At 43.5% G+C, this 144,179-nt stretch overlaps 1 protein-coding gene across 1 annotated transcript; it reads left to right on the forward strand.

The window, feature by feature from the left end:
- The first annotated feature begins 12,870 nt into the window (after positions 1-12,870).
- On the forward strand, positions 12,871-117,676 carry ajap1 (adherens junctions associated protein 1). The gene is made up of 7 exons (XM_067970057.1): positions 12,871-12,894; positions 14,297-14,444; positions 15,452-15,506; positions 19,159-19,979; positions 62,995-63,082; positions 77,848-78,090; positions 117,604-117,676. Exons 1-7 carry the CDS (start codon positions 12,871-12,873, stop codon positions 117,674-117,676), a joined length of 1,452 nt encoding a protein of 483 aa, XP_067826158.1.
- Positions 117,677-144,179: the final 26,503 nt, after the last annotated feature.

Raw genomic sequence — 144,179 nt, forward strand, 5'->3', positions numbered from 1 at the left:
CCACCCCAGTCCATCACCGGCATCTCCACATCTTAAAACAGGGTAATAGGATCATAAAAAATCAAACAAAGCACTGGGGCTCATTTCTAGAGGGATAGAATTGAAAAGCAGTTATGTTAAACTTGTATAGTACCATGGTTAGACCACACTTAGAGTGCTGTGCACATTTCTGGTCTATTTACAAGGATGATACCAGAACTGAGAGGTTATACCTATCAGGAAAGAATGAACAGGCTGGGGCTCTTTTCTCTAGAAAAGAGAAGGCTGAGGGATGACCTGATAGAGGTCTTTAAGATTACGAAAGGGTTTGATAGGGTAGAAGTAGAGAAGATGTTGCCACTTGTGAGGGAGACCTGAACCATGGGCCATAAATATAAGATAGTCACCAATAAATCCAATAGGATATTCAGGAGAAACTTCTTTACCCAGAGAGTGGTTAGAATGTGGAACTCGCTACCACAAGGAGTAGAAAAGAATAGAAGGATATACTAATAGCTTTAGATGAAGGGGGTGGGAGGGGGCTAGTATGGAGCATAAACACTGGCGTGGAGCAGTTGGGCCGAGTGGCCTGTTATTATGCTGTACATTCTATGCAATTCTATGTAAGTTAGCCACATCTTTCGTGCATTTGATCAAGGGAATTTCTGATCTCCGGTGAAAAAAGTTTAATAGAATATAGCATAAGAACATTAAGCTGAAGAAACGTATGCTGAACATTAGGCTGAGGAAATGTGTGCCCCATGTATACCATTGGGATATCAGCCAGAACGTACGCTAATTATACTGCATTGCCTGTCACATGATCATCAGCATTTGTCCTTCAGGTGCAATAATCTCAGAAGTGATTAGGTTCTTTTCTCCTACGTCGTTCGTCTTTAAGGCACTGCTGGTGAAACAGTCAGCATCTTTGCAGTATCCATCTGCCTCAGGCTGTTTTTTGTTCACTTTGCAGCTGTCTTCAACAACTCCAGGCATTTTTTTTTGTTGTAACTTTTACAACTACCTCAAGCTCCCTCGTGTTTAGTTTGGCTGGTCTCTTGGGCCTTGGTATGCTGCTGTCCATTATTTTAAAACTACGCTCGCTCCTGTCTATAGTGAATTTTGTTCAATAGCCTTTGCATACGCTTGCATGTATAGATGAAACTAGGAATGAAGAAAGGCCACTTATACTATCAAGTTGATTCACTAGGCCCATATTTAGGATATGTACAGACCATCTTAGCCCCATGTCTGCCTGTCAAACAATACCGCAGAGTGAGAGATTTGGTCATAATGCTGACATCTTTGATGTTGGCTTTGTTTTACTGGAATTCCAGTGGGGCCAACAGAGACCACAATTGGCCAATAAGATCTGTTTATTTTCAAGAGAGGGAGTTCAAGAGACAGAGAGCTCAACAAAATAAAAACATAAATACATTTTAAAAGTATTTGAAGTTAATTTATTGCTGTAAACATTTTTTTTATTGAGAACTAGAGGTGAAAAGCCGAGGCCCGTAGTGGAGGGCATCATTAACGCTGAAAAGTGTTGGAAAGAAGACAAGCTAAATCAAGAGTGGTGGCCAGTAATGGTGACACCAAGCTTGGGTTGTAAAAGTAAGTAGGTGTTAAGAGGGAGGCAAGACTGAGGTAAGTAAAATGTTCCTCAGTTTGATGATCCTGAGAATAAATGAGTTAGTGTAGTGCTGCAGTGATTATTGGTTTCTACACAATGAGGATTCAAGAAGGAAGTGATTACAGGGTGGTGTATTTGAAGCTGAGGAGGAACAAGAGAAGATTGGCCTGGTAGACTGCAGTGGTCCTTTCCAGGTCTGTGTGTTCCTGTGTTAACTTTCAGAGAAGCAATGGCCATAGTAATATTGATAAAATAGAGAACCAATAAAGGCTGTGACAGAGAGAGACACACAATGTGGAAGCAAGGTGTCAGAAATGGATCTCCTGTCAGATGAGAAGCTTTTTCTTGAATCCTGTCCAGGCATGTGACATCACAAGTACAGGTGCACATTGGTCACTTATCATCATGAACTATAAATTGCTTTGTCTGACTCTAATATTAACTTTGGAGAGATACAAAACTTAAAAATAGGATTATTTGCAGCCTGAAGTTGGAGGAACCATTGAGGTTGACTAAGTGGGAAATCCTGGGATTTGCTACAGTGGTAATGAACTAGCTTCACCAACTGGAGATTGACCCTTCCTAAAAATGGCTTTCCTGCTGATGTTAACCATTGTGGTGGGCCACTTGCAATGGCCTCTGGAAGACCTGACTGGGAGATGAGACAATGGGTTGGTGCTCTCTGTCTTTAACCAAGACTACTAATTAAAAGGACAAATGGAATGTTGGCCTTTATCTCAAAGGGGCTGGAATACAAAGTGGTAGAAGTTATGATACCATATAAAGCTCTGGTTAGACACCATCTGGAGTACTGTGTTCAGTTCTGGGCATCGCATCTCAGGAAGGATATATTGGCCTTGGAGTGGGTGCAGTACAGAGTCACCAGAATGATACTGCGGCTAAAAGGGTTAAATTATGAGGACAGGTTGAGTAGACTGGGCTTGTAGTCCCTTAAGTATAGAAGATGATCTAATTGAGGTGTTTAAGAAGAATAAAAGATTTGCTAGGGTAGATAGAAATAAACTATTTCCTCTGGTGGGGGAATCCAGAACTAGGGGGATAACCTTAAAATTAGAGCCAGGCCATTCACGAGTGATGTCAGGAAGCACTTCTTCACACAAAAGATAGTGGAAATCTGGAACTCTCTCCCCCAAAACACTGTTGAGGCTGGGGGTTAATTACAAAACTGAGATTGATAGATTTTTGTTAGGCAAATGTATTAAAGGTTACGGAGTCAAGGCGGGTAAATGGAATTAAGATACAGATCAGCCATGATCTAATTGAAAGGCGGAAAACAGGCTCAAGGAGTGAATGGCCTACTCCTGTTCCTATGTTCCTATGTACCAGCAGAAAACAGGAATGTGTGAACTCCCCGTTGGGTAACAGCTGCTGCTTAAAACTCAGGATGTCACCGATTCTTTTAGGCCTGGAGCCAACAGTCTAAGTCTCAGGCCAGCGAATGAAGAATGCTCTAATTCTAAGGAATATGAACAAGTCGGTAACTGTTTGTGTTGTCTGTTGTATTAACTCAAAAATCACGCAGTGATGTTTACACTTGTGATGAAATATCAGACATAGCCACATGTAAAAAACTGTGAATAGGAGTTTAATAATATTTGCTTTAAAGTACCTTACGCCAGATATACTGAACTGAGAGTTAGTCATCTCCACCTTGAGACAGGTTGAGAATGTTTGTGAATATATAGTTAAGCAATGCTATTTTGTGCTTCCATGCGAGACAGGCTGAGTGTCACGGTCATTCGCATAAGCCGACTTCACATTCCCTACAGCCCAGAGTGCAACTTTCCCTGCCTAATCGCTAGGTTTGCAATAGTGAGACCCAGCGATCGCTGGCTCCCTGTGGTTTGTAATTTTAACATGCTCTGTTGAGCAGGCGAGAGGAACACCTGCCAGAAGGCAGTGGGGTCCTTCTTTAAATATGCAGATCGGGCTCTGATGATGTCACCTGGCCAACTGCAATTTTAACCAGGGGCTGGTGTGGGGAAAGGGTTGTGGCTTCACCCCGAGGACAACCAGAAGAGGCCCAGAAAGACAAGTTCATTTTGAGTCAATAGAATTAAAGATCGGGAGAGATGTAAAACAGGCTGCCGATTCGCTACCTCCCATTTTACACTATCACACAAGGTCAAAATGACCCCAAGGTATATTTTTGTCCCAGTAATCATATAGAAATGGAACTGAAGAAGATATAAGGCTAGAAATGACTTTGCCTTTAATAGTGGCCGAATGTTTAATGTTTTCACATGACGTTCCTGTCTACTATTTTAATGGAGCTGCTAACCCATTTAATTTACTTCATAATTTTTCCACTATTATCTCCCACAGTAATTTCTAGGCTAATGTGATTATACTGAAGTTCCTGTTTCAAACTAATTTTAGGATTCTTTGTAATCCAAGATTGAATGAAATGGAATAACCTTATGTGTGGGGCTTTAAACCATATCACAGTTCGGCCTCTGTGATCAAATTCCATCTTGGATCTCTGCCTAAAGCAATCTGCTTCAAACCAATTGCTTAAATTTAGATATTGTGAGATATTGTTTGTTAAGGGACAGTCTCAAAATTGCATACTCATATTAATATGAAGCAAGGGTGCCTACTGAAGTAAAAGAGCATTTAGAGATGCTTGTACTGTATCATTACAATTAGGGCTCATATTGGCGACTAATTGGGCAGGCAGGAGGAAGCGTAATGTTAAGGGTAAGCACAGTGTAGTGCCTATGAATGGTAGCATGGGGCTGCTGCTACAAAGTGCTTCCCTTCCATCTTAAATACATTGATTTTGACTGTATTGCAGTTCTGTCCTGATCTTGCCATTGGGAAAGAGCAGGTTACCAAACTGGGAGGTAGCACAGCCCTGCCCCAAGCAGTGGTGAAGCCTTCGTTATTGTCCGAGGTACCAAATTACAGTAAAACAGTTGCTGCATATGAATGCGCACATTACTAAGATACATTTGTCAGAAAGAATGTGAGGTCGAGTTTATTTTGCAGCCGTTTGAAAGCAAAAATGTCAGAAGTAAAGGTCAGCTATATGTAACTGGCACATTGACATTTCTATTATAAGTGATTATAATTAGAAATGTGATATAATTTAATATTGTTAATGTGGTGGGAACCCTGTTATTGGAAAAGCTAAGACTGGGATTTAATGCATGTGTGAGCACAGTAAACTTGTCTTATATATTTATGTTTTAATTAGCAGCACTTACACTGGTGGGCGCCACAAGGCAACATAGGCCCATTACTCCTTTGCAAGCTGAAAAAACCTCTCTGATTCTGAGCTGCAAACGTATATTTCATAGGGTAGCCTTTTTTTTGTATAGTCCTACAATGATATTCCTCAGAACTTGAGTTGTGAAGATGTAGAGCACCAGCAGAAGAAAGTGCAGACACATGGGATGTGTCTGTCTCTACAGTTTGCCCTGGAGGGAATGGAAGATTCTGTTTCATGTTTTAGATTTGGACATGGTTCTGATGTGTTATTTCAGCTTTCAAAGGGTTTGGAACTAATCAGGGGAGGAGAGTGTTAAGGTTAAGTCAGTTAACCTCTTCATGAAAGGGTTCGATAATATACCTGGTTGCTAGTGCGATTGAAAATTTTAAGGATCGTGCATTGTCATGCTAAGTAGGCAGGTTTCTTTGTCCTAGTGCTCTATCTGCACCGGTTAATGGGACGTAATGGCATGGAATAAAGGACAGAGACCCGTAACACCAGGGCTCCACCCTTGTGCTTATAATACACATTCCCGGTGGACTAGGGTAGGGCATCATCATAATTTCCCAATGATGCTGAATTGACATGCCATGTTATTTTCTGGCCATTATGCTGAGTCCATGCCAACTTTAAATCACCCTGATAGACAATGGGCATCTAGGTTTGCCAGACATTGAGCTGTATACAGTTTAAAGGGTTTAATAGGAAGAGTAATTCATTCAAGAAGGCCATTTCTGCACCACTTTTCTCTCTTTTTTTTGTTTTCTCTCAAACCAAGAATATTATTCAAAGTGAGCCAGGAAATAGGTCCAGAGGTTATCAATATAAATTAGTGAAAAGAAAATGTGAAACTACTTTACTCAAAGGGTAATAGATATTTGGAATAATCATTCAGATAGAGTACGTAGACAAAAAATACCAGGAATGTTTAAAATGCTGTTAGATGGTACAATGGGCGAGCTGGGGTGCAGACGGATGAGCTTTGATGGGCCAATGGCAGAGGGCTGGTGTGGTTACGGCCAGCAAATGTCTGATGAAGGCAGCAGGCTATGGTTGAATACTAGAAACATGATAATGGATGAATATTCTAGGGTTGTGCTTGATTATCTTTGGGAATATGGTAGACAATGTGGAAAATTGCCCAGATATGTCCTGTCCACAAAAAGCAGGACAAATCCAATCCGTCCATTTACCGCCCCATTAGACTACTCTCAATCATCAGCAAAGTGATGGAAGGTGTCGTCGATAGTGCTATCAAGCGGCACTTACTCACCAATAACCTGCTCACCGATGCTCAATTTGGGTTCCACCAGGATCACTCAGCTCCAGAACTCATTATAGCCTTGGTCCAAACATGGACAAAAGAGCTGAATTCCAGAGGTGAGGTGAGAGTGACTGCCCTTGACATCAAGGCAGCATTTGACCGAGTGTGGCACCAAGGAGACCTAGTAAAATTGAAGTCAATGGGAATCAGGGGGAAAACTCTCCAGTGGCTGGAGTCATACCTAGCACAAAGGAAGATGGTAGTGGTTGTTGGAGGCCAATCATCTCAGCCCCAGGACATCGCTGCAGGAGTTCCTCAGGGCAGTGTCCTAGGCCCAAACACCTTCAGCTGCTTCATCAATGACCTTCCCTCCATCATAATGTCAGATATGGGGATGTTCGCTGATGATTGCACAGTGTTCAGTTCCATTCGCAACCCCTCAGATAATGAAGCAGTCCATGCCCGCATGCAGCAAGACCTGGACAACATCCAGGCTTGGACTGATAAGTGGCAAGTAACATTCGTGCCAGACAAGTGCCAGGCAATGACCATCTCCAACAAGAGAGAATCTAACCACCTCCCCTTGACATTCAACGGCATTACCATTGCCGAATCCCCCACCATCAACATCCTGGAGGTCACCATTGAGCAGAAACTTAACTGGACCAGCCATATAAATACTGTGGCTACAAGAGCAGGCCAGAGGCTGGGTATTCTGCGGCGAGTGACTCACCTCCTGACTCCTCAAAGCCTTTCCACCATCTACAAGGCACAAGTCAGGAGTGTGATGGAATACTCTGCACTTGCCTGGATGAGTGCAGCTCCAACAACACTCAAGAAGCTCGACACCATCCAGGACAAAGCAGCCTGCTTGATTGGCACCCCATCCACCACCCTAAACATTCACTCGCTTCACCACTGGCGCACTGTGGCTGCAGTGTGTACCATCCACAGGATGCACTGCGGCAACTCGCCAAGGCTTCTTCGACAGCACCTCCCAAACCCGTGACCTCTACCACCTGGAAGGACAAGGGCAGCAGATACATGGGAACAACACCACCTGCACGTTCCCCTCCAAGTCACACACCATCCCGACTTGGAAATATATCGCCGTTCCTTCATCGTCACTGGGTCAAAATCCTGGAACTCCCTTCCTAACAGCACTGTGGGAGAACCTTCACCACACGGACTGCAGCGGTTCAAGAAGGCGGCTCACCACCACCTTCTCAAGGGCAATTAGTGATGGGCAATAAATGCTGGCCTCGCCAGTGAAGCCCACATCCCATGAACGAATAAAAAAAAGTATTTATATAAAATGTTACCCCAAAAATAAGTGGGTAGGGTAGGTTCCACATTAGGCTAGATTATACAAGGTCTGTGGAAAAAATGGCCAAATGATCCTTTTTCATTCCATGCTTTCTTATGTTCTGAAATAAAATGGTGAATTATGTCCTACATTGAGGGCCTAATACTTTGATTGATCATTTGTGACAGAGACAGAGACGGAGACATTAAATGCTGCGATATCTCCAAGTTGAAGGAATATCTTTGGTAACTTTGTTTGGCTAATGATTCCCATTTACAGTATTAATTTTACAACAATATGAAGTCTGTATTAAGGACATATCAATGATTATAAGAGAATATCAGTGCATAGAGTTTATGTAAGATGAAAGGTTCAACAGGGCATTCTCTACAGAAGTCATCTTAGCATTATCATCTCACAATTGTGATCTGCACTAGGATTTTCCTCTGTCTTGTTTTACGACGGCAAAAACATGACTTTGTTATTGATGTGTCACTATGGTGTGTGTATATCATCTAACCTTCTTAACAGATGTCAGTGTGTAAACAGTATCAGACTAGAAATATCAGCATCAAAATGAGATGAAGACACTTGTGTTGAGCCATACGTTTAATCACTATTGATTATTCTTCTTCTTTGCAGTATTGGGTGTAAAGAACCACAAATGTCCCTTCAAGCCTTAATCTTGCGGGTAGACTGTTCTTCAAACAGCTAATCCGTCATGAACATGCAGTTTCATTCGGAAGCCGGAGTTTAGTACGATGCTTTGTAGAACACCAATAGAGAGCAAGCCAATCAATAATAATGTCTTACCTCCAGAGCAATATAGGAAGGAAGTGTAGCAATGGTAAATAAACAGCACAGCAGAACATGAAGGGGCACTGCCTGACAATAAACACTTGATAATGAATATTTCTCTCTCTGTTTTATTATTGCTACAATGATATTGCTGCTCACACTTTTTCTGCTCATTCTTCCTAAGATCCTACACACCTAACCTCCTCGTTACAGTGCTAACTGTGTTTAAATAGAAACTCATGACATTGTTTTCTAATCTAGCTTATTCTTTCTCAGAACCTGAAAACCATAGAACTCTGTCAATCTTCCCTTCCTCCGATCCTCGACACACTTTTAAAACCCGAGTTTGGTGCCATCTAATTGCTACTTCTCCTATTCTTTTCATCCATGGTGGTCTCCTGCACAGTGGGCCTTCTCAACAAGAAATTCATTGTTCTTTGAAATGAATAAGATTGCATCTCATGGGCATTTGCAACAGGCTCCCAACATAGCCAATTACTGTTACGCCGATTAACTCCTCTTAAAAGAGCTAGATATAGCTGCTTAAGAAGGAGATTAAAGACTCTAGGGATACGGAAAGACACAGATGATAAAATATTTGATGTAACAAGATAATTCACATGACACGTTCTGTGACTGTGGATGAGTCACCTGTGGAATGCAACATCTCAGAATTGAATAATGTGGCCTGCAAAGTTGGAGCTTTGATTCATTACTCTTGCTGGTCAGGGATTAATTTATTTTTTTGAAGATTCACCTGTGGTTGGTTGCTGTTATATATCTTGGTCTTTTTTACTCTGGATATTTTTGGCTTCCATGTCTCAGCCTATGCTCATAGCGGAGCCCCAGCTCACGATGTCCCAGTGAAAGTGTTTTCACTTGCCCAGATATCTAGGTAAATCTGAAACGGGCTATTAATCTCAGAACAGCTTCCATCAAAACAGGTATGAAAAATCCCACAAGATATTTGCGTTAGAATATCACTATATTTGTAAAGGGTGAGAAATGCTTGGAATAAACTGCCAGGCAGGATAGGCCCAGATTCTGTGCTTCTCCATTCATTCTAATAGATGGAAATCATGAGCAGATGAGCACAGTAGGGGCATTCGAACCATAGCTGGATGTCAGACTGGATGCATTAGTGTACTGAAAGAATGAGGTTGGTGGGCCGAATGGTCTACCTTGAGGTGAGACATTAGTGACTGATTAACAACCTGTATTTTGACAAGTCTGCACAAAATTTCCAGGGACCTTCTTAATCCCTTTCTGAGGCCAATCTTTAATAAAAATGTGTTTGTTATCCTCTATTAGTCCAGGGTTATTTCACGCTGAGCCCTTGTAGAAGGAGGGTAAGAATTGCATCTCTAGCTTTGAACTCCTACATCCTTGGAAATTCTACAGTGAATGCTGAACAATTAGATTCTCTGCAACCCTTTAAGAAGTGCCTCGTGTAAAAGAGATCACGGAGACTAACGTTTCGACCCATCTCCTTCCCTTACAATGTTTTCCTTTCAGGTGGATGTGCCTACAGTATCAATAATTTTAAATTCAAAGATGTGTGATATGCTAAAGCCTTGTAGATACTGAAACCTCCTCCCATGTTTGCATGTTTTCATCTTTCCTGAACTAATTACATCAATTTTTGTTTGCCCAGATAAAGAAGCCAAGTATTTACATTTATATGGTGAAGAAAAATTAATCGGTTCCCCAAAAGTATGGACGTTGAATAATTAAGTGTGGCATAATCTTCACTTTGATAGGATCTAGTCAACCCTGAAGTGACAATGAAGATTGTTCCATTTTTTTTCTTCCAAAAACCTGTGAATTAATATATTCAGATACTTTATTTTTTTCTAAGTATAGCTGAATTCTTAAATAGGTCAGGTCTTCTGGGGTCTGAATCTTCGAATCATAGAAAGTTATGGCGCAGATGGAGGCCGTTCGGCCCATCGTGCCCGTGCCGGCCGAAAACTCCAGCTTAACCCCACTTTCCAGCACTTGGTCCGTAGCCCTGTAGGTCACGGCAATTTAAGTGCACATCCAAGTACTTTTTAAATGAGTTGAAGGTTTCTGCCTCTACCACCCTTTCAGGCAGTGAGTTCCAGACCCTCACCATCCTCTGGGTGAAAAAAATTCTCTTCAGCTCCCATCTAATCCTTCTACCAATTACTTTAAATCTATGCCCCCTGGTCACTGATCCCTCTGCTAAGGGAAATAGGTCCTTCCTATCCACTCTATCTAGTCCCGTCATAATTTTATGTACCTCAATTAAATCTACCCTCTGCCTGCTTTGTTCCAAAGAAAACAACCCCAGCCTATCCAATCTTTTCTCATAGCTAAAATTCTCCAGCCCTGGCAACATCCTCAAATCTCCTCTGTACCCTCCCGAGTGCAATCACATCTTTCCTGTAATGTGGTGACCAGAACTGCAGTACTCAAGCTGTGGCCTAACCAATATTTTATACAGTTCTAGCATAGCCTCCCTGCTCTTATATTCTGTTCCTCGGCTAATAAAGGAAAGTATCCCGTATGCCTTTATAACCACTTTATCTACCTGTCCTGCTACCTTCAGGGATCTGTGGACATACACTCGAGGCCCCTTTGTTCCTTTACATCTCTTAGTATTCTCCCATTTATTGTGTATTCCCTTGCCTTGTTTGCCCTCCCCAAATGCATTACCTCACACTTCTCTGGATTGAATTCCATTTGCCACTTTTCTGCTCACCTATCTAGTCCATTGATATCTTCCTGCAGTCTACAGCTTTCCTCCTTATTATCAACCACACGGCCAATTTTTGTATCATCTGCAAACTTCTTGATTAAGCCTCCCACATTCAAGTCCAAATCATTAATATAAACCACAAAAAGCAAGGGATCTAGTACTGAGCCTTGCGGGCCCCCACTGGAAACATCCTTCCAGTCACAAAAACACCCATGAACCATTATCCTTTGCTTCTTGCCACTGAGCCAATTTTGGATCCAACTAGCCACTTTCCCTTGGATCCCATGGGCTTTTACTTTTTTGACCAGTCTGCCATGTGGGACCTTGTCAAAAGCCTTGCTAAATTCCATGTAGACTACATCAAACGCATTACCCTCATCGACCCTCCTTGTTACCTGCTCAAAAAATGTAATCAAATTAGTCAGACATGACCTTCCCTTAACAAATCCATGCTGACTGTCCTTGATTAATTCGTGCCTTTCTAAATGACGATTTATGCTGTCCCTCAGAATCGATTCCAACAATTTGCCCACCACCGAGGTTAGACTGACTGGCCTATAATTACTCGATCTATCTCTTTCTCCCTTTTTAAATAATGGTACAACGCTAGCAGTCCTCAAAACCTCCGGCACCATGAATAAGCTGAATAAGCGAACAGGAATACCTAACGTAAAATGTCCTTATTAGATGTGCTTTCTCGCCTAGTACAGTAATGTCATTAAATGACGATTCACCACAACAGTTGGCAGAATGCCATCCTTCATTCTTGAAGCATGACATCCACCAGTCACCAGCCTTTTATGGAATGAGATTGGCTGACCAAGTCGTATGTGTGTTCAGTGCTGCACACTTCCCATTATAGCTTGTCCTCCAACACCTCTTGTAACTTATTGACATTACTTGATCTCTTTTAACCTTCCTGTGATAGCTTGTTTCTTTCTGGTCCCCTCCCTACAATCTCTTTCCTTTCTACCTCCATACCTTCTCGCAATCCTAATATCCATTAACTCTTCCCCCCTCCCAATCATATCCCTATACTATCACAGCAAAGGGACGTTCTTTAGAGCAGAAGATCGTGCCTTTTGTAAGTGAGAGTCTTCGATACAATGAGGCAGAGAGATGTGCAGGTTGAGTTGACTCATTCTGCTTTTGTACATGTTCTAGTAGTTTGCTTTGCTATTCCCAGGGCCAGGACACTGGGAGGACACCCTTTCTCTTCTTCGAGTGGTGCCTTAGAAACTTTTACGTCCATCTTATGGGGTAGATGAAGCCTCGGTTTAATGTTTCATCTGAAAGAAGGCACTTCCGATCATGCAGCACTCCATTAGTACTGAATTGAAGTTTCATCCTAGATTATGTGCTCAGGTCTCTGTAGTGGAGCTTGAACCCATGGCCCTCTGACTAAGAGGTGAGAGTTCTACCTTGAGTCAAGTATGAAGTGTAGCCACTGTTGTTAAGCAGGCAAACATGGCAGGCAATTGCGCACATGTCCCACAAACAGCAAATCAGATGAATGATCTGTTAATTCATTTGTTTGATGGGAATGTTAGCCGAAATGCTAGGAGAACTGCCTGTTTTTCTTTTAGTAGTGCCATGAGATCTTTTACATCCACTTGGATGGACAAATTGGACCGTGGTTTAATATCTCATCTGAAAGACAGCACCTCCAGCAATATAGAACTCGCTCAGTGCTGCGCTGAAGTGTTAGTCTAGACCTTAGTCCATGATGATGTACCATCTTACAATAGTGTTACTAAGTGATACATAGTGATCCAATGGACTGTCCCAAAAGATAGTCAGACACTGTTAAGTTTTATCCATCACCACGCTACTGCAAATTGTGTATGTGTGGATATTGGATGAGGACAGGATTGGCTCAGCCTTGATGCCTCTCCACAGTTGAATAGCCTGCACGCACCCACTTTCTAGGATCATGAAGAATGACCTGCTGCGTAAGGTATCGGAGGGTTGAGGGCCCTGTTGAAACTCTACCCCAACATCTGTCATCACCTTCAGCAAGGGAAAGAAGAAAGTTGCGGGGGTGGGGGCATGGTAGAACTCAAGAATTAGTGCAGCAACATCACACCAAGTGGGCTGTGTCTATCTTCACTGTGATGTGGAGGTGTGAAGGACACAGGGATGTTAGCAGTAGAGGAAGATGGTTGGGTGTTATGACAGTTAAGGAGAGGAGAGCAGAGGATTTAAAATATCTGAAAGATTCCGTACAAGATGAAAACTTCTTTGTGTGGCTTTAACATAACCCAACCATCACTGCAATGTAGATCTAGCGTGGCTTATTTACAGTACATATCGTGCAAAGGTAGAAGAAAATTCTCCTTAACAAATCATATGTTGAGCACAATGCAATTATTATTCCTGTGACCTTGAAAGCCAACCATATGTGAATTCTAATGGCAGTTTACTTTTAATGATCTTGATTGTCAGCAGAACCTTTACAACCATCAAGTTGGTTTAAGCATATTTTTACTGCCTGCAATAATAGTCACAGCATTTATGAGGCCTTTAATTGTTATGTTATCCTACATATCGTTGGTTTTATGGCACTCAGTTCCCACAAATCAATCCATGGCATGTCTCTGCAGGAAGCCGATGTCAAAATATGGTAACTGTTTGACAATTTAATTTAGAGTTATTGCAACATACTTATTTCGGACAGCCAAACGGGAGATATTAAGAAGTGATGCCAACTGTTGTGGGCAGGTATGCATGTAGTGTGGACTCCTATAGTGCCCTCACTGGAGGAGTGTGCCCTGAGCCCACTATGTTGAGTGTGAACTGATGACTGTTTTATACTAAGGAAAGAATCAATATGTTTTAACTCTGAAAATATCATTGGTTATAAAAATAATTACAAAATATGAAACTTGGGGGGGTTGAGTTAAGCCACAGTCTGTAATATAAAGTAAATAAAAATGATCCATACAGACGTTATCCGGTGTAGCACCAAGTCGTACCGAAAATTCCAGGTTCAGTCCCCTGCCTGTGATGAGTTAGATGAACTCAGTAGCAGCAGTGGAAATGGCTTTAGAACCTAGCCCAGGGAATGGAAAAAGATCACCCATTGTTCCTACAGTCTGCTGATCCATTCCATGGTTTGTGTTTGCTTCCTGAGGGTAAATTCTCCAACTTGGCACACAGGGAATCGAACTCAGAGGGAGTGTGGGTTGAAAGGTCAGCACTGCAATGTTCGAGATGTATCATCAACCCCCACACCCTCGAATACCTTTCTGTTCTGGAAATGTGGAATCAATGAATTTATCCTTTGATGTAGTTTATTCATTCCATATTTTGTATCCGACACTTAAGTGTACTGTATTGATCTGTTCCACAATTTGTAGCTGACGCTTGATGTAGTGCATTTATCCATTCCAAGCTTTGCATCTGACACTAGGGGCTGGATTTTTCTGATCCAGTCCCTACAGGCTCCTGGTGGGATTTCTGACAGCAAGCAGGAGCCGGCCAGTGGCCTACAGGAAGGTCCAGGCGGTACTGTAGTAGGACTGCCATTTTAGCACTAGAAGAAAGTTTAAAGGCACCACAGGGCCCCAAAGATTGAACAAAGTGATCTACTGAGGGCCTTAGCCAAGACTGAGGCCTTTAGCAGGTAAGCCATTGTGGTGAATTGGAAGGAGAAGAGGCCTCTGCCAAGACCTTGTCCTCCATCAGCATCATTTGGGGCTATTCCTGATGCTGCCCTGGCCCACCACCTTGGTTCAGCAGGTGCTCCCGGGGAGCGGTGGGAACGGGGTAGACATGAACGAAATGCACGAGAATCTGCATGTGGCGGGTGGGGAAGGAGCAGCCAGCAGCCATTCCAGCAGTGGCAGGGGGAGGGAAATTCAGATCAGGATGGTGAGGCAGTGGTAGACCCCACTGCCCAATTGTGTCCTGTTGCGATACTGCCCAATTTGGATAGCAGAGGAAAATCCACCCGAGATATAGTGTAATGATCCATCCCATGTGACATTTGATGTGGTGTATTGATACATTCCCTGTTTGGTATCTGACTCAAGCACATTCTGATCGAGATGGGCTAACCTAAGTAAAAGATCGCCTGTTGTTCTGTAGCAGACTTGTAGAAGCCAGTTAGTAGAGGCTGGACTGTGATGATTGTTGTATTCGAACCATTCTGAATTACATATGTACTGATTGAGTCTTTATTTGGTACATTGCTGATTGCTAGCCAGTGATCCCCACTGGGAGGGAGGAGGAGAGAAAAGGAGAGAAAACTGGGAAGCAAAATATTATTTTTTTAAAAATACAAATTTGATGTCCATTGGTTTTCACCCTGGTAAGCAATCCCTTGCTTTATATTGGAAGCAGCATTTTACCAAGTGATTAACCTGTGGATGAGTGAGGGGCTCTCACTCAAACTTGATCTATTTCTCAGTCCATTCTTTCGTCACTCAGCATTCTCCCATTATGGTCAGACTTTTCAAAACACTCCTCCAAAATCTTCTTTTCCTGAATTTCTTTACCTGTGTACTTTCCAGCATATGTGCACAAATGTACAATCAGTAAAACCATCAAGAAAATGCAAGAAGAAAAGTCTGTAGTACACAGGAACAATAAGTTACATGTACCATTTGAATTCACTTGAACGTTCACTTTTTTCCCTTTGATTGTATCTTTGTCTTTGCACTGTGTCTTTGCTAGACTCACTCTTATCTTGCTCTCTCTCTCTCTCACACACTGGCTTAGTTTCTTGTCTTGTGTGACCATCTGTCATTTTGCTCTATTCCTCTTTATTGCCGAGCTCTTCCTTGATTTGTTGCCCATCTCTGTCTCAAATTATTTTTCCCATTTCTATCCCTTTATGTTGTTCATTTCCATCCCTCACTTTCTTGCCTCACTTTCCTTTCTGCTTCTGTCCATTTTCCTCCTCAAACTCAGGATCCCAACCCCCTCCCCCACAACCCCCAGGATCATGTCCACACTTGGGCTGCAGTCGGTACAAATGGAGGACACATTCCTTGTACAACCTCGGTGACCATGACATCTTGAGACCATCTGGATTAGTGGGATGCACCGTTCTCTCACACGTAACTCAATGAACATCAAAGGTTCCTGCCCCTAGCAGCAATTCCTGTAGATCTGAGAATGCTGCTGGTCCCTATTCTCCTCCCACACAGTAAAAGTAGGTCAGCTCAATCACAATATCATCTTACCAAGCATTCTGCTAAATCAAAAATAACAACTCCCATACTTCACTCTCAATATTTTCATGTAGATTTTATTTAAAATCCACTGTAATAGGAGTGTTAGTAGCGGTTAGTGAGCGGCAATTAATCAGTGACATAATCCGATAAAAATTGCCAGTTTCTCTCCAAACACTGGAAAGATTTGCAGCATTCCTGCAATGAGGAATCAGCTGTAATGGGCAGAATGCGACTTTCATTTCTGCACCCCTCCCCCCATCTCCGTTTTTTCCCCTTCTCCTCTGACTCCTGCTGAGGTACAGTTCTACAGGTAATGGCTGCCTCCTGTTACCTTGATCAACTGGCCTTTCTTCACACATGAGTCCAGGTGGTGAGTGTTGCCAGGCTATTCAACAACAGAAAGCATCGCAGTCAAGTATGACATCTACATCGTAGCATTTTCCGGCAGGTCTCAGTGAATGAGGAGCAAAAATCCCGATTGACTCTTTTCTCTTCCCTATCCCAGGGCCAATTATAACATCTTCACTGCTGCACCAGTCATGATCAACCAACTCAGAATAGACCAAATGTTGAAACCCAAGACCTTTTGCTCTCTGTGACCCTGTGCTATTTTAGATGGTGAACTCACCAGCTGAGCTAAATGGGAATTCTGACCGTAATTTTAACCAGACTTTCAGTTTACCCAGAATTTAATTGAGGTTGAATCTCCTTTGAATCTGGAGTCACCTTTAACTCAGAAAGAAAGAACTTGCATTTATATAGCGCCTTTCACAACCTCAGGATGTCCCAAAGCGCTTTACAGCCATCGAAGTACTTTTGAAGTGTAGTCACTGTTGTAATATAGGAATCGCGGCGGCCAATTTGCACCCAGCAAGATCCCACAAACAGTGCAAAGACAAAGATACAATCAAAGGGAAATGTGATAATGACCAGATAATCTGTTTTTAGGTGTTGGTTCAGGGATAAATATTGGCCAGGACATCGGGGAGAACTCCACCTGCTCTTCTTCAAAATAGTGCCATGGGATCTTTTACATCTACCTGAGAGGGCAGGCAAGGTCTCGGTTTAACGTCTGATCCGAAAGACGGCACCTCCGACCGTGCAGCACTCCCTCAATACTACACTGGAGTGTCAGCCTAGATTTTGAGTTCAAGTCTCTAGAGTGAGATTGTGAACCCACAATCTTCTGTCCCAACAGCGAGAGTGCTACCAACTGAGCCATGGCTAACTCCAGCTCAGGGGGACATGACCGTGGAGCAGCTTCCTGGATTCAGCCAGGTGGTCAGTGACCTCGGACTGAAAAATATAAATCATTAGTTAACAAAATAACCATATTTACATAACTTAAAAGGACGCAATGAAATTAATCATGGAGCAGAGGAGCAGTTCTGAGCAGCCTGTTGTACAGTAAACGTCTTCCCAGCTGAGGCTGACCAGAGAACTCGTCAACAACAAAGCCAAGTGTGGATTGAGCCTTGTGAGCGGAGATATTTGACATGATATCTGCTGACCTTAATGTATTCGAATTATGTATTGTGTTTTCAGCTGAATAAAATTAATTTTAATGATGTACTTTTAAGAGGCAGGAGAATCGGTAGAAACTATAGTGGTTCAAGGAGACGGCCCACCACCATGTTCTCAGCGCAGCAAGGGATGGGCAATAAATGCGGCCTTGTCAATGCCGCATAATGCTGGGAACAAATTAAAAACAGAAACTGCTCTGTAATGTCACTCTTGTCATTGTAATGTCAACCCTGTTAAAATGTCACTGTTAATACTTCACCAAATTAGTGTTATTTTTATTTCTTTGTTCAGTTCCCTCCCTTCCTCTCTGAAGGTGCTGTCTCCTGATGAGGTACGCTACCATGGCTGTCAGCAACCCTTCAGCAGCTCACTCAATTGCCCATTCCTTCCACGTGTGCCTAGACGCATAATCAGCAGGCTATTCGGCTATGAGGCATCGCAGCTGAGCCCAATCCTTGCCTTGCCCGACATCCAAACACGTGCATTTTCCAACAGGGATAACTGGATTGTGATCAGGAGCACAAACACTGGCTTATTTTGTCCCGCCCTCCATTGCCAAGGGGTGCTGAGGTCAATTGTAGCACCCAAAATGTCGGTTATAAATAGAGGATGCAGACTGGGGTCCTGTTGCATCAGTTAGCGCCTTCAGGAGAGGAGAGGGAAAGACGGAAAATAGATGCATCAGGTCTGTTCACTGGAATAGACACTGCTCGACAATGCATTTTACATATATGCAGTGGGTATAACAAAATACACAAAGGTTATGGATATTCATAAAGTTCAGAAAGTTATAAACTCAGGTGGTTGAAGGTGGCATGGAGTGTAGTGACATCATGACACCACAGAGGACATTATCTCATCTGATAAGATACCGTTCACGTTGTGACTACAGGGACTGTTTAATTGCATTGTCTGCGGCTTCTGTCGATTGGTGGAGGTGTGGTTGCTAGGGGAACATTTGTGGTTTAGCACAGTAATTTCTGGAACAAGTGGATACAGCAAAAGCATTTTTTTGTTCAAAAAAATTGAAACTCAAGTGAAGATCCATAGTCCAGGTAGCTGAAAGCTGGAAAAAAAGCAGAAGATAAATAAAAAAATGGTGATTTGAAGACACCCAGCTCAGGTTTACAAAGCCTGTAGGTTGTCAAAAGACAGGAAGACTGAGGAAAGTGAGGAGTGCCACAGTTTTGGGAGCCTGAGTAATAATGAGTTGGAGTAGAAGGCACGATGATTTCAACATGGTGGTGATACGGGGAAGAGGAACATCTCATGTAGGCTCGTGTACTTGGAGCTTAAAGTTTAGATGTTCAACACATTCAGTTGAGCTCATGTAGGGAATGAAAACAGTTCTGTGCAAAGTGTTACCTCATGGTTTGTACAATGCTGTCTGTAGTACAAATTCAGATACAGGACAATGTATTTTAGTCATTATACAGATTTCTGTAAAGATCTCATAAACGTTAATCTTGTTTGCATAATACTCATTGGACTGATGTTGCATTCTTTTCTTCTTCCAGCCCAATGCCTGTCAATAGATTTGGACGACCTATTGGGTGCCATGCCTGGATATTGCTTGCCATGTTTCATCTAGCCATGGATTTCTCTTCTTGTGAATCAAAGATTCCGGGTCAGGGACTCAGTCATACTTCAGGGTCATTCCACCCATCACTACGTCATAGACTTGCCAGTGACCCACTTTGGGAATACAAAAATGCCCACCTAGGGAGAATTACAAAATCTTGGTGGCTCAGAATGTTCTGGCCCGAAATCCATCCTGGAAAGCAAGTTCCGGACAAGCCAGCAGGAATTCACAAACACAAGTCAGTCACAGGCAGTCTGTGTACCAACTGCCAGTCCAAACAATCTATATCTTACAAATTGGACCCTTCAGTCTCCACGGAGATCAGGGATTCAGTAAAATTGACCTCTTTGAAAAGGTCAAGAAGGCAGAGCGATAATTTTGCGTTTAATAATTTTGAGAAAGCCAAATGCACTTCGTATGACAGTGAAGGAACAGCGACTGAGATGCCTTGCGCCATTGAATGGGGCCCCACAAAAGAGGAGGTCACAGAATCCAACATGTTTTCAACTCCTACAGGTTCTACCACCACGACGGTGACCTTTTCGTCCTCTACCAGAATGACAACTGCCAGAACTGCCAGAACTACAACCACTACCACAGCCAGCACCATTTCTACCACTATGCAAACCACCACAGCCACACTCAGGAGCCCTAAGATGGTGGTGCCAGAGACAGGTATGATCAGTACAACAGAGCCGAACCGAAGCTGGGAGCTGACCAACACAGCCAGGCCGTCCCGGATAGGAGAGACAGGAGGTACCTCAACCATTAGAATTCTAAATCAATTATTTTGTATATAATAATGCAAATTGACGGGATCATTATTAATTTTTTTACGAGAAACTCATTGATCTTGAAAATGTTTTATTTTCAAAAGGATAACTAGAGTACAAGTTGAAATGTTCACTGCACATTTTTTTAGTTACATGTTTTGACCACAGGACTGACTTACATTTATATTTCCCAGGTGTATATGATGAGTTTGCAGTGCCTTGGAGATCATCTGTCAATCGTTACTACTTAACACCCCCACCAACAATAAATTCATGATTCAGATTTAATATGTATTGGGAGACAACCTGTCTATAAAGACCATCTACAAGCAGTCCCTCATTACATAAGAACATAAGAAATAGGAGCAGGAGTAGGCCATATGGCCCCTTGAGCCTGCTCCGCCATTCAATCAGATCATGGCTGATCTTCAACCTCATTATACTCAGGTCCCCTTGTTATTGCTGAACCTGAAAAGGAGAAATTTGCAGGGCTGTGGGGAAAGAGCAGGGGAGTGGTACTAATCAGATAGCTCTTTCAAAGAGGTGGCGCAGGCACCTTGGGCCGAACGGCCTCCTGCTGTGCTGCATGATTCTATGATTTTAACCTAGCTGCCATGGGAGATAGAAGTGAAACAGAATGTCCCCTTACAGAAAGTTAAAAAAATATAAACTCCCCAACCTTCCATCTGCTGAAAATGACTGAGCTTAGGAGGAAAATGGAAGTACCAATAATTTTCATTTCAGTTGTGAACAATATTTGAAAGGGGTAATGAGTACACCTTTGTTTGCAAAGAACAAGATAAATTCACTTGATGGCCTCCAGTGAGACAACAGGGAACTAAATCAGTTGGTGTAGATGTTCCCATTTAAGCTCCTGTAGTGGTGGTTTTCTTTTAATGAGGTTGGGGGCAGGGAGGGGCATGATTTTTGACTTATGAAGCCGATATCGGGAGAATTTAGCCAGGGCCTGCAGCTCGCCAATTTTGAGAGGGCAAGAAGTCAGCTAAGCCAGCCAGCAGGCTCTTGAGGCACAGGTTCCACGGGCACTGACTCTTGGGATATGGGTTCTGTGGGCACTAACTCTTGGGGTACAAGGTCCATGGACACAGACTCACAGGGCACAGGATCAACGGGCACTGAATCATGGGGTACAAGATCAATGGGCACTGACTTATCGGGCATAGGGTCAACGGGCATTGTCTTGTTGGGTACAGGTTCCACAGGTGCTGATTCTTGGGGTACAGGTTCCACGGGCACTGACTTGGGATACAGGTTCCAAGGGCACTAACTCTTGGCGTACGGATTCAACGGTCAGCTAATGCTTGGGGTCAAATACTCCTGCTCCTCTTGGCCCCATAAAAATTCTCTCAATCAATGTTGGGCTGTTTCTGGAGCAGCCACCAGCGGTCCCTTTAAGAGCTGCTAGTTAGGCTACTCACCACTTGGTACAAATGGGTAGAGTACGTGGTGTGCACTCTCCACCCATTTGTACCTGAAAATTGCAAAATGAGTCCAACAACCAGCATAGAATCCTCGATTTGCATATGTAAGCTGCCTTCCATCTGAAACAGGCAGGCACGTTGCTCACCCATTTACAAGTCCTCCTGAAAATTGCATCAGGTGAGTGTCCAAAGCCACCACACACCCCTCCCCCTCCCTCCCTCCCCCCCCCCCCCCACCCCCTCGGCTCCCCGATTTTCACCTGGTTGCCACCAGGCGAGAAATGGTAAATTGATATCGAGGCACACAGGAATGGTAAAATAATGACGGCATCTCATACATTGTATTTAACTGCACTTCGTGTAAACTGAGATAGATCTTGTAAGGCCATATATCTGTTTGATGCTTATTTTAGTGCAAAGGTAAGCATGCGTAAAAAATAATGTAATATGGGTAAAAGTGATATTATGGGTAAAAGGTGATATAATATATGCCTTCATCTAGGCAGCTCTGGCAGAACTTTTGACTAGAAGGTGCCCCTCTGCTCCCACAAGATCCACCGTTCCTCTGTAATATCACCTGCAGAAGTATCTCCATAGCAACGTCTTGGAGTAGTGCTGCTCGTCTTCTGTGCCTTGCTTCTACCATTTTTCAAATTTGGAGCTAGTTCCCCTCTGAGGGTAATGAGCAGTCCTGCAAGAGCCAGATATTCTGGCGTCTGGGCTCCTGCAGATACCCAGCGCATCAAGCACATTGTGCCAGGAATGCTGATATTTATTTCAATGATGGTAAACTGCTCTCTCTATAGCGTGGTCAGCAAGGTGTGCTATACATGAAGAGCGCTAAAGGAACTGGGGTCCAAATGCCTCTGTGCAAAGACATAGGAACATAGGAACAGGAGTAGGCCGTTCAGCCCCTCGAGCCCTTCTGCCATTCATTTAGAGATCACGGCTGAACATAAGAATATAAGAAATAGGAGCAGGAGTAGGCCATACGGTCCCTCGAGCCTGCTCCGCCATTCAATAAGATCATGGCTGATCTTCGACCTCAACTCTACTTTCCCACCCGATCCCCATATTCCTAGATTCCCCTAGAGTCCAAAAACCTATCTATCTCAGCCTTGAACATGTTCAAGGCTGAGATCAGCCTTTGGGGCTGATCTGTATCTTAACTCCATTTACCTGCCTTGTTTCCGTAACTCTTGATATCCTTGCCTAACAAAAATCTATCAATCTCAGTTTTGAAATTTTCAATTGACCCCCAGCCTCAACAGCTTTTTGGGGAGAGTTTTCCAGATTTCCACTACCCTTTGTGTGAAGAAGTGCTTCCTGACATCACTCCTGAACGGCCTAGCTCTAATTTTAAGGTTATGCCGCCTTGTTCTGGACTCCCCCTGGCCAGAGGAAATAGTTTCCCTCTGTCTACTCTATCAACTCCTTTAATCATCTTAAACACCTCAATCATAGCACCTCTTAATCTTCTTTATTTGAGGAATATAACGTAAAGCCAAAGTCAGATGTTCATATAGCGACTGTCACTGCCTCGTAAATACTCTAATACAAATTACGCAGGTGCTGTGAGAATGGAAATGATCCAAAACAACCCAGAAAGGTTGTCCATCAACAATTATTTGGTTGTGTAGATTGGTGGAGGGCTTATTATGGTTTACCCTGGCAGCCCAGCGGAAGGATTGTTTTTGCCGAGTTGCCGAGTTGCTTACAATAATTGTTTTACCAATTCATCTTTTAGCAGAACTCTACCCACACTTTACCTTTTACAAGGATTTCTGCCATTAGACAATTCAAATAGATGTCACTGAAATTATCCAGAGATCTGGGGAAAAAAGGAACCCAGTCTGCATTTTAATGAACAATTTGCTGGGACAGGTTTAACCCAGATAGGAAATGAGCATTTAGGGGAGTGGGCAATGCAGTGGATTGGGACAAATGTTCTTTTGCTTCTGGGACCTGGATTCAAATTCAGCCCAGACGAGGGGATGCAAGTTCTCTCTGTCTGATGGCTTCAAGGCTCCTGTATGAAAGTGAAGTTGACAGTCTCAATCCAGTTCCTGTCAGCAGGAATATCGCCGTTCCTTCATCGTCGCTGGGTCAAAATCCTGGAACTAACAGCATTGTGGGAGAACCTTCACCATACGGACTGCAGTGGTTCAAGAAGGCGGCTCACCACCACCTTCTCAAGAGCAATTAGGGATGGGCAATCAATGCCGGCCTCGCCAGCAACGTCCACATCCCATGGCTCCAGAGTGCATTAGGGGCGTGGTTAGTGCGTTTATGTGGAATTTCTTTCTGCCTCCTTTTAACACAGCCATTAACACGCTTACTTTAAATGGGTTAATAATCATGTTCCAATAGTGCAGAAAGGGTTTGAATGTGAACATGTTAACCAGTGCATTACCAGAGGACATGAAGCCCCGAATTTGGCAGCCACATTCAGAGGGGTTAAGGGAACAGCTGGTGGGGGTAATGTAATTGCTACTTTGGGGCAATAGGGGTGGCTCTTCGCAGGTTGGGGTCATTCCATTGTGGGGCAGAACAAAGGGTGCTTTACTCTGATTCTGACTACACACCTCCTGAACCTGGAGTATGTGATAATGAATAGAAAATACTGTGACCAAACCAGAAATAAATATAGTAAAAATACACAGCAGATGCATCAACATCTGAAAAGACAGGTTAATGTTTCCGCTGGAGACCCATACTATGAACCCACTTAATGCTAACACTGGCTAACACAAGTAGCCATGATGTGGAGATGCCGGTGATGGATTGGGGTGGACAAATGTAAGGAATCTTACCTGACGAAGGAGAAAAGCTCCGAAAGTTTGTGATTTTCAAATAAAACTGTTGGACTATAACCTGGTGTTGTAAGATTCCTTACATTTAACACAAGTAGAATAGTGTTGTGTTTATGATCATTGATGTCCCTTTGATGAGTAAGAAATTCACTCAAAAAACAAAAGGAAATGCTTGCATGCCCTCTGCAATTTCTTAGTTCTAGATTGATGCGACAGCCCTTGGAGTGCATGTCCACAGATCCCTGAAGGTATCAGAACAGGTAGATAAGGTAGTTAAGAAGGCATACGGGATACTTTCCTTTATTAGCCGAGGCATAGAATATAAGAGCAGGGAGGTTGGTTATGCTAGAACTGTATAAAACACTAGTTAGGCCACAGCTTGAGTACTGCGTACAGTTCTGGTCACCACATTACAGGAAAGATATGAAAGAGGTGCAGAGGAGATTTATGAGGATGTTGCCAGGACTGGAGAATTTTAGCTATGAGGAAAGATTGGATAAGCTGGAATTGTTTTCTTTGGAACAGAGGAGACTGAGGGTAGATTTAATTGAGGTGTATACAATTTGAGAGGCCAAGATAGAGTGGATAAGAAGGACCTATTGCCTTAACAGTGAGGTCAATAACTAGGGGGCATATATTTAAAGTAATTGGTAGAAGGATTAGAGGGGAGCTGAGGAGAAATGTTTTCACCCAGAGGGTGGTTGGGGTCCAGAACTCACTGCCTGAAAGGGGGTAGAGACAGAGACCCTCAACTCATTTAAAAAGTACTTGGATGTGCTCTTGAAGTGCTGTAACCTACAAGGCTACGGACCAAGAGCTGGAAAGTGGGATTAGACTGGATAGCTCTTTTTCGGCCGGCACAGACACGATAGGCCGAATGGCCTCCTTCTGTGCCGTAAATTTCCATGATTCTATGAAATGAAGAACAAAATCTCTTTATTTTTTGCTCCAGAAATTCAGCTTTGATGTCTGCCTGATAACAGAACCTGTCTACCTATCTAATACAATAAATGTCATCTCTTTTAAAACAAAAGTTCTCCTTGTGCTCATCAAGGCCAGGGGTGTTAGTAGAGGAGAACAGAAGCTCTTTCATCCCAGACACCCAATGGCAGCATCAATCATTCTCAGAACAGGTGCAACACAGGCAGATGCAGATAATGCTCCCCCAGCTTTATTTCTTTGAAGTATTCAAAGAAGTATTTAGTACAATACAAGACCAATACATACCCTTAAAGAGCAAAAATTCCACTTGTACAGTCAAGCAACTGTGGCCAACATATGAGGTAAGACGTTGTATAAAGCTAAAGGAAATGACTTACTCAACTGCCAAGAAAAGTGGTAACCCAGAAGACTGGGAGAAATATAGAAAACAACAGAGACACAAAGAAAATATTAAGAGCTGCAAAAAGAGAGTATGAAAAAAACCTGCAAGTAATATAAAGGCTAATAGTAAAAGTTTTTATAAATATATTAAGAGTAAGTGAGTGGCTAGGGGAGATGTGGGCCCATTAAAGACAGACGCAGATGATACTGTAATAGATAACAATGTAATGGCAGATTTAATAAACGAGTACTTTTTATCTGTTTTCACAGTAGAAGAAAATAAAATATCAGAAATGGAAGATAATTTAAAAATAAATCAATGGGAGGAACTTATTGGATTCATTATAAGTTAAAAAAATGGTAATGGAGAAAATAATGGGACTTGGGAGAGATAAGTATCCAGTAGTAAAAGAAGTAGGTGAAGAAATTACAGAAACGTTAGTCATATCTTTCAAAGCTCTCTTGATTGGGGAGGTCACTAGTAAGGTAGGTAAGGGAGTGACTATGGATGTTATCTCAATGGACTTCCAGAAGGCATTCAGTAAGGTTCCACACAAGAGATTATTAGCAAAAATTAGAGCACACGGAATTGGAGGTAGCATTTCGACTTGAGTTGGAAATTGGTTGAGAGGTAAGAGACGGAGAGTGGGGATAAAGGGTATGTACTCAGATTGGTGGGATGTGACAAGTGGTGTTCTCTAGGGATTTGTCCTGGGGCCTCAACTTTTCACCATATTTATTAATGACCTGGATGAAAGAATAGAGTTGTATATCCAAGTTTGCAGTTGACACTAAGTTAGGAGGGACAGTAAGCAGTGCAGTTGGGAGCAAAAAGTTGCAAAGGAACATAGACAGATTGAGTGAGTGGGCAAAACTATGGCAAATGGGGTTCAATGTGGGGAAGTGTGAGGTCATCAAATTTGGACCTAAGAAAGATTAATCAAAGTATTTTCTAAATGGTGAGAAACTAGGAATTGTAGAGGAGCAAAGAGATTTGGGAGTCCAAGTATATTAATTATTAAAAGCTAGTAGACTGGTATAAAAAGCAATCAAAAAGGCTAATGGAATGTTGGCCTTTACCTCAAGGATATGTGGTCCTTGGAGAGGGTGCAGCACATATTGACCAGAATGATACCGGGGCATAGAGGGTTAAATTATTAGGCTAGGTTGCATAAACTTGGTTTGTATTTCCTTGAGTTCAGAAGGTTGAGGGGTGATATGATCGAGGCGTTTAAAATGTTAAAAGGATTTGATACGGAGAAATTATTTCCTTTGGTGGGGGAATCAAGAAGAAGGGGACATAATCTTAAAATTAGAGTCAGGCCATTCAGGATTGAAATCAGGAAGCACTTTTTCACACAAAGGGTAGCGGAAATCTGGAATTCGCTCCCCAAAAGTCTGTGGATGCTGGGACAATTGGAGCTTTCAAGACTAAGATAGCTACATTTTTGTTAGGTGAGGATATAAAGATGAGCTAAGTTGGGTAAATGGAGTTGAGGTGCAGATCAGTCATGATCTAATTGAGTTGAGTGGTATTTTCCATTTCCCACACCAATCATTCTGGCTGAGTTACATTATCAATTAGTAACAAATTAAGGGCAGCTTATGCCCTATGCCAGTGCCCATTAGGAAGTGGATTGGGAATGGCCAAACTCGTTTTACAGAGGACTGTAATAGCCAGCAGACAGACAAGGCTTTCATCCTTCATGTCTGGGCTGGATTTGAAGCGTCTAGCCCAAGCCTCATTCAGCTCTTTCACTTAATCATTTAAAAATAATTCATCTGCTGAGCTTTGTGAATAAGACCATTTATTCATCACTCATTTTGGATCAGTTTGGTTAAACAGTAGGAAATGATTGGTTGCATTCAGGGAGAAAAGGGTTAATCATTCACTTGAGCTCTTGGAGGTTCCTTGACTGCCTCAGCAATCAGGCGTTTTATCTGGAGAGGATAGTATTTTGGTTTTCAGGTATGCCACTCCCAGGGTATCTTTGAATAAGCCACACTGCAACGTATACAAGAAAGTGACTATTTTGTATTATAAAGTTCCACAAGAGCCTATAAATTATTGTTGCTGATATTAGCAGACAAACACTTCACAGGTTCTGACATTCCTCTCTTCACATTTTTATGGAGCTGTTAGCCCATTTATTTAAAACTAGTAAATTGCCCGTGGCAGTGCCCATGGTTAGTTGTCGAGGAAATGTTGATAAATAAAGAGAAATTGCGCTTACAGTGGCTCCCAGTTGGGCCTGTGGTGCAGGTCATCTTGGCCAGAAGGAGAATGTAAACAAAAACGGGTAGACCATAACAAGTCATAGTGACAGGAGCAATAAATGCACATTTATTGACTTTATATTATATAGTTAATGAAAAATATGGGGAATAAAATTATAAGGGGCCTAGAACCAAATTGAGAATAGAAGTGGAAGAGACCTGGAAAGATTTCTGGAAGCAATATCACGTCTGCTACCCTGGGAAAGGTCCTTCAGTGTTGTTTGGGTCACAACAGACCTGTTACACTGGCAGGTGAATTTGAAGTTTCTGGTAAAATGGTTGCACAGGTTCCACCACAAATCTCAGAGGGGACATCAGCTGTAGAGGGGGCAGCAGTTGGGGCATGGGACAGGAAAGATCTCAGTGGGAACTTCTCTGCAGAAATATAAGAGCGGGGCCGTATATGTTTTGGGGGGGAGGTGGTGTCGGTGATGAGGACAATGAGGGAAGGTGTTGGGAAACGTTTAAGTGGGAAAAGGCTGCCAGAAATGTCAGCGGGACAGCGACTGTAGAGGGGCTGGCATTTGGACATAGGATTACCACACATTGGGGCAGGGCTGAGAAAAAACTCAATGGGGCCCCGAGAAAAAATTCAGCGGGTCTGGGAAAGACTGAAAGAGGGGATGATGCAGAGATTGTAGTTAAGGAGGAGGAGTGTGAAATATTGCTTGGGATAAGCATAGTGAGAGAGGAAGTATTAAAGGGTTGTAATCTCCCAGAATTCACTAGATTCTAGAAAGGTCCCAGCGGATTGGAAAACCGCAAACGTAACAAGGGAATGAGACAGAAAGCAGGTAACTATAGACCAGTTAGCCTAACATCTGTCATTGGGAAAATGCTAGAATCCATTATTAAGGAAGTAGTAGCAGGACATTTGTAGACTCATAATACAATCAAGGAGAGTCAACATGGTTTTATGAAGGGAAAATCATGTCTGACAAATTTATTACAGTTCTTGTAACAGGCAGGGTGGTTAAAGGGGAACCAATGGATGCAGTATACTTGGATTTCCAAAAGGCATTTGATAAGGTGACACATGAAAGATTACTGCACAAGATAAGAGCTCATGGTGTTGGGGGTAATATACTGGCATGGATAGAGGATTGGCTAACTAACAGAAAACAAAGAGTCGGGATAAAAGGGTCATTTTCAAAATGGCAATCTGTAACTAGTGGGGTGCTGCAGGGATCAGTGCTGGGGCCTCAACTATTTACAATATATATCAATGACTTGGATGAAGGAACAGAGTGTCTTGTGGCCAAGCTTGCTGATCATACAAAGATAGGTGGAAAAGCAAATTGTGATGAGGACTCAAAGTGTCTGCAAAGGGATATTGACAGGTTAAGCGAATGGGCAAAAATTTGGCAGATGGAATATAATGTGGGAAAATGTGAAGTCATCCACTTTGGGAGGAAAAATAAAAAAGCAAAATATTATTTGAATGGAAAAATATTACAAAATGCTGCGGTACAGAGGGATCTGGGTGTCCTTGTACATGAAACACAAAAAGTCAACATACAGGTGCAGCAGGTAATCCGGAAGGCAAATGGAATATTGATCTTTATTTCTAGGGGGATGGAGTATAAAAGCAGGGAAGTCACGCTACAACTGTACAGGGTGCTGGTGAGACCACACCTGGAGTACTGCGTACAGTTCTGGTACCCTAATTTAAGGAAGGACATACTTGCATTGGAGGCAGTTCAGAGAAGGTTCACTAAGTTAATTCTGGGTATGGAAGGGTTGTCTTATGAGGAAAGATTGAACAGGTTGGGTCTATACTCACTGGAGTTTAGAAGAATGAGAGGAGATCTTATTGAAACATACAAGATTCCGAGGGGCTCGATAGGGTAGATGCTGTTACCCCTCATGGGGGAATCTAAAACTAGGGGGCATAGTCTCAGAATAAGGGGTCGCCCATTTAAGATGGAAATGAGGAGGACTTTCTTCTCCCAGAGGGTCGTGAATCTTTGGAATTCTTTACTCCAAAAAGCTGTGGAGGCCGAGTCATTGAATACATTCAAGGCTGAGTTAGACAAATTTTTGATCAGCAAGGGAGTCAAAGGATATGGGGAAAGGGCGGGAAAGTGGAGTTGAGGTAAAAATCAGATCAGCCATGAAACTGCGGTTGAAACTGTGGGCACCATACGAGAGGCCTGAGGACAGGCTAAACCAGCAAGTTACCCTACTAAAGTTGCAGAAGGGAAAAGGAGAAAGAAAGTTCAACCAAAATTATATGATATATAAAATATAAGAGATAATAATGATTTTTTCAAACTGAGGCTGAAGTCCTTGTGCTGGGGAAGACGAAGGTTCTGCAGCTCCACCTGCTGTACAGCCTGGAACTGCAGGCAGGACTGGAGGTCCATGACAGATAATGGCTGCTCACTTACTAATGGAAAACCCAAGCCAGCTGCCTCATGCAGGCATGGCAAAGAATGATGACAGCCAAATAAGGAGTGTGTGATATACGTACTGAATTTAATATATTACACATGGCTCAGTCCTCTGCCCACCTCTCCTTCGCTCTCTACTTCCTCTCCTCTGGCATTGCACCTGCCTCAAAATTGTCACTCTTATTAATCTAGGAACATAGGAACAGGAGTAGGCCATTCAGCCCCACATGCCTGCTCCGCCATTTGATAAGATCACGGCTGATCTGTGATCTAACTCCATATACCACCTTTGGCCCATATCCCTTAATACCTTTGGTTGCCAAAAAGCTATCTATCTCAGATTTAAATTTAGCAATTGAGCTAGTATCAGTTGCTATTTGTGGAAGAGAGTTCCAAACTTCTACCACCCTTTGTGTGTAGAAATGTTTTCTAATCTCGCTCCTGAAAGGTCTAACTCTAATTTTTAGACTGTGCCCCCTACTCCTAGAATCCCCAAACAGCGGAAATAGTTTCTCTCTATCCACCCTATCCGTTCTCCTTAATATCTTATAAACTTCAATTGGATCACCCCTTAACCTTCGAAACTCCAGAGAATACAACCCCAATTTGTGTAATCTCTCCTCGTAATTTAACCCTTGAAGTCCGGGTATCATTCTAGTAAACCTACGCTGCACTCCCGCCAAGGCCAATATGTCCTTCCGAAGGTGCGGTGCCCAGAACTGCTCACAGTACTCCAGGTGCGGTCTAACCAGCGTCTAGTATAGCTGCAGCATAAGTTCTGCCCCCTTGTACTCTAGTCCTCTAGATATAAAAGCCAGCATTCCATTAGCCTTATTGATTATTTTCTGCATCTATTCATGTCACTTCAATGATCTATGTACTTGAATCCCTAGGTCCCTTTGGACATCCGCTATTTTTAACTTTTTACCATTTAGAAAGTACCCTATTCTATCCTTTTTTGATCCAAAGTGGATGACCTCACATTTGTCTACATTGAATTCCATTTGCCACAGTTTTGCTCATTCACCTAAGCTGTCAATATCGCTTTGTAATTTTATGTTTTCATCTACACTGCTTACAATGCCACCAATCTTTGTGTCATCGGCAAACTTAGATATGAGTTTTCTATGCCTTCATCTAAGTTATTAATAAATATTGTGAATAATTGAGGCCCCAAGACAGATCCCAGCGGGACTCCACTGGTCACATCCTGCTAATGTGAGTACCTACCCATTATCCCTACTCTCTGTCGCCTTTCGCTCAGCCAACTTCCTAACCAAGTCCGTACTTTTCCCTCGGTTCCATGGGCTTCTATCTTAGCTAACAGTCTCTTATGTGGGACCTTATGAAATGCCTTCTGGAAGTCCATATAAATAACATCCTTTGATATTCCCCTGTCCACTACTTTAGTCACCTCTTCAAAAAATTCAATCAGGTTTGTCAGGCACGACCTACCTTTCATAAATCCATGCTGGCTCTCTCTGATTAACTGAAAATTCTCCAGGTGTCCAGTCACCCTATCCTTAATTATAGACTCCAGCATTTTAACACAACAGATGTTAAGCTAACTGGTCTATAATTCCCTGGTTTCCCTCGCTCTCCTTTCTTAAAAAGCGGAGTGACATGTGCAATTTTCCAATCTAGAGGGACAGTTCCAGATTCTAGAGAACTTTGAAATCTGACAAACAGTAGTTCCTGCTTCTTCTTGAGACACCATGTCCCTCTCAGTTTTTCTCCCCTGCCGTTCTCTTGGTTCAACACTTAGCTTTGTGACCTCAAATCTGAGGGCTGCCGCCTCCAACATATTTGCCCCATGACTGGTCTGCTCCTCCGCTATCAGATCTGACTCAACCACCTCAGGGAGCATCCTGTCTCTCTCTCAGCTGCCAAATTTTCCTACTACTCCAGGATCATGTTGGAGGGCAGGAATAACCCCAAACTCCTCTACCAGAAACTGCTTTCTTGGATTTTCCATCTTCACTTCCAATGCCAATTTGAGAAAGTCTGTGTGACCTCTCACCTCTGCTCTTGCTGACCTCTACTGGCTCTCCATTTCAAACTCATTGATTTCAAAATTCTCATCCTAATCTATAAATCCCTCCAAGACCTTGACCCACCCTGCCTCTGCACCCTGCCCAAGCACTATGTCCAGCTCACATCCACTGCCCTTATGACCTTCTGCATATTCTTCCTTCCCTCCGTTCCAACATCTGTGGAAAAATTGTGCGGAATTTCCATCTGAAATCCTCCTCATTACATTTTCTAAAAGCCTCCTCAAAAGCAACCTTTACTACTGTGCCTTCAGTCACCTTCCTTAACCCTCCTCCCAAACTCCATCCAGTATCCGGTTGCTCTTTGTAAAGTCCCTGGAATGTCTCGCTACGTTAAAAGTGGTATATAAGTGCAAGTTGTTTTGTGGATCTCAGCCAGAATGGCAGTAGAGATCCCGTAAATGGCCTCAGTGGCTATGGGCTAAAAGTAAATCAACCCATGTTCACTGCTTCCTTTAATTTTCAGGTCCGTTCAACTGGTAGCACTCTCTAAGTCGCAAGATTGTGGGTTCAAATGCCACTCCAGGACTTGAGTGCATCAATCAGTGCACTACTGAGGAAGTGTTGCATTATTGGAGGGGCTTTCTTTCCAATGAGACTTTAAAATGAAAGCAAGAAGGTTGGCTGTATATTTCTTACTTTTCTGCTCATCTATCATTGATGGACAGAGACTCAAGCAATTGAAAGATTTGGGTTAAGTACACTCAATGTTGCAGTCCATGATAATTAATTGCAGTTAATTATCATGTCTCTGGGCTGCAGAGTCGACACCAACACCCACGGCATAAATAAAGGCCAAGTCACTGGTGATAGTGAGTAACAGTTTCCTTTCCTCGAGTGTGAAAATCCTATAAATTAGAAGTGCGGAACTACAGCTTTGGATTTTCACGCATTCTAAAGATAGACCCTATGGCATTGCCACTTGCATTCGTACAGCAAATGAGTTTTAATTTTTTTTTAACATGGCTTCACTCAAAAAAGGATTAAAACTCAACAATTGTTACTGTTTCTAATTTTATCGAGGGCTACAGTGCCAACAAATAATCTCTTGACTGAGGGCCACTCTCAGATCTTCTAACCTAACCTGAATCTTATGAGGTGGCGGGGGAAGAGCCAGCTTAATGCTGATGGTGCAAGATATTGCCAAATTACCCAGGGATTCTGGGACCAGTCTTGGCCCCCGGAAGCTTTGGAATGGAGATGACTTCAGATACAATCTGAGACATTACTGAAACTCTGAGGTGTATCCCTCCATGTTCTCTCTTTGTCGAAGTTTGTACTGCAGCCATTATGTAGAAACTTGCCCTTACCAGCCACCTTGTCCCATCCTCTCTTGTCAAGTGACAACTGGTGACTTCTATGTCCTGCCTTTGTACTGTTCAAATGCCAATTTTTTGACATATCTGTTCATTTCACTGGACTACTGATCTTAGTTGGAAAGTTGATAAGTTAACGGGGCAGGGGGAGGAGGGGATGAGGGGAAATATTCTACAGGTGATTCCTGATCTTGAAGAACACATGATTCATGCTCTTAACCGTACTGATGGTAAAGGAACTGAAGATTGTCACTAACACTTTATTCCATTTGATGCAAAAAAAACTGCATTAAACTATGGGGTAAGTGTTAGTTTCATAAAAAAAATGCAGGAGATTGTTCAGAAATGTGGTTGTCATTCTGGAAGGTGTGAAATAAGAACCAAAGAATTTTGAAGAACAGGTCATTAACCAAAGCCGCCCCTTTTTGATAGATCAATCCCTACTTACTTGAAGGAATACTCTAATTCCCTGCACCATGGTGTTATGGAACATGGGTGTGCGCTTGTGATTCATGTCATTGGGGCAGTTGTGAAGTCCAAGCCGGATGCCACCCCACAGGAAGAGAGAAAAAGAAACTAGAGTAAGGCTCCATTTCCCAACAGTGCTCCCTTACCTTCTATTACTGGACAGCAAGAAAACGAGAGAGCGACTAATGCTAAATATAAGCTCAGCCAATGTCCCAGACCTGGTAGGTGCAGACCCAAAGGCAACTGGAGCAATAGGTCTGCTGGTGGCTAAAAATGAAGGGGAGATGGGCCACAAATGGCCCATCAGGACTAAATGTAAAAATCTCAAAGTAGTGCAATTTCAAAACAAATCACAGCTTCTGATTGGTGTGAAAATAACAAAAAGGGCTTGATTTCAAACGTGTGTGCTGGTGCCTGATCTTTTTCAAATCCTCACTAGTCCAGCAGTGTGCATGAATGAAGAAGGCATTAAGCTGTTCAGCAGCAGACACAAACAAATCTTTAGTTCAAGGTCGTGGGTTCAAATTCAACTCAGTTGAGTTCTTTGACAATAATTTACTATAGTCTATTAAAATTGATTGGAAAATAATTGGCCTCAAGATGTTTAATTAAAATGAATGGTGATTCAGGAATGGAGGTATAATAATAAGTATGAATACAATCTATCTAAGCACAATGATGCATTTGACAGTTATTGAGTTCTTTGCCTGGGAGGCAAACTTGTACTGTTGTCTCCTATGTAAGAGTACATTATTCTTGTAGGAGGTTGCAATTCTGTGTTCAGACAGGTCCAGAAGATTAGAGTGCATCACCAGCTGGTGAGGGCACTATAAGAATAGCGACCTAACTTAATGACACCCCATCCCTTGACAAGATAGATTAGCCCTTGCTCAACCCTTTTTCCCGATGTTATCCTGAAGTTTGTAAACCTACAATACTAATAAATACAATTACGGGTTAAATTCAGTGATCCTGCACTCTCAGCAGGGAGCCGCACTCAAATTGAGTGCAAGATAGAGTTACAACATTATAGTGGTGACCCTTTGACTCTGCACTGGAAGCATGGGATTGGTGAATTTACCCTAGAATCAATGAACACTCCTGTAATATTGTGTAAATGTTATACAACAGCAGCAGAAGGTAAGCCAGTGAATGATTCTTTTTCTGTAATTAATTTTGAGAATCTGAGGTACCATGAATTTAGTGTGGGATTCATGGTTTTCCCTATCTGATTCACGTCAACGTGATATGTCACTGCTTCACTGATTTCTTGTGTTTTCCCTCTCCTTTGCTGAGGTGCTGATTTGTGCTAGTGTAGAATTCCACAGTCAGCGGTTATACTCCAATACCTACCTCCAATACCTACCTCCAATACCTACCTCCAATACCTACCTCCAATACCTACCTCCATATGCCATAAATACAAGATAGTCACCAATAAATTCAATAGGGAATTCAGGAGAAACTTCTTTACCCAAAGAGTGGTAAGAATGTGGAATTTGCTACCACATGGGGTCGTTGAGGTGAATAGCATAGATGTATTTCAGGGGAAGCTAGATAAGTACATGAGGGAGAAAGGAATTGAAGGATATGCTGATGGGGTTAGATGAAGAGGGGTGGGAGGAGGCTCATGTGGATCATAAATGCCGGCATAGATCAGATGGGCTGAATGGCCTATTTCTGTGCTCTAGACTCTATGCAATAAGCTCTATGTAATGTGAGTTTAGGCAGATATCAGAGTAGGGAGGGGGGCAGGGGGATATCACAGCGAAGCTAATTCCTGTCCTCACCTGATGTTTGCACTTCCCAACAATGGTCAATAAATAGCGATCAGAAATGGGAGCCGTGGTTGATTACCATTCCATCCTGCCCCTTTAGCCCAGGGGCACTGCAGCCAAATACAGCGCCCCCACTGCTGCATCTGCTGGGATTGGCTAAATCAGCACAGTACAGAAATCAAATCACTTATCCCTTAAGGTCACAGGAGTTCAAATATCAACGTAGCATTAGCTGAGACTTTACGAAAGCATCATGAACTTTCTTTGAACTAAGTGCATCCTTTATAGATACAGTGGCTGAAAGTTGTTTACTCCCTTGTGTACACATTGTACAGTTGGTTTTGACTGTTCTTTCTGGTAATGTATTCAAGCAAAGCCAAACTATTTTCGGATGAGATGTTAAGCTCTGCCCTCAGGTGGACGTAAAAGATCCCACGGCACTAATCGAAGAAGAGCCGGGGAGTTTTCCCAGTGTCTGGGCCAATATCACTAAAACAGATTATCTGGTCATTTATCTCATTGCTATGTGTGGGGCCTTGCTGTGTGCAAATTGCCTGCTGCGTTTCCAATATTACAACAGTGACTACACTTCAAAAGTATTTCATTGGCTGTAAAGCGCTTTGGGAATCCTGAGGCCCTGAAAAGGGTTGTATAAATGCAAGTCTTTCTTTCTATTGGATTAATCTCGTGCTTTTTTTGCAGTATTCTCCTCTATTCACCTCCTCTCTCCTGTTGGCTTTGACCCAAGTTGGAGCAAAAAGCAGGGCCGCCAAAATGACAAGAGTTGTAATAGATTGCAAATCATCAAGGCCCTTTAGTTGTTGTTGAGTTAATCCTAAATATAGGCAGCTGATCTAAGAGCATTTTCTTTAACCATTTTCTTGTCACAGTCTTATTTCCAGTATAATATGATATTTATACTTTTCCCTAAGGACTTGTTGAACATTTTTGGGACAAGCAGTAAAGAAAGTATTGGCAGTTTTGTTTTCAATGGGTGCAGACATTTTATCTATGGATTTATATGTATTGTTTAATATTATTGCACCAACAATTCTGGTATGAATGTTTAAGTCATATCTTGTTAGTACATTGCAGCCATTACCATGACAACAAATATGACTGCCCTTTGTACAAAACTTGTGGTCCATTTTAAATTTATGTATTATGCTAAATTGGCTGAGTGCAGAATATTGCTTACGTCCACAGATTGCCCCACATGTTAAACGGCATGCTAAAAAGACATGCATTTATAGAGCACCTTGTCACATCTGCCAAAAAACATCTCAAAGCTCTTCACCTATAATGAATTACTCTGAAGCACCATAATTGTTATCTAAGCAAACATGGCAGCTATTTTGCACGCAGAAAGAGTTCACAAACAGCAGTGAGGGGAATGAAGTGTTAGCCTGTGTTTTGTGGTACTGGCTGAGGGAGGTTTGTTGGCCAGGGTACAGGGTGAACTCCCTCCTATTGTTACTGTCTTATCTAAAGAGTGACACCTCAAACACTCCGCAATACGACAATAAAGTGTCAGCCTTGATTGTGTGCTTAAGGCCTCACATGGGGAAAGAAAGAAGAAAAGGAAGAAAGAAAGGAAAGAATGAAAGAAAGAACTTGCATTTATATAGCACCTTTTACATCCTCAGGATGGCCCAAAGTGCTTCACAGCCAATAAAGTACTTTTGAAGTGAAGTCACTGTTGTCACATAGGCAAATGCAGCAGCCAATTTTCACACAGAAAGGTCCCATAAATAACAATAAGATGAATGACCAGATCATCTGTTTCAGTTAAGGGATAAATATTGGCCAGGACACTGGGAAAACTCCCCTGCTCTTCTTTGAATAGTGCCATGGGACCTTTGACATCCACTTGAGAGGGCAGACATGGTTCAAAATCTCATCGAATAGACGGCACCTCCAACAATGCAACACTCTCTTGGTACTGCACTGAAGTGTCAGCCTAGATTATGTGCTCAAGCCTTAGAATGGGGCCTGAACCCATGACCTTCTGACTAAGAGACACGAGGGCTATTAAATGAGCTGAGCTGTCACTTACCAGTGACATGCTAAAATATGTCTTGTGCCTGGGCATATTTTTCAAAATAAGTCTTTAAATCAGATCCTAAGTATTTGTCAACCAGTTTTCATTCATTCATAGCACAACAAACATTATTCTTGAGCATTTCTCAAAGGCATCGTGATTCAGAACATTTTGCTGTACTCAAGGTTGTCCCTATAAATCATCAGATCAGCAGTTTGATCACACACACACCGTAAAACTGTCACTAGCAAAATACACCACAGAGGAACATAGGGATCCTGGACAAGGGAAAACATTGCAGAAGAAAACCCTCGAGGTTCGGGTGACATGGTTCAGACTTGTTATAAAATTATAAGTAAGGATGGCAAAATATCATGGCTTTGAAAACATTCATGCTATTAATATTTCATATGGGCAATTTTGAAGATTTCTCATGTGGTGAGAGTAATCAAATTAAGAAAAGAACTAGTCAATTCATCCCCGGAACAGAAGGTAGCAAACAGGGACTTGTCCCAAATAAATTCTTTCTGTTGTAGGCGCGGTTGAAATTATGCCAGATGTATAGTCGCACAGAACTAATTCATCACACTGTTGTCTTCTTAAGTCACAGCTGAGATGCTCCAGACATTTTGCCCCTCCAGCCTTGATAGCATACTTTGTCAGGTGAAAAAAATCAAATGCAGAGGTGCTTGCCCAAGGGAGAGTTGATAGCAACTTTACATTAACAGATTTGGTTCTAAAGCTAGAGGTCTTTATCTTATCTGGGATTTTGCTTATTTTTCCCTTTTTTTGTGGCTAGGTATGAATAAATTGGCTACAGCTCAGTTCAACTTTAGCTGACCCTGTCTTATTAAATTTGAAGTGAGATCTAAACTGGCAGAGCTACTAAATCAAATATGCAAATTTGACTCAGTTTTGATCGTATGTAGGTTAAATGTCAGAAAGATCAGAGAGATCTATTTACAACACATCCAAATCTAATTGAAGGCTGCTCATAGCCCGCCAAGATTTGGTAGATTTGGCTTCTTGTCTTTAATCTTCATGCCTCCCCATTTAGTTGGAAGAATGTGGGAGCTGCAGTTTCCAAGACTTCTCGTTTTGGTAATACTTTATTTTGAACTTCTTTTCAGCAGTCCAAGTTATATGTAGCATTTTTTGTTCATAGACTTCCCTTTACCTTTCATGAAAGTGCTGGTTTATACTGGAATATAGTGATAGATGCCTGTCTCTCACTTGTACATCAACCAAGCAGCCATTCTTTCCGTGTGATCCCAGACATTGAGTATTGGTGCCCCATTGGATCATGGTGGGTATCACAATCAAACCCAATTCTGTGCAACCCCCGCTCACACATCCACACATGCACTTTCCAACAGAAGTCAGGAGATAGTGATCAGGAGCAGAAGCTAGAGTTCCCGCTTGGCTGTTTTTTCCAATGGCCCAGCTGGAATTTTTGAAATTGTCCGCTGTTACAGGTTAACAGCTATAACTAGCAACACAGTGCTCGGTTTCCTTAATATTGCTTCAAAACATGGGGGTAAATTTTATTGGTGAGCCGGGAAGAAGACGGGGGTGGGCGGAATTTTTGGTGGGAAACCTGGAAGTATGGGTTTCCCAGACGTCCTTAGGATTTGGACGTAAGGACGTCTTTCATTTTTTTCTGTAGGTTTCCCGCCCAACAGGCCAGCCAGTTTGACAGGCTGGCTGTCAGTCGGACGGGAGAGCAGCCAGGGAGCGGATGCCAGCAGGTACGTCTTAGATTGGGGGGGGGTGGGTGCTGGTCATGGGGTGGGGGGGTTTGGGGGCCGGGGTCATCAGGGGTCATCGGGGGGGTCGGTCATCGGGGTTGGCAGTCATTAGGGGGGTCATCAAGGGCTCAGTCATGGGGTTGGTCGGACATCGGGGGGGGGGAGGGTCAGAGATTTTGAGCGGGTGTTGGACATGGTGGGGGGGGGTGTCGGCCAATCGTGTGTGTGGGATTGTGGCAGGTTGGGCCTGGAGGAAGCACTCCTAATTCTCCGGGCCCACAAGGAGTGCAATAAAGGTACTTACCTGCTCATCCAGGTCTTCTCACCTCCTCTTACATGGCGTGAAGCAGAAGGCCTGGGAATCCCGGCCCCCAGAAGTTAAAAATAAAAAAACCTGTCAAAATGGAGGCCCGCAGCCTCCTTAAAAGATTTCACTGACCCACCCGCCTCCTGAGAGCGGGTTGGTCGCCCGCCCCTCGACCCTCCTTCGTTAAATCTGGGTTTGAGGCGGGTTTTACTTTTTTACAATTTTTACCCGCCCCCAACCCACCCGCTCGTGGGGTTAAAATTTACCCCATACAGTCAAAAAAAAACTGTCCACTGTCAATCATCAAGGAGCGACAGCTTAAAAAATGTGACTAGGCCAGTGAAAAATTGGTCAAATGGCAACATTAGCAAGAAGCCAAGAAAACTCTGATTGATCTGTTTTTTCCAGGGGCATGGAAGCCAGTTGGAGCACCCCCCTAGCTAGGATCAGCTAGCTCAACACAGACTGGCAATCCAACCCTCTAACCTGCATTGCTTAGCTGTGCCCTCCCTCTACAAACTGAGCAATCGAGGCAGCTGCTTTTATATAGCTTTGAACAAAATGTTCATGAACAGCATTAACCTATCCAGTGGAGCTTGCTTAAGGTCAGCATTAATAAGAGAAAAAAAAAACCTGTTCTATTAACTTTCTTAAACACCTCAAGCAGTTATTCATCTTCGTCTCTGACTGGTTGAAATCCCTGTAATGATCATTGGCTTCATCAGCAATCTGGAATGAATCTTATCAGCACTGCATTTCTATTCTGCCTGCCCTCTTATAATTAATGTTGGCAAGAAATGAAATATCATACTTCAAGGTGAACAGTGGGACATTTTCCACACAGTGCGGTAGAAATAAGTTCGTGCCCTACAATGCGTTAATAGTTTTTATCTTATCGCCTCACCTTCCCCTCCCCTTTTCTCTCCTCTCTGGTGCCAGTTACTCCTTGCCAGGCTGTGGTTCCAGGGTATCGGCAGCCTTCCAGTATCCCAACCAGCGGCCGCTCTTCATCTATTAGAGAGGGCTAGCTGTTTGACCATGGAGGCCATTGCAGCTGATGACAATCCTGTTCTCACCCAATGGGGCCGTATTATAATAATAATCAGAAGTGAGCGTCCTGGCTGACTGGAGTTTTCTGCTCATCAGCCCACTATTTTCCTGCTCGTTAAAATGAGCGGAGGGAAATTGCAGACTGGCAGTGGAAGACCTCAGCCTACATCTCTCTAACCCAACGGTGCGAGGGCTAGTTGTGGTTTCTCTATCATTGACTTAGCTGAGATGAGTTAATTCAGCATTGACCAAGGCTCAAACATGGGGCCTTCATGTTTTATCTTTATCATTCATCCTTACCCACTAAAGCATCCAAGGAGCCACACCTCTCCGTCATCAATGATCAACTCTGTATACAGCAATCTGTCTGTAGTGTTACCTCAGCTTGTTGGAAATTAATATACTTCTTGTTATTGCATCAGAAAATTCCTGATTATTTTACTCCATCATTTAGCCTGTATCAACCTCTTTGAACAATACCCACCTCCTTATAGCATTTTGGCATTTGGTACACAATTTGGTATCACTTGCAAATTTAGATACTGCTCTCCTCCATATCACTGAAAATATTAAGAACAAAGGTACAACCACTAATCCTTGCTGACTTCAATAGTTCTTGGAGTTACCACAAGCCGGTTTCTAATTAATATCATATATGTACGCCCAGTTTCCTACTGCTAAGTCATAGAACATACACTAGAATCTTAAAGCGCAGGAAGAGGCTTTTTGACTCAATGGCCTCGATATTTACAGGGAGGAGGGGAGGGAGCGAGGGAGTGTATTTGCTGGGGTGGGGGGGCAACCAGGAAATGCCAGCAACGTGGAGGTCCTGCCGAATTTAATGGCAGGACCCCATGATCATTTTTTTACTCTGTTTCCTGCCTAGCAGCCGGACAAATTGAGAGGCTGGCCGGCTGCCAGACGGGAAAGCCCACCATTGGGGACGGTCGGCGGTAACTGGGAAACATCCTGGGTTGTTGATGGGGGAGGGGGGCAGTCTGGCCAGCAAGCATGAGGGAGGGGGCTCTGGGAGAGATCATGGGTTGATGGAGGGAAGTCAGCCCAGCAATCTGGAGGGAGGGGGACCAGGAAACTTTGCAGGTTTGGGGGGGTGGGGGTCGTCCGATCGTGGCAGAAGATTTGCTAGGTGGCGGGGTGGGGAGGGGGGTTGTGGGGGTTGAAGCATTCCTGCTCCTCCTGGCCCACAAGCAGTGCTGGAAAAGCACTTACCTGCTGGAGCCAGCTGTTCCTACCTCTCTTTAGCTGCTGGGTTTCCCTATCCCTGGGAAGCCCGGCCCACAGCCGTTAAATTCAAATGGCTGCCTAAATCTCAGGAACGCAGCCTCATTAACATATTATAATGACGGACCCGCCTCTCCAGAGTATGTCACTCGGACGCCCCAAACCCTCCGTGGTTAAAATGGAAGTAGGGGCGTTTGTGGCGGGTTGGGGTTGGGTTTGCCGATTTAAACCACTCCCGACCCTCTCCCGCCCGTCGTGGAGTGGGGGAGGGTGTTAGAATTTCCCCCTTCGTGTCTGTGCTGGTTCTTTGCTGGAGCAATCCAAAAACTAATCTCAAAGCCTTGCTCTCTCTTCACAGTCTTGTATCTTCTTCTGTTTCAAATATTTATTAACTTTTCCCTGTTGAAAAGATAAAACATCTTTGAACCATTATGCTGCACGAATACTTCAAGCACTCCCTGTGGCAAAGCATTCCATGCTCTGGCAACTCTTTGCATAAAGAAGTTTCTCCTGAGCTCGCTCCTCACTGCTTTAGTGACAAATTTCAAACTGATTCAATCAATTTGAAATCCAAATAACAATTACTTTTCACCTCATTTGTATCTGGCGATGGACCTTATCAAATGCTTTCTAAAAAATCTGCATATATATCAACTTTCATCCCCAGAACTTGATTATGGTCTAAAAATATCCGTAGTTAATTTTTTTTTCAGTCTATCCTGCCTTTCGCGAACCCATATAGACTGTAATTTGTCCCCTTGTGCTAAATATTTAGTGATTGCCGCCCCTTAAAGGCACATTATTATGCGGTTAGGGCGTCCTGCGGACAGGCAGCTTGTGTAACAGCCAAGAACAGATTGTATGTTAATGGCCTCCGTGGAAATGTTCACACTACAACCTGCAGCGACTCAAGCATCTCCCTGGCAGATCTGACGCCAAGACTTGAAGTTAACTGTGCATGTTTAAAAAATGTGCAACATATGCGCACGGTTTGATAATGGCATTGTGCTTTTAATGGTGTCATCATACTAAGTGTTACTAAACATTGTAAAGTGCCTTGAAAGACGTTTAATCAGATGACAGGACTCCTTTGAAATAATGCTGCAAAGTTTTGGCGCATTTCAGTGCCAATGCTAATGTATTTCACTTTATCCTGAAGCACTAATTATTTTCCCCTAATATAAAGAGTTTGTTTGCACTAAAATCAGCTTGAGAGCTGGCATTAGTGCAGCACAATGGCTCAAAGATGTGTTATCTTTTATTAATAATAATAGCTGAGCACTCCACTCATACTGCAAGTGGCCTATGGACCAGGAAGGTCCCAAGCTGAATCCCCAGTCTGTCTTGTTAGCTGATCGCGGCCAGGCCTGTGGTAGGAGTGGTACTACTACTACAGGTGATGGAGGGGTAGAATCAGCCAGGGCCGACGCACCTGACAGCAATGCCTCCCGTTGGAAAGCACACGCGCGTGGCAGTTGGACGAGGAATTGGCTGTCAGTTGGCCTCAGGATGTGCCCAACAACAACTTGCTTCCAGTTGACCTCAGGATGTGCCTATTCAGGGCAACAAGATTTCTGCGGCATTATAGGGACAGGCCAGTTAATCATAGCTGCACCTTGGCAGCCATAAAATACATTGGGATAGATCTTGACTTTGTGCGATAGTGTAAAATGAGTGAGAGCAAGTCGGCAGCCCGTTTCACATTGAAGTTTTTTTTTTATTCGTTCACGGGATGTGGGCGTCGCTGGCGAGGCCGGCATTTATTGCCCATCCCTAATTGCCCTTGAGAAGGTGGTGGTGAGCCGCCTTCTTGAACCGCTGCAGTCCGTGTGGTGAAGGTTCTCCCACAGTGCTGTAAGGAAGGGAGTTCCAGGAACAGAAATAAAAGTCGGGAGAGATGTAAAACAGGCTGTCGATTCACTATCACCCACTTTACACAATCACACCAAGTCAAAATCTACCCCATTGTGTGTTACTTGGTATAACGCCCTTGTCTTTACAATATAACGCATCCTCCAACTTGCTGGGAGCGATGTAATGATAGCCCCAATGGGGGAGGAGGGAGCGGGAATAGATTCTGTAGATCCTCTGCACATGCAGTGCACTTGATTGTATTTCTGTTTAGTGTTTAGGTTTTACATTTTACAGAAGACCTAATGCTTCAGTGGGTAAGTGCACTGTCTGAAGCATCGATGAGCTGCACAGACCAGGAAGGTGGCAGGTTCAGTTTTTGGGAGGCAGGAAGAAAATCAGGCAAAGTTGCTGCTCCTGATTGCTATCCAGTGAATGTGGGCCGTACCTGCCATAGCTGAATAGCCTGCAGATGCTTACTGTATTGGTTTACACATGAAGAATTGCGAGGGTGCACATCTGGAGCAGGGGTGGAAATTGGAAAAATAAATGTAAAAAGAAGAGGCAAGAGAAGGTGAGGGCCTATTATTAGGCCCAAAGAGACAACACATCACTCTTGATGACCCGAGTGAAAGCTAATGTAGCTTATTAGACAGTTGGTTAGTAGCTCGGAGTATCAGGCCCTGCTGGGACTGACGCCACAGATCCTGACAGTGTGAAATACCACATGCGTCAACTGGCCTCATTCTGACTTTTCTTCCTTTTTTATCCCCTCGTAATGAGGCAATTACCAAACAGTCAGGACGAGATGTGAGAATCAGCAGATTCTCCTGTCTGTGCACCCTGGGTCCAGCCCCTGAACTCAAACCATGATTGTAATTACAAATAAATGCTGAGCCAGAGTCAGTGCTACAGGTGAGAACTTGGCTGAGGTTCAGATTCCTATCAGGTGCCTGTTCAGCTTTTTGGATGAACAAAGAACAAGTATTCCTGGGCTGAGTTTAGTTATCTTTACCTGAGGACTACATTCACCCCAAGAGTTAGACTGTGGAAGGGTAGTAAGCCCTGTTGGCTACCTCCCATTGTTTCTATACATGCTAAATATTCTCCTAAAGGTATTGCTGTGGCTCAGTGGGTAGCACTCTTGCATCTATGAATCAGAAGGTCATGGGTTCAAGTCTCCCTCCAGATGGTTTGACTTATAGGGAGAGGTTAGACAGACTGGGACTTTTTTCCCTGGAGAGTAGGAGGTTAAGGGGTGATCTTATAGAAGTCTATAAAATAATGAGGGGCATAGATAAGGTAGATAGTCAAAATCTTTTCCCAAAGGTAGGGGAGTCTATAACGAGGGGGCATAGATTTAAGGTGAGAGGGGAGAGATACAAAAGGGTCCAGAGGGGCAATTTTTTCACTCAAAGGGTGGTGAGTGTCTGGAACGAGCTGCCAGAGGCAGTAATAGAGGCAGGTACAATTTTGTCTTTTAAAAAGCATTTGGACAGTTACATGGGTAAGATGGGTATAGAGGGATATGGGCCAAGTGCAGGAAATTGGGACTAGCTTAGTGGTATAAACTGGGCGACATGGACATGTTGGGCCGAAGGGCCTGTTTCCATGTTGTAACTGCTATGATTCTATGATTCTATGAAAATCTAGGCTGACCTTTTAGTGCAGTACTGAGATGAGACGTTAAACCGAAGCCCTGTCTTCCCTCTCAGGTGGACATAAAAGATCCTGATATTCAATGGGGAATATGGATGTTCAAGGGAAGGCCAAATAAAGCTTCAACTCCCTTTAGCACATCTGCTAGAATCTAACCTCCAGACTTACAAAACATGAGACAGAGAGCAAGAGTAGGAAATGAAAGTCAGAACATTAGCTTCAGAGAGCAGGAAATAGATGGTTCAGGGGTTTGCTGTCAGTTCCTTGATATTACATTGGGCGATGATTATAGTCTTCTTAAGAGGCCATATAATGTAATTTGCCTCCAAAAGATTACAGCTTTGAAAGAGAACCTCACACCTCTTGTAAAAGCTCTTAAAATGCACATATCTCATTTTGCTATCACAAATCGCAATTGAACATGTATATTTTTGTCTTAAGAAGCAAAGCTGTCTCTTCCAACTCTTTAAGAGTATAGCACTATTTCGAAGTGCAGGGGAGTTCTCCCTGGTGATCTGGCCAATATTTATCCTTCAACCAACACGACTAAAACAGATTATCTGTTCATTATCACATTGGTGCTTGTGGGACCTTGCTGTGCGCAAATTGGCTGCTGCATTTCCGACATTACATCAACTTCAAAAGTACTTCATTGGCTGCAGGCCAAGTACTTCAAGCACTGTGGGACGTCCTGAGTTCGTGAAACTGCTGTATAAGTGCAAGTTCTTTTTTTCTGAGGCAGAATCTTCAAGCTCTAGTAACTTATTTGTGATCCTTACATTAAGAAAGCATATTATATTAATCACTATTAATTTTATCAATTTTACACCTTAGTTTCTTGACATCTTCCCTCATGAAAACTCAAGTCACACTCTGGGACTTGAGCACATAACCTAGGGTGACACTTTATTGCAGTACTGAGGGAGCACTGTATTGTCAGCTGTGTTTGCTTTCAGAAGGGATACGAAACCCAGAATCATCGTGTTTGCTTGCCTCAGTGTCTTCTCAAAAGCATTAATATCCTTCCAGTGGTCAGGTGGCCAGAAGTACAATCAATTGTTCTTTTGTAATTCATTTCAACCTTCCAATTTTCATCTTCAGTATGTATTACAAAATAGGAGACTGTACATTGATGGTGTTATTTACCCCGAAATGCTGCCATAGTTATCAAATATTAAAAGACTTGCATTTACATATCACCTTTCATGATCTCAGGACGTCTCAAAGCACTTTACAGCCAATGAAGTAGTTTTGAAATGTAGTCATTGTTGTAATGCAGGAACACCACTGGCACAGACTGTCAGAGCTTTTGGTATTCAATGGGCAATATGAATGTTCCAGGGAGGCCAAATAAAGCTTCAGCTCCCCTCAGCACATCCACTAGAATCTAACCACCAGACTTACAAAACATGAGACAGAGAGCAAGAGTAGGAAATGAAAGTCAGAACATTGGCTTCAGGGAGCAACAGATAGATGATTCAGGTGTTTGTTGTCAGTTCCTTGATATTACATTGGCGATGATTATAGTCTCCTTAAGAGGCCATATAGTGTAATTTGCCTCCAAAAGATTACAGCTTTGAAAGAGAACCTTACATCTCTTGTAAAAGCTCCTAAAATGCACATATCTCATTTTGCTATCACAAACCGGCATTGAACATGTATATTTTTGTCTTATGAGGCAAAGCTGTCTCTTCCAACTCTAGTATAGTAGAATTATTATTAATAGGCAGAACAAACCTCTAATGGAGGGAAATGAAAGCTCCAGGCACAATAGTGGCTGTTCAACAATCTTTTCCTTGACAATCTCAACAAGACATAGTAGCAATTTAGAGAGTCTAACAATTGCTTATACCATTCAAAATACTCAACCAAAGCAGAAGGGATATATCCTTTCCTGGACTAAAGCATCCTTTCAGTTCTGAGTCACACTCAGAGTCAGTCAGTAGAGGATAAGAGTTGAAGAGGAACTTGCTCAAAAACTTTAACTCTTTTAACGTCGTCCAGTTCTGACGAAAGGTCTTCGACCTGAAACATTAACTCTGTTTCTTTCTCCACAGATGCTGCCTCACTTGCTGAGCTTGTCAGCATTTTCTGTTCATATTTGAGAGTTGAAGGGGAATTTCCCCTGGAATCATGGCTTTCCCCGGAATTGTCTTCACTGAATGGGATTGATCTTGACTTTTGTACGATAGTGTGACGTGGGTAATAGTGAGTCGACGGCCCGTTTTACATTGTGGAAATAAAAATGGGGAGAGATGTAAAACAGGCTGCCAATTCATTATCACCCATTTTACAGTATCAAAGTCAAGATCTACCCCAATGTGGGCCGATAGGCCTGATATTTAGAAATCTCTTCCACAAGGAGTAGAGAAGGGATTAATTACCAAACACTGTGGCCCCACAATTACAAAGTGCAAATATTAGTGTACTAGTGGGATCAGCTGCTAGGCTGTCCTGCAGGAGTCCCCGCATTCAGGAGGGTGGTGGTGGTAGTGGGGGTCTGATAAAGGCAGGGGAGAGCTAAGATTTCCTTGTGGGGTCCTGATCCCACAAAGAAATTTAAAAAAAATTAAACTTACATTTTAGGGCCTCTTCTGGTCCCGATCCGGTTGCTTGCTGAGACCTGGTGTGAAAATCACTGATGTTTCCCGTTCAGGCCTACTAGTAAAAACTGCATATGCTAAAAAGGACCTCGCCGGCTTTGGGTGAGTTTCGATGGCGCCTGTTCAGTGGAACAGGTAAAAATCGTGACTTGTCAGCTCCCGGCGGGCAAGTGGTATTTTAATTGTGGGTAGGGTTAAAATTCCACCCCCCCCAACCAAGTTTTGTTGCATAGTTTCTTTCTGTTGAGCAGATTGAGTCCAGATTGTGCTTTGTCTTTTTCCTAAACTTCTCTCCACTTCTGAAGGGTACGGTACTTTGGGCACCAGCGGTCTTTAACGACTTTCCATTCTTCATGTGATGGACTTGTGGAGGTTGTCCCAGCCCAGCTTGTCCCTGCCCTCAAGCAATATCCACGTTCCAGTAGGGGGGTCACAGGATAGTGATCAGATGTGAGAAAAGTGGCTCATTTTTCACCCATTTTAACCCAGGGGCACTGATGCCAACTGTAGCTGCCCAACTGATGCCCCTTCTGGGAACAACTAACTCAGCACAGACTGGGAATTGAACTTGATCACATGGTACATTTGCCCACCAGGCTATTGGGGGATTGGATTTTACTCTTCTAAGCAAATGAAAAGATGGTTTATGTGGGGTCCCATTCTCACGTTGACTGGAAACAGGAAGTCTATTCTCCACATCGCTCATTCTGGCATTGACTATCATTGTTTTCGGGCTTGGTGGATAGTGTGGGTGTGGGATTGAACTGTGAGGGAGGGAGACATGAAGCACAATGCCATTATATATTACTGAAATATGTGGGCTGCACTTTTGAATCATCTTTTGAATAAAAGCATTTCTATCTTCTCCCAACCAAAGGCTTTCACCTTCCATTCAATGCGCACCTATTCACAAAGGTTTTGAAAATCCATTGTGGTATGTTTTCCTGCATTCTTTTTGCCGCGGATGCCATTAGCTCAATTTTTGTTCCTGTGGGCTGCCCATGAACTGTGACATTGCAGAAACAGGACCTGACTGCAGGATCCATGCTGTACTCAAATACAGCAGGGCCACATAGATGTAATATTCCTATGCTGTAGAGTAAACTTTGCTCTTGCTTTGTGCTTGCAAATACTGTAAGTTCCACGCCAAATTGTTCTTGGTTTAATCTCATACAACAGAAAACCTTAATCTCCTCCAGCCCTATTCATCCCTCAACCAACATCACAAAAAAAAACAGATTATCTGGTCATTATCACATTACTGTTTGTGGGATCTTGCTGTGCGCACATTGGCAGCTACGTTTCCTACATTACATCTGTGACTGCACTTCAAAAATACTTCATTGGCTGTAAAGCACTTTGGGGCATCCTGAGGTCATGAAAAATGCTTTATAAATACAAGTCTTTCATTCTTACTAAGTCCAAGCTTGTACCATCCATTCCTTTTACTCCGACCTACTGTTTACTCCCCTTTCTTTCCATTCCACCATCAGTAGGAAAGCGTTCAGCCATCGTGAATCTGTACTCTGGAATTCTCTTCCTAAACCCCTCCATCTTACTACGTCTCTCTCCTACTTAAAAAGCCTCTTCAAAACCCATCTCTTTGATTAGGCTTTTGGTAACCTTTCCTACCTCTCCTCCTAACTTCTTATCACTATATATTCCCTTTCCCCCTCTTTGTGAAGTGCACTGACATGTTTCACAATGTTAAAGGAGCAATCTAAGTGCTGGCTGTTGTTGATCTCTATCCCAGTCAGAAACAGGACCAGCACTCGCTTGAAGGAACTCAATGAACTCAGCATCGATCGCATGAGCCAGCAGCTTGTTCCACAGGTCCACTATTCTCTGGGAAACAAACCACCTCCTGACATCTAACCCAGTTCTGCCTTTACATAACTTGAGATTTTGACTCCTGGTCCTCTCTAACCTATTTAGTTGAACTAAACTGTCTACTCAAACACAATCTAGTCCTTTCATCATCTTACAAACCTCCATCAAATCACCCCTATGTCTACGCTTCTCTAAAGTGTAGAGACCTAGCTCTTTGAGCCTATCTGGGTAACTAAGATGTTTTAAACCGGGAATTAATCTTGTGGCTCTCCTCTGCACCCTTTCCAAAAGCTCAATGTCACCTGCTATGTGAAGAGACCTGTGCCCTAAGCACGGTATCCTAACTGAGGCCTGACCATGCTCTTGTACGAGGACAAAATAGTATGTGTTATTTTATGGTGTATAGTCCTGTTAATACACCCTAGGATCCTATTCACTCCACCAATTACTTCACGGCATTGGTCATGAATCTTTAGAGATCTATGCACTAGAATGCCCTGATCTCTTTCTGTCACCTCCACCTTTAGTCATTTTCCCTGGAGGGAGTATGTATAATCAGCATTCGCCCTGCCCACATGCATAACACTGCACCTTTCCAAGTTAAACATCATTTGCCAGTCACGCACCAAGCCTCCCAGCGCATTTAGATCCGCTTGTAGTAGTTGAGCATCGTTCTGACTCTCGCACATATCTTAGTACCACCTGCAAACTTGCAGATCATTCCCCCAACACCTACACCTAGATCATTAATGAAAATAGTAAATAGCAATGGTCCTAACACCGATCCCTACAGGACACCACTGGCGACCAGTCTCCAAACATATCCAAATACATCTATAACCACTTACTGCCGGCGGGCTTTCAGCCAATTCTCAATCCAGTACAGTAGATTTCCACTAATTCCCACGGCTTCAATCTTGTAGAGAAGCATCTTATGCGGTACCTTATCAAAAGCTTTTTGAAAGTCTAGGTAGACAATGTCCACCGGGTTTCCGTCATCCACTATCTTGGTAACTTCTTCAAAAAATTACAATCAAGTTAGTAAGTCAGGATCTCCTCTTTCTGAATCCGTGTCCTTGGCATGTCCTTCTGTGTCTGTGGTCATAAAGGGCATCCGTAATGATTCCCTCAAGCATCTCTCTATTACTGACATCAAGATTAATGTTGCATGAATCTGAAGGTCTCATCACATCTAACAAATCTCTGCGTACAGATATTTGATTATATGCATATTTACCTAACAACTTGTAAGATAAGGTTTAAAAGTAGGATATAAGTTATACTGCGTGTAAATCATAACAATGGAACTTCCCTTATCTTCCCAATTATCCCCCAGAATTTTCATGGGTCAAAACCCCATGGGAGGTGTTGCACAGTCTGCCAGCACCGATCTCCTTCTGTCTGACATAAACCAACCTCATAGCCAAAGAAAGGTTCGGTCCAACTTACTTTGGAGCCGATGTTAACTTTTGCCACAAAATGGGCGGTTGGTGGGCATTGTTGCTGCCATTTTGAGGCCTGAGCCTTATTTTCATTGAATTCATTGCATGTGCCAAACTGGCACTCTGACGCAGCTTGCTGATTTGGGAGGGGAGGAAACTGGCTGGTTTCTATGTGGAATTGGCCACCAGCCCAGGTCTGGAGGGAGCAAATCTGGGGGCAGAGCTATGCATGGGCTGGCATCAGGCTGGAGTAATTCTGTGGGCCCAGGAGGAGCATTTCTGCTCCTCTTAGCCCCACAAAATAAATGGTGCAATAGGTTTTCTTGAATGGCTTTCCGTTGTCACTTTAAGGGCCATTCAGTAGGCCGCTCAATGCAGGTACAAATGGGTGGGGCATGCATGGCACATGCTCCGCCCAATTGTACCTCAAAATTGCAGTCCTATGCATATCATAGGACCCCGATTTGCATATCAAAAGTGGCCTTCGCCACTGGAGCGAGTGCTCCAGCTGCCCGTCTAAAAGCCCCAACCAAGATGGCGGCGGCCCGAAACCCCATCGTAATTGGGGCGGTCAGTGATTGCCCATTTATGCTGTGTGGCCGCAATTAAAATTAACTCCTTTATTCATATTTTATTTGCCTTCACTCTTGTGCCTAGAGTATTGCTGTACCATCCACGTAAAACTAACATTTTGAGGCCTCATTGGCTGCCAATCTCTGTTATGAAGGATAATGAAAGGTTCCACTGTGCATCATGTATTCTATTTGCTGTGGAATTGAAATGATTTAGGTAAAGTTAACTGATAAGGGAAAAGGTGGTTTAATCCTTCGACTGCCAGAAGATTCAGAGAAATTTCTGTGTTCCTGAGCCGACTATATTTGTTTTCAGCTCGTGCTCTGAGGCTAAAATAAACACTAATATTGCAGTACTAAGGCTGCTCAAACACCAGGAACTGCTTTGTTGCTGCAACATAAACATAAAACTCCTAAATTAAATAGGAAAACATTAATGTTTCCTAAAAATAAAAGGAAAAATAAACATTTTAACAGTGGTTGTCACGGTCACACACATCACGCGGCTCTGTCAGTTAGAAGGACTTCACCATTTATTCAGCTGAAGAAACAGCCTTGGGTCTTGCCATCCTTTCCTTGACTACTTGTTCTGACCTTTTTTTATACTAAATAATTCTAATGAGTCCACCCTTTCCCTTCTGTTCTTTCTAATTTTAGCATCTTTCACTTACTGTTCTTTCTACCTCTCTGCTTCTACCATCCATATTTGAAGGTGGGAACAGCTTAAAACAAAATGGGTTTCGACTGACGATACAAGGCTGCTTCTTCAGCCGACTAAATGGTGAAGACTGTATGATTGGCAGAGCTGCATCATGTGCGCGTGGCCATGTCAGTCTTTGACACAAAGGCACCGATTTTGATTGCCCCCCTGCCTGGTGGAAACTGGGCGGATGTGGGGGGCAGCAGTTAAAATGAGGCCAGCCACTTACCCCTTCGATCTCACTGCCTTCCCGCCTTGTCCTGATATTAACCGGCTCTTCTGAGCAGGCCAAGCGGGACACCCGCAGGAAGGAAGTGGAGTCCTGTTTTAAATATCCAGATCAGGTCCGATGATTTCAATCTGAGGTCTGAATGGGGGGGGGGGGGGGGGGGGTGAAATGTCGGCTCCCTTATCCGACATACCTATCGGGAGCTGGATCGTGGGACTCTGGAGAGTTTTATTTAAATGGGCAGGGCCTCCACATCCCCGGCCTTGCCGGGTTCTTTGCCCGCTCTCCGGACTCCCCCACGCACTTCCCGCCCCCCCATCCCGTAAAAATCAAGGCCATTGAAACCAGGAAGAGGACTGCTAATGGGTGTAAAGAAGAATGAAAGACTTCCGTATGTATTATAAAATAGGAGGCTATACATTGATAATGTTATTTGTGCTGAAATGCTGCCGTTGTTATTAAATATTCAAATACTTGCATTTAAACAGCGCCTTTCATGACCTCAGGACGTCCAAAAGTGCTTTACAGCCAATGAAGTACTTTTGAAGTGTAGTCACTGTTGTAATGTAGGAAACGCAGCAGCCAATTTGTGCACAGCAAGATCCCACAAACAGCAACCTAGTGATGACCAGATAATCTGTTTTCTTTTAGTGATGTTGGTTGAAGGATAAATATTAACCCGGACACCAGGTAGAACTCCCATGCTCCTTCTTCGAATAGTGCCATGGGATCTTTTAAGTCCACCTGAGATGGCACGGAGACTCGGTTTAACATCTCATCCGAAAGACAGCACCTCTGACAGTGCAGCACTCCCTCAGTACTGCACTGGAGGCCTAAGTTTTAACCCGAAGCCGGGAAGAGGGCGAGGGGGGCGGGGCAATTCCTGATGGGAAACCCGGAAGTACAGGTTTCCCAGACATCCTTTCGATTTTGACATAAGGATGTCTTTTATTTTTTTTTTGTCGGTTTCCCGCCCGACAGGCCAGCCAGATTGACAGGCTGGCCACAGTCGGACGGGGGGAAGAGCCAGGAAGCAGATGCGAGCAGGTAAGTCTTAGATGGGGTCGGTCATTGCGGTGCCGGTGGGGGGTCACAGGGGGGTTGGGGGTCATTGGGGTCAGTCATTGGTGGGGTCGGTCATCGGGGATTTGGGCATCATCGTGGGGGGATTCAGGGATCCTGGGGGGATCGGAGATCATGGGGGAGGGGTCGGAGATCGTGGGGGGTGGTCGGAGATCATGGGAGGGGTCGCTGCAGATAGGCTTGTTGGGCCTGGGAGAAGCACTCCTGCTTCTCCTCACCCACAAGCAGTGCGATAAAGGCACTCACCTGCTGTTTCAGACCTTCTCGCCTCCTCCCATGGGGCGTGAAGCAGACGGCCCAGGAATCCTGGCCCCCAGGAGTTAAAAATAAAAAAGATGTAAAAATGGAGGCCTGCAACCTCCTTGAAAGCGTTCAGTGACCGACCCGCCTCCTGAGAGTGAATTGGTCATGCGTTTCTTGACCTGCCTCCATTAAAACCAGAATCTGCCTCCGGGTTGGAGGCAGATTGGCATCGGCTTTTAGGTTTTTACAATTTTTACCTTCCCACCTCTCCCCAACCCACCCGTTCATGGGGTTAAAATTCAGGCCAGTGTGTCAGCCTAGATTATATGCTCGAGTCTCTGGATTGGGACTTGAACCCACAACCTTCTGACTTGGAGACGAGAATGCTACCAACTAAGATCATGGCTAACACTTAATGAGCTAAGACAATGAATGTTGGGAGGCTATCAGATTATTGATGGGCATCACAGGAGTGGATTTGTTGGCTGATTTTTCTCTTCCCTGGCACAGGGGCACTGTGACCAATTGTGGCCCCCCCCGGCTAAGATCAGTGAACTCAGCACAAACCAGGGATCCAACCCAGGTTGGGCCTACTCTGTACTGCTCAGTTCCACACTGGGCAATGGAGGCGCAGTATTCTGTCGGCTTTTAATAAAAAAAGTTAATAAAAAATTTCCTATACTTTCAGTGGACAATGTTGCTGGGAATGTCTTAAGAGAAATAGAGCACTCATCAATGATTTGTGGATGTATTTGTACTGTAATGCTACAGCAATCCATCATGCAATCTCACGAGAAGGTTATAAATTTCAGTAAGCGCATGTGCTACCAATCTGATCAAGGCCGCGTGTCAGAGGGCCAACTCTGCTTCCTCTCTCAGGACTAATCGGTTTTCTTATCTGTCAGTCAGCCTTTCCATGTAGTGGAGCTGTGCAGTTAAAGAGTAGCTTGACAGAGATATTAATTGGCGAGTCAGAGTCAACAATTGACCAGGGGGGATGCACTATGAGAATTAGCTTGGGCTTTCTAACCCCAATGTATGGAACAACACTTTCACCTTCATGCATAATACAAGAGACAGACTTGCTGGAGAATGTGGCAGTGTACTAAAGGGTAATAAAACACCAGTAAAACTTAACTTCTGTGAGAGATTTTCATAAACTTTAAACAGCAACATCTAGCATTTTGGCAATCTACTAGTAATAAAGCCTTTTAATCTTTTTTTAACAATTCTCTCAACTTTTAATTTTCCTTTCCATCATTAAAAGGACATCTTCATTATCCTTGTCGATAATAAAGAGAAAATGTCACTGCCCCATCAAAAGGAAAGCACCTGCATTTATATAGTCCCTTATCACATCCTCAGGACATTACAACGCACTTTACAACCGATGGATTGCATGAAGTGCAGTCATTGTTATACAGGCGGAGCCCAGGTTTTGAACCTCATTTTAAAGACAGTGGCCTAAAAATTGGTTCAATCCCTGAAGTGGAACGGGTAGGCCCGAGGGACACCCGATATTGGGCCTCGGGCCTTATTTACATCAGACCGGCGAGCTGCAGACACCCTCTTCCGCAAACGGCAATTGATACTAGCTCAATTGCTAAATTTAAATCTGAGATAGATAGCTTTTTGGCAATCAAAGGTATTAAGGGATATGGGCCAAAAGCGGGTATATGGAACTAGATCACAGATCAGCCATGATTTTATCAAATGGTGGAGCAGGCACGAGGGGCTGAATGGCCTACTCCTGTTCCTATGTTCCTATGCTGCTAAAAGAGCCACACTGACACTTTAGTACATTTTTATCTGTCTTTGCTTAACCAAAATGGCAGCCATGTTGGAAATGAGATGAAGATTTTTGAAAAGTGAATGTTGCCCATTTTATCTTTCTTTTCCCAGTTCTGTAGTATCACTGACTGACTGTTTACCTCCAAGTGAAGTGACTCAGTTGTCTTGAGGCTGCTGGTATTGATCCTCTTTTACATTGCAGGGCAGCTTCAGAACATTGCAATTATGAATGTGCAAGAATCACACGGCTATAGGCCTGGGGGGTTTAAATGCAGCTTTCTGCAAGGCCCCTGAATCCCCAGGAAGTCGGGGAGATTCTATGAATTTCAAAAGTTTCCTAGAATCTATGTAAAGCATTTCTGTTGTGAAATTTATCGGGCACTTCTGCTGGGATAGTTAGGACATGTTTTGTGTGAAAAGGTGTACTGTCTGCAGTGCTCCTACTGATTAGAAAACAAACTAGATGTTCATTATTCTGAGAGAGTCAGTTTCACAAATTTCAACAGTAGTTATTTTGAGATCTTTAAATTCTTAAAAATTCTACCACTGTGAAATCCTGTCAATCGGCCTGGAAACAACTTCAAACAGTAGTTCACCAATGTGATCCAGCCCTAGATCTATCTATCGCTCTCTTTTTCTCTCTCTCTCTCTCTCTCTCTCACTCTCTATCTCTCTCTCGCTCTCTCTCTCCAGTTATCTACTTCTCACCAGTCTATCTGTATTTGTCTATTCATGTGTATAACAATAATATCTTTTATTTTATACATATAAATGTCTTACATTCAGTGTGAGTCTGTCATGCTCCAATTGTCACACTTCAAAGTGTCACTTTGTTACGATGCGTTTACGAGCAGCTATAATTGTCTACATTTTCCTATTTAGACCACTTCACCACAGACTACTTGAAGTGTTCTTAAAGGGACAGGGCAGGCTAACAGCTACACAACACAACCATATTCCAGACCCCAGAATCCATATCAGCAATTTCACTGGAGATCTGCTAGTGTGTGTGTGTATTTATATACTTCTTAAACTGTCTCTATCTATAAATCGATAAATATATTCATCCATGTATCAACCTAGCCAGCTATGAACAAGTATGTCCCTATTCATGTAGAACTATCTGGGCTAGAAATTCGGCGCTGTTTTTCAGGCGCTATGCGGCCTTCTAAAGACCCAAAATGGCGTCTGGAATGCGCGAGCACGCTTCTAGCGTGACGTACGCCGGACGCCATTTTGATAAAGGCGTTTGCGCATGCGCAGATAATGAACACCGGCATCATGTGAAGTAAGGAGACTATGCGTTAGATCATTGTGCAAAGCTGATTTAAAGGGATAGACATCATTTCGGCACTCAACGCTCCAGCCAACGAACTTTCTTAACCACATGTCTTAGAAAGCCTGGAGGAACCCCCACCAGGGCTATTTAAAGGGATCATACAGGTGTTGCAGGTTAGTGGCTGGATTATTGCTTGCGGCTGCTGGTATAATTGTACCTGTTTGTTGAAGCTTCCTACACTTGGAGAGAGTATATAAAGTGTGGTTTGGCAGGTCCTGCATTACTGTTGGCGCCAATTACAACAGTGTGCTGAACAAGATTCCTGGCAACCACGGGTGGTTTGCTAGGGCTCCCGCTGGGCACAGAACATGACTGGGAGCATGCAGACAGGCCACGGAGAGCAGGTCAAGCTGTGAGGAGAGGGAGGAGGGGGAGGCGCAGGTCACTGAGCAGGAAGCCATATCCCGTGAGGGCCTTCAGGGAACAATATTCTTACCTCAACCTGAGCGAAGATCAGTGCATCCGATGGCTGAGGTTCACCAAAGAGGTCATGACGGAGATATGTCAACTACTGCATCCTCAGAGCAGGGCAAGGACGGCATTACCTGTGGCTGTGTGGGTAACCATGGCGCTGAATTTTTACGGCTCTGTATCCTTTTAGGTTTCTGCTGGTGATATGTGCAACATCTCGCAGTTTGTAGTGCACTGCTGCATAAGGGAGGTCACTGAGGCACTGTACGAGCTGCACAATAGATTCATAACGTTCCCTCTTGACAGAGAGAAGCAGAACGAGTGAGCACAAGGGTTTGTTCGCATTGCAGGCTTCCCCATGGTGCAGGGTGCCATTGACTGCACACATATTGCCATGCGTACTCCACATCTCAACTCTGCCATCTTTATGAACAGAAAGGGATTCCACTCCCTCACTGTGCAGCTGGTGTGCGACCACACGCAGCGCATCATGCAGGTCAGTGCCCGTTACCCTGGGAGCAGTCATGACACCTTCATTATGAGGCAATCCCCCGTCCCAACTATCTTTCAAGCAGCTGGGCAAGTCAGAGGCTGGCTACTGGGTGACAAGGGCTATCCCCTCATGAAGGTGGCTTATGGCTCCGGTCCAGAGCGCACACACACGTACAGAGCAGGCCTACAACGAGAGCCAAGTCGCCACGCGAAACGTCATCGAGCACACCGTAGGCCTCCTAAAGCAACACTTCTGCTGCCTGGACTGCTTTGGAGGAGCCCTGCAATACTCAGCTGAGCAGGTGTCAAGATTCATCGTTGTACGCTGCATGTTGCACAACCTCACCCTGATGAGAGGACAGCCCTTGCCACCGCCAATCCGGCAAGACCCCGAGGCAGGGGCAGAGGAAGAGACTGAGAAGGAGGAAGACGGGGAATTAGAGGCTGAAGAGGAGGAAGAGGCTGAGGAGAAGGGGGAGGAGACGGAGGAGGAAGTGGAAGAAGACGCAAGGAGGCAACAAGGTGCACAGGCCCTGTCTGCCAGGGTTCTGCGTGCTCACCTTATTGGTGAGTGATATCACTAACCTCAACGACACCTCCAAAGTCAACAACAGTCCTACACTCCTCACCTTTCCTCTCCCTCATGACCATCAAATCGCCCTCCTTATGATTACACATTGCTTCCCCCCGCAGTTCATCACATAAATAAAAACCACCACCAACTGCAACTTCAAATCCAAATTTATAACGTAACACATTAACTCAAGTATCAAACATTAGACTGTTCACCCTTGTGCATTCCCCTAGTGCCTGTCGCTCGTGAGCCTTTACCTTTCCTAGTGTTCCTATGAGGTGCATCCCCAGTAGCTGGAGCATGGGTGGTGGAGGCTGCTGACCTTCAATTGAGGAGAGTGCAGATGGCCCTTGGAGGACGACATCAAGCAGCTCTGGGCTGGGAGGGCCTGGCTTAATACTGCACCATCGCAGCGCGAGCTGCAGCAGTCTGGCCTGGCTGGTTGATTGGCAACAGCAAGGGCACTGACGGAGTGGCAGGGTTGGCAGCAGGGATGCTGTCGCCTGGAGAGAGGGCAGCAGGTTCGACTGCCATGGCGCCACTGCCACTCGCACGGGACGGCGCCTCAGCAATCCTGGTCATCAGCTGGAGAATGGATTGCTGGAGTGCTGTGATGCCCTGGAAGCCAAATTCCACAGTGGGTACCCAGAGCCACGATAGCAGTAGGCTGAGCTACCAAAGCAGCCGTCAGAACTTCAACTGAAGCTTGCAGACCTTTGATCACGTCGGTTTGTGCTGCAATGGCAGTTGTTTGTGCTGCAATGGAAGCCGTGACGTCGGCCATCAGGCGCTGCATCATGGTGGCTTCCTCAGGTGTGGTGATGGAGGTGACCACCTGTTTCATTTTGGAAATAATGGGCTCCAAGCTCTGTGCAAAGCCTCATGCCAAGTTCGAGGTGGACTCCTCCATGACCCATGTCATTGTGCGCAGGCTTTCTGGCAAGCTTTCCAGTGCACCAAGCATTTGGTGGTGTACGCCCATCAGCCGTTTTCTGTAGCCTTTCCCGTCGAAGTCATCATCTGACTCCTCAGCAGCAGAACCATTGTGTCACCTCACCCTCCGGCGAACTGGCACCTGTGGTACCCATTCCCCCTGCCCTGGCTCATGCGCACTTGTGCCCGGTGTCTCACCATGTGCCGACCCCTCCTCTAACCTAACCACACAGTGTCAGTATCTCAGCTGGTGGTGCGGGCGTCAGATCAAGTGATGGTGCAGCTTCATGATCAGTGTTCTCCTCCTCCTCCTTCTCCTCCTCCTCCTCCTCGGACTGTGCCGGTTCCAGTTCTTGGGTATCTGGCAATGACAAAGGGAGACAGTTTGAGTTGTGGAGAGGGGAGAGGAGCGAGTAAGACATGTGTGATGACGCCATCTGCAGCACGTGCATCAGAAAAGATTGTGGGATGAGGCAGATGCGGGAAATGAGAAGGAGGATTAAGTAAGCAGAGACCCCCTTTGTCGGGGCCGCCGTTGGCAATGGCCGCAGCGTCGTCCCGCCCAATGATCCACAGCACGGTCTCCTCCAGGGGGGTGAGGACGTGTACGCGTGCCTGTCCTCCCTCAAGTCTTTCCTGCTGCCGGCTGTTATGCACCACCTTCTCCTGCAAGACAGAGGGGAGTGTGTCAGTGAGTGTCCTGCAGTGTGTTTGGGTGATGTCCCTGTCATGGTTGAATAGCTGCCAGTGTGTGTGTCCTGTGAGTGGTGGGTGTGTGGATTGCAAGTATGCTACTATGTGAGGGTGAGATGCAGCGTGCGAAATGTAACATTGCAGATGGATGGGCAGCGTTTGTTGGTGGGTGGGTGACGGTGGGGGGAGGGAGTCGTTCGTGGAGCAGTGCTACAGTGGGTAGCATGTACCACTTCACACTTGCATTCATTCACCTTGACCACTCATGTCAAATCATTGAACTTTATTCTGCACCATATCCACATGCATGGAGCAATGGTCCTGCCATTCACCTCCACGGCCACTTCCTCCGCGGACTGGGGGTGATTTTAAGCCCCAAGAATGGGTGGGTTGGGGGCGGGCGGGAGTTGAAAATAGTTGTTTTTTGGGTTGTGACCGCAACCCGGCTTTATTTCCGGGTTTAATGTCGGTGCGGAAAAGTACAGGCTTCTCACTGGGAATGCAAAGTCCGAAAACTTTGCGGTTGCGACCCAAAAAGAAACTATTTTCAACTCCCACCCGCCCCCAACCCACACGTTCTTGGGGTTTAAAATCACCCCCTTGGTGTCTGGAGGGTCTCCTGCCACCCTGCAGGTACAGGATGGCTCTACATTCCTGCAATCCCTCCACTAAGGCCTCCAGTGCGGTGTTGGAGAACATTGGGGCATGCTCTCTTGCTGCTCCAGCCATCCTGCCTGTCATCCTGCACTGCGTCCATTGACAGTGCACCTCCTCTTTACGAGGTGCAGGCTGCCTTTACCTAGTGCTGGCCACACCCCATATTGGGCCTCCAGCTGGTGCGTGCAGCCACTCAATGGCGTGGGTAGCGGTGGCTGCACCTGGAAATCATGGTAATGAGGATGCAGCACGAACCTAGCGTGCTGCCTGCATCGGTAACACCGGACGCGGGTTAATCGCGAACCTCGACCCCCCCCACACGGTATCGGGACTTATCAAATTTAACCCCCTCTGTCTCTTCTTATATCTATGTATTGGTATCTTTCTACTGTCTGACTTTGTGTAACAATCTGCCTCTCTATCCATATATCTTAACTGTCCATTTGTGTACAACTAGATCTAGCTGCTTGTGCATCCATGCTTCTATTTCTTTACTTATATGTAACACTTTGCCTACCTATTGATTTAATCTATGTATGAATATATGCCATCTATGTATTCAAATATGTACCTATCTCTGTATCTATCCATATATCTGCTTGACTATCAAAACTTATATGTGTATCTATCAATCTGTCTACGTGTAATTTTTTATAAATCTCCCTGTTTATCTATCTTTCTCTATTTGAAGGTCCATTTAGGTTTCCTACCTCTCTGGGTATGACCTCTATCTGTCTATCTTTGTATCTAACCCTATATTTCCTGACAGTATGACTATTATTTCATTGATTTAAGTTGGTAAGAGTGAATTATCAATTTCAAAAGCGACAAGTTATTACAAATCAGCACCATTTCTCCCAGTAGAATCCTAGAAATTAAAGGACAGAAGGAGGCCATTCGGCATTGTGCCTGTGCCAGTGCTAGCCCTTGTGCTGGAGTGGAGTGATCGACTCCAATCCCATTTCCCTAGCCCTCCCACTGGAGTGATCGACTCCAGTCCCATTTCCCAAGACCTTCCACTGGAGTGATCGACTCCAATCCCATTTCCCAAGCCCTTCCACTGGAGTGATCGACTCCAGTCCCATTTCCCAAGCCCTCCCACTGGAGTGATCGACTCCAGTCCCATTTCCCTCGCCCTTGCACTGGAGTGATCTACTCCAGTCCCATTTCCCTCGCCCTTGCACTGGAGTGATCGACTCCAGTCCCATTTCCCAAGCCCTTCCACTGGAGTGATCCACTCCAATCCCATTTCCCTAGCCCTCCCACTGGAGTGATCGACTCCAGTCCCATTTCCACATATCCTTTTACATTCTTTTAAAATTTTAGCCATTTGATGTTATATTCTCTGCTTCAATAACAACTTGTGGTAAAGCCTTCCATTTCTCATCACCCTCTGTATGAAAAAAAGATTCTAACTTCCTCCTTCATTTTTCTAGTGAAAATCTTGAGTCTACCCCCCTTTGTTGGTGATTCACCAGCCAGTGAAATCTTTCCTTGTTTATCATCACAAAGGCTTTCACTGTTGACAGTAGTATGAATTTTGTTTGAATATTAAAATATCCTGGGTCCTCGGAGAGATTACATCTGAAGTAATAGACAGCACACAGAAAATAAACAAGACATTTTTTCTCTTTTTTTAATCTTTAGGTTTGGCTGTTCACCAGATCATCACCATCACAGTCTCCCTCATCATGGTTGTTGCTGCTTTGATAACGACATTGGTTTTAAAAAATTGGTAAGTACATTCTTTGAGCGCTAAGATAAAACTGGAAACACCGGGAATCTGAGATTGAAAAGGAAAATGCAGGGAATGCAGCCTCGTTAGTCAGTCATCTGAAAGAGACAATGACAGGTTGACATCTTGGAGGACCCTTCCTCAGAATTGTTGATTGTAGATGAAGGGCGACACCCAAAATGTTAACCTAGATCAGATGCTGACTGACTGGCATTTCCACCATTTTCTGGTTTGTTATTACCATTCTTGGTCAATTCGGTGCTCATCCTAGATCAGGGACATTAGTGTTTTGGGGCAGAACATTTTAGTCACCCAGTATCGTCAAGCACGTCCAGTCAGGTATAGCATGGTTAGATGCAGAGTAAACCAGTCCCAGCAATGTGCTTCAGACCAAACCACAGACGAACACCCTTTATTGTACCAGCGTAATATTTTTCCATCTCCAATACCAGCCATCCAGTAGTCTCTCTGAGCATGATTGCCAATTAGGGTTAACAGATTGCTATGTCCACTAGAAGCTGTGTCCACTAGATTTCCCAAGCTTACTTCACACTTGTCTGTTAATGCCAGCAGGAAGAGGAGACTTTCATTCCATCAGTCTAGGTTAGATTTGAAAGGGGGCTTGACACCGACCTTTCACCTCTGACCTAACCCTCCTGTACCTTTTTCTGTTTTGTTTAAGTTTCTGAGAATATTTGGGCAATAATTCAATTAGAAACCTGACTCATACAATCAGTTCCCAAACACTCAGTTCCCCTTTGTAAGAACTGGCATTGGGATCTTGTGTGTCGAGAATGATCAGATACTCTCGTAGAGTACGTGATAATTTGTGACACATATAGTAGGGGTTATGTTAAAGTGTATTGCACTCCCTGACATGACAATCATATTTTTAGTAGTGACTTCTTCCCCACAGGCTTCTCGTTTCCCTTTTATTCTGACGCCTCAAATGATAAAAATATCATTGAACCTGCTTCAATTTTGAAAGCAGCACATTTTCTATGTTAAAACTTATAAAGTAAAAATGTGGGGAGTTCTGAGGATATCAAGGTGATGTTTGAGACACTATTTAGGAAGTTAGGAGTTAGAAAGGAAGTCAGATTGATTTTGTCACCCAAAGGGTAGTAAACTTGTGGACTTGTGGACATTGACAGTACAAATAGTTTTTGGGAGAGAGACTGGATTGGGGTTTATGGTGAGAAGGTGGGTAATTGGGATCAAGATCGATTAAAAAGGGATCAGCACATACTAGAAGGTCAAATTAGGGACCCTCCTGGTCTCTACAACTCAGTGCCATCCCATGCAGTGCACTTAGCCATTGAACTATGAGGGGAATACTTCGATCCTGAAGCACTGTGTGCGTGTCTACTTCCCATGGCATAAGAGGATCATGCAGCCTCTAGAAGTGCAGCAGGAGAGAGTAATGAAACTGATCCATTCTGTTAGAGGGCTGATCTATGAGGTACAACTAGGGCTCATCAGCCTTGAACTTATAGAGGTATATAAGAGTCTTAATAAGATAGAAAAGGTAAACCCAGAACAATAGTTTCCGGACAATTAAGACTTGAGGTCACAGGTTCACAAATGTGAAGGGCAAGTTTGGGCAAGTTTGGTCAAGTATGTCTTTACACAGAGCTGGATTAGGGCTGCCAAGAAGACTAATTGAGACCAAGACACTGGACCCATTTAAGAAAAAGCTGGAAGCTGTAATGGGAAGTTGTCGGATTAATATTCTGGCCGGATGGGTCAAAGTGCCTTCTTGACTCAAACCAATCTTGTGATCCTTTCATCATTGATGGATAATACTGCTGCCAAGTGCAGTGAGATATAAATTTTTGAGCCTTTACTGGCTGCCATTTGCAGAATCATCATTATCATCATCATTCACCCTTAGTACACGTTGTGGAGCATAGGTCTTCTACTGTTTTTCATCATTGAACTCTGTTTTGAGCAGCCACTTCCAACTGATCTCATGTGTAGTCCGCTCTTTTTACTTTGGCATCCACAGTTCTACGCCAACTGTTTTTGGTCTGCCTTGTCTTACATTTCCCTGGGGAATTCCATTTCAACAATGTCTAGCGACACAGGTTTGGGGTTTTCTAAGGGTATATCTAAGGCAACCCCATTTTCTCCATCTTATTTGCAATTCTGTTCTCTCCTGTCCTGTTTTGCCCCACGGTTCCTCATTCTTGATGGCCTCCGGCCTGCAAATGCCCAAGTTTGTTCGTAGACATTTATTGACTAACGTCTTAATCCGATTGCAGGGTAACCTCCCTAAAATACCAACAGTGGAGTCCGAGAGTACTTGTGAAATGTTTGGCTGCAAAATCAAGGCATATTAATAAACTTTATCCAGTGCAACTGGGGGAATCAGTGGGGGAGATAATCTGTGAGATGCAGTTTTGGACACATTCAATTGCAAATTAAATTGAATCCTAATGATGCACAATATTCATCTGGCAAACAACCATAATTTTACTGTAGAATATGGAGTACAAATGTGACAAAAAATAAAACAGTTAAGAACAAATTGATCCCAGAACGTTCTGTACTTGCTAAGAGTCGTAGCAATTAAAATGGAATAAAGCCGCACTCCTTCATAGTCTGATTTTGAGGAAAAGTCAATTCAGTCATTTTTATTACAGTTTTTATGGATTACGTATGGAGCTTAAGTTAAGTTGCTGGAGGTGATGATGAAAGTCTTTCAAAATCCAATGTAAGGCTGGTGTGATGGGAAACAAATAATGGCCTTGCAAAAAAAAACTAATTCATGCAAGATTTGCTTTGAAACTGTGTTCCTATTAATTTAATCAATTTTGTCTCTGACTTTATTTTCTATTTTATTTATCATTCATAAAAATACATTTTTGTGTTTTCTAAAGTCGCTGTGTATTTTGGCGCTTGCGGGAGAGTACATTGGCACATTAGAATTCTTGACATGGTTGTGCCCCTGCTGGGGAGAGTGGGGTAGATTTTCAACTTGCCGCCCGTTATGGGAATGAAAATCAGGCGGTTTCTATATCAGGCAATGCTAGTTTAATGCCCGTATGGCAAGTTGAAAATCTACCACAGTGTGTTGTTTGAGAGCTAAGACAATTTAGTTTCCTTTCCTGGGGCCTGCCAGGATCTGGAGTTTGTTTAGGGGAGGGGATCCCCTAAGTAGAATAGTAACCTTGTGGGAGCAGGAGAGAAGATGAGATCACTTAAGAAGAGGTGATCCCAAGCTTGGGTTCCAAAACTCTGTAGATTGTAAGAGGAAGGGAGAACTGAGGGTAGCAAACAATTTTACAGACCTGAGGTCCCAAGAAGACACGAGTTAGAGTAGAAGACCATTCAATTAGTCTTTACTTCAACACAGTGAGGACATAGAAATGAGGGAGAGCATGTGGGAGGACCTATTTGGAGCTGAAAGAGAACGAGGAATGTTTTTATGTTAAACAAGAAAGAACTTGCAGTGGGAGTGCTTGTCACTTCACAGGTTTAGAAACTCATAAACTGTGCAGTTTCCAGTAATCACATCTCCAGAAGGAACCAAGAGTCTGATAAGAGGAAGGAAATTAGCAACTGTTGGCAAGACACAATGTACTTGGGTTTAAAGCCAGTATGGCAGTTGTGATGCTATAGTTGACTCAGTACCCCCTGGGCTAGGGAAGGGTAAAAAAAACACAGCCAGGATTCCCTCCTATTCTCTATCCACTGGTGTTACACACCATATGAAACCAAACCCAATGGTGTAGGTCACCTTCTCCAGGGGGTCTCACACCACTGGGTTCCAGAATTGTTGTAGGCCCCAAAACTGGAATATTCCAGCAATTTTAATATCAGTGCAAAGCACTTTGCAAAGTCAAAGCTGCAGTATAAATGCACTCTTAGTTTTCCGACTCCTGTTCCTGGAAATTTCCGGATACACACAGCCAGCAGGCGAGCGTCCTCGTCAGGTTTCCCAGTTCTGACAAAGGAACAATGTCCAAAAACATTAATCTGTCTTTTCCATTTTCAGATGCTGACAGGCCTGCTGTGCACTTGTGGAATTTTCTGCTTTTGTTTCAGATTCTCAACATTTTGTAGTTTGTTTGTTCTCATCTGTTCATCATTTCTGTGTACTGCAATGTCCTGGTGACATTGGGTCTTTTTTTTTTGAAGATTGCCCTGTTTGTGTTCATAGCTGAGTGAATGCTCAGGTAGTTAGGGAGCACCTCTGCTCCCAGCGATGGTGTGTCTGTGTGTATCGGAGGGTGGAATTGAAGTGTTTTCTATTTCTTTGGATGGAAATGTCATTAATTTTACATTGAACTACTAATTACAAAACAGAATCCAGGTAAATGGGAGCTGATATTCGAGCCACCGCACAGATCATCAGCATTTGAACCACAGCGCAAGTATTTAATACAACTTCAAACGTATCCCTGTGCCCATGCCCTCCAGGGAGCTTGAGAAAGACAAACTGAAAAGAAAAGTAGGAGCTTTGTTCTGCTAGTAAACAGGTCCAGTACCCTCCAGCATCAATCTGTGCTGAACAAGGATTCGGATTCAGTGTTGATCTAGCATGCTGGAAGGGTCTCCTCTCCCTCCCCTTCCCACCAGTAGAGGATTTGTGTCCCTCAGTCCTGCACTCCAGGAGGTTTAAGTTCCTTTTATTGCACCAGCTCATAAAGTGTCATTAACCCATTTAAAATTAATTTAAAATAGCACAGGTAGGAATTCAGTGGAAAGGCACTGCTGCCCAGAGCTTATTGTGCACCCAAATTCCCAAATGTGCTCCTGTGCCGAACGCCTCACATCAGGAATGACACAGACGATAAATTAGCCCATAGAATGCAGGGGGAATTAAACCTACAAGGGCCCTTACTTTATAGAGTGTCAGTTGCTCTAGATTCATGTACTGGAGGATTGCATTCACCCAGTGCCGGGTTATAGACAGCTCTCACTAACACATACCAGGGCCTCTCTGCTTATAACATTACATTTTCCTATTTCTGGCTCTTGATTGAGGAAAACAACCCATAACCGCTGTGATCCTGACAGTACAATTCCAATCCCCTGCTTCCTCATCAATTATTAATTTGTCAAATATGCATCTCCTTTAGCTAAGAGTTAAGATGTTGGTATTTGTATTAAAATTAAATGCAAATTAATGCTATATGGATAGCATTGATTTTAGCTAAGCTATACAGATTAATTTAATTAATTAACATTTCTTCCCTCAAGCCATTTCAATTTCAATGCATTACAGTGCAACAGCTTGGCTTTCTAACCATTTAAAATAAGTTTTTAAAAATATGTAATTATATAATTGATAGATGGTGTTCATAATGTTTATACAGTCTATGCCTGTTATTACAAAGTTGCTTAATTCAAATTTTCTGATAATTCAATTTTTCCTCCTACTTTGCTGTGTTCTTTACATTGTTTAATTCAAACTTCTGGAGAATTCAACATTTTTAGCACAGAAAAACTGCTAAATTAGCAGGGGTGGACCGTATAATCACACATTTTCTAATATCGCACACATAAAATGGTAAATGAGTCAGAACACTGTCACAGATAGACTGAGTGCAGCTTGATTTTGTCGATATGTCAGTTCTTCTCTGAACTTTTCCTCTCCTGTGCCTCTCAAACTATAAGTACACCTACCCTCATGCTTTTCTTCTGCCATTAATTCGTATGATGTAGAATTAGTAATTCATCACACTGTCCTGCTCCCACCCTAACTTATATTTTCCTTGAACTTCAGAAAGATGGAAATCACTATCTCAGTATCCACACCCTCCTACGGTCTGCGGACTTTATCTGGCCTCTATTTCTTGATATACTTCATGTTCTCTCCTACTGTTTTCAAATCTGTCTTCTACATTATGGGCCTTCAGCTTTCTCCTAGGTTTTTGAAGTAAGAGGTACTCTTGGTACTTCAAAGTGCCCAGGCCCGGAAGCATTGCCCGTGGGCTGTGCTGATAAAAATAGCTGTGACTTGGGATTATCACTGTACTCACATTTTAACATTTTTAAAATTCCCTTCTGTACAAACAATATAACAGAGACAAAATGACCCTTGGCAAGGCGCTAGTAATGTACGTATAGGCAGGTTTTCTCTCACTGTCATGTCCCAACACATTGGTTGAGTTTTCGGAAGACCTCTCTCCTAACTTAAGGGCCAGATATCAGTACTGCTCATCACTACATAGTCTGCTTAAATATTATTAGTAGCTATCAATCTAAAATTGATTGGCTATTACATGAAATTGCAAGAAACCAATTGGTTAGCATTGCTCAGGTAATAACATTCCATTGATAAATTTAAAATCTATATAAATGAACATTAAAACCCAAGCAATTTATAGGAGGAACATAATCACTGAGAGGAACTGAGGGATGCAATCCTGTTTGGAACAAGGCTTCAAAGGTGATTCCTATTGATTACATTTTGGTGAATCCTCATTTCAGTAATACTCTCCGTGTGACTATCCTTCCATATATTCTGAGGCTCACACATGCACATGAGTCATGGACCTTTTTAAGCCATCTCATCAACCAAAGATTCTGATTCCTTATTAGTGCAAGCGTGGTGTATATCCTGCACCATGCTGTGCCAGTGCATATGTGGGGTAAACAGATGGAGCAACAAAGGATTGACTAAGTGAACGTGGGGGCATTGTACACAGAGGTAAACAAGGTTCAGCCTCGGTTGAGCACGTAGTGTAGAAGTAGCATCAAGCAAGGTGAAATATAGACAGGGCCGCACAATAGGGACTGTTGAAATATAAACTGGATAGAATGTAATCAGTGGAGAAGAAGTGGATCACCTCATTGTTATTTGTAATTCTGTCGTGAACATGTTTGCATCGTTCATCTTGTCTCAGTATCATTATTGTTCTTTGTTTCAATTGTAGGATTTTAATATTCTTGTATTTAGATTTTAAAATGTTGGAGTTGGCTGATCTTAGTGCTAAAATTTGCCTCAGTCCTACTGAGCAAGGAAAGTGAAGATTCAACCAGGGTCCCACTCCTTTTTGGCAACCAGTGACTCCTGCTGGAATGTGCTCTTGTGGAGGCTGGATAGGGATAGCATTGGGCTCAGCTATGATACCCCCTGCAACCATGGAGCTTGCTGAACTCCTGCTATCTAAGCTCATAGCCGAGAGTGTCTTATGAACAGAATATCAGGTACCACAGACAGAATATCACTGAGAGACCTGGGAGTGTGTTACAGAGGAGAAAATATAGCAGCTTATCACTTCTCTGATAAATGTCTCAAAATATTTCACTTACTCTTTACAGTGACTGTTATGTAGGCAGATGTGGACAGCCAATTTGCACACAGCAAGATCCCACAAACAACAATTAAATTAATGAATAATTAATCTTTTTTTTGATGATCTTAATAAAGGGTTGAATGTCAGCCAGGACAGCAGGAGAACTCCCTGCTCTTCTTCATAAAGTAACATGGAATCTTTAATATTTCCCTAAACAGGCAGATAAGGCTTCAATTTAGCTTTCTTCCAAACGTCAGCATCTCTAACGATGCACTATTTCACTGAAGTATCAGCTTACATTATGTACTCATATTCTGGAGTGAGATTTGAACGCACAAGCTTATGACTCAGAGGCAAAAGTAATAACAGGTCTAAACTAATACCCAAGAGCAGGTTACATAAAGAATAATAAATAGCTGGAAGAATGTTTCATGGAGAATAACATATCTTCATGAGTTACTCAGGAAATAACAGACAACTGGTAGTATATTACATCAAAAATAGGAGCAATTATGTTACAGAATAGATAGCTGAAAGTGGGTTACATAGATAATGACAGATGTTGGGGTATGTTACATAGAGAATAATACATGGCTGGGGAATATTATAAAGAGAAAGACAGATGTTAGACTCAGAATCATAGAAAGGTTACAGCACAGAAGGAGGCCATTCGGTCCAACGGGTCCATGCCGGCTCTATGCAAGAACAATCCAGCTAGTCCCACTCCTCTGCCCTATCCCCGAAGGCCTGCAATTTTTTTCCTTTCAAGTACTTAACCAGTTCCCTTTTGAAAGTCACGATTGAATCTGCCTCCACCACCCACCTTGGCAGTGCATTCCAGATCCTAACCACTTGCTGCATAAAAAGTTTTTCCTCATGTCACCTTTGGTTCTTTTGCCAATCACCTTAAATCTATGTTTAGAATTGTGCCCTTTAATTTATATTGCCTCTTCTCATTCTTCCTACCAAAATGTATCACTTCACATTTTTCTGAGTTATATTTCATCTGTCACGTGTCCGCCCATTCCACCAGCCTGTCTATATCCTCTTGAAGTCTATCGCTATCCTCCTCACTGTTCACAACACTTCCAAGTTTTGTGTCCTCTGCAAATTTGGAAATTGTGCCCTGTACACCCAAGTCCAAGTCATTAATACATATCAAGAAAAACAGTGGTCCTAGTACCGACCCCTGCGGAACACCAGTGTACATCTCCCTCCAATACGAAAAACGATCGTTCACCACTACTCTCTGCTTCCTGTTACTGAGCCAATTTTATATCCTTGCTGCTACTACTCCCTTTATTCCACGGGCTTCAATCTTGATGACAAGCCTATTATGCAGCACTTTATCAAACGTCTTTTGAAAGTCCATATACACCACATCAACCACATTGCCCTCATCGACCCTCGCTCTTACCTCATCAAAAAACTCTATCAAGTTAGTTAAACATGATTTCCCTTTAACAAATCCATGCTGGCTTTCCCTATTCAATCCACACTTGTCCAAGTGACTGCCAATTCTGTCCCGGATTATCGTTTCTAAAAGTTTCCCCACCACCAAGGTTAAATTGACTGGCCTGTAGTTGCTGGGTTTATCCTTACACCCTTTTTTGAACAAGGGTGTAACATTTGCAATTCTCCAGTCCTCTGACACCCCCCCCCCATATCTAAGGATGTTTGGAAGATTATGGCCAGTACCACTGCAATTTCCACCCGTACTTCCCTCAGCAACCTAGGATATATCCCATCCGGACCGGGTGACTTATCTACTTTAAGTACAGCTAGCCTTTCTAGTACCTCCTCTTTATCAATTTTTAGCCCATCCAGTATCTCAACTACATCTTCCTTTACTGAGACTCTGGCAGCATCTTCTTCCTTGGTAAAGGCAGATCAAAGTACTCATTTAGTACCTCGGCCATGCCCTCTGCCTCGATGAGTAGATCTCCTTTTTGGTCCCTGATCGGCCCCACCCCTCCTCTTACTACCTGTTTACTGTTTACACACTTCAAAAATTCCTCCTCCTCTTTTCCCCTTACATTATTACTATCCCAGTCTTTGTTAGCTAAGTTGGAGTCCCCCATTATCACTACTCTATGGCTTTTGCACCTATTTAATAGAGTACCTCTATTAAATCTCTTCTCAACCTTCTCTGTTTCAAGGAGAACAACCCCAGCTTAAATAGTTTCCCTGCAAATTTGCTCCTCTATCTCCTTCCCACTAGTTGGTGGCCTATAGAATACACCCAGTAGTGTAATGGCACCTCTATTGTTTCCTAACTCTAACCAAATAGATTATGTCCTTGACAGATTCTGTAACCTCCAGGACATCCTCTCTCTCCAGCATTGCAATATTCTCCTTAATCAATACTGCCACCCCCTTCCTCCTTTCTTCCCTTCCCTAACTTTCCTGAACACCTTGTATCTAGGAATATTTAGTACCCAATCCTGCCCTTTTTTGAGTCAGGTCTCTGCTATTGCCACAACATCATATTCCTATATGGCTCATTTGTGCCTGCAGCACTCCACCCTTGTTTAACACGCTTCCTGCATTGATACACATGCACTGTAAACCTATTTTAGACTTTCTTGTATTCTCTCTTAGTCTGGTCCCATCTACTATTGTACTATTTCTTGCTCTAGTGCTATCTTTCTATCCCAAACCTTTGTGCACCTTGTTTCTCCTTTCCAATGATACATCCTGGTGCCCATCCCCCTGCCAATTTAGTTTAAACCCCCCCGCAGCACTAGTGAATCTCCCCGCGAGGACATTGGTCCCAGCTCCATTGAGGTGCAACCCGACCGGCCTGTACAGGTCGCCCAGAATTGGTCCCAGTGCCGTTAAGGTATGTTTCTATGTGGTTATAGAGAAAGACAGACTTTGGGGTATGTTACACAGCAAAACAGATGGCTCGGGTATGTTACATAGAGAATTATAGATGGCTGGAGTATGTTTCACAGAGAAAGGCAGATGTTGGGGTATGTTACATAGAGAATGACAGATGGCTGGAGTATGTTACATAATGACAGATGGTGGGGTATGCTACAGAGAGAATGACAGATAGGTGAGGTATATTACATAGAAAATAACAGGTGTGGTTTGTTACATAGAGAATAACAGATGTTGGGGTATGTTACATAGAGAAGATCAGATATGATATGCAACATAGCGAATGACAGATGTTGAGGTATGTTACATAGAGAATTACAGATAGCTGGAGAATGTTACATTGACCTAGGAGTTCACATATACAAATCTTTGAAGAAGGCAGGACAAGTTGATGAAGGTGTTAAAAAGCATATTGTCTTTATAAATAATGGCATAGAGTACAAAAGCAAGGAACTTATGCTAAACTTTTATAAATCACTGTTAGGCCTCATCTAGAGTATTGTGTCCAATTCTCGGCACCACACTTTAGGAAGGATGTCAAGGCGTTGGAAAGGGTGCAGGGGAGATTTACTAGAATGGTAACAGGGATAAGGGACTTCAGTTATGCAGAGAGACTAGAGAAACTGGGGTTGTTCTCCTTACAGCTGAGAAGGTTAAGCAGAGATTTAATCGGGGTGTTCAAATTGTTTCCACTGGCAGGTGGGTCGGTAACCAGAGGACACAGATTTAAGGTAATTGGCAAAAGAACCAGAGGGGAGATAAGGATAATTTTTTTTAGGTAGCGAGTTGTTATGATCTGGAATGCACTGCCTGAAAGGGCGGTGGAAGCAGATTCAATAGTAACTTTCAAAAGGTAATTGGATAAATACTTGAAAAGGAAAAATTTGCAGGGCTATGGAGAAAGAGCAGGGGAGTGGGATTAATTGGAGAGCTCTTTCAAAGATCTGGCACAGGAACGATGAGCCGAATGGCCTCCTTCTGTGCTGTATGATTCTATGATTCTATGGAGTATATTACATAGATAATGAGAGATGGCTGGGATGTGTTACATAGAAAATGACAAATGGTTGGGGTATGTGACATAGAGAATGACAGATGTTGGGGTATGTGACATCGAGAATTACAGATGTTAGGGCATGTCACATAGATAATAGGAACAGGTGTAGGCCATTCAGCTCCTCGAGCCTGCTCCACCATTCAGTTAGATCACGGCTGATCTGCACCTCAACTCCATTTACCCACCTTAGCTCCATATCCCTTGATACCGTCACCTAACAAAAACGAATGACAGATGGCTGTAATGTGTTACATAGAGAATGACAGATGTTGGGGTATCTTACATAGCCAATTACAGATGTCGATGTGACATCTTGGATATCAGCTTATGATCAGTGAGGAAGGTAATTGTGGTTCACAGTAATGATGGTACTCACTGTCACACTTCACCGCCATGTGACAGGAAGGAGACTGTTACAGGATTTGTTTTGCAATAGGTTACCACTCACTATTGATGCTATATTGCATATTCAACTCTACAACATTAACATGCTGCTGGGTTTGACAGTTGAGCATTGATGGGAGGGTTACTACACAAACTGTGTATTTTTTTTCGGATCAAGGGAAGCTGTGAACCAGAAGGTGAGGAAAAGATCAACTCAGTATTAAACTGGAAATTCCTTTGGATCATTCTCAAACTTTTTTCTCCTTTTGTTTCCTTCCTGGGTGGGGTCCATCCTACACGCGATGTCCCTCAGCTGGGAGAACAGGTGAGAGCCCCTGGACCTCAGCTATCAATGTACATCAATCCTGTCTGTTTTTTTGTGTGTTGATTGAACACTGTTAATGATTCTTGGTACTCTAATAAATACATTGACACACAGCCTGTTAATCAGTATACCCGAGGTACATTGCAATACAAACCAATGCTCCCAATTCATCATATTATAGTTGTACGATTATTGTTTGTTCATCAACATAAAATTTTTGGGTACCATCCTTGTCAGGGCTTCAAGGGACAAGACTCTCCCAAATAAAAATTGTAATTTGAGATATGACACGTAGTAAGTGTAGCATGCTTGGGAGGAACAGGTGACCTTGGACCTATGGTTCCCAAAACTTTCAGCGAGTGCGGGCAGGGAGTGCGGGAAGAATGTGCGGACAAGAGTTGAGAGCAGGGAATGCGGACAGCCAGTGTGGTCAGCGAGTGCGGGCAGGGGGCGCGGGCAGCGAGTGTGGACGGTGAGTGCCAGCATGCTATTTGTAGAGGGCATCACGGCCATGCCAATCGTTTTCACATGTGATGCTCAGAGATGGAATTTCCAGCCTACTTCACGGGTCGCAATCAGCGGCGAGAACCTTGGCTGTGTTTTATCCCATTCCTAGCTCAGCAGCACTGACGCCAATTAAGGCATTCCCAACTGTCACCCTGGCTTTCAAATCCATCCTGATTAAAGCAGTCAATTAATACAAATACACTGTAATTGAAACAGCTTCTTTTCCAAAAAAAACTTGTTGCAGGCTGTGTTTTGAAAATCCATCAGTAAATCCTATGTTCCCAAACAAGGGAAACCCTAAGGACAGCTGGTTACATTGGGAACGTGAGAGGGGAGAGTAGGTTCAGATTTAATGTCAAAAGGTTATTATGGACTTGGGGCTCCAAATATCATAACGCAGATGGTACAAGTCACTTGCAGGGTACAACTAGTTTTAGAAAATGCTGCCAACACTGGATAGATCCGATGTGTGAGATTTTCAGTCACGAACTCTATACCTGAGGCCTCACGTTAAAAATAGAAACATAAGAAGCTGTATCTGTCACATGAACCACAGGGGAGAACCTTTAACGTATTTCTCCCAGTTTTTTCTTATCCCTCTTTTTCTATATTTCTCTCTTTTTTTCTCTTTCTCTTTCTCTCTTCACGGGCTTTCTTTGAGATTTGTCAGTGATTGTCTCTTGCTGAAAAGAGCTTATAATTTTAATAGAGGGCTTTCATTACCACGGTGAATGCAACGTTATCCCTTGCTCTTGCTCTCCAGTGGGAGAAAACAAGAATAAAGCTCGGAATTAGCAGAATATCCAAGCAGGGGATCACAATCCTGAATGTGGTATTTTTGTCATTAAGTTTAGTTCGTAACAAACTAGGAAAGACTGCAGAGCTTCAAGACATTGTTCTGCCATTTTTAGTATGCAGACTGTAGATATCAATCATAAAAACATTTCTAGCTCAGAGGAAAATAGTCTATGAAGGAACTTCCTTCACATCACTATGGATACAAATTTACACCAGTATTGATACACTGAGGTAGGAGGGTGGGAGTTAACCAACTAACACATGGAACATTGACCGAATGCAAGATAATTAGTAGGCATCTGAGGTATGAATAGAATGGACATAGAGGGAAGGAGCTACAGCAAGGTTTACAGTCCAATTGTCTCTTCCATTCTGAAGCCTCCATGGCTACCTTTGAACAAACCAGAAGAAGCTATGGTTTCTTATTCATAGCTTTCCTTCTTAATTTCTGCCTGTAGCTTTTTTCTCTATCAGAGAACCTTCCTGGCTCAACTCTTTCTGTTCCTTTGCCTCCCTGGCTCCCCCCGCTGACCTCTCAGACCAGCTTCAAAGATAAATTTCGCACACGGACACTTAAGTGGAGTCATAGCATGTTGTCTAATTCTAATCAGTCTAGCTTCTAATAAAATATTGTCCTGTCCTGTTATGTCTTTATTATGCCTTCACTATGATGTAGAATTATAAACAGTGTTGTAGTGTTTTAAAGGATGTAAGAAAGTTCCTCCATAACCTAGCAATCTACTTTTAAATTCAGCTTTAATTTGAGACTTCTTGTTCCTAACTCCTGCCTCTTGGTATTTGAATTCTTCACCATATTGAAAAATTCACCTCAATCAACTTTGCCAATTCCTTTCACAACCTGGAAAGCTTCACTTTGAAGTTCATTTCCCAAGGAGAAGCAGCCCAACTTGTTCAGGTTGTACATGAGGGTTGCCAACCCTCCAGGATTGTCGTGGAGTCTCCAGGAATTAAAGACTAATCTCCAGGCCACTGCTGCGAGCAAACCAGGAGATAAATTATAGGGGCATTAAAAAAGAATGTTTTAAAAAAAATTCTTTAATCACTTTTGTTTATTAGTTATACAAATATCAGACATGGAAAAAAAGGCTGTTGACCGACAGTGAAGAATCATCCAATCTGTTAATGAAGAGTCTGTTCACTTTTTGATTGGTGTAGGAAGGTAGTGCACCATGAGGACGGAAATGTCGGGCAACCAATGGTGGGAGCGTGGGGGCGGGGCAGTTAGAGGTAGGAGGTCAGGTGATAGAACCTTCAGGGATCTGTATAGCCAGAGTTGGAGAATTATCTTGGTTGCTTCCTTTAGCATCCTGCTAAGGGCAGCAAGACCCTTATTGTGACTGGGTGACCACAACTGCCCACAGTAAGCTGGATGGGGACTAATATCTTAAAAAGCAACAAAACAACCTCTTTAGATTTGTAGCCTGCCCCTCTGCTTATGCAACCCGGTAGCTCATTTGGATCTGGGACTGCTATACATATATATTTAAAAATGGAGTCCTCGATACTGCTGAACTGAACAGGTCTGTTTGTTTTGCAGCTGTGCGCAAAGTGGGAACGGGCGCCGAAATAACCACCAGCGGAAGATCAACCAACAAGAAGAAAGTTGCCAAAATCTCACCGATTTTACCGCCGCACGAGTGCCAAGCAGCCTGGACATATTCACTGCGTACAACGAGAATCTCCAGTGCTCCCACGAGTGCGTCCGTGCATCAATGCCAGTCTATGCCGACCAGGGCCTACACCAGACTGCAGTATATAAAACCACGTTCAATGGAAACCGGTAAGGCAGTCACGGTAAAACTTTTTAAAAAATGATTGACGCCACAGTACACACCTCTCCCCTCAGAAAAAACAGGTAGGGGTTGAGTGGTTCAAATCCGAGACTTGTAACGGTGCCGGGATTAGGGATGTTGGTATTGGATCAATATTGTCCGATTCCACCCTTTACTGGAAATATCAAAGTATCAGAAGTTACAGCTCCATTCTGTGCTTTGAGGCAGAGCGACTTGGCTGCAAGGCCCCCTCAGGGGCAGATGAAAGTGCAGTGAAAGCAACAAGGCTCTCTGCGTTAACAAGTCCAAACCAAGACGCTTGCTAATTGAATGTTGTGTTAAGATCAGAAGCATGTACACAGTAATGGCAATACATCATTCCAAGATTACTGAGAAGTAAAGACATTTGGTCGTGTTAATGGTTTGGCACAGCAGCAATACACCACAAACCACGATATACCGACACCAACTAAAGTAATCAGCGTCAACAGAGGATAGGCTTAGAAGGAGCTTTTTATGCACTCGACCAGATTATTACCAAGAAATAGCCAAAACCAATAATAATATCCATGTGATATTAATATGACTATCAGTGCTTGGCACATCCTTCTACCTCTGTACAGTACTGTAATTCAAAGGATGTCCCAGGGCACTGTAACTAACCTGCTTCCAAATTATTCACATAGCAACTGGCAACTGCACAATGGCTTTTGACCAATCTGCCCCTTTCCTTTACTTTTGAAGGCACTGGTACAGAAATACATGAAAGGTTTAAAAGGATAGCTGGGCACTTCCAGATATATCCTGAGAAATGCAGGAACATCTTGTTGCACCTGGACTCCCATGTTATAAAAGCTCATTGTACAGTCTATGTCTCCTATTATAAATGCAATGGAGCTACTTCCTCTTTTTAACATGCTCGTCCTTTTCAGTTGTGTATGGAAATACCCAGCTGCCCTTTGAACTTTTCTTACACTATCGCCCTGCATAGTTCGAAAAGACAGTTTCTTGGCAGTGTCTAATTTTCTTTTTCCTATCAGCTTTTCCTGTTTCCTTTTCCTCATCAATCTTTTCCTCTCCCCTACAGTCCTGAAGGCATTGACTTCTTGCTGGGGTACAGTCACATAGTTGTTGTTTACCTTCTGATACCTCCCCTAGGTACCCGTTATTTGTGTGTTAGTCCTGACAGCGAGTGTAGATAGGCTGGTTGAGGGGGGCTGTTGCTGAATAATTACATGGAATTACATTGAATTTACAGCACAGGAACAGGTCTATGCCGGTGTTTATGCTCCACATGAGCCTCCTCCCACCTCTCTTCATCTCCCCCTATCCCCATATCCTTCTATTCCTTTCTCCCTCATATACTTAAGTGCATCTATGCTAATCACCTCAGCCACTCCATGTGGTAGGAAGTTCTACATTCTAACTATTCTCTGGGTAAAGACGTTTCTCCTGAATTTCTTATTGGATTTATTAGTGACTATCTTCTACCCTATCGAACCCCTTCACAATTTTAAAGACCTGATCAGGAGTAGGAAACCTGACTAATTTCCGCCTTCTTTACCCGGGTGCTTAGGCTAATGTAGCACCCTGGCTGAGATCGGCTAAATCAGCAAAGACCGTGATCTTTCTGGTCTATATGATCCAACTATTCATTCGCTTAACTACCTGAACTAACAGGGGAAGACTATGTTCTTGACTCTAGGTATCTGATCTATTACATTCCAGCCCCTCCCTACTACAAGGATAGGCTAATGGTATTCTTGACATTTCAATGGTATAGATGCAGAAACTTTCCCTTCTCTACTGGACACAGTACAGATCTGGCAGGCGCATTGGCCAGTCATTTAGAAAAGCACCGTTTTTTTTTAAAAAGTCTTTTTATATCTAATCTGAGCTAGAAAATGTATTAGTTGCATTGCAAGCTACCATGTTAGCATGTCTTTTTGTGTATTTTTGACACACTGCAGAATATATCAGGATCATTTTCAATCATCTTTTTCACACCAGTAGATTTCAAAGCAACTTAATAGAATTCAACTACATGTAGAAAAGTGACAACAAAGAATGATATAAAATAGACACCTTATTTCTGGTAGTGTGTTAAACGCTGGCCTTTCAACTATAGAAGTTGGGTTCAAATCCAGCCTATAGTATAGGTTAAAGTTTCCTCTGAGTGGTAGCTGTAATAATCCTATGTAAAATGAGTTTTGGAAGCCTTAATCCTGTTTCTGATGAACATGCCTGAACACCGCTTCCAACTTGGCACACATGGAGTGATTTCATGATCTTGCATTCCCAACAGGGAGCCGTGCTCTCGGAGAGTGTGCGGCGGAGATTGGGCTACACCATTGAAGGCCTGATTCCAGGCTCCATGCTCCCTGGAGCATGGAATCACTGAATTATCACTTAAATTATCAGCCTCATTCAGAGACTACACAGGATGGCTGGTGTGGAAAATGGAAAATAGCACATTCGTGTACTAGGGAAGGCTCATCTGAGGGTGGGGCTGAGGCATATTGCATATCTGACATGGGCGTGTTTGATGTTGATATTGGGTGCCTGAAATAGAAAGTGTCCCATTCCCCGCCAATAGCATTCTTCACCTGGATGACCACGAGCATCACTAGGAGAAAGTAACGACCCCGAAACTCTAAGACTCTGCTACCTTTGCGGAATCTCATCGGGCGAGACGCAGATTGGAGAATCGGGACTCGAAGTCAGCGTGGCCAACCTGCTCCATTCAGAAATGGCTGGCAGAATGGGAGCACTGTGAATGCAGCATGTTGTCTCCCACACGTGATTCTCCAATTTGTGCTCCCATTCGAGTGAGACTCCACGCTGGGAGTGGAGCCTCATAATTTCAGGGCTCATTTGTTTCTTCACATCAAATTGAAACGTAAATGTCATAGAACCAGGGAGCCAGAGGGCAACAATGACAGTTCTCAAATGTGGGTTTCCAGTTTATGAAATTCTCCTGCTATTTAATCAAGACAATGCTGGACATACATAGAACCTATGCTTTGGTGAAGGACAAAGCAGCCTAATTTCTACAGTCATCTTATGGACTTATTTTAGAATATTTCAACTTTGTATTTAAAGAGGCCACAGGGGCCTTGTTCTGTCAGCTAAAAGATAGCTGCCAAAATTGGGTTTATCTGTCGCACTTGACTGACAGCGGGGACAGGGTAATAAAAGGACATGGCGTCTCTACGGAGACCACGGGCAGGTTGCTTTCATCTCCTGGCACACGAGCATCGTCACCAGTCACTATTCCAAACCTTTGAGGGGATGAGAGGGTAAGTTTTGCGAGGTGGAGCATTACTGGACGCCGGCGCAGGTCAGAGATAAGGCGATGACACTCTAAGTGTGATTCTAAGATCCACAGTTCTATCTAATGAGGACTGTGTGCCAGGAATGTAGCCTTGAAAGGTTTACCCTTACATGTCAATAGTCACTGGTTCAGTACCCATTTTGTTAGTCTGACTACTTTATGTAGAATAATGTACAAATGAGATGAATTATAGATGTATACAGGGTCGTGAATTAGTTTTGAACTCTGTGTGGGCATTGGGAAGAACACCCATTAACATTTATAGGACCGCTAGACCTCTCTTCACACATCCTTTATTTTCCATAATATGTATAATAATACATCTAAATTATGTGTACGTAAGTTCTTTACCTCAGTTTTGGGAATAATGACTGGCATGTGTTCATGGTGAGTTGACAATACAGATCAGGAATCAATGGTGATGAGGCCAATGGGACTATAACCTCACAATAAATAGCTGCGCACTGCAGCTGCAGATTTACTAAAAAATAATCAAAACTGAATCATTTGCATTCTTATTTATTCAAACCTTTCACTGTCCAACTCTAATCAAATATCACATCCTTAAAACTATAGCCTCCGGTTGGCCCATTGTGATGCTCAAGGAAACCGTACAGCAACGTTGCAGGCTCCATCTCCAGTCTATGCTAAGTTAGCGGAAAAAATTCAGCCCCAGTCCTCGCTCTTGATTCCATTTGGCAAATTCTGCTAGAAAGTACATGGGCGGACAGGATAGGGCCCTGCAATGATGGCTCCCACAGTCTCAACAACATGTCAACAACCCCCTACGGGACTCACGTTTGAGTCACTGGGGCTGCTGTCTCCTGTGGAACTGTACCCCAACAAGAGTTAGCGCCTTAAGGAAAAAAGGGGAGAAAATTGGAGGAGGAAGAAAAATAAATGCACAGAAGAAATGTGCTGTCAAAATGGGCTGCTGGACTATCTGCAGCAATGTTCCTTTTTCAAACCCTCACCCCTTTATTTTCCTCACTTCATTCTTTTATCATATTCATTATTGATCTTGGCTGTTTTCAGGAATGATGGAACTGATTTAAAACAATAGAAGCAGATCAGGGTCATCCGTTAAACACAATCAGTTTAAACAGATTAGCAACTCTTATTCCATGATCGGTAAATTATAGCAATTGAAAAACAAAACACTTTCTGTTCTGAAATACAGTCATACTTAATCTTGGCCTAAAATGTTGTGGTACATGACGTTGTACAAAGCTATGTCACCTAACACCAAATGTTGCAATCAAGAATCATCCATTTGTTGGTTATGTATGTTTTTTCTTTCAATATGCTGACACAGGTTTTGTTAAAACTGTAAAATACGTGGTGCATGCTGTACCCTAGGTGTATGTGTTCCTGTTCATCAAAGATTGTTCATCTGTTTTAGCAAGCTGGTTTTTAAAAAAAAAATTGAAGCATGTAAGCAAGATATGTCTACACCAATATATTAGTACAAATAAGACTGTGTCCTTTGCTGAGATTTGGAGGGTAATCTTAATCTAACCTGCCCGCCGGGAAACTGACCAGATCAGGTGCAACACTGGTTTTACGCACTGCCCGATTTTACTCCATTGAAGTAAGTTTCCCGCCTGGCGAGTTAGGTTAAACTTATCCCCTTGGTTTCACTATAACGAACATATTTGGGCAACAGGCCTGTGGAGAATGATGAATTTGTATCCTCAGCCAACTTGGTCAGCAACGAGACTTTAAACACGAGTCGGTCAGAAATCATACAATAAATTTTAATATTCTTTCCATCAACACCTCAAAAAAAGATATTCAAAACACTACAGCCCAGAAATGACCGATATTAGCAGAGGAACACTTAACACCTTCGTATGACATTCCTTCGTCTGTTAGTTTAAAGCAGACATTTTAACCCATTTATTTTCAACGGTTTGATACCTCTGCTAAACTAGCAAAGGAGTATCACATGTGTTATGCATTCCTCTGCTGTTATTACCATCAGTGATATTTGGTTGTGAATCCTGTGATCCCACAGACATGTTGCTTTAAGGTAGTTATTATAATATGACCAATCTCTAGAGGAATGCATCCTTATGTTGTTTCTAAACCAATTGCTGGTGAACATATTTTAGTTACAGGCTTCCCTTGTTCATATTTAACAACTAGCTGCCCTTCTGAGCAATGGACTATTTCATTATACGCTGCATTGCCCAGTAACAATTTAATACAATTCAATGGAAGTGACAGGAAATCAGTAGTATTGCATTTGTTAAAGAGATAAGTGGATACTATGCTAGAACGTAGAGGTGCAGACATTATTGTTTTGTGTGGTTGACTAATTGTACAGTTACTTAATCTACTGACCGTTTGTTAATGTGTTAGTTAGCGATGACACAATATTGTAAGATATGGGAGCAAATTCATGAAGAATTTTCTTTTTGCAATTTTCATAATGTTAGTGATCATACAAATGCTTTAAAACAATCATGGAGAGGGTTGTTCTTCTACCCCAGCAATTTAAACGTATTCATATGGAGGGAGGGGGAAGATTTACTTTGTGCACTCTGTTTAATGAAATCACAAACCTGTTTAAAAAGAACAATTTTGTTACAGAAAACTTAGAGAGCAAACTTTCCCCATGATTAGCAGCATTACATGGTACGTTCTTTTTTTAAAAAAAACTCTGTTGTCACATCCTTAGATTTAATTGCTGCCACATTTACATTTGAAATTGCCCAGCCATTTGCACCATGTGCCTGGGATGATCATGTTAGAAGATTCAAGGGTATTGGTGTAACTGTCAGTTACATTAAGACTGCGGATCAATGTGCAAATAGTGTAAAATGGTGCAAAGTGATGGGGCAACCTTCTCTTATCTGATTTCCTTTCTCTGTGTGTGTTTTACGCAGAAGATGAAAATGACGAAGTGTTAATGGATTACTAGTGATGTGCAGGCCAACCGCTGATTTGTTCTGGTAAAGAACAGCCACAGTACAATTTGACAAAGTCATTGTTCATACTGGCTCTGCCCATGTTGTCATTTCACTGTACCACTTTGCCCTTATTAGGAACTGCCACTTTGGAAAATAACTCAGAGGAAAAATTTACCTGCTGAGCAAATGGGTTAACACTTGGCCTATGTTTGCAATTGCCAATGACTCAACCCAAAATGGGGTCTAGCTACTTGTTTCTCTCCTAATTGTCTGCAGCTTGCTTTACTTATGAACATCTGGACACTATATTCAGCGTACAGCAATCCATTTCATATTTAATTTTGTTTTTGTTGATTCAGAAAAAAAAGCACCATGTCTGAAAGAAATTAGGATAAACCAGCTGTGCCTCACATGCCCTGCATTGATTTGAAGTCAGATATCCTAAATTCAGTTGATCGCACAACGCCAGCTGAAATATCCTCCATTAAAGGCTAAATGTCTGCACCGCTACTGTTAATTAGTTGTTAATAGACAGTGGAGAACCAAATTTAGGACTCAGCCCTGGAGCCAACCCAAAGCTGGGCCAGACATCAGATTGCTTCCAAATACCGTCTATAGCACATGAAGAATTTCGAGAGCAAAAAAGATGCAGTTTTCATAAAGTGAAAGAAAAAGGAGATTTCAAATATTCAAATCTTTTTATTCAACGTCTATATATATATACATATTTTTTTTGTCTTGCTTTTGTTTGATAATCTCCAGCCAACCAATGCTGGAGAGTGTGGCTACTGCCTGGTCACTAGTGCTCACTGTATTAGTGCTGTGCGTGCATTTTTCTACCTTGCATTGTGTGCTGTCCGCCTATGTCTGCCTGAGATTGGATGTCCTCGATGAACGTGCTGTGGGCCCACCAGCGTTGGTTGGTCTGGTGTCACGCCTACCAAATTTCTCTGATGAAGTATCTCTTTGTGGAAATGAGTTAGAGCATCGAGCTTAGACAAAGGTGCATTTCCCAAAGAGAAAATACACAAGACAATAATTTAAACATTGATTCAAAATGGGTACTTTGGGTAAATTTTTTTTTTAAGAACAGCCCATCTGCTTCTGGGAAAATACCACAGCAAAGTCTCAAAGTAATTCCTCTCTGTTTTCATTAGCAAAATAACACCAGAAACATAGATATATCGAACAGTCCCTAATAGCCCCCTTGATGGGTAACTGCACTGCTCGCCTTATGATGGAGGCTCAGTCCAACTTCTACTCTTTAGTTGTACAGGTTTAATACAAGAACTACCCATGAACACACACTGGGATAGATCTTGACTTTGTGCGACAGTGTAAAACGGGTGATAGCAAGTCGGCATTTTTATTCTTATTGACTTCAATGTAAAACGGGCTGCCAACTCGCTATCGCCCATTTTACACTATGGTACAAAGTCAAGATCTACAATAAGATCTAATCCATCAGAGTTGCTAACAGTCCCTGCACTCAGCACACATCTCCCTCCGACAGTTTGGGGTGAAATCAGAAGAGGGGGTGAAATTTGGCAGTGAGGCCTACCGTCACCTCAGTGCCCCGACCTCAATTTCCCTCTTGCAGCCCCTGCTGGGACGACCCCTGCTGACCTTTCTTCTCTACCCGCTGTCAGTAAATGTTGGCAGGAGGGTGAGGCCCAGGTCCCCATCCCATTTCCTTCCCATCCATTGCCATTCACACTGCTGCAATGTGAATCATGGCGGTAGGTCAGGGCACCAGGAGGAAGTGTCCTAAATGCGTCAAATAGAGGGAGAAGGCCTAGTAGAGGCCTCTTCTTCCTCCAATTGCTTACCAGCTGAAGGCCTCAGTCCCAGTGGTCCAGTCTTTGGGGGCCTTGTGGCCCCTTTAATAACGCCACTGCCTTCATTTTCCTGAGGGTCGATGGCAGGCCCTGGCTTGCTGGTGGAATCTCACAGGGAGCCAACCATGAATACCTAATGACCTCCGACCCAGGAAACTGGGCCGGGATCATGACGGGGTTTGGGACGTTGGGCAATGGTCCCACCTGACCCTGTCTGGCCGGGATTAGGAAATCCAGCCCTCTCTCTCCCATCCCGTCACACGAACACTTCCTAACGAAGATCATGATTGTTTCTTAAAGTGGCGCTGAACACTACAATGTGGTGGTGAGCCCCACAGACCAGGAAATCTCAGGTTCAACATTTGGTCTATGCACAGTAGTATGCTTCAGGAAAGGAAATAAATTGGCCAGGGTTCCCTGTCCTGATTTGCTATCTTGGAACTACAGCTGTAAAGTTTACATATGGGGGATGTTCGATGAGGAGAGGATTGGGCTCAGCCGTGATGCCTTCAACAGTCAAACAGCCTTCCAACACTCACAGTGAAAATGTACAATTAAAGAATGGGCACTTGGGCAAGATACTGGTGGGTAGACAACACCCATAGGACCACACAACACCCAGCGTAAGTCAACACCTTCAGGACAGGAGCGAGAGAATTGTAGGGGAGTAAATAGAAAGTTCCATGCAGGATAAAGTTTGAGTTCAAACTCAAGCTTGAGTCGAGCTTTCGAGCTTCTACAATCCGAGTGGTAACCTACATTACGTTACCTGCAATAGGTCAGGATAGACAAAGAGTTCTGTATATCTGGACTGAAATACACCGTTCCTGATTATAAATGGGAAATTATTAGGACTGGGTGCAAACTTTTATATTTAAAAATCTTACAAGGAATTTTCTTATATAAAGATTGTACTTGCGTTAATACAACAGGTTGAAATATGAACTCTGATTTTAACCTAAACTGCCTGGTGAGAACAAGGCAGGTTCAGTTCAAACGACCAATTTACACCCCATCCGATTTTACGCTCCATTGACTTCAACGGAAACAAAAATCGAGCAAGGCTTAAATCGGCTGCCCGCCCCATTCTCGCTGGGCGGTTTAGGTTAAAATCGGGACTGTAATTTTCTGTTTCTCTCAAACACTTTTTAACCATGTCAAAAATGGGCACCACTTAGGGTCAGACAGAGAACTGAAGGTTGAAATTGCAAGGCTCTACTACTGCCTTAGAAGTTGGCTAGAAGTCAACACATGATGAAGAATGTTGTAGCAGATGGCCCACTCTTGGATCCAGGAAGGCTCTCTGCCTGCAGCAGAACCTCAGAATTTCTGCCATGTGATGTTTTCTGTATTTGTTTAGTTGAAAACTATTGATATTTTCTCATGGCTCAAAAGGGGCTTATAGAGTGTAGAGAAGGCGACTTTGAGTGGACCTCATAGAGCTGTATAACATGTCAAATGCTACTGATTGAGAAAACCTGGAATATATTTCAAATTAAGCCAGGAAAGCAGGACTAAAGAACATAAGGTGTCGGCCTTGACTCAGTGACAACATTTTTTGCCTCTGAGGCAGAAGATTGTGGGTTCAAGCCCCAGTTCAGAGACTGCATTCCTCCAACTTTGATCTCTTATGCATCTTAAATCCTTTTGACCCACCATTGGTGGCTGTGCCTTCAGATGTCTAGGCCTTAACGTCTGGAATTCCCTCCCTATATCTCTCCTTTTAGACCTTACCTAAAACCCATCTCTTTGACCAAGCTTTTAGTCACCCCTCCTAATATCACCATGGGTTTGGTGTTGACCTTTGTCTGATTGAACTTCTGTGAAGCAACTTGGGATATTTTTCTACGTTAAAGGTCCTATATAAATGCAAGTTGTTGTTGAGTTCATAATCTAGGCTGACACTACAGTGCAGCACCCAGGGGCTGCTGCATTGTTGTAGTTGCCAGCTTTCAGATGAGATGTTAAACCGAGGCCCCATCTGCCCTCTCAGATGAATGTAAAAAATCCCACGGCACCATTTGAAAAAGACTAGAGGGGATCTCCCGGTGTCCTGGTCAATATTTATCCTTTGCCAACACCATTAACAAACTGATTATACATATGAACATACGAGTTAAGAGCAGGAGCAGGCCATTCGGCCCCTTGAGCCTGCTCTGCCATTTGATAAGATCATTGCTGATCTGATTGTGACCTCAACCCTACTTTCCCGTCTACCTACTATAACCTTTGACTCCCTTGTTAATCAGGAATCTATCTAACTCAGCCTTAAAAATATTCAATGATCCTGCCTCCACCGCTATCTGGGGAAGGGAGTTCCACAGACTCACAACCCTCTGAGAGAAAGAATTTCTCCTCATCTCTGCCTTAAATGGAAGACCTCTTATTTTTAAACTGTGCCCCTAGTTCTAATCTCTTCCACAAGGGGAAACATCCCCTCAGCATCTACCCCTTCAAATCCCCTCAGGATCTTATATGTTTCAATAAGATCACCTCTCATTCTTCTAAACTCTGGTCGTTGCTGTTTGTGGGACCTTGCTGTGTGCAATTTGGCTGACGCATCTCCCTCTATTACAATGGTGACTACACTTCAAAAGTACTTCATTGACAGTGAAGCGTTTTGAGGTGCCCTGAGATGTGATAGGTGCTATATAGATGCAAATCTCTCTATAAATTTAAATTGGGAAATCAGTAATAAAAGTAAATTTAAATCAGGGAGAACTTCTCTACTTAAAAATTGATAAATATCTGGAATAATCTGCCAGGCAGGGTCATTAGAGCCAAAAACATTAAGACTTTTTGAAAGAACATCTGGATACAACTATGGGAGCTTTAAGGTACCAGAGGGATCAACTTCAATGGGCTGGATGGCCTCTTCCATCCTTGACTTTTCTTTTGATTTTATGAATGGTGCAGAGAGCCGGGGTGGGGGGGGGCGCGTGGTGACAGTTTATTGTGGAGATGCTTTGCCGTCATGTAAATCGATGCCATCACTGGTGTGTGCTCCGCTGGTCATTAACCACCTGGGTCCTGCAGGTGGTTTATGATGTTCTAACCGAGTAATCAGTGATTATGATTTAATTAGTGCCAGTCTATCGAGTAACAGCCTGTAGTCAATTTCCAAAGTATAACACCATCAGTACATATTGCTTAATTATAGGTTCAATCTTACAAAGATACAATGTTCATTGCATCTGTCTAAGATCGAATCTATGCTAATACAACTGATTGTATTATATTCTGGTAAATGACTGCAAAATCAATTATATAATATAATATGTTATAGAATGACTATAACTATATTTTATAAAATTAAAAATCTTGCACAGGGTGCGCACTTCCTGCAGTCACAATTTTTGGTTGTGCTTTTGTGTCAACATTTCCCATTGTAAATTGTTATGTCAACATTTCCTTGTCAATTTTGCTACACCAGCTGACACAATGTAGTTACACAGTCTGGCCTCTAGGTAGCTGTATGGAGTGAAGAAGTCTGTCTCCCAACGCTGTCACCATCTTGTATGTAACAAACCTTCTATTCAGAGTGACTGTGGACAACTCCACAGACAAGTGACTCTGTGCTATAGACATGGAATAATCCCTTGGGTGTATTAGACCATATATTCTGCATTACAGAAATGGCAGAGATGCAAAGCAATTTTATACATATACATTGGCTATATGTATGTGTGTATATATATATATATATATCTAACTCTGACTTACAAATGCATAACGCTAGTATATTTTAAATAAAATGTCTTGTTACAAATATGTGACTCTTCTGTATATATTATCTAATAATATACACTTTACACAGTTATAGGAACAAAGGAACTGGAGGAGGCCATTCACTCCCACCAGCCTGTTCCGCCATTCAGTTAGATCATGGCTGATCTGTATCTTAACTCCATTTACCCGCCTTGGTTCCTTAACCCTTAATACCCTTGCCTAACAAAAATCTATCAATCAAAGTTTTGAAGTTATCACTTGACCCCCAGCCTCAACAGCTTTTTGGGGAGAGAGTTCCAGCTTCCCACTACCCTTTGTGTGAAGAAGTGTTTCCTGACATCATTCCTGAATGGCCTAGCTGTAATTTTAAAGTTATGCCCCCCCATGTTCTAGACTCCCCCACCAGACGAAATAGTTTCTTTCTACCTTATCGAATACTTTAATCATCTTAAACACCTCAGTTAGATCACTCCTTTATCTTCTGTACTCGAGGGAATACAACCCTAGTCTATGCAACCTGTCCACATAATTTAGCCCATTTAGCCCCGGTATCATTATGGTGAATCTGCGCTGTACCCCTTCCAAGGCCAATATACCCTTCCTGAGATGCGGTACCCAGAACTGAACGCAGTACTCAAGATTCGGTCTAGCCAGAGCTTTATACAATAGCATAACATAACATAACTTCCACCCCTTTGTATTCCAGCCCCCTTGAGAAAAAGGCCAACATTCCATTAGCCTTTTAAATTATTTTTTGTACCTGTCCACTAGTTTTTAGTGGTTTCTGTACATGGACCCCTAAATCTCTCTGCTCCTCCACAGTTCCCAACTTCTCACCATTTAGAAAATATTCTGATCTATCTTTCTTAGATCCAAGTGGATGACCTTACACTTCCCCACATTGAACTCCATCTGCCAGTTTTGCCCACTCACTTAATCTATCAATTTACCTTTACAATTTTCTGCTCCCATCTACACTACTTACTTTGCCACCTAACTTAGTCTCGTCGGCAAACTTGGATATACGGCTCTCTATTCCTTCATCTAAGAATATCATTGATAAATGAAAGGCACTATAGAAATGCTTTCAAGTGAATTTTCGAAGGAAGCATAGTTCCAGTAATTAGAATCATTGGGGCATGTACTCTGACCAGTGCTGTAGCTGTGGGTGACTTTGCCACTCTGTGCTGCCAGCAGACAGACTCATCCACCACCAGCGCAAACCAGAAATTTGAGCACTGGCTGGAAGATCAGACGCAGTGCACATCTGACTTTCCACTTTGTGCTGATAACAGGTCCATCTCCCTGTAGGCGGAATCGACTCGTAAATGAACTGTACCATCATCTTCAGCCGTCAGAGGGATTAACCCAGCGCGATTCATTAGAATGTGATGCGTGAAAATGTGTGAAATATTTAATAAACATAACATTGCCATGTATGGTAAAAAGTTCTTGTAACATATACAAGAGCATTAGCAAAAATGAAAGAGCATGTACTTGTACTTCTTTCAATTTAGTATACCGCATTCGCTGCTCATGGTGCGGTCTCCTCTACATTGGGGAGACCAAACGCAGATTGGTTGATCGCTTTGCTGAACACCTCCACCCAGTCCGCAAGTGTGACCCTGACCTTCCGGTCACCTGCCATTTTAATTCTCCTTCCCACTCCAACTCTGACCTCTCTGTCCTCAGCCTCCTACACTGTTCCAATGAAGCTCAATGCAAGCTCGAGGAACAGCACCTCATCTTTCGATTAGGCACTTTACAACCTTCCGGACTCAACATTGATTTCAACAACTTTAGATCTTAACCACTGCTCCCGTTTTCTCAGAAAGCAGGTTCTGGTAATGTTTCTGCTGTAACCATGTACATCTCCTCTGGACCCATCTTTTCTTTCTATACTTGTCTCATTATTGCCCCTTTTCCCTTGCACCATCATCCCTTTTGTCATTTAATCACTCCTGCCCTCCACTCTATCTCAGCCCTTCCCCTTTGTTCTTTCCTCCCCCCACTTTTTCCCTGGCTCTGCACTTGCTTAAAAGCTGTTAAATCTCTAACTTCTTCCAGTCTGATGAAGGTTCATCAACCTGAAACATTAACTCTGCTTCTCTCTCCACTTATGCTGCCTGACCTGCTAAATGTTTCCAGCATTTTCTGTTTTTATTTATGAGAGCGCATCGCATGGAATTGGAGACAAACCATTGACATAGGTAGGGAATTGATTAGGAGATAGGAGACATAGAGTAGGGACAGTCGGCATGTACTCAAATTGTCAGGATGTGACGAGTGGTGTCTCCCAGGGATCTGTATTGGGGCCTCAGCTTTTCACTATATTTATCAAGGAATAAAGAGCTGTATATCCAAGTTTGCTGACGACATTAAGTTAGGTGGCACAGTAAATAGTGTAGATAGGAGCAGAAAGTTGCAAAAGGAAATTGATAGATTAAGTGAGTGGGCAAAACTGTGGCAGATGGAGTTCAGTATGAGGTCATCCACTTGGATTTAAGAAAGATAGATTAGAGTATTTTCTAAATGGTGAAAAGCTAGGAACTGTGGAGGAGCAGAGAGATTTAGGGGTAAATCCCTAAAAACTAGTGGACTTGTACAAAAATAATATAAACGGCCAATGGAATCTTGGCCTTTATCTCAATGGGCTGGAATACAAAGGGGTGGAACTTATGTTACAGTTATGAAAAGCTCTGGTTAGACCGAATCTAGAGAACTACATTCAATTCTGGGCACTGCATCTCAGGAAGGATATATTGGTCTTGGAGGGGGTATAGCACAGATTCACCAGAGTGATACTTAATCTGTCAATTTCCCATTGCAACTTTCTGGTCAGTTTAATGTTTCATCCAAAAGACAGCAGCTCTGACAGTGCAGCACTCCCTCAGTACCGCACTGAAGCACCAGCCTAGATTATGTATTTAAGTCTCTGGAGTACAGCTTGAACCAACAACACCCCTTACTCAGAGGCAAGAGCCTTAACACTGAGCCAAAGATGACAACTTAAAAGACTTCACTAAAACCATTTTTTACCATCCATAATTAAATTTACCTAATCAATTTTCAACATAATCCATAATCAGAACACACCGAGATCCCGTGGGATGTGATTAGATGTTGGCATTTGCATGGGAAATAAATCATATCCTTGGAATATTTTCCACTGTATCCAAATCAGAGAAAAACAGATGCTAGCATTTTCTTCCCGGTCCTGTAGTTGTCAGGTTGCCTGCTGAGCTAGCGGCTAATTCACACATTATGATTCAAATGAGTTGTTGCACAACAGAGTCACTCACTCTGGTGTCAAGTGGCAGATTTTATGCACCCTGAGTTGGGTGAATGCATTTGCCTGTGACATTGCATGCAAACTTATGCTTGATGGATTCAGAGAGAAAATTGAGGCTGGAACACGGTGCATTTGTAAAGGAAGGCTCCCCAGAATGCTTTGAGAGTGTGATTGTACGCTGTGATTTTCGTTGCTTTATGTGATCCTTTAAAATGTAAGGTTTTGGGTACCTCAAATTTTTGCATCAATAGCACCTCTTCTCCCCGTTATCTTTAATTTTTACCCTGAGGAGAGGTTGGATGGGCAGAGGGAGGATTGAAAAGTTGCTTCTCCATGTTTATCAAAGGCCAGCTCAGGGCAGCACGGATGGAGGTCAGGAGCAAGTTCCTTTGGCTGTCGTGGTCCAGGGAGATCAGGAGGACTGAAGAGGCAATAGAAAGGTGGTCGTTCCCTCAAAAGAAACAATTTTTTATCTTTTCTTTCTCTCTCTGAACCTCCTTAGGCCATAAACCATTCCCTCAATGAGCAATCTGCAACTAAAGTCCTGACCAATATTTATCTGGTCATTATCACATTGTGGGAGCTTGCTGCGTCCAAATTAGTTGCCGCATTTCCTACATTACAAGAGTACTTCATTGGCTGTGAATCACTGTGAAAAGCCCTGAGGTGCTGAAAGGCGTTATAGAAATCCAAGTTCTTTCTTTTCTTTCTTTAATGCCACTCTACACTCAGCCACGAGGAGGATCCCTCCCAAGGCAACCAGTTCAGTGATGGTCCATTTAGATGTTGCCTACCCATGGCACTTCTCTATCACAATACAGCCAAGATTAGGAACTCACTTTTGGGGAACTGACAATGATGCAGGTCATTGTGGCCCCGAAATTTCTGGAGGTCCGCTCCGTCAATACAAGTGCGGCAAAGTGGAATCCCTGCCCACCCTTGCCCCGGCCAGACACCCTGCTCCAAATCCTGGGGACAGGTTCATTTGCACAGCCCGGGTAGTCCTCCAGTGCCTGCAAGGGGGAATCAGTGATGCCCCCTTGCTCTCTCCAGGATCCAGGCCAATCCCCCCTTGTAAGGCAGAGCTCCTCACAGCCGCTCAGTCTGAAGTCCCCCAAAGCCCAATAAGACTGAAGAAAAATGCCTTTTTTTTGCTCTTCTTCTCCAGAAAGAGCTATTCTTCCTCCAGATAAGGTGAATGATCCCTTCCAGATCAATTACCTTCATCTACTAAGGCTTTGGGGCCTTCAGAAGGCCTCTTAGGAACTCACAGCACCTCTCAATTCAAGGGCGTGAAGAGCAGAATTTCCCTCCAGACACTTGCCCCATCCATGGGCCTCCCCCCCCCACCAGAATTTAAAGAGTCAGGTCAAACGGGGCGGAAACACGGCATAAATGGGTTCCAGCTCCAGGCGGAAATCAGGCCCAGGAAATTCAGGACCTTTGTACCACTGCATTGAGCTATTTTCAAATTGCAATCCTAAAAGATTTGTAAATCTGAAGGAGGTCGTAGCAGCATTCAGTTAACGGTGGGGAGCACAGTTTGATCAGATTTTTTTTTAAAAATCAATTTATAATGCTAATTTGTAGACACACCTCACAAATGTAAAAATCAAAATTATCACTTGGCTGATTGATGCCATGAATTGTTGGCACCTTTTGTGGTCTTCAGACACAATCTCTGATGCCAGGGTGCCAGATGGAGATCACAGAAACATGAGAGGAACTGCCTTCTCTGAAATTATAGACATTCAAAGCCAGACTATATGCAGATTTATTGCTTCTGGCAGGAGTTTCTAGTGAAAAGCAAATTAAAAAAAACTAAGATAGGGCTGCATTTCTGAATGAATACACAAGGGTAGAACCTTATACTGGAATGATCTTTTAATTATCCCAATTCTTTTAATCCTCCATATCCCGTTTACAGTAACTGTTTATGACTAAATCTAGAACGCGAAAATTGAAAAGGAAATTAGACAGTGTTCGGGACAGTGATTAAGATGGCCAGAAAAACAGGAAAGTGAGGTCAAGGGTCGAGTGCAGGCCACCACCAAGGTTGAAGAGATTAGGATAGAAGAAGAGGTAAATGAAAATTAGTGAGCAGCTGCAACAAAGCTCGGATTTGTAAAGCTTGCGAAATGTAATAGGAATGGAAGCCTGAATGTCGTGGTTTCCTCTCTTCACAAAAAAAAGGCTAAATATCTTGTAGAATGGCCGTGAATCAGAATGGCATATGCAATCCATTTTGAAATACCTGATTTCATGCAACTTTCAATTCATTCTTGGAACGTCAGGGCCATAGTATATTCAGGAGAGTCACGTGTCTGTAACACACCATAAAGAGCTCTGTAATGCAGTTGTGCGGCACTCGTGCTTTAATGGCTCCACGGAAATGGGGCAAATGCCGATTTGCCAATAGTGCTCAGTCTTCAGTAAAAGGACCTCTTATGAAGGTTTAAAAAGTACCATGTGCTCCCAGCTTACAGAGGTGCTGTTCTTTAGGCAGCAGGACACACCCCATGTGTTATTTTCATGCACTGACTACCACCTGCTTTCTTGGCGGATTTGTGTTGCTGAACTCAATGTGAGAGACCCTTGTTTGCAATTAATGGTGGGTGTTATAAATAAAATACAGTGCTCTCTGCTTATAGCGGGCACATTGGTGTTAACGCGATTTGCCTGCTATACGCAGTGGATGGTAAAAATTGCTAAGTGTCAAATAAAAACAGGTGAATAGTTAATAGTACTTTCTCTCTAAACCTTAAAGAGACATTTACATACTGTACCTAAATCTCCACATCATACCTAAATCTAGTCTAGGTTGCTTGCTTTGTAGGCTTAAACATTTAAAGGACACAGCTCTTAAGCTGCTAGCTGTTAGACTCAAACAGGCTGACCGTACAGCACTACCTAATATCCATTATAGTTCCTGCAGGAGACCTCTGTTCACCAATTGTACCCAGGCTGCTCAATGGAATGGCACCATGTCACTTGTCACAACCTGAACTTCCTTTATTTTCAAGAACTTTTACCAGAGCTCTGAGTCTGTCTCTATCGATCAGGCTGCAGACAGAAAGAGATGAGAGCCTGCGTCTTTGCTGAATGCTCAAGATTACATAGAATTACATCGAAGTTACAGCACAGAAACAGGCCATTCGGCCCAACTGGCCTATGTCCTACTCTAATGTGTTCCTTCCCAAGGCCTTTAAAGTGTGGCCTACGCCACTGTTTATGCTCCACATGAACCTCCTCCCACTCTACTTCATCTAACCCTATCTGCATATCCTTCTATTCCTTGTACCCTATCTAGCTTCACCTTAAATGCATCTATGCTATTCACCTCAACTACTCCTTGTGGTAGCGAGTTCCACATTCTAACCACTCTCTGGGTAAAGAAGTTTCTCCTGAACTCCTTATTAGATTTGTGCCCTTATCTGGCAAATTTTCCTGAGCAAAGTGCAGCTCAACAAAATAGAAGCCCTCACCTCTGAGAAATTTTGCTGGATTTTTCGGTGGTTGACACGAAATAAGGCCTCGATAATCCTGAATTTTTACGCTAATTTTTGTGAATCCATTTTAGCTGGGGAGCAAAACTCAGCATAGCTGTTATCAAGAGGAGAAAAATCCTTTCCTCATCTACTCTTTCATTAAACTTAACACCCTGAGAGAGGTAAGGAGTTTCAAACTTTAAAGACATTGGGAAGGAACACATTAGAGTAGGACACGGTGAAACGATGGTGGCTTTCAACACAGTGAGGAAGCAGAGGGGAGGGAGATTGTGTAGTCGGATCCTGCATTTGGACTTTATGAGGAAGAATTGAGGGAAGTTCAGAGAGGCAATGGTCATGAAATATCGAGAAAATAGAGATGCGATACATTGATATGGGAGGGATAAAGATTGAAGGCTAGAAGTGAGTGAAGGATTGCCTATCAGATGTGAGTCTATCATGGGCTGATATAACAACATTACAACTGACCTAGAAATTCGGGCACGCCCATTTTTAGGTGCACAGGGAGTGCAGAGTATGATCCCTCCGCTTGAACGGTGAGGCCCAAGATGCACCCGATATTGGCCCTCCGACCTCATTTTCATGGAGCTGGCGAGCTGCGCAGAGCTGCTGGCGTAGCGTGGTAGAAGATCGGGCCACAGTGACATTAGCAGCGGCCCTCACGTAAGTGAGGAAAGGGGACGAGCAGGTCGGGGGGGGATCGTTGGCGGTGGGGGGTGGTGGTGGGGGGGAAGGTTTTGGCAGCCTGTGGAGAGCGGCTGTGACCGGTAGTAGAAAGTGTTCTTTGAATGCAGGGTCAGGAAGAGCAGTCCTGTGCGCTCCTGTCGCCAGCACAGCTACCTTATCCAATATGGCAGCCGGCGCATTTCCAGCCAGAAATGCGCGCTCACTTCCTGCTCACCATATCGGAAGCATAGTAGGCCAATTAGCTCCCGAAAGACGGTCGGCATGCTGACAAAATTCTAGGCCATACTGTCTACTTTATGACACACACATGAGGAAAACTTTGTTCAGATGGAAGATTCTATCACATCAATACCACTTGGTTAACAAAATACAACCTCAACAACAGCCTCAGAGCAGTACTTTCAACACTTTCACATGACAAGCGAAGAGAGAAGAGTAAAATCGCCGGAGGTGTGCGTGGATAATTAATGAGCTTTGGCTATATTTGTGTCATCCGCTAATAAATATAAGTTTTTTTTTTCTTAATAGACATGCCGTTGGTGCTTGTAATTAGATGAACATGGAATAAATGAATGAATCCTTTCATTGGCGGTGATTTCATTGTTTGCGTTCTGGTCGCTCATGTTTTTTTAAGCAGCACCCTTTGTTTAATTTGGTCGATAGTATTTACACAGGGAAAGGGGATAAATTGAGAGAAATGTACGGTGTCAGGTGATGAAATCTGTCACTTGAATAACAAAATCTGATTGGTTGCTAGGTGTCCTTGAATTCCATTGAAGGGCAGCTGTGTTTGGTTAATAGTACTTGATGGCATCATTGTGTTCTGTGCAAGTGGGAGCCTACACAAACACCACAGTATTTACATACATACAGCAATCTGTAGCAGAAATATAAGTGGCTGGCAATTTGCTCTGTTTAACATAAATGGCAGAAGGAGAGAGAAATTCCAGCCTGATTGAATAACAGTACTGGGCACCCTGTCATATCTGAGGTTGCTAGCTCAATTAGAAATGCACAATCCAGTTTGGAACTAACCAAGAAGGTTCCAGGTTTGATCCCTGGCCTCAGCTGTTTTAGTTGATCTAAGCCAAGGCACTGCAAGGATAAGACAATTGGCCTCACCGCCCCTAGCTAGAGTCAGGATTCCTGCTTCAGATCACTGTCCAGTATCGGCATCTGGGAAATGTGCATGTGTGGAGATTGGGGAGGACAGGATTAGGCTCGGCTGTTACTCCTCATGCTGGAATGGCCCACTGAGACTCCTTGCCTTGACTCACACATGAAGAATCGCCACTAGGACATCATAGCAGAGGGCGCCCAACATATTCGTGCATCACAGCACCTTCCAGTAGGCACGCTGGACAACAGTCACTGGACAGCACTTCAGTGCAGTATTGAGGGAGCCCTGCACTATCTGAGGTGCCGTCTCGTGAGTGAGACACTGAACCGAAGCCTCGCCTATCCTCTTAGGTGGAAGTGAAAAGTCCCATGGCACTATTCAAAGGCGAGCAGGTGCTTCCTCTTGATGTTCTGGCCAACATTTGTCCCTCAACTAACACCACTAAATAAAAATAGATTATCTGATTGCTTATCTCATCACTATTGGTGGGACCTTGTGTGCAAATTGGCTACCGCCTACATTATAACAATCAATACACTTCAAAAAAATATTTAATTGGCTGTGAAGCCTTTGGAACATCCTGAAGATGTGAAAGGCACTATGTATATGTAAATTCTTTCTTTCTTTCTCAATCAGGGGCAGTCTCACCCCCACTTAGCAACACTGAAGGCAGCTTTATATTTCTACAAACCACTGCCCCAAAGATAAGTATTGATGAGGATACCCATTCATCCTATCTAGCTTATCCTTCCATAAAAACCTGTGTGTTCCCCACCACACCATCTAATCGCCCTTGATGGATTCCACAGTTTTAGCCTCCACTACACCCTGTGAAAGACTGTTCCAGATATTAATCATCATTGATGAAGAAATGCTTCCTGACATTAGTCCAAAACTTGTTCTTTATTATTTTGTTACTGTGCCCCATTGTATTGACATATCGCTCTGGATTAGCCTTTTCTATTCCGCTTAATATATATCTCTATAGGGTCCCCTCTCGTTTTCCTCCTTTCAAGGTGTAAGCGTGAGTTTTTCTTACCTTTCCTTATAACTCAGCCCATTGACACTAGGGATCAACCTCATAGGCCTTCACAGGACCACTCCCAGGCCTTGAATGCTCCCCGCATGCTTTAGTATCCAGAACTGAACGCAGTGCTCGAAATGTGGCCTAGCCAAAGAACGACACAGCTTCAGCAATGATGGTCTCGGAATTATAATGTACTGATTTGACGATGTAGCTCAACATTCTGTTTACCACTCTACAGTGACGCAATATGGCTGTGGATGAGCTCAGTTATCACTCCCAGGATTTCTCTCAGCCTCTCCTAGGCAGTTTGACCACATTCATTATGTCTCCCATTTTTCTCCCAGTATGTCACGTTTTTGCATTTACCTGAATTGAATTTAATCCACCATAGTTCTGTCCACTTGCAAATGTCTTTAAGTGCTTCTGTAATTCCTTGGCTGCTTCATTAGATTCTACTGCCCTCTGCCCACTTCTCCTCCCTCTCACCCCCCACTTTCTATTTTAGTCTGACCAACTTGCATTGTGTTTCTAAATCCAGAGAGGAGGGGCCAATTCCTAGGGCAGCCCACTCAATACATCTCCCCAACCCTGAAATCAGTCCTCTAACTAGTCCTCACTGCATCCTTTCTTTTAATGTACAGCTTATCCACCTCCAAATTTTACCTGGGACCCAATGCCTTAAGCTTGTGTAGCAGCCTTTCTCACTGAACTTTGTTAAAGACTTTCATTGGAATGTTATTTCCTCAGAAGAGTCAGGGAAGTTGGTTAAGCAGGATTTTGTCCTTCTGAAACCATGTTGCTGCCATTTAATTAGGTTCATTTTATACGAGTTTGTTCCTAATGATAAGTTTAATTATTTTGCCAGTTATTGATGTAAGACTAATGGGTTTTCTGCCTTTATTGAGAATATGGTACCACTTCAGCCTCTTTCTAATTCAGTGGGACCTTCCCCTTCAATGCCGCCTCCTGCAGGATGATCATCGACACTGCAGCATGTAGATCAGTCAAATCAACCCTGAGTTTGAACCTGAACCTTCCTGGTCTATATGGCCCAGTGTATTTACCCACTGAGCCATTAGGGAAACTCGCAAACTTTTTCAATGTTTTGTTCTTTTTCTTCATTGAAGTTCTGGAAGAGGCAATACCACCACATCACCAGTCTCAACATTGCATACTCCTATGCTCCATAATGGTCAAATTACTATCAAGAGGCATTGCTAGGCAATATGGCTAGCTACACGGACAATTTTCCTTTCCCGTTTCAAGAATTTGGACCCGGTACCCTGACCTCATAATGCAGTGACAAAAGACTGAAAACAAGATGTTGCCAGTAATTGGTAACATTGATCCCATCTGTGATGGCCTCAACATTGCAGTGTCTCCGTGAGGTTTTAAAAATGAATTGTGGCCAACAATTGCAGTAGCTGCCAGCCAGAGGATTAATTTGTTAAATTTCCTTTGGTCTGAGCTTTCTCTTCAGCGACGTGAAGTGCTCCTCTACGGAACCTATGGGTTTGAAGCTTTGACTGGGATTGGAACTCACCAATCTGACATGCTTGCAGACTATGGTTACATGGCATCCACCTTTGATTTTGAGACTGAGATTTTGCTCCCTGCTGAAATGGCTGCTGTGACTTACTAGCATAACATGAAGTATGACCGTGTGTGTGTGTGTGTGTGTGTGTTTTACCTCCCGATACTCTCATTAGTGGTGGCACAGGATTACAGTTGTATTCTACACTTTGTTGTGTGAAGGAGGGGACAGAAAAATCCACATAGATAAGATAAACTATTGCAGTTTAAATATTGCATGACCCTCAGTCCACCAGAGATCACCTTGTTGCCTGGATCATGGAGGTACTATACCATTACTTTGCAACTATTGCTGTAACCTTGACAGCTCTGTCATGTAAGAACCACTGTTCCTGACAGGCCAGGAGTCCTGAATGGCACTTGTACAGTTTACTTTTCAAAAATCTATACATATTTATCCCAATTGGGCATGGGGGAAGGAGGAAACAAGGAGGGATTGGACTTCTTAGGTCAAAGTACTATTTATGGTAAGTGGCCCCCACCACCAGTGCTATGGTACTGCAGTGCCAATTATTTGTGGGGTGTGCTGGCCCAATGCTAATGGAAATATTGACAATAATATTTGGTTCAAAATGTGAGGGATGTTCCTTTTGAAATGACTAGATTTAAGTTTTTTTGTTATTATGTAGAATCAGAGATATTAACATTGGGAGTAAGATTTATGATTCCAAAGAGTCAGGCTGATTACAAACCTACTTACACTTGGAATAAGGGTTACTTTTCATAGTCAGATATATTAAAATATATCAAAGCAAAATATGTGATGCTTACTTCCAATGATACTTGTCAGACCTGTGAATTCCCTATGTGCACGTGCTGCTGTTTGTAAAAACCAGCAAGCAGTAAGATTTTCAACAAAAGCAACCAATAAGCACTACCACCAATCAACTGTGAAGCCTGTTTCCATAGGCCCAACTTACAAGCAGGACAACCAGTAGGTGATAATGAAGCCTGTTTCTGTGGGCCCCATGCATGGGATCACCGTTAGTTCATATTAAAATCTATTTCTGTGGGGCCTATTTATATGCAGAGCTACTCTGTATGAGCATATAGTAAAGCTTACTTTTGTAGGCCTCATTCACAGGACTTCCACCTGGTTCTATAGACCCGTTTCTAAGCATAACTACTATCAGTACCAGTCTATAGATTCTCTGTAATCAAACAAAATATATATTTTTTCTCTGTCCCTCTTTACATTCTCCCTGGGCTTTGCCACAATCCTGATTGTTTGCCAAGTCTATCCCAACAGCCTCCCATTTGTGCTCTACTTTTCCCAGCTGTGTGATCAGAAACTCTTGCCACTCTCTTCCATCTCCTGACACTGCTCCTCTCAATCTTTTAGCTTTATCCTAACAATCTCATGGCTCTGTGCTCACAATCCTCCAGCTCTGCTTTTCTGGCTGTAATGTAATGTTTATTCTTAAAAATGCAGAGTGAAAAATATAAACCAGACAAAGGAATAAACATATATCGAAGGGCATAATGTTAACAAGGAAAACTCCGCATGGAATGGATCATTTTGGTTAAAATATTTTTATTAAAATTATACAGTCCAAAGGACTAAAATATTTTGCCCCCACGTTGGTACCAACGTTGACATCACTGCCATGGGAGACTTTTTTTTTGTTTAGGGGTGTGTGTGTGATGCTGGCAAGGTCACAATTATTGCCCATTCCTAGTTGCCCTGAGAAGGTAGGGCTTCTCCCTCTGCAGCAAACTTTTTTTTACAACTGAGTGGTTTGCTACTTTGGGCGTTCGGAGTCAAACACATACTGTAGGACTGGAGTCACATGCAGGCCAGTGGTGAGTGGGGGTATGGGGACATTAGTGAACTAGTTGGGTTTCAGTGATAATCCAGCATTTACTTGTACCAGCCCAGCCCTCAAATTGGCAGATTTATTGAATTTATCTTTAGACTTCGCTTTGGTGGCTATGAATCAATGATCTCTGGGTTACTGGTCTAGTGCCACACCCCTGTAGTCATTAAGTGTAATTATCTTGCTCTAAGTTTTAACCTTAGTAGTTAACATCTCATTTTGAAGTGTGCAACACACATATAAACAAATAAATATGATCTCACAGCATTGGAATGCATGGCCGGTTTGTCTCAGTGATCCAAAACCTTTTCAATCAATTCTAATTATCGACTGAGAAGGGGTCAAAGAAATCTAGGGAAATGATAGTTCTGAAAGAAAATGTTATTAAGGTAATTAAATTAAAAAAACAAATAGCATTTTCCTAGTTGAGTATGCAGTACTCTCTCTGCACAGCGATTTAGAAAGAAAATGAATTAATGCTTTTCCTCGAGACATTTGTATTCAGACAATGAATGAAAATGAACTTTTAGTGTGTTATGTAGGACCTTAAATTCTGTATTTCAAATTGAGATTCACTCTACCTGGTAGGGAGGGAGGTTGGAAATGTGACACAAGATGATTGAAGGTGGTGGCCAGTGCATTAGGATCATAGGAACAGCAGTAGGCCATTCAGCCCCTCGAGCTTGTTCTGCCAGTGCTGTAAATGTTCATGTATATGTGCACTGACCTCACAAGAATTGCCCTAAAGTCAGTGATGAAAATGAAAACCATTTACAAAAGACTCAGGAACACTGACGCAGAGTGTATCTAAAACTCTTGTATCCAGCAAGTGTGCATCACACTCCAGACATCCCATACTAGATGTCACACTTTGTTACAGATGCAAAACAATCATGATAAAAGAAAAAGAAACCCAGGCATTTCGTGTCTGGGTTCTTCTATTCTGCAGCCTGAAATCTACAGTCGCATATCAGTAAATTGTTGCAAATTTCAGGCTCCAAGTCAGAAAAATCCAGAATGAAACGCCCAGCTTTCTTTTTCTATTCTTTTGCGTCAGTAACAAAGTGTGATGTCTGGTACCCGTTGTCTGGAATATGACATACACACACTGGGTGCAGGAATTTTATTATATATTTATTTATAAAATATATACAGCAGATCAACTGTGGTGCTGCTGATGGTTGGTCAAAGGATTCACTATTTATAATGGCAGGAGCATTGCAATACACAATGCATTATGTGAAGGAAACCACTATTAAAAGACTAAGGCCCTGATTTTAAGCCCTCGCCTGGCAGAAACAGTGCGAATATTAACCTGGTCTTTTGAGCAGGCGAGCAGGGCACCCGTCCCAAGCTTGCGGGGTCCTGTTTAAATATGCAGATCAGGGCCCCGATGATGTCATTGAGACTCAATAGACTATTTCAGTCGGAGGCCTGAGCAGGGGAGCAGTGGCCAAACCTGTCGGGAGCTGGATCATGGGCCAGATGATGAAGAGAGTAAAAGGTTAGGCTCCATTTTCAATGCTAGGAAGGAGCTGTGCAACGATAGGCAACTTGCATTTATATAGCGCCTTTAGGGATGGATTTTCCTCGCTAAACTTGCCCAAAAATGGACTGTTTAGTAGGTGTAATTGGAGAAAAAATAAGGCACCCTTCTTCCTCCTCATCTTCAAATTGAAGTGCTCTGGCCCTTTAAGCTGCTGCAGCAAAACCAGATTTCCCATCCTTCCATCGACAGCCACTCAACAATCCATCAAAAAGCTGCCCTAAATACCAAGTGAGGCCACCTCCTGGAAAAGGCTGTGGGGTCCTTATTGGCATCACCTGGTCGGCTGGAAGCTCTGCCTCGTCGTGTTTCCGGCAGATATAAGAAAATCTGGCCCTTACTTGTAGAGAATGTCTCAAGGCGCTTCACGGGTAGGAGTTAAAAAAAATTGAATCCTGAGCCAGAAATGGAGAGATTAGGAGTGGACCAAAACCCACTTCAAAGGGAGAGATTTTGAGAAGGTTTTTATAGGAGGAGAGGGTGGTGGAGAGGCAAAGAGGTATAAGGAGGGAGTCCTGAGAATAGAATCCAGGCGGCTGAAGGCTCTGCCACCGGTGGTGGGACAAAGGGGACGGGAGCGCACAAAGGTTAGAGTCAGGGAATGGGGTGTTCAGGTGGGATGTAGGGCTGGAGGATGTTGTGGTGATAGTGTGGGGGAGGTCATGGAGAGATTTACAGATGATGACGAGGATCTTAAACTTAACGTGTTTAAGAGGATAGAGAGCCAGTGTAGATCAACGAGGACAGAGGGTGATGTGTGTGTGGAACTTAGTACAGGACTGGTGTGGGAGTGGAGTTAGCCTTGGCACAGTGGTAGCATTCTCACCTCTTGGGCAATAAATGCTGGCTTTGCCAGCGATGCCCACGTCAAATGAACGAATAAAAAAAGAGTCAGAAGGTGATGGGTTCGAGCACCACTCCAGACAGTCCTGGCGAGTGGAGACGAGAGTTGCCGCCTCTGAATACCGGGTTGACATGCAGCGGGTTGCTCGCATCTGATGGGAGCGGAGTGCCCCTCCCAATCGTAGCCCTGGCGAGGAGGAGACCACAGCTTTGTCTCTGAATACTGGGTTGGCATGCAGCAGGGCACTCACGTCTGATGGGAGTGGAGTGCCAACTCCCCCCCCCCACCCTCCACCTTCGTGTCTAGCCCTCTGTCCAGGTGGGGTGTTGTGAATCAGGCTAACAACCTGTCCACATAAAAAAAGGGCTTTGTTACAGAGAAACCCAGAGTGCAATCTGCTAGATGTAAAAGCAGTGGAAGAAATGGGTTGTCTCATGTGCCACCAGGCATGCAAGAGAGAAGCAGAAGAAGAATTGAATAAGTAGGAAATAGGAAGAGGAGCCTCCATGAACATTTCCATCCTCAACTAGGCTGTAGTGTTAAATACCTGGGCACCAGAGCTGGGTGCCCCCTTAACCAAGCTATTCCAGTGCAGCTATGGCTACCTGACAATGTGGAAGATTGCCCATGTATGCTCATTTTAGCTCTAATCCTTGACATAGCCTTAACTCAGGCATGGACACAAGCGTTGAATACCAGAGGAAGATTGAGAGTATCGGCCCTTGACACCAAGGCAGCATTCAACCTGCCATGGCACCAAGGAGCCCGAGCAAACTGAGGACATTGGGGGTCAAGGAGAAATTCCATGTGACTCAAGACAAAGCTGACATTAAGGAAGATGGTTGTGATTGTCGAAGGCCAACACAGTTGACTCTTAATGCCCTCGGGTGAACTTGAGATGGGCAATAAATACTGCTTTCCTAGTGTTGCCTACATCCCAAGAATAATTGAAAAAAAATGATTGCAACACTTGGACGTTGCTGTGGATATTCCTCAGGATGATCTGGTTGGCTCAGTCTCCTTCAGCTACTTTATCAATGATCTTCTCTCCATCATTAGATAAGGAGTTGATCCGGTCACTGACAATTCTACAGTATTTAGCTCCATTTACAACTTCTCTAATAATGTCAGCCTACAATAGGACAACATTCAGGCTTGTGCTGACAAATGGCAGATAACATTCGCTACACATAATTGCCAGGCAATGACCATCTCCAACAAGAAAAAAGCCACAAACAGCTTCCACCGACCTTCAACGACATCACCATTGCCGAGTCCCCAACCGATAACATCCTGAGGGTCATCATTAACCGAAAGCTTAACTGCACCAATCATATCAACAATGTGGCTACAAGAGCAGGGCAGAAGCTGGGTACCCTGTGACTAGTGGCTCACCTCCTCAAACCTCAAAGCCTCTCCACCATCTACAAGACTCGAGTCAGAAGTCTGATAGAATACTCACCATTTGCATGGATGGGCGCAGCTGCAACAACACTTAAGAAGCACGACACAATCCAGCCTGGAGCAGTTTGCTTTATTGGTGCCCCTGCCTCTGGACTCATTGTCCATCCCCTTCACCGCCCAAGCACTGTGGCTGCAGGATGCACTGCGGCTATAGGATGCACTGCAGCAACACGCTAAGCTTAGATCAACTGCACCTCCCAGTCCTGTGATCTCTACACCAAAAAGCACTGGAGCAGCAGGATCATGGGGACACCATCTCCTCCAGGTTTCTCCTCGTATCACACCCCATCCTGACTCGGACATATACCAACATTTCTTCATCATCACTGAGTCAGTATCCTGGAATTCTCTACCTCACACTATTGTGAGAGCACCATCACCACAAGGACAGCAGTGGTCCAAGGAGAAGGCCCACTACCTCCACCTCAGGGCGACTAGGGATGAGTAACAAACGTAGCCTTGCCAGCACTGCCCACATCTTGAGGACAGATTTAAAATATTAATGTCCCAGAGATCAGAAATTTCTACCCTATCTTAGAGAGGGAGATAAAGATTTATGCAAGTATATGCAAGACAGGCTGTACCTTCCATTAGAAAATGTTTTATGGGAAAAGGGCACCTGGCCTATCAAGCCACAGCCCATCCAGCGTATACTGTACTCAGCTTCTGTTACTGTTTCATGATCAACAAATAAAAAGCATTTGAGTAAGATAGGAGATTTATTCAAATCGTTTTACATTTGGAGAAGATGAAAGAGTTTATTTTTTTAATCTATTGTGGTGAAGGAAGCATCTGACACACCTATCTTTTGCTCAGCTGGTAAGTTGAGTCTGACAGGACTGTGGGTATAAAAGGGAAGTGTTTGCCATCCACGTGAGTCATCTGTGGATTTGACAATTTATGGAAAGTTTGTCTTTTTGCTGGCAAGTATAGGCTGATTGAGAAGCTTTGAAAAATCACACCAACATAATGCCATCCATCACCTAGCTCAAGTCTTACTATATTTCAAAGAGCTTTTCATAATTTCCTAGATAGAAGATAGCAATGTTACTGTATAAATTAGACAACAAATGCTTTGAAGCATTCAGTGTTTTTGTTGATACTGAATGAAAATTTTGTCATACCCAAGGCATGTTAAAACACGTTAATTAACATTTTTGATGTGTTTGAATTATAGCCAAAGTGAGACATCAAAAAAACCCAAGAGCATCTTTTTGTTTAAGATTTTTATGGCCTTAGAGAGTGAGAAGAGCCCTGGAATTTGGAATAATTTTCATTTTACATTTGCTGACTAACCACTGACATCATGTGACATTGACTGAGCTCACTAGATCAGCCAAACAGTATTACCCTCCCCCTCCTCTCATTGAGTCAGACATCACTATTCTTCACTCTCAATCCTGGCCACTTGCTCTATTGGATTACACCTCAGATCTGGGGCATCTTTGTTACAGCGGTCCTTGGTCCTATTCCTATAAAGTCACCATCCAGTTACACACTTGCTGTTGACTACTTCAACGACATGAATAGGAAGGGAAGTCTTTGAAGGAATACTTTCTGTGCTAAGGACTCCCTCACCTCCCTTTTAAATCTTAGGAACATAGGAACATAGGAACAGGAGTAGGCCATTCAGCCCCTCATGCCTGCTCCGCCATTTGATAAGATCATGGCTGATCTGTGATCTAACTCCATATACCTGCCTTTGGCCCATATCCCTTAATACCTTTGGTTGCCAAAAAGCTATCGATCTCAGATTTAAATTTAGCAATTGAGCTAGCATCAATTGCCATTTGCGGAAGAGAGTTCCAAACTTCTACCACCCTTTGTGTGTAGAAATGTTTTCTAATCTCACTCCTGAAAGGTCTGGCTCTAATTTTTAGACTGTGCCCCCTACTCCTCGAATCCCCAAACAGCGGAAATAGTTTCTCTCTATCCACCCTATCCGTTCCACTTAATATCTTATAAACTTCGATCAGATTACCCCTTAACCTTCGAAACTCCAGAGAATACAACCCCAATTTGTGTAATCTCTCCTCGTAACTTAACCCTTGAAGTCCGGGTATCATTCTAGTAAACCTACGCTGCACTCCCTCCAAAGCCAATATGTCCTTCCGAAGGTGCGGTGCCCAGAACTGCTCACAGTACTTCAGGTGTGGTCTAACCAGGGTTTTGTATAGCTGCAGCATAACATCTGCCCCCTTGTACTCTAGTCCTCCAGATATAGAGGCCAGCATTCCATTAGCCTTATTGATTATTTTCTGCACCTGTTCATGACACTTCAATGATCTATGTACCTGAACCCCTAAGTCCCTTTGGACATCCACTGTTTTTAACTTTTTACCATTTAGAAAGTACCCTGTTCTATCCTTTTTTGATCCAAAGTGGATGACCTCACATTTGTCTACATTGAATTCCATTTGCCACAGCTTTGCCTATTCACCTAATCTATCAATATCGCTTTGTAATTTTATGTTTTCATCTACACTACTTACAATGCCACCAATCTTTGTGTCATTGGCAAACTTAGATATGAGACTTTCTATGCCTTCATCTAAGTCATTAATAAATATTGTGAATAATTGAGGCCCCAAGACAGATCCCTGCGGGACTCCACTAGTCACATCCTGCCAATATGAGTACCTACCCATCATCCCTACTCTCTGTCGTCTTTCGCTCAGCCAACTTCCTAACCTTTTGCTAAATCTTTTGCTGGAAAGTATCCTTGACTTTAAAATTTATTTGTAACCTCCTATGGAGAACAACATTTTCTGTCTCAGTTCCCATTTTCAGCTGCTTCAATTATATATATGACCAGGGTGACCTGCATGCTTCATGGAGTCGCTCTGTTCATTTTGTTGGGAGCAACCACTTTGGACCAGAATGGGAGCTAATCTGGAGCCCTACACCTCCAAGCCAGGAAAAAAAAAATCACTAGTGGCTAGGTACTCGACTATATTTAACCAGTTTGAGAGTTTTGCAGAGTTAAGCAGCTCTGGACTAACGCCCAGGCCAGGTCCCACTGAAGCTGCCCCCAGTGATAGTTTTTTTTCACCAATTTTGCCTCTTGAAGGTGCTACCTCTTGCTAGAGTACAGTTCTACAAGCACCAGCAACTCTCTGCTACTTCACTCAGGTGGTAATTCTTCATGGACACGTGTCAACCGGCTCTTCCACTATGGAAGGCATCATGGTTGAGCCCAATCGTATCATTACCCAGCGTATGCATATGTACTTTGTAGCAGGGGTCTCTGCTAGGAACATAAACCCTTTATCATTTTTCTCTTCCCCAGCCCAGGAGCACAGAAGTCAATTGTAGCACCCAGAAAAGATCAGCTAACTCAGCACTGACTGGGAATTAAATGTTTGATCGTGACTTACAGTGCATTTACCTGCTAAACTATTGGTTAAATATTATGGGATGGGATGCAACCATCAAGAGCAGTTGAGGAGGAAAGTGAGAATGCAAAGACACCATAGCGTGACGATAAACCCGTGAGATCGGGAATTGCAGCCTGAAATTCCATGGCCTTTCCGCCGCACGCCCACTGTAATAGGCCGGGATTGGGATACCCCAGTATCTGTGGGGTTTAGGAAAGGGTGACACCTCCGTCTGCTCCTTAAAACCTACATCAGTGGGGATGGAGGCATCCCACACTGGGAGTTCCCGTCACCTCAACCTCTCAGAGACCTGGCATAACTTTGGAGGCAGGTATTCCGAGAAGGAAGTGATGTACAGGCCTCAGGATGGGCGGAAGCAATCTCAACCCCCTGAGGACAATAGGCAAGTTTTTTCAATTTTTAATTTAAAAGTAGTGCCCTTACATGAGGGAGGGGTAAGGGGTAAGGAGGCACAGCATTATTCTGTCCAAGGGCAGGTAATACCTTTCCCAACTTGGCATCGAGGCCATATTTTGTAGCCTCTCAGAACTGGTAGGCGCCTGAGATGCACCCCTAATGTTGTGGACGCCAGCCACCAGTTACGCTAATTAGATGCCATTCCCCTGACCGGCAGGGTCAATGACCAAGGACACCAGGAGTTACAACCCCAGGCTAAGTCGTGGGATCACTGGCACATGCATTTTCAGGATATATTTATATATAAAACAATAACGACAATATTTGAGAGGGAGGAATACTCTGTACCTAACACTCACCCCAGACTTTTCTTTCCCTTTAATGACGAGATAAATGGATTATGTATTTGATTGCAAAACTTGATTTCTTCCCCATTTGCTGCTCATGTTTGTTTTTTAAATCAATAACACCATTAGTTGATTGATTTTTTCCCTCCTGAAATGGCTGCTTGCATTTACTTGGGATCAACAAATCACAAAAACAAACTGCTAAACCATCAGTCCCATTTGTCTGTGGAATTTTGTCAGATTTTGTGACCTTATTTTACACAGAATGCTAAGAAATTCCAGAACTGGTGGACATTTAGCAACAGTCCTTTTGATAACGCATTAGCCTTTTGCTGGATACTAGTTTTTCAGCTGAGACGTTAAACCGAGGCGCTGTCTGCCCTCTCAGATGGGCGCAATAGATCCCGCAGCACTATTCGAAAAAGAGCAGGAGAATTCTCCTCGGTGCCAATATTTTTCCCTCAACCAACATCACTAAAACAGAATATCTGGTCATTTGCTGGTTGCTGTTTGTGGGATCTTGCTGTGTGCAAATTGGCTGCCACGTTTCCTACATTACAACAGTGACTACGCATCAAATGTACTTCATTGGCTGTAAACTGCTTTGGGACGTCCTCAGGTCATGAAAGGCGCTATGTGAATGCAAGTTTTTTTTTTCTTTAGTTTAAATTTAGTGACCCCACATGCTCATCGGGGAATCACGCTCAAAGTGAACGTGGGTCGGAGACCGAGCTACAAATATGTAGGCCCGATTCTGGCTCACGCTCCCTTTGAGTGTTGTTCTACTCTTGGTGTGTAAGGAGTGCCGATTTTACCCTGCTCTTTTCAGATTTATCAAATACATTATTCTGTTTGATTAACAGTTGGATATTAAACACATAGTGCAATCTCAGGCAGCCATTTAAGAGGTACATTGACAGAAGCCTGGATGTAATTCACTCATATTCCATTTTTGCCAGTGCATTGCCTGGTTACATGGTTACCCCAGGCAACAGGGAGAAAATAGAAGGAGTCTGAAAATAAACTACCTTGAATTAGATTGTGACTCTCAGAATTCAATAGACTTTTCAGTTATACCATATTGGAATAATGCACTCCCATTATTGATTGAGTAGTTTAAGATTGGCACAAGGTAGATATGGCTGAGAAAAACTATCATCCAGAAAATACTTAAAGTGTTTCTGTTATTCTTTGGGTATTGTTTCTCCAGATACTTTTCTGTCACGGTTTGGTGTCACAGACCACTACTGTAGGTGAGCCCATACTCTTTATGGTCCAGAATATGCTTTCACCTGCCCAGTCGTTCATTCTGCAAGGCTAAACTTGAAGTATGAATTGGGAGTCAAGAGCTGAACTGCCTTGGAAGGGAAACGGATTGAGACTACCTCTGGAACAAAGTGGATTGGGTCTCTCTCCACTTCTTCCCTTACTTTGGATTTAGGCTGCATTTTATACCATCTATAACTGCAACTTTGACACAAACCAAAACTGCTTTGTATCAGTAGTACAGTTATAGTGAGACTACACACACAGATCATCTGTGCCAGTCCCCACCTCCCGCTATGGCAGGCAAATCACCCAGTGCTCCAGGCAAGGCTGTGCAGTCACGAGGCTTGTCTTCAACATCTGGAATTGTGAACTGGCATGGCCAGCACAGGTAACCCAGGATCCTAATGGACAGGTTGGGAGACTTGAAAAGAATAATTTAGGATCATAAAATTCTACAGTACAGTACAGGAGGTTATTAGGCCCATCTCACCTTCTTGGCTCTCTGAAAGAGCTATCCACGTCCCATTTCCTTGCCCTTTCCTCATATCATTTTAAATTTTCCTTTTTCTCCTTTTAAAAGCTATTATTAATTACATAAGAACATAAGAATTAGGAGCAGGAGTAAGCTATACGGCCCCTTGAGCCTGTTCCGCCATTCAATCAAATCATGGCTGATCTTCAACCTCAACTCCATTTTCCTGCCCGATCCCCATATCCCTTGATTCCCCTTGAGTCCATCTATCTATCTCAGCCTCAAATATACTCAACAACTCAGCATCCTCAGCCCTCTGGGGTAGAAAATTCCAAAGATTCACAACCCTCTGAGAGAAGAAATGCCTCCTCATCTCAGTCTTAAATGGCCGAGCCCTTATCCTGCGACTATGCCCCCTAGTTCTAGACTCTCCAGCCAGGGGAAACAACCTCTCAGCCTCTACCCTGTCAAGCTCCCTCAGAATCTTGTATGTTTCAATGAGATCACCTCTCAGTCTTCCAAACTCCAGACAGTATAGGCTCATTCTACGCAATCTCTCCTCATTTGACAATCCTCTCATCTGTTTGTTGCACCGCCTCTAAGGCAAGTATATCCTTCCTTAGATAAGGAGACCAAAACTGTACGCAGTACTCCAGGTGAGGTCTCACCAAAGCCCTGTACAATTGTAGTAAGACTTCCTTACTCTTATACTCCAACCCCCTTGCAATAAATGCCAACATGCCATTTGCCTTCCTAATTGCTTGCTGTACCTACATGCTAACTTTTCATGTTTCTTGTACCAGTACACCCAAGTCTCTCTGGACACCAACATTTAATAGTTTCTCGCCATTTAAAAAATATTCTGTTTTTTTATTCTTCCTACCAAAGTGAATAACCTCACATTTCCCCACATTATACTCCATCTGCCACCTTCTTGCTCACTCACCTAACCTGTCTATATCCCTTTGCAGACTCTTTGTGTCCTCCTCACAGCTTACTCTCCCACCTAGCTTTGTATCATCAGCAAACTTGGATACATTACACTCGGTTCCTTCATCCAAGTCATTAATATAGATTGTAAATCACTGAGGCCCAAGCACTGATCCCTGCAGCACCCCACTAGTTACAGCCTGCCAACCCGAAAATGACCTGTTTATCTTTACTCTGTTTTCTGTCCATTAACCAATCCTCTATCCATGCTAATATATTACCCCCAACCCCATGAGCCCTTATCTTGTGTAACAACCTTTTATGTGGTAACCTTATTGAATGCCTTTTGAAAATCCAAATATACAACATCCACTGGTTCCCCTTTATCTACCCTGCTAGTTACATCCTCAAAAAACTCTAATATATGTCAAACACAATTTCTCTTACGTAAAACCATATTGTCTCTGCCTAATCATATTATGATTTTCTAAGTGCCCTGTTACCACTTCCTTAATAATGGATTCCAGCATTTTCCTGATGACTGATGTCAGGCTAACTGACCTATAGTTCCCTGTTTTCTCACTCCCTCCTTTCTTGAATAGCGGGGTTACATTTGCTACCTTCCAATCTGCTGGGACCATTCTAGAATCTAGGGAATTTTGGAAGATCAAAACCAATGCATCCACTATCTCTGCAGCCACCTCTTATAGAACCCTCGGATGTAGGCCATCAGGTCCAGGGGATTTATCGGCTTTTAGTCCCATTAGTTCCTTAAATACTTTTTCTCTACTGATATTAATTACTTTAAGTTCCTCACTCTCATTAGCCCCTTGGTTCCCTACTATTTCTGGTATGCTTTTTGTGTCTTCTACTGTGAAGGCAGATACAAAATATTTGTTTAACGCATCTGCCATTTCCTGATTCCCCATTATAATTTCTCTTGTCTCAGTCTCTAGGTGACAAACATTTACTTTTGCTACTCTCTTTCTTTTTACATACTTGTAGAAGCTCTTACAATCCATTTTTATATTTTTTTTAGTTTACTTTCATATTCTACTTTCTCCCTCTTTATCAATGTTTTGGGCTTCCTTTGCTGGTTTCTAAAACTCTCCCAATCCTCAGGCTTACTACTCTTTTTGACAACATTTTAGGCCTCTTCTTTTAATCTAATACTATCCTTAACTTCTTTAGTTAGCCACGGGTAGATGACTTTTCCCGTGGACTTTTTATTTCTCAAAGGAATGTATGTTTGTTGAGAATATTGAAATATTTCTTTAAACGATGGCCATTGCTTTTCAACCATCATACCCTTTAATTTAATTTCCCAATCTACCTTAGCCAACTCGCTCCTCATACCTGTGTAATTGGCTTTATTTAAGTATAAGACTCTAGTCTCGGAGTTAAGTACGTCACTCTCAAACTCAATGTGAAATTCTATCATATTATGATCGCTCTTCCTCAGAGGATTCTTTACTGTGAGATTACTAATTAACCCTGTTTCATTACACAATACAAGATCTAAAATAGCCTGTTCCCTGGTTGGGTCCATGACGTATTGCCCTAGGAAACCGACTCGAATGCATTCCATGAACTCATCCTCCAAATTACCTTTGCCAATTTGATTTGCCCAGTCTATATGAAGATCAAGGTCCCCCATGATTACTGCATTACCTTTATTACAAGCTGCTATTATTTCATAATTAATACTCTGTCCAACAGTATAGCTGCTATTAGGGGGCCTATAAACTATACCCACCAGTGTTTTCTGCCCCTTGTTATTTCTTATTTCCACCCATATTTCAAGATTCTGCTTCCACCATTGGTTTAGTGGGTCATTCCACATCCTAACAATCCTTCACATTAAAAAAATTGTCCTAACCACTCCCTTCATTCTTTTAATGGTGGTCTTGAAGTTACAGTATCCAGTTACTGACTCACTGACCAGCAGAAATAGCTTTTCCCAATTTACCTTATCAAAGCCCCATATAATCTTGATCACCTCTACCAAGACTCCTCTTAACCTTCATTAAAGGATTGCCATTTACGCATTCTTATCCATACTTAACCCTCTCCTCCCCTGTATAGAGCTACATATAATTGTGTTACGCTCAATGGTACAAACCTCTGTATATATATATATATATATATGTAGAAACACATTAAGGGAAACACTCTTCTGTTCTGTACGAGCAGCAGAGGATGTCACACTTGCAAAACATTGTCAATTGCAGTATTCCAGGGAGAACCTCAAGATAGGGTTGAAAATATAAAAAAACTTCACTCAAGGAAAAAATATCAGCCCTCCAAGGAACATTGAGTCTAAAAAAATCTGACGACCTGGTACATTTTCCAATTTACTAAACTCGAATCTATTTTTACAGTGCTTTTTAGCTCATTGTTATCCATCTTTGAGTACAAAAAGAAAATGGTCGCATTACTGACCTAAACTGCTTAAGAAATCCTCTTCCAGGCTTCCCAGAGCTTACTCAGAGAATGCTGAGCCATACGGACCAGAAGGCTCCCAGGCTCTTCAGTGCTGATTAGATTGTCTTAGCCAGGAATGCTGTACAGGTACCACAGGTAGCCCTGGGTTAGAGGGGGAAACATTGGCCTGGGTTCCCTCTCCTAATCATTATTCAGTGGTCCTTAATAGCTAATGTAGCTGATTGGACAGAATTGGGACCAGTTGCGATTCACCTGTGGTGAATAGTCTGCTGACTGTCACTGTCATGGCTCACAGATGAATAAGGACAACTTGGGACGAGGTACTGGAAGGCAACCAGTGCCCAGGAGTCAATGCCTTCAGGAGAAGAGAGAGAAGGGTTGAAAACTGATGAGAGAAAAAAGTTTGGAACCAAATGAGTGTCATTAGTGGCCCATGTAAATAATTAAGATGAAACAACAATAACAGATGTGTTTCTGGGTCTTAACTTGGAGCTTTTGAGGAAACATTGGGTGTTTGAGGAGTGACCTTTGATATTCTTTTCAGATTGTAGCTCGGAATTTTAGTCACCGTTAGCAATCGCAGATGTTGGCCCCTCACTTCAAAAACTATTCTTAATATTAATCTCTTTGTGGTCAGTTTATGATCATTATAACTAGGAGTGGTAACAAGCCTCTCGAAACTGCACTTAATGCGGATTGTATTATTTACAGTTAAAAATACTTGTGGGAAATTTATCATTTTACTCAAGCTGTTTGGGGAGGTATTTCCTTTTCATAAGGGGAGAGGGTAAAGGCCAGAGGTCATGCTGATGTACAGTGCCGTATGCTCCAGAGTGGTGCTAGAGCAGGCCCATCTGCCTGGGCTCTCAGTTAGGGAGTGGTCAGTGTTGCGGGCAGTGGTGGAGGGAAGTCAACCCATTGCCGTGCAGCAACTCGAGAGAGCCAAAGAAGAGGCCCAGCCTCCTGGATGGGGAATAGTGCATTTTGCTGGGATGAACCTAAGAAACAATTCGAATGGAAAAGATTAAAAATAAATGTCTATTTTCAAATAACTACTGAATAATGTAACAATCATTTGTAGGAGTTTTACCCTCAATCCACAAACTTCAAACTGTTCAAAAAATTGTGCTATGGTAGAAGCTTAATGTGTGTGAACCAACTTTTTAAGGAAAAATGGGCCCAGTTTAGTTGAATAATTGATGTATTATATATGTTGTTATTAAGGGTGTCTGCCTGCTAATTTTTAATAAATTCCATAAACTTTGATTACATAAAAAGGAACTTAAAAATTTTTACTTAAGTTTTCACAAAAACTGAAGTTGTTAATGTGCCCAGTTTTGGGGACTTTGATCAAAGTAGCACGTAGCTTAAAATATCTGAAAGACTCTTTATCATTAAAGGTTAGAGGTCGATGCTCTAATAACTTGACAAAGTGCCACTTTACACAGACTTTTTTTTTTCCAAGCTTAGCTTGTAGCAGGCCTAAGTAGGCCTGCTTGATGTGTATTACGTGCCAGCACGCGCAAGCCCATTTCTCTGCTCACTGCAGAACACCCCCATCTGAACGGCAGCTAATCCCAGTGCCCTTCGTGTCGGAGAGATGGTTTGAAATCTCCTGCTGACTGGCCGAAGGCTCTTACTCCTGGGGCGGGCAGACATCACCTTTCTAATTCTTGGTAAGTATGACTCTCCAGTTTAGACCGTCTGCTCCTTTCACAGTTGATTGTTTAATATTGTCCAAGGAGGCAAGGCCACATATAAAAAAAAAAATCCAGTGTGATCTTTGCTGGGATCAATTCCGTTCAATGTATCCTAATGGCATTGTTGGCATTTCCATGGTGACTAATGGTGACATCTCATGGTCAATCAATGTGTGAGAAAGTAGTCTATGCTGTGTCCAGTAGCAACCTTATTCTGAAATGGGCTCCTAAGCCATTTCTTGAATGTGCTATCATCCCAGTTATTTCAATTGGAATCTACTTTGGGCATTTCCAAATTCATGGTGTTCAGGTTATTTGGTATTCAGTTAACCTGCGTCAAGGCCAGCATGGTTCCAGTTTCCTTGTTTACTTGAGGATCTACCAGATATTTCAACGAAATTAAATCCAGATTAATTTAGAGATCCCGCAAAAAATGATAAAATGTCGAATCCAAATGTGCGGCCTAGAATCAAAGCCCACTAAGCACATCAAGTCCTACCCAACAATGCTTGTGGAAATAATGGAAATTTGCACCACCTGGTAGTGCAGGCTATTTATTTTGCACTTGTGAGAAAGACCTTCCAAACACACTTACACCAAAAACGTTTGTGAGTTGTGGGTCCTTCACACTCATGAAGAAACAATGGGACTGCATGGCCACTGGTGTGATATCCTACACATTTTAAGAGGGAAGGTACATTATTGGGAACAACCTGTCTTAAATATAAGCCTGTCTTATGTAAAGTGGTGATTTGAAGATTTAAATAATCTCAAGCCAGATTGAAGTAGTGCGACGTTCAAATGGTCACTCACCGAATATTCATAATTTCAATATCAGGAGAAAATAATAGTTTAATAGACCAACATGCAAATTGTCATGGGAAAAATCACTGATTCATTTAGTGCCCATTTTCATACTTCTCCAGTCCTTTAGAAATCTTTCTTGGTGATGTTATGGATGAACATCTGAATGAGGGAATAAAAATGATGGGGGTCAGGGTATGACGTTTGAACGTTGACTACAAAGTGACCATTCAACTTGGCACTAATCTCATGAAAACGTGGTCTCAGGAGAGGTGACCTTGTTTGTATCTGCATTTAATATTTGTGAAGCCTAAATTGATCTAATACTGAACCTTTTCAGCTTTCCAGCAGATTGGTCAATTCAATGTTATGTTAGTCATGTTTACAATGGAGATAAAATGGAGCCTGTCCAACTTCCATTAAGAGAGAGGACCATCATTTCAATTAGCTTACCCAGGCTGTGTTTGATAACTTAAAAAAAAATCATGACGTAAAGCACCTCATAAGGTCTTGACACATTTCCAAATGTGATAGAATTTCAGAAGGTTTAATAGCCAAAGCACTTCCTACGATGGGTGCTACATGTGACTTAGCAGTTTAGTGATCAAAGCCAAGTTCTAAAATACATTTTTTTTGCATTTATTTCCGATAAAACTGATACTTGTAGAAAAATTCTGAGAAAATTTGCAGGAAGAAAATACCTTTTAGTAAATCAGCAAATCTTGGTACAGGTCAATGAAAAATTGGGAAGAAGTAGCAATTATTCCCTGACATTAGGAATTTGCCCATGGTTTAACTTACAGTTGCGTTTTGGATCAACTTTATTATATCTTGAGTACTTCTTTTTTTGATTAAAGTTTAAATGCTACAAGGTTATTTCTGTAAGGCCTGGAAATGGACTGAGTTTCACAAAACTACCATGGCCTTTTCAAAAGAACTATTCCAATGATCCAGCATTGATTTATATCAAAAATTCAGTACATTTAAAAACTGTTTCTTACTTGTATTATCTTACGATGAAAGACTTGTTCAGTTTTATAATTTCATACTACCCCCAACCAGGGTTGTCACTTTGAAAAAACAACAACTTGAATTTATATAGCACCTTTAATACAGAAAAACTTGTCACGGTCCTTCACAGCAGCTTAAGGAAAAATGAACATCAGGCCAAAGAAGAAAAAATTAGGAAGGATGAGGTCAAAGAGGTGGATTTTAAGGAGGTTCTTAAAGGAGAAGAGGGAATAGGAGAGCTGAAGCAGTTTAGGGAGGCAATTCCAAACTGTAGGGCCTAGGCAGTTGGTGGGATGCCTTCCAATGATGGGGTGAAAGGGTTTGAGTATGCACAAGAGGCCAGAGTCAGAGGAATGAGAGGGGTTGTAAAGCTGGAGGACATTACAGAGATACTAAGGACTTGGGGAATGTAAACACAAAGATGAGAATTTTAAACTTAAGGCTTTGGAGAGCTCAGAGCCAATGTAAGCTAGTGAGGATGGGGTGATAGGGCAGTGAAGCTTAGTCATGGGATAAGATATGGGCAGTAGAATTTTGGAAGAGCTGAAATTTATGGATGTTAGAGGATGGGTGGCTGTCCAGAAGAGCATTGGAGATGAGAAAAGCATGAATGAGGATTTCAGCATCAGATGGGCTGAGGTAGGAGAGGAGGTCTTTAACTTTAAGGAATGAATAGTTCATTGTTAACAACATATTGAACTGAGATGAGGTTGGTTCGTTGTGGCCTTAGAGCTTTTTTCTCATTCCTTCCAACTCCCTCCACATCCTCCCTTTCCAAGTTTCCTTCCTCTGTGGGATGCTCTGGCCCATGGGGATCTATAGACACCATCCATGATGTTCCTTTTCTGGCACATTTGAAGGTGTATTTAGACATGAGATGACCCTGATCTCCAGATAGTTATCCTTTCTTTCCAGAAATGGTGCAACCAAAATCTGCAATACTTGCCCTAGAGCAAAGCACTAGTGAAAGGGCGTGATGCAAATATAGATTGGCACTGAGATTTGAACTAAGGCTTTATAGCCAAGTCTTAATCCGGTAGAAAAGTAACCATCCTCACGATGTTGAAATCAAGATTCATCGCACTGTCTACCTCTCTAACTCACTTTTCACCAGGGCTTCATAATCATCTTATCTCTCTCATTCTTTTCAAGCTTAGCAGTGTCCTGCACTATGGGCCTTGACCCTTCAACTAGGTGTCTGAATATAAAAAATAATTGGAGAGTGCCTGACAAAGTGAGATTCCTTGTTAAGGTAGGCCAAGACTATTCCATCAAATGGGTCTGCTGAGACCGTTACCACGTACAAATCACTGTAACCGCTGAGGGAAGACCAAGATCTTTACCATTCTGCCAGCGAGTTACAGATTGAACGATTTCACAGTTGCGGTTTTCAGTGGATTTGTCATTTAACTGCATTGACAATATCTAGTCAAAACCCCAAAACAACTGCCTGGGTATTAATTTAGAGACTATAGTGTTGATTTTGTGAGGTTCCTCTCCAGATGTGCAGCGTCACTGGAGCATGGGTGGCAAAATTCACCCTCTAGTGATAAATGACCTAACTGCAATCTGGTCTCATGCTGGAAGCAAAATCAGTTCTTCTATTTAAACTCCTGCCTTCATTATTCTTAAAAGTTATTTCTTCAGGCAATTCATTGCCTAGTGTGATACAGACTCTGAAGGTCCCAGGTTCAAACCCTGCTCTTTGCTGACTTAACCAATTTCAGTCAGGACAGCAGTTGGCCTTGGAACAAGGGAGGGGAAAGAGAAACATGCAGTGTTCCCACCCCTGATCATTATCTGATGACCCCTGCTGAAAGGTGGGCATGTGTGGACATTGGGCGAGGACAGGATTGGTCATGGCTGTGATATTTCCATGGTAGACTAGCTTGTTGACTCTTACTGTTATGAAGAATATTCATTTAGGCGACATATTGGTGGGCTGTTAACATGTGTGAACCAAACCCCAGCATGAGTCAGTGCCTTGAGCAGAGTAGAGGAGGGGAGCAAAATCAGGGAAGAAAAGCCATTTACGTGAAGCTTTATCATGTCAGTTGCTTAGTTGGTGGTGCCATTCCTGATATATAATTTGCATGTCAAGGATGGGCATGAATTTGAGTGAGGGCACAGATGGTTTAAGGGAAAAGCAATGATTGTGGGCAGAAATTGAGGGAGATAGAGGAGCTGATAGATAATATGATCACTGAACACTACAGGCACCTAATTGTAAAGGAAGAATAAAATATAGATGCATCTTAATGAATCTGATGGATGTAGAAATTTACAGTATACTCATATTATAATATGTAAAAATGGCAATAAAATCCCATCTGTTCTATTTGTCATATTAAAATTAGAGCCATAAGAATTCTGATAATTAACAACTTAACCATTACCAATATTGCGTATTTATATTATATGCAAATTGCTTTACGGCCTAATTACAAGAAGGGACAGCTTCCGATTTTGATTGTCTTAAAGGGGTAGTACCCTTTAATTGAGAGAATGGTTGCTTTGGGATTTGACTATCAATAATCTGCCAAGTAAGCATATATTATTTAAAGGAGCAGTGTTTTAGTAATTGGGTGGAAAGAACAGCCAGATTAGCTGTGTGCCATTTTCATTCCACAGTGTCACAATTTACTCCATTATGTTTTACCTTGAATTGAATTATATTGTCATGTTACAGAGTTTCACGTTAAAGACCTGTCCCACCATTTAAAACCAATTTAAATTTAAAAACAAGTGGGGCAGATTTTCTTGCCACAACCGTCATTTTAAATGTGGGTGAGTTGACTAAATTGTGGTTGGCTATTTCCAACTTGAACAGATGTCATTGTCACACTGTCACACCCCTAATGCCACCTGATCTGGAGAAGCTGACTGGATTGGCAGAAGAGGGGTGGTAGAGGTGGGGCATTAGATCGCTAATTGTAATATTTTACATTTTAATGCAAATAGAAATTCAGAAAGCAGTATCCACATTCTAATTAAAGAATATGGGCCGTGATTTTATCGATGGGGCAGGAGGGGTGGAATTCCTGATGGGAAATCTGGAAGTACGAGTTTCCCGGACGTCCTTACTATTTTGACGTAAGGATGCCTTTCATTTTTTTTGTACTTTTCAGGCTGGTCACAGTCGGACGGGAGAGCAACAAGGGAGAGGACGTGAAAAGATAACTGTTAGATTGGGGGGGGGGGTCGGGGGTCATCAAGGGGGGGAGCTCAGTCATCAGGGGGATCAGGGGTCACTGGCGGGGGTTTGTCATTGGCGGTTCAGTCATCGAGGGTCACCGGGAAGGGGGTCAGTCATCATGGGGCTCTGTCATCAGGGATCATTGGGGGGGAATCAGTCATCGGGGATCATCGAAACGGGGCTCAGCCATCGGAGGAGGGCTCAGCCATCGGAGGAGGGCTCAGCCATCGGAGGAGGGCTCAGCCATCGGGAGAGGGTCAGTCCATCGGGGAACTCGAGTCATCGCCTGGGTAGGTGATCGTGGAGGGGTCATCGGAGATCATGGCGGGAGGGGGGGGGGGTGGTCAGAGATCGTAAGGGAGTGTCGGAGATCATAGGGCGTTCATAGATTGTGGGGGGAGGGTCAGAGATGATGGGGTGGGGGGGGTGGCGGTCGATTGCCTTTGATGGGTCGCTGAAGGTAGGCTTGTTGGGCCTGCAGGATGTACTCCTGCTCCTCTGGGCCCACAAGCAGTGCGATAAAGGCACTTACCTGCAGTTTCGGGCCTTCTCGCCTCCTCTCATGCAGCGTGAAGTAGAAGGCCTGGGGATCCCAGGGTTAAAAACAAAAAATCTGTAAAAATGGAGGCCCACAGCCTGCTTGAAAGATTTTACTGACTGACCCGCCCCTTGTCCCGCCCCCGTTAAAACCGGAAGTGGGCGGGTTTTAGATATTTAACATTTTTACCGTCCCCCAACCCAGCTGTTTTTCCCATTTTAAAATCATGCCTAAAGGTATTGCTCTTTTTTTCAGTTGGAAACAGTTCCTTAAACTCCCCCTACTGGCAAATGGAGTGGCCAGTGGTAATAACAACAACAAATTGCATTTATATAGTGCTTCACATGCAGAAAAACATGTCCAGCGAGTTCTACAATAAGGAAGAAAGGGATATGATTGGCATTGAGCATGGGGAAAGAGGAGAGACATCGAGAGGCTAGAATGGGGAACTGAAGGCACAGCTGAAGAGCGAGGTTTTGAGGGGGTTTTTGAAAGCAGCTCGGAGGCGGCCAGATAGTGCCGGAGGGCTGAGTCATGGAGGTCTCCGTTTCAATCTCCAGTCTGTGCTGAGTTTGCCTTTGGTCCAGATGTGAGAAGACTGCAGGCTGAGCCAATTGAAACAAGTCATTAGTGGAATCAGTTGTATGTCGCACTGGAATTCCCAATATTTCTCCTCACAACTTACCTCAAGCACAAGACGTGTTCACTTTTGTGACATTTCTATTTATCACGTGTTTTTTTTAAACCTGTATCACTTAACCTTCACTTACCTCTTTTAGCTGCCTTTGTACCTCCATAAAGGGCTCCTTAGGTCATGTTGTTGGGAGTGAATGGCCCCTTCACAAGCACCAGCAATATGGCTCGTCAACCACTAACGGGAAGCAAGACTGAGATTCAGGCAAATATTGTACTTACCGAGCTAGTAAGCTCTTTCTTTTCATCACACTGTGTGTAGTCATGGCCCTTGAGAGTCTGATTGTAAGTTTGATGGAAACTGGTGCCAAGTTTCTGTTTTTAATGTCAAGACTCAAACAAATAAGATCTAGGGGGCGATTTTAACCCTGCCTAACCGGCGGAAATCGGGCGGGCAGGCGGGTAGTTAAAATCGCCCAGAGGCTTTTATCTTGATAGAATGTTGCTGATGGCAGACAAGTGGTACCCTTGCCAACTATGGAATTCTTTCAGATAAATGGCCTAAGCTCCAGGGACCGAATGGTGTGAAGTGACTCACATTTTCATGGGTCTCACAAGCTGCTTTTAGTTGTTCCATTAAATCTAAATAAAGAAGTGGAATTCCCCCTATTCAGTGGTGGGAATGACAGGTCTCCAGCTTGATTTGGAACAGAGACGTATAAAACCACAGGTGCCCGTTTGAGCATCACTCCCATAGGACCCACTTTTATAATATAAGAGTTAATGCAACAGGATCACATCCAATTGCAAGACAGTGGAACCTGATACATTTTAGCTGGTTGATGAACTTTTGAGCTATCTTCTTGGATGGATAATATGGGGACCACATTGATATTGGAAAAGCTTTCATTTTACTTGTAACTGTTTGCGGGAGCCAGAGGGTTTTGCACACTCTATCAGGGCTGGTTTGGAAAATGGGACCCACAGGTGAAGGAATAATGTCCTGACAAACTGGGCCCGATTGAAAGGTGGGAGTGGAGGCACGGTGTGCACAAGTCCTGAAGTAGGCGGTGATATCCCAGGGAGCCCAGGGATGTGGAGGACCAGGCCGATCTTAATAGCCGGGCCTCCTTACCAGAATGCTTCTCCCAATCTCACCCCAACCCTTCCAGATCCACCCTTGGGATCGGTCCCTGGCTGTCTAATAAGTGGTGGGAGGAGGGACTCCGGCCATGATCGGGGGTTGGGGGTGCTCTGGCCGTAATCAGCTCATGGAGTAAGGATGCTTGATTAATAGATTAGTGACATTATATGAATTAGAAGTAATCCCATGAAAATGGTATCATGCTAACCCTGCTCTGGAGGCTTAATCATCTTTTTAATGAGAAACTAATAAAGGCAAGGTCTATAGTGCAGCACGCCATCAAGGTTGAAGCCAACTGACTGCGATCGGGTGGAGGAGGCAGGGTTCCTGGGCAAAGGAGGCCCAAGGCTTCCTTGTTAGGCCCGGAGGACTCCTGCTTCTTCTGGCCCACAAGGAAACCGAAAAAAAAATGTTTTTAAACTTACCTCTTCTGGTGAAGCCATCACTGCTCCCCGTTTAGGCCTCCTACTAATATTGCAGATAAGGTCCTGATGACATCATTGGACCCGATCTGCATATTTAAAGATGGATCCCGCTGCATTCCTGCGGGTGTCTCGCTCGCCTGCTCAAAAGAGCAGGTTAAGATCGGGACACAGCGGGAAGGCAGCGGGATCAGAGGGGGTAAGTGACTGGCCTTATTTTAACTCCCCGCACCCCCGCCCGGTTTCCGCTGGGGGGGGGGGGGCAGTTAAAATCGGGGCCTGACAGTCTCTCTCCATGGTAAATTCAGCGGGTAGGCATGCTTGAAGAGAGCATGGGTCAGTGACAGGGCTATAAGACTGAAGTGTTAACTCTTCAATCCATCCTCCCTTCGAGTGTGGCTCCTCGCTGGGAGTGAGGCAGCACTAAATCTGTTATTATTATAGCTAACCTCCCAATAATATTCTTGGAAGCCATACAAAAGCTGTGTTGCAGTGAGGTATGTGTTATGAGAAGGAGTCCTATGTGGTTTCCGTGTTAATGAGGGACAAATAGTGCCTATAATGTGAGGCCTGATGGACTACTGTATCCTATTGCTGTTATAACAAACTACATGGTCAACAGAGAGACCAATTCAGACCAACAGAGGACCTATGAAATGGAGACACATTACAATTTCATGGCCATTTTTCTTGGTTCTGGATTGTTACAGGTAAGAAGTAACCATCTTTACAATTGTATGGCATACGGTGCTTAATACAATTTTTTTCTTAGAATTGACAGAAGAATTCCTTTCAGGTTGCAGATTGAGCAGTTCAACTAACAGGAGAAGAAAACGGAAGTTAGCCTACATTGCGATGATAACTTTATTTGAAGCCGTTTCAGCTTGTGAAACTCGGGGACTGAGCGACCATCTTTAATCCAATGGCAAATTTTTTAGAATACTAAAGTTCAAATAACTAATTTTATTGCAGCCATGCTGAGGCATCAAGTCCAGGCTACAAGTTCAAATGGCAGTGCATCCCCAATGCCCACCCAAGATTGTGTAGACCATACAAATTTGGTTTGAAATTCAAGCTGCATACTGAGCCTATATTGTGGCTTAGCAATGTTCCCATAATAGGCCACCTGATGAAAATTCCTCTGCACAGACCTTTTTCTTCCAGTTTTCCCTGATGAAGCTTCTTCTGGCTAAGCTTTGATTGACTACGGTTTGCCCAGCGAACCTTCTGGCAATCAGACATCCTTACCGTGATTTCCCAAACCAGGGTCCGTTAAAGAGCTTCAGGAACATTTTGGCCCTGAAGTTTCGATGGGGTTCTCCTGGTTTCCCACCATAGCTTCGGTGGGAGATGGGCAGAATCCCAGGGAAACAGCATAAATGGCCGTTTCCATCCTTTTACGGTGCCTCATTGGGGGTTCTGCCAGATTTATGTTGGGAGACCCAGAGAATCCCTGTGACTTTCAGGGCCAAAAACTTTTATGCACAGGCCTTTAGGTCCAACAAACCTGTTCCTTTTCCATAAATGAACCTATCCACCTTTAAACCATACCTGCCAATTCCTTATCTCTCCAGAAACATAACTAATTACGTCTTGAATCCATTCATCTACTTCAGTGACCTTTCCAGGTAAATTATTCCGTGACGTTATTACCCGTTGTGTAAAAATTATTATTTGACAGCATTTAATGTTGAGTTAAAAGCCCATAAATGATGGTGCAAGTCAGTGGTTAAATTTTCAATAGCACCCATAATTCCTCGCTGTTTCAATTTCATATTAGCTTAAAGACCTCTGCAAACAACTGTAAAAATGCAAGATCATTTGCAGAGGCCTGTGATTTTGCATTTTTACAGTTTGCAGTGGGTCTCCAAAGTTCTTCTAATTATATTCATAAGATTGCTTTTGATGAGAAATTCTAAGATGTACATCACATGCAACGTACTATGTCAACAGCAAATCAAACACAAACTGACACCACCCCTTCCTGTCACGTGATATATGATCCAGCTGAAGACGTCTGTCAAAAGTGCCACTTTGTGTCATCTGATGCAAAATCCGCACCCATCTTCTCAGCCTTTCCTACTGGTCTCCATAACTCTGAGCTGCCTGCCTGCTCTTGCCGGTGGGAGGCCTGGGCCTCACTTCCATTTCGCCAGCAAGCGCCAAACGGCCCACCCGCTGCAGCTCGCCAGTTCTGGGAGGGTGGGAATTTGGTCGGCCTCCCCACTGAACCGCTGACAACTGGAAATATTAGATATTTCCTGAGCTACGACCATTTGTACCTCAACATTGAAATCAGGGTCCAAGTACAGGTTTGCATACTTTAACGAGACTCCCACCTGCTTCACATGGGTGCTTGGGCCGCCCTTGTAAAGGCCTCAAGTAAAATGGCGGCAGGCGGGATCGGAACGGGTCAGGGCGGTAAGCACAGCGCTCCGATTTTAGGGCAGCTACCAGCCTATTCCGAGTTAAATCAGGCCCCTGTGCTTTTCACACATGCCCTCTTGTACACTTCTCCAGTCTTTCTGAAGGTGAACTGGAACATTTTGTGAGGGAAGAAACGGATGAAATCAAATCTCGCCTTTGATCCAACTAACCACAGAACCCTCTATAAGAACATGAAAAATAATATAGACACAGCACGCTAGCACTATTCATGGGCTTGCTTAACTTTTCCTGCTCATCCTTCTGATTCTCACCGACTCTGGGATTGAGATGAGTGGGTTTCCCGTCACGAGGCCAGACCTCTTCCCCAGATCTAGCTGGCTGACTACCCCTTTTGTGTTCTCAGCCAGTCGGAGGGCAGTCCCTCTGACTTATTCCCCGTTCAGTGATTTGTCAGTAGACTTGTCAATAAAATATAGAATTACATAGAAATTACAACAGAGAACAGACCATACAGTGCAAGCAGTCTGTGTTGGTTTTTATTATCCAGCAGCGTTTCTCCATTTTTGTTTTTCTTCATACTGGACAGCATCCTAGGTGAATCTGTGCTGTACTGTCTCTGTAGCTTCAACATCCTTCCAAAATCTATTTGAGATGCTGCATTTAACGTCTTATGAACCTGAACCCCCAAATCCCTTTGCTCTTCCAATTGACTCAACCTTCCCTCATTCAAAGTATAATTGTTACTTTTATTTTTTTTAGTCAATATACCACTTCAGTAAGAGTAACGAGGTCTTGTTGCAATTCTATAGGGCTCTGGGTGAGATCACACCTGGAGTACTGTGTACAGTTTTGGTCTCCTTACCTAAGGGAGGATATACTTGCCTTAGAGGGGGTGCAACAAAGGTTCACCAGATTGATTCATAGGATGAGAGGGTTGTCCTATGAGGAGAAATTGTGTAGAATGGACCTATATTATCTGGTGATTAGAAGAATGGGAGGTGACCTAATTGAAACATCTAAAATCCTTAAAGGGCTTGAGAGGTTAGATGCTAAGAGGTTGTTTCCCCTGGCTGAAGGGTCTAGAACGAGGCATCATAGTCTCAAGATAAGGGGTTGGCCATTTAGGACCGAGATGAGGAAAAATTTCTTCACTCAGAGGGTTGTGAATCTTTGGAATTCTCTACCCCAGAAGACTGTGGATGCTCAGTCATTGAGTATATTCAAGACTGAGATCGATAGATTTTTGGACACCCCTGTTCTAATGGTATCAAGGGATAGGGTGGGAAAATGGAGTTGGGGTAGACGATCAGCCATGATCTTATTGAATGGAGGAGCAGGCTCGAGAGGCCATATGGCCTATTCCTGCTCCTATTTCTTATGTTATTATGTTCACACTTACTGACATTAAACTCCATCTGCCACTTTTTCCCATTCCAACATCTTATCAATATCGCATAGCAACTTCCGTTGATTCTCAGAATTATTTACTATGCCTCCTATTTTGGTATCATCTGCAAATTTGGACCCCACTCCCTCTAGCCTTTTATCCAAATCATTGATGTACACAGTAAACAGAAGTGGTTCCAGAACAGAACTCTGTGGGACACCACTACTGACTTCCAACCACTCTAAGAAACTGTCCTTAACTCCTACTCACGATTTCTTCCCTTCTAACCAGCTTTTAATATCATTTGTTTCACTATCCTAATACCATATTCCTTAATCTTCTCTAAGGTTCTCCCGTGTGGTATCTTGTCGAGGGCTTTCTGAATGTCCATGTACACCTCGTTCATTGCATTTCCCCCATCCATCATATCTGTTACCTCCTAAAGGAACCCCAACCCCCAGTTTACAAGAATTCAAGGTAGGGTTCCCATAGGTAATTAATCAAGTTTGGCTATTGTCACAATATCACGTAGAATTTCCCATCATACCACGCAAACTCAACTATTCTAATGGTAATAGAGCGGGCTAAAGCTATGTTCACATTCCTGAAGGTTGAATAACAGGATGATTTTAATTCAGAAAAATGGGTGGCTTGGGGGTGAGGGGGCAGTAAAAATTTTTAAAATCTAAAACCCGTCCCCAACTCACCTCCAACCTGCCCATTTACGGTTTTAACAGGACGTGGGATGGGCGACCAACCCGCTCTCAGGGGCCGGGTCGGTCACTAAAAGCTTTCAAGGAGGCTGCGGGCCTCCATTTTAACAGCTTTTTTGTTTATAATCCCTGGGGGCCGGGATTCCCGGGCCTTCTACTTCACACCATGTGAGAGGAGGCGAGAAGGCCCGAAACAGCAGGTAAGTGCCTTTATAGCACAGCTTGTGGGCCCGGAGGGGGCAGGAGTGCTCTTAAAATTGGATAGCCATGTGGTGAAGGATCGAATACTAGAGCCTGGTCTTTAGTTGCTTCCGACCTTTATTCACAGAGATTCCCCTTACACACACACCACACCCAAGCTAAGCTCTTCTATAAAAAGGATACGAGAGTCCCCAATTGATACCCACCACCTGAATACAATTAACACTAATTGTTATAAATGATACAATGAACAAGTGCTTCCCCAAGGCCCAACAAGCCTGTCTGCAGTGACGCCCACCCCCCCCGGCAACGATCTCCAGCCCCCCCCCCCCCTCCCGCCACCGACCACGATCTCCGACCGCCCCCATCCAAGATCTCCGACCCCCTCCCCGCCCAGGATCTCCAACTCTCTCCCATGGTTTCCCACTCCCCTGATGACTCCTGACTCCCAATGACCCCCGATGACTCCCAACCCCAAACCCCCCCGATAACTCCCGACCCCTCTGATGATTCCTGACCCCTGATGACCCCCATGACTCCCGATCCCGACCCCCCCCAGTGACCCCCGACCCCCCCACATGACCAACACATCCCTCCCCCCCACCATATCTAAGGTTTACCTTCTCACATCCTCTTCCTTCTTCTCCCGTCCGACTGAGGCCAATCTGTCAATCAGGCCGGCCTGTTGGGCGGGAAACCGTCAACAAAAAGACTTCCTTAAGTCAAAATCATAAGGACGTCCGGGAAACCAGTAATTCTGGGCTTCCTGTCATGAATTTCCCCCTCCACCCCCACCCCCCCCCGCCGCCATCTTCCTGGCTCCGGATTAAAAGTTAGGCCCTGGTCTATTTAGGATTGGCCATCTGTCCAGAACTTTCTAAAATATAAACAGCATATCTTTATGTTTTGGAGCCATCAATCATTAAAGTAATTAAGGTTTTCAATTAAATGTCATCACCAAACGTTGGAACTCACACCATGATCCCAGCTGATCTCCTGCCCGATCCCATCATCTGTCCATCTAATGGTAAATTCCCTGATCCCGAATGTGGACAATGGGCTTCACTGTACGTTCATTACCCTGATTTTCTCCAACCTGCTACTATTTATGTAGCCGAACATATGAGGGTCACTGAGACATTTTGGATGTTTGCCCCACAATGGAGGGAGGGATGGGATTCCACATGCGCTCTGACTGCGATTTCCCCTTCCTTCACCACTCTCTATGTCTTTCCGATTGATTGAAAGGAGATGATAAATCAGCCAGGTTCTTTAAATCAGAGCAGTGGGTCCAGGAGAGGATTAGAAAGGAACATGGGCAACGTGCCAGCGGCTGCTATACTGCAGTTGGCATGAAGAATGATAAACAGTGTCCACAAAGCTCAATATCAGCATCGATGGACTGAAGTGTTCTTGATTGGCACAAGGAAAATCATTGGCACGACATGACAAGCAGTGTAAAGGGCTTGATTGCTTGCTGTACTTTTCCTCCATTTTAGGTATTTTTTTACTGGGTACACATGCATGGCACAGAACTGTCCACAGTTCAATATCATTTCCCCACAATAATCAGACAGGCCTCAAGAATGGCTGGTGTGAATCTCAGTGGTTGATTGGAGATTTCTCTTCTGAGGTTGGTGCTAAGGGACAGTGTTGGGGGTTATTGGAGGGAGCTTTACTTAGCTTTCCATTTATAGCAACCAATACAAGCACAAAATGCTCCCAAATCAGGTATAGCATGGGTTTGGTGCAGCATTTAGCTACCCCTAGCATGATGTACGATAAACTTCAACCTCAATCTGACAAGAACATCTCCATCTGCACCAGTTTGAATTTTTCTCTTTTCCGCACCAACCACCTTTATGACCTAGTTGAAACATTTGGAGGTTTGATTTCCTCTGGTAATGCACTGGTTAATGTATTTGCATGAAGAAATTTGTTGCAATGGTAAAATAATCCAGTGTGGCTCAGTGGGTCAGAAGATTGTAGGTTCAAGCCCCACTCCAGGGACTTAAGTGCATAATCCAGGCTGACACCTCACTGTAGTACTGAGGGTGTGCTGCACTGTCGGAGGTGCCATCTTTTGGATGAGATGTTAAACCGAGGCCCCGTCCATTCTCTCAGGTAGGTGTGAATGGTCCCATGGTACTGTTTCGAAGAAGACCAGGGGAGTTCTCCCTGGTGTCCTGGCCAATATTTATCCCTCAACCAACATCACCAAAACAGAATATCTGGTCATTATCACATTGCTGTTCGTGGGATCTTGCTGTGCGCAAATTGGATGCCGCGTTTCCTACTTTACAACAGTGACATCACTTCAGAAGTACTTCATTGGCACGTCCTGAAATCGTGAAAGACACTATATAAATGCAAGTTCGTTCTTTCTTTCTTATTGTACTGCTCGTGTCTAACTATTCCACTGACAATGAGCTGGTTAACTATCCTTCGAACATTTGTGCAAAGCTCCAAGTTATATGGCCAGCAGCCATTTTAAACTGCTCATATAACAAGGCATATAGTCCATTCAGGGATGACACGTGCGATTTGGAACAGATAGTCCATGTTTTGAATGTGTTGTCCAGAAATCTCGGTCGCATTTATGTCGCTCTTTTAAGTTGGACTAAGGGAGCCAGTTCCTGGAGTTTTTGTTGCTAAATCTGGTTTCCATAGAGCAATGGTTCTGCAAGTCTGACTTCAGTCTACAGAAACTGGATTTAACAGATTAAGCACAGAGAACTGGACCAGAATCCAAATTAAAACACCTTTATGATCCCAATCACCAACCTGTTCATTTTAAATATACTGGGCCATATATTGGGCTGTGTAGCACCCATTTTGTAGGTGCGTTCCAGCCTCCTAAGGACTCAAAATGGCATCTGGAATGCGCACACACTCTTCTAGCGTGACGTGCGCTGGACTCCATCTTGGTAAAGACGTTTGCGCAGGCGCAGATAACGAGCACCGGCAGCATGTAAAGTAAGGAGAATACGCATTAGATTAGCGTGCAACGTTGATTTAAAGGGACAGATACGATTTTGGAACTCAACACTCCAGCCAACGCACTGTCTTAGCCTTGCACAGCTGGACAGGTCGCAAACTGTGTGGAGGATCCCCCACCAATGCTACTTAAAGGGATCATGCAGGATTTACAGGTTAGTTGTGGGGTTAATGCTTCTGGCTGCTAATGCATTTGTGCCTGTATTTGGAGGTTTTCCATACTTGAATACTAGGACTAGGGGACATAGCCTAAAAATTAGAGCCAGGACTTGCACAAGTGAAGTTAGGAAACGCTTCTATACACAAAGGGTGGGAGAAGTTTGGAATGCTCGTCTGCAAATGGTAGTTGGTGCTAGCTCAATTGTGCAGTTTAAATCAGAGATTGATAGATTTTTGTTAACCAAAGGTATTAAGGGATATGGGGCTAAGGCGAGTATATGGAGTTAGGTCACAGGTCCACCATGATCGCATTGATTGGTGGAACAGGCTCGAGGGACTAAATGCCACTGCCACTCGCTGCCTCCTGTTATGCGCCACCTTCTCCTGCAAGAAAGCGGGAAGTGTGTCAGTGAGTGTCCTCCAGGATGTTTGGGTGATGTGCCTGTTATAGTTGAATAGCTGCCAGTATGTGTGTCCTGTGAGTTGTGGGTGTGCGGCTTGCAACAGTTATAATGTGTGAGGGTGAGAGGAAGCATCTGATTGGAAGAGTTGAGTACTGATTGAAAGAGTTTGTTGGTATGTGGGTGATGGAGGGTGTAGTGTGTGGAGCAGTGGATGCGGCTCGTGGTGCAGTTGGTAGGAGACGCCACTTGACAGTTGACCTCACTCACCTTGACCACTCGTGTCAAAGCATTGAACTTCTTCCTGCACTGCATCCATGTTCGTGGTGCTATGCTCCTGGCATTGATCTCTTCCCCTACTGCCTCCCACTGCCTCAGGAGCATATGTCTGGAGGGCCTCTTGCCCCCCTGCCTATATAGGATGCCCCTCCTTCTGTCCAACTCTTGCACCAAGGCCTCTAGTGCACCATCAGAGAACCCTGGTGCACGCTCTCTCACAGGCCTACATAGGGACGGGAACTGCATCTGTGTTTTACGTGTGCGATGTCTGATCTCCATTCAGACTCTCTGCGGGCCCATATCTTTTATTTTGCAAATAAGAGGTGCATGCTGCCTTTAAGAGGTGCAGCCTGACTTTACGTGGTGCTAGCCACTCACGCGATATCGGCCCCCCCCGCCCTGCTGGTGAGCAGCCACTCAACAGCGCAGCTAGGCCGGGCTGCTTGTAGACATTAGATAAATGACCAGGCAGCACGAATCTCACGTGCTGCCTGCATCTCAACGACCAGGCGTGGGTTAATAGCGCACCGCGACCCCCCCGCCCGGATTCGGGGATGATCGAATTTAACCCCCACTGTGTGCTAACCCACTGCATCATCCAATCCCAACAGTATTCTTTCAATGGATTACTACAGTTCGAGTAATTTAAGCACGAAGAATTGAACGTGTTTGTATTATGAAACTGCTTCCATGTAAAGGAGCGTTGTAATCTTCATAATCGTTTATGACGGGGCTACATTTCTCAGCACCAGTGCGATCGGTAAGTTGTGCTGGTGCGGTTGTTTTAAGTTTTTGTCGCTGACTTTTCCCAATGTGGCCTCCCATTGACTGCATTTCCGGCCTGTACAAATGGGCTGAGTGTCCAGAAAAATGGCAGCCATGGTGGCCATCATCACCAGTGGTGGTCATCGAGGTTTGCTGTTGGTGACATGGCATCTCCTTCAGATTAAGGAAAACCTTTGTACAGCTGATTTTCCTTACAGCGCTGCCCCAGAATCAGAGCTGTCTCTGGCGTTTCTGACTGTCCGAGTGGGTAGTCTGGGGAAAATGTATGAAACCAGCCACAATCATCATAAGGCAATACATGAGAAACAAAAGGCCAGCTTTACACTATGGGGTAAATCTTACAAGGCCCTCCTCCTAGCACAGAGCCTCGCTCACTGAGAGCATGGGTCCCAGAATTGGCCCTATATTGTTACAACCCTCTCTAGTGAGGCTCCATACTGGAAATGGAGCCTTGTAAAATGGACTCTTTTATATTTGCATAAATAAGCAAACTTTCAACATACTTGATGTGACAGCAGAAAAAGGCATAAGGATTAGGTTTGTTTAGTTCTTGTTTTGTAACTAATAGTATATTTAGCTTGCAGCTTGGATGCCACAATGGTTTTTGGGGCAGCATTGTGAGGTAAATGAGGACAGCTCCCTCTGGAGTGCAGCAAAGCTGTGTTTTTTGGCTGTAGGTGGACGTCGGGCTGAGGGCTGTTCCCTGGCTGTGGAACTCAGTGGTGCAGCTTCCAAACGACTGCCCCATATGGACCTTCTCCATTGATGAAGAAAGATTTGGCAAAACAAAAGGATCGAATTTACTCTTAGTGATATTAGCAAATGAACGGTCAACGCATTTTAAAAATTTGTTCATGGGATGTGGGCGTCGCTGGCAAGGCCGGCATTTATTGCCCATCCCTAATTGCCCCTTGAGAAGGTGGTGGTGAGCCGCCTTCTTGAACCGCTGCAGTCCGTGTGGTGAAGGTTCTCCACAGTGCTGTTAAGAAGGGAGTTCCAGGAATTTGACCCAGCGACGATGAAGGAGCGGCGATATATTTCCAAGTCGGGATGGTGTGTGACTTGGAGGGGAATGTGCAGGTGGTGCTGTTCCCATGTGCCTGCTGCTCTTGTCCTTCTAGGTGGTAGAGGTCGCGGGTTTGGGAGGTGATTTTGAAGAAGCCTTGGCGAGTTGCTGCAGTGCATCCTGTGGATGGTACACACTGCAGCCACTGTGCGCCGGGGGTGAAGGGAATGAATGTTTACGGTGGTGGATGGAGTGCCAATCAAGCGGGCTGCTTTGTCCTGGATGGTGTCGAGCTTCTTGAGTGTTGTTGGAGCTGCACTCATCCAGGCAAGTGGAGAGTATTACATCACACTCTTGACTTGTGCCTTGTAGATGGTGGAAAGGCTTTGGGGAGTCAGGAGGTGAGTCACTCGCCGCAGAATACCCAGCCTCTGACCTGCTCTTGTAGCCACAGTATTTATATGGCTGGTCCAGTTAGGTTTCTGGTCAGTGGTGACCCCCAGGATGTTGATGGTGGGGGATTCGTCGATGGTAATGCCGTTGAATGTCAAGGAGAAGTGGTTAGACTCTCTCTTGTTGGAGATGGTCATTGCCTGGCATTTGTCTGGCATGAATGTTACTTGCCACTTATGAGCTCAAGCCTGGATGTTGTCCTGGTCTTGCTGCATGCGGGCTTGGACTGTTTCATTATTTGAGGGGTTGCGAATGGAACTGAACACTGTGCAATCATCAGCGAACATCCCTATTTCTGACCTTATGATGGAGTAAAGGTCATTGATGAAGCAGCTGAAGATGGTTGGGCCTAGGACATTGCCCTGAGGAACTCCTGCAGCGATGTCCTGGGGCTGAGATGATTGGCCTCCAACAACCACTACCATCTTCCGTTGTGCTAGGTATGACTCCAGCCACTGGAGATTTTTCCCCCGATTCCCATTGACTTCAATTTTACTAGGGCTCCATGGTGCCACACTCGATCAAATGCTGCTTGGTGTCAAGGGCAGTCACTCTCATCTCACCTCTGGAATTCAGCTCTTTTGTCCATGTTTGGACCAAGGCTGTAATGAGGTCTGAAGCCGAGTGGTCCTGGCGGAACCCAAACTGAGCATCGGTGAGCGGGTTATTGGTGAGTAAGTGCCGCTTGATAGCATTGTCGACGACACCTTCCATCACTTTGCTGATGATTGAGCGTAGAGTGATGGGGCGGTAATTGGCTGGATTGGATTTGTCCTGATTTTTGTGGACAGGACATACCTGGGCAATTTTCCACATTGTCGGGTAGATGCCAGTGTTGTAGCTGTACTGGAACAGGTTGGCTAGAGGCGCAGCTATTTCTGGAGCACAAGTCTTCAGCACTACAGCTGGGATGTTGTGGGGGCCCATAGCCTTTGTTGTATCCAGTGCACGCAGCCGTTTCTTGATATCATGTGGAGTGAATCGAATTGGCTGAAGACTGGCTGCTGTAATGGTGGGGATATCGGGAGGAGGCCGAGATGGATCATTTGTGACAATCTTGTGTCTCATAGTTTAATGGAGACTTTCATCCATTCAAAATAAACAGATTAGCAGCTCTGTTAAAATCCACTAAATTCACCAACAATAACTTCTAGCCTAAAGTCACAAATGTAACAACTTGCATTCACGTCCCGCTCGTAACACAGCCCCAAAAGCACTTCAGAGAGGAAACACGGACCCTCAGCAGTAGAGTTAGGAGAAATCACTGAAAGCATAATTAGAGAGATAGATTTTGAAAAGGTTTTACAGATGGGGAGAGAAGTAGAGAGGCAGAGGGGTTCAGGGAGAGAGTTCCAGAGAGCTGGCACAGCTGAAAGCTCTTGCCACCAATGATGGAGCAAAGAGAAGGTGGGATGTGGGGCTGGATTCTATTGGGTAGAATGTACAGCACAGAAACAGGCCTAACTGGCCTATGCCGGTGTTTATTCTCCGCACGAGCCTCCCCCCACCCTACTTCATCTAACCCTATCAGAATATCCTTCCGTTCCTTTCTCCCTCATAATACTTATCTAGCTTCCCCTTAAATGCAGCTATAGTATTCGCCTCAACTATTCCTTGTGAGTGCAGAAGTGGGATTGAGTGAGGCCATGGAGGGATTTGAAGTCAGTGCGTTGGAGGAGAAGGAGCCAGTGGAGTTCGGTGAAGACGGGGGCTTGTTGTGCAGAGCAGGATGTGGGCAGCAGGGTTTCAGATGAGTCGGAGTTTGTGCAGGGGGCAAGCGAGCAGAAGTTGGAGAGGTAAGGGCTGATTTTAACGTCTGGCGATGGCGGAAAATGAGGGATAGCGGACTACAAGGTGTGGAAGTGCGGATAAGGGTTTCAGTGTCGCTGAGGATAAGGTAGGGGCAGAGACAGACAACATTACAGAGATGGGATTTGAGTTAAGCAGAACCCCACAATCCAAACTGTCTGGTTCAACCTGTGTGAGGGGAGGGGGATGGAGGCCATGGCGTTTTAGATGGGACTTTTCTGATGTTCAAATTGCAAGTGTTAAACGACGACATGTGCAAGGAAGCACGTGCTAGCCTGTTGCTCCGTTGCTGGGGAGTCTCTCCTGCAATTTAAACAGGGCAGATTTCACAGCACTGACAACCCCCATCAGAAACCCTGGCAGCCTGAGACCACTTCTTCTTGAGACCATTCTCCAGTTCAAATACACCATCAAATACAAAACTTGGCTTTTCAATGTGCTTCCACATGGCCTTTTTCAGGCAATTAGAATCTTTATTATTATATATCCCCAGGCCACGGCAACTCTCTCCGCTTTGCCAGATTTTCCTGCTTCCTTCCCCCTCTGCCATTCAGCTGTAACCATTTACACCTTCTCTGGACCCATCTTTACTTGTCCCATTATTGCTCCTTTTTGCCTCTCACCATCATCACTTATGTCATTTAATCACTCCTGCTCCGCACCCTATCACCGACTTTTCCCTTTTATTCTTTCCCTGCCTCCCTCTTCCCTCGCTCTGTATTTGCTTAAAAGCTGTTCCTCTCCATCATCCCCCGGTTCCAATGAATGGTCATCGACCTGAAACGTTAGCTCTGTTTTTCTCTCTCCACAGATGCCGCCTGACCCGCTGAGTGTTTCCAGCATTTTCTGTTTTTATTCCTCATTATTAAATATAGCCAGTCTTCAAAAAAATGATCCATTGCCCATGCATTGTACTTGCTAATACAGTCACACTGACAGACTCTTTTTCAGCATGGTACCTGAACTGATTGGTGGGACAATCGATTTAAATACTGATCATAATAAAAAAAAATGGCGCTTGTGGTTTGCTGAAATTTCATCCGGTTAATTATCTTTTTTCTTTAAATTCTTTGTTTCTGTTTTTTCTTTTCTTTCCAGGATTCCACTGGTGAATCTGTAAAACACGCAGATGTCGACTTTGTTTTTTTGCACCCTCCGTGGGAAAGGGAGTGAGCAGAACCTGGTTTATTTTTTTAAGTGCGAATGCCTATAAAATAACATTATTTTATGAAGAAGATGAAGAAGAAGAGGAAAAAAGGAAGAACTGTTGAATTAAACGTTTACCTGAGCTGGAAGGGAGTGCAACGTCAGGGGTGAAGAGAACTACACAGCAGCCAAATTTCGACAGGACTGACAACTTTTCAAAAGTGTCTATAGTGGAGATACAATCTCATGAACTGGGATCCACTGCCAACAGTGCCATTAGATGCCACGTACTTAGAGACTACAGGCTGGTACGATCCGCTAACAGAATTTAACTCTTTGAGAAGCATTTAATATTTTTTGTCTGAGAAAAATACTATCGCTTCTTTCCATAAACAGGACCTACTCAGAGACAACGTTTCCTAAAATGGTGGAGGATGCTAAGATTAAGACTTGAGTCAGTAAAGAGAAATATGAATACAGTAAATTTCACTTAAACCAGAGTGTATATCCTGTTTAATAGACTTAATACTTTAGTCCTCATTTTTGTGGTTATTTTCTATTCCTCCTTTATCCTTAGGTTCCCCCCCAAAAATCTGATAGGCCGAGAATCATGGACAGACTTCCCCCAGGCCTCGGCCTAGACCTCTGTTTCTCCAGCCTCTGAGAGAATGTACCAGAGTGGCCTGCTGTAATTGTCCTTTGTGATTATTTCCATCTCTCCCTTCCTGTATGGGGAAGCCTCCTGGCCTTCTATCTGGCTGAGATTGGGGACTGCACTGCAGTGGAGGAAGACCAGGGCTAGGGAACTTGTATTCTGTCAGCATCCCCCCACCCCTGCAGCGTAGCATCCAAAATCAAATATCACCTAGATTTTCTTGTAAAAGCATTGTGGAGAAATGTTGCTATGGCAACATCAGGCTTGTACTGGAAGCACATTGGAGGCATTGCAGTCAACCGGGCCACTCTGTCACTTGTAGACTCCAGTCCTATTAAAGTACAAGTGAGCAACTGTGACAACAGATGAATTTATATTCTATTTAAGAGTGCTTAATACATACAAAAAAAATGAATCAAATGCATATAGTTAAATCAAATTTTCTGAAATATCACAAAAGTGGCTTTTGGGGGCGGGAGGTGGGGGGTGGTGGTGGTTGGGGAGGCCAGAATGGATAAGGTGTCAGCCATTTTAAAATTTATACCGTTAAACAAAATGTACACTCAAAAGTAGTAGACTGTGTAACTGATGGTTCCTCACACTAACTTGCCGATTTTACCAAGCCGACAAAATGGCAGAGAGAATTTTAACCCTCTGAGGATCAAAGGACTTTTATAGTTTCTACAAATCTGTTTTCTGTCACATTTTTTTCTTAAAATGGTGTTGTGAAAATACTTAGAGCTATGGAACACAGAGATCAAAGCGTCAAGCGCACAGGACGAGGATCTGTGTGCGTGGCCTACGTTGACTGAATAACTTGCGCTTTGCATTGTTTTTGTAGTACACCAACGCTGTTATTGTCTTTGAAATGGTTCATAACCATGACAACCATGTTTTTTTTTAGCTTACGTCAATATCTCATTTTAAATTATACTGTGTAATAAAATGGATTTTGATTCAGCAACAGGAAGTTTCTAGGGGAGGAGCAAGTGGAGCTTAACCTTGGAGAGAAATCACTGTTTCTAAACGACTTCTCATTAAATGTTGAAAGCTTAATTCTTTCTCCTGCACTTACCTGTAACATGGGGGTGGGATCTGCAGGTATGAGCTGCGCATTTTTTTTTGTGGCCTTTTCCCCTCTTCTGATTTTCTCCTTTCCTCTCCCGAAGACTCGTGCTGCAGTCCGTTTCCATGGTAACCATCTGTCTCCTCCGAGAGCTCACCCAAGGGCCCATGCTTCACGTGCGAGCCAGGGGCAATTGGGTGTCAGCTGGCTATTGGATCACTGGCCTCCCCTCGCTCAATGCCCGCTCGTCCACACATTCCAGCATGGGGCCGTTCGATAGCGAGGTAGGAACACTGGCTAAAACTTTTGCCCCCCCCCCCCCCGCCATCCCACACCCAGGGGTGCTGAAGATAATCAAGGGGTAGTGGAAATCTGGAACTCTCTCCCTCCAAAAGCTGTTGAGGCTGGGGGTCAATTGAAAATTTCAAAACTGAGATTGATAGATTTTTGTTAGGCAAGGATATTAAGGGTTATGTAACCAAGGCGGGTAAATGGAGTTAAGGTACAGATTAGCCATGATCTAATTGAATGGTGGAACAGGCTCGAGGGGCTAAATGGCCTACTCCTGTTCCAATCGTAGTGCCCTCTATCAAACTATCTACTTCAGCATGGACTGGGAATGGAAGGAGCAGAGCATTCAAACAATGGCCAGTATGAGGGGTACTGTTTCTTTAACTGAAGTTTTGAAAGGTTTATGTGATTGGAGAACCATATCAATTTATATGGTAGATAAAATTTTTTAAAATGGCACATTAATGGTTAACAGTACATCAAAACTGAACTAGTGTTTGATGGTTTAAGTGTTCGAGACTTGGCTTAAGGAACCAGTACACCTAAATGTACCCCATTGTAGAACAGCCTAATTTATAATGGTTAAGTGAAGGATAGGAACATAGTTTAAAGGCAAAGCAGCAGTCTTAAGGGTTCACATGGTGATTTTATTGTTGTAACTAGTCCAACCATTAGAGACCAATGAAAGTGGGCAACATTTGAAACTCAGCACGCAGCTGCCTGTTTGGGATCATTTGGTCATCAAAATGCTATCCCATGATCCTCATGGCTCCTAAAAAAAGGTCTCCACCTGTTTCCCTGGAGGCCCTGCTCACAATTCTTATGAGAATGAGTCTTATAAGTTGGTACTAATTGAAATCTACAGCGTGTGTGTGTCATGCTGTTGGCGGTCTCAACCTTCGGTAGCAGCCTGGTACAGTAAATGAGGTGGCACTGCTGCCTCTAGTTCCAAGGCCCATCTAAAAAGGTGATCTCTGTAGGTGCCTCTAGAGGCAATTAGGCCCTTGGTAATAATACATGTACAAAGTAAAAGCAGCCATGCTATTTGGCTACCAGTGAGACTCAGTGTACCTGTTCAAGTCAACAAAGTGACTTTGAGCTTGCTGATCTGTATGTAGCTTCCCCAGCCATTGGGGGAGGTGCAGGGGTCAAAACCAAAGCCAAGACTGGGTGTGGAATGTGCCGATTCGTACAACACTGGGACTTTTGGACACTATTGGAGAATCAATCCTAAATATCATGTAAAACCAAATCAGAAAGAACCCTCACTTTACCCCCACAAACTGGCACCAATGACAAACATAAATGGGCACAACTAGAGGCACTGGGCAACCATTTCATTCTCTCTGCTTGCAGTCTGAGCTCTCAAGTGTATGCACAGATAATAAAGAAGTTGCAATTGCAACTTTGGGGAGTAAGTTTGACCGAACCCTCGGGCGAAAAACTGACGGGATCCGATTGGCGGCTCGTTGTACACCCACGTGATTCTACTTTCCATTGGGGAAAGAAACATCGGGCAGGATTTAAAACTCACAGCCAACATGATCCCATCAATTTTCCCCAAGGCGGGTGAGGTTACAATGACACCCTTTTAAGTTTCCGATGTGAACTGTGGGGCCAGCAGCGAGGACTCACGCACACGCTCACACTCACGCTCACACTCACACATGAGTCACTGACTAAGAAGCATTGAGTTCAATCATAGCACCTGTATTGTCAGCATAGCTGGTCAGTTAGCTCTGTAAAGACTGGGACTTGAACCTCACAATCTACAGGGCTCAACTACTTCAATGGATAAACTCTCTGAGGGGAGAATTCCATTGTTTGCAGCAAAAATGACATAATAGTTTCAACAAAATTGGCTCAAATACAGGCCTACAACATGAAATAATCTATGCCTGTTCACAATAAAAGTTTGAAATCTGTCATTCTGTTGCAACCTGGAGTCTCTCTCGTGTCTCGATTTAAAAACACATTTCCACACAACTCAGAAGGAGCTACTGAGACAATGAATTATTTGCCCTCCCAGTGAGTCCTCAAGCTGTGAGAGAAGCTGTTTCGTGTTGTGGGCTTGTAATTTTGACAGATCTATTTAATGAAATAAAATATTGCGCCACTTTTGTTAAAAGGACCCCCTCACCCCATGACTCAGTGAGTTTGTCCAATAAGTAGCTGAGCGATACAGACCAGGTAGATCCCAGCTTTGATTCTGGCATGTGTAGAGTCAGTGGAGAGGCAGTAAGGGAGCTACATTTGGCCTCAGGGATGGAAAATTAGCCAGCGTCCCTTCCCCTGATTACTGTTCAGCAACTCCCTACTGGAAGTTTGCACGTGTGGATGTCGGTTTAAGACAGGATTAAGCTTAGCTGTAATGCCCCCGCCCCCTAATTAAATGACCTGCCAACGTTCACCATCGAGGCTTTAAACATTGGATAATGACCACTTGAGGAACAACACTGGAGGGCATCGGGTGCCTGTGGAACCAGGCAAGAGAGTCAGTGGTCTTAGCAGAGGTAGGGAGCGGAGAAAATTGGTGAGAAATAAAATAATATTCACCAGAAAATAAAAATTGGCCATTATTTCAAACAGTTCACGTTGTCCATTGTGAAACTCATTGGAAGATGGGATTCTTTCATCCACTTTAAGAGGGTGAATTTCCGTGATGGTTCTCCAGCTTGTCCAGCGGAAAGACCAAGGAAATCCAGAAAAACTGCATCCACGCCATTGATGCCAATTTTCCAGGATTTCTGCAGCTCGTCTAGAGAAGTTTTGGAAGACAAGCAGGAGAGATTCAACCCCTAAGTATTTTGACTTTATTGTTGAGGTGGAACGTTTGCATGTTGGTTTCAGTCGTCACAAAATGCAAATGTTTCTCTCAAACCATTTTCTACTGCGCCATTTTGAGCTGATGCTTTTGGAGATCTTGCACATAAATTATGT

The sequence above is a fragment of the Heptranchias perlo genome, chromosome 32, assembly GCF_035084215.1.
Source record: "Heptranchias perlo isolate sHepPer1 chromosome 32, sHepPer1.hap1, whole genome shotgun sequence".
In the NCBI taxonomy this organism is placed as follows: Eukaryota; Metazoa; Chordata; class Chondrichthyes; order Hexanchiformes; family Hexanchidae; genus Heptranchias; species Heptranchias perlo.

Excerpts from the sequence above, each read along its gene's own strand:
- ajap1 (XM_067970057.1), top strand. The coding sequence starts at position 12,871 with ATGAAGAATGACCTGCTGCGTAAG. Across the intron at positions 12,895-14,296 it reads AGAATGACCTGCTGCGTAAG|CTGACGCTTGATGTAGTGCA; the intron begins GTATCGGAGGGT and ends CACAATTTGTAG. Across the intron at positions 19,980-62,994 it reads CCGGATAGGAGAGACAGGAG|GTTTGGCTGTTCACCAGATC; the intron begins GTACCTCAACCA and ends TTTAATCTTTAG.